General features: G+C 41.4%; 26 protein-coding genes across 42 annotated transcripts in view; 17 read left to right on the forward strand and 9 right to left on the reverse strand.

Annotated features, from left to right (window-relative positions):
• RB195_026366 (uncharacterized protein) overlaps positions 1-5,094 on the forward strand; it is a gene marked incomplete at both ends in the record, with an annotated part of 5,898 nt that extends 804 nt beyond the window's left edge. The window contains 5 exons of one of the 3 annotated variants that reach the window (XM_064214885.1): positions 846-944; positions 1,457-1,483; positions 1,524-1,541; positions 1,601-1,662; positions 4,783-5,094. In XM_064214885.1, the coding sequence (XP_064070765.1) occupies positions 846-944; positions 1,457-1,483; positions 1,524-1,541; positions 1,601-1,662; positions 4,783-5,094 (518 nt within the window). Of the gene's footprint in view, positions 1-629; positions 945-1,456; positions 1,546-1,600; positions 1,663-4,746 lie in introns of those variants that run through there. The other 2 variants (XM_064214884.1, XM_013442373.2) reach the window with 2 other exon arrangements.
• Positions 5,095-12,327: 7,233 nt separating this feature from the next.
• RB195_026367 (uncharacterized protein) lies at positions 12,328-14,227 on the forward strand (the record flags this gene model as incomplete). 2 transcript variants are annotated; one of them, XM_064214887.1, is made up of 4 exons in its annotated part: positions 12,328-12,580; positions 12,745-12,866; positions 13,044-13,474; positions 13,768-14,227. In XM_064214887.1, 4 exons carry the CDS (start codon positions 12,328-12,330, stop codon positions 14,225-14,227), a joined length of 1,266 nt encoding a protein of 421 aa, XP_064070767.1. The 2 variants fall into 2 exon arrangements, with proteins under 2 accessions (XP_064070767.1, XP_064070768.1); XM_064214886.1 differs by lacking the exon at positions 13,044-13,474 and having other exon boundaries at positions 13,676-14,227.
• Positions 14,228-20,150: 5,923 nt separating this feature from the next.
• On the forward strand, positions 20,151-22,989 carry RB195_026368 (uncharacterized protein; the record flags this gene model as incomplete). Its single annotated transcript, XM_064214888.1, has 3 exons — positions 20,151-20,211; positions 21,389-21,490; positions 22,901-22,989. The coding sequence occupies 3 exons, from the start codon at positions 20,151-20,153 to the stop codon at positions 22,987-22,989; spliced, it is 252 nt and encodes an 83-aa protein (XP_064070769.1).
• A 205-nt stretch (positions 22,990-23,194) lies between these two features.
• RB195_026369 (uncharacterized protein) lies at positions 23,195-33,619 on the reverse strand (the record flags this gene model as incomplete). 2 transcript variants are annotated; one of them, XM_064214889.1, is made up of 10 exons in its annotated part: positions 23,195-23,271; positions 23,940-24,072; positions 26,807-26,893; positions 27,236-27,327; positions 29,061-29,128; positions 29,191-29,366; positions 29,441-29,583; positions 30,194-30,302; positions 32,876-32,988; positions 33,049-33,619. In XM_064214889.1, the coding sequence occupies 10 exons, from the start codon at positions 33,617-33,619 to the stop codon at positions 23,195-23,197; spliced, it is 1,569 nt and encodes a 522-aa protein (XP_064070770.1). The 2 variants fall into 2 exon arrangements, with proteins under 2 accessions (XP_064070770.1, XP_064070771.1); XM_064214890.1 differs by lacking the exons at positions 32,876-32,988; positions 33,049-33,619 and having other exon boundaries at positions 30,194-30,239.
• On the reverse strand, positions 32,849-33,619 carry RB195_026370 (uncharacterized protein; the record flags this gene model as incomplete). The annotated part of the gene is made up of 1 exon (XM_064214891.1): positions 32,849-33,619. One exon carries the CDS (start codon positions 33,617-33,619, stop codon positions 32,849-32,851), a length of 771 nt encoding a protein of 256 aa, XP_064070772.1.
• A 259-nt stretch (positions 33,620-33,878) lies between these two features.
• On the reverse strand, positions 33,879-35,306 carry RB195_026371 (uncharacterized protein; the record flags this gene model as incomplete). 3 transcript variants are annotated; one of them, XM_064214892.1, is made up of 5 exons in its annotated part: positions 33,879-33,998; positions 34,065-34,195; positions 34,718-35,009; positions 35,076-35,189; positions 35,238-35,306. In XM_064214892.1, the coding sequence occupies 5 exons, from the start codon at positions 35,304-35,306 to the stop codon at positions 33,879-33,881; spliced, it is 726 nt and encodes a 241-aa protein (XP_064070773.1). The 3 variants fall into 3 exon arrangements, with proteins under 3 accessions (XP_064070773.1, XP_064070774.1, XP_064070775.1); XM_064214893.1 differs by lacking the exons at positions 35,076-35,189; positions 35,238-35,306 and having other exon boundaries at positions 34,805-34,979; XM_064214894.1 differs by lacking the exons at positions 33,879-33,998; positions 34,065-34,195; positions 34,718-35,009 and having other exon boundaries at positions 35,037-35,189.
• Positions 35,307-35,681: 375 nt separating this feature from the next.
• RB195_026372 (uncharacterized protein) lies at positions 35,682-36,263 on the forward strand (the record flags this gene model as incomplete). Of its 2 annotated transcripts, XM_064214896.1 has the most annotated exons (3): positions 35,682-35,735; positions 35,824-35,916; positions 36,030-36,263. In XM_064214896.1, the coding sequence occupies 3 exons, from the start codon at positions 35,682-35,684 to the stop codon at positions 36,261-36,263; spliced, it is 381 nt and encodes a 126-aa protein (XP_064070776.1). The 2 variants fall into 2 exon arrangements, with proteins under 2 accessions (XP_064070776.1, XP_064070777.1); XM_064214895.1 differs by lacking the exon at positions 35,682-35,735 and having other exon boundaries at positions 35,839-35,916.
• A 244-nt stretch (positions 36,264-36,507) lies between these two features.
• On the forward strand, positions 36,508-37,433 carry RB195_026373 (uncharacterized protein; the record flags this gene model as incomplete). The annotated part of the gene is made up of 3 exons (XM_064214897.1): positions 36,508-36,572; positions 36,774-36,923; positions 37,130-37,433. 3 exons carry the CDS (start codon positions 36,508-36,510, stop codon positions 37,431-37,433), a joined length of 519 nt encoding a protein of 172 aa, XP_064070778.1.
• Positions 37,083-37,364, reverse strand: RB195_026374 (uncharacterized protein; the record flags this gene model as incomplete). Its single annotated transcript, XM_064214898.1, has 1 exon — positions 37,083-37,364. One exon carries the CDS (start codon positions 37,362-37,364, stop codon positions 37,083-37,085), a length of 282 nt encoding a protein of 93 aa, XP_064070779.1.
• Positions 37,434-37,630: 197 nt separating the features above from the next.
• Positions 37,631-38,080, forward strand: RB195_026375 (uncharacterized protein; the record flags this gene model as incomplete). Its single annotated transcript, XM_064214899.1, has 1 exon — positions 37,631-38,080. The coding sequence occupies one exon, from the start codon at positions 37,631-37,633 to the stop codon at positions 38,078-38,080; it is 450 nt and encodes a 149-aa protein (XP_064070780.1).
• A 131-nt stretch (positions 38,081-38,211) lies between these two features.
• On the reverse strand, positions 38,212-44,949 carry RB195_026376 (uncharacterized protein; the record flags this gene model as incomplete). Of its 2 annotated transcripts, XM_064214900.1 has the most annotated exons (6): positions 38,212-38,421; positions 39,422-39,504; positions 42,350-42,440; positions 43,791-43,892; positions 44,703-44,749; positions 44,850-44,949. In XM_064214900.1, the coding sequence occupies 6 exons, from the start codon at positions 44,947-44,949 to the stop codon at positions 38,212-38,214; spliced, it is 633 nt and encodes a 210-aa protein (XP_064070781.1). The 2 variants fall into 2 exon arrangements, with proteins under 2 accessions (XP_064070781.1, XP_064070784.1); XM_064214901.1 differs by lacking the exons at positions 38,212-38,421; positions 44,703-44,749 and adding an exon at positions 39,311-39,367 and having other exon boundaries at positions 44,860-44,949.
• Positions 38,371-38,838, forward strand: RB195_026377 (uncharacterized protein; the record flags this gene model as incomplete). The annotated part of the gene is made up of 1 exon (XM_064214902.1): positions 38,371-38,838. One exon carries the CDS (start codon positions 38,371-38,373, stop codon positions 38,836-38,838), a length of 468 nt encoding a protein of 155 aa, XP_064070782.1.
• Positions 38,891-39,250, forward strand: RB195_026378 (uncharacterized protein; the record flags this gene model as incomplete). Its single annotated transcript, XM_064214903.1, has 1 exon — positions 38,891-39,250. The coding sequence occupies one exon, from the start codon at positions 38,891-38,893 to the stop codon at positions 39,248-39,250; it is 360 nt and encodes a 119-aa protein (XP_064070783.1).
• Positions 44,950-52,023: 7,074 nt separating the features above from the next.
• On the reverse strand, positions 52,024-59,624 carry RB195_026379 (uncharacterized protein; the record flags this gene model as incomplete). Its single annotated transcript, XM_064214904.1, has 13 exons — positions 52,024-52,141; positions 52,196-52,314; positions 54,092-54,190; positions 54,467-54,624; positions 55,512-55,643; positions 55,911-55,980; positions 56,034-56,165; positions 56,284-56,403; positions 56,727-56,797; positions 57,262-57,360; positions 59,161-59,311; positions 59,364-59,498; positions 59,553-59,624. The coding sequence occupies 13 exons, from the start codon at positions 59,622-59,624 to the stop codon at positions 52,024-52,026; spliced, it is 1,476 nt and encodes a 491-aa protein (XP_064070785.1).
• A 3,408-nt stretch (positions 59,625-63,032) lies between these two features.
• RB195_026380 (uncharacterized protein) lies at positions 63,033-76,362 on the forward strand (the record flags this gene model as incomplete). 2 transcript variants are annotated; one of them, XM_064214906.1, is made up of 27 exons in its annotated part: positions 63,033-63,066; positions 63,226-63,378; positions 64,034-64,157; positions 64,428-64,541; positions 65,287-65,404; positions 65,461-65,606; positions 66,246-66,354; positions 66,679-66,748; positions 66,809-66,907; positions 67,254-67,361; positions 67,564-67,688; positions 67,753-67,896; positions 67,949-68,162; positions 68,271-68,348; positions 70,399-70,493; positions 73,141-73,215; positions 73,294-73,377; positions 73,507-73,574; positions 73,633-73,716; positions 73,769-73,868; positions 73,933-74,066; positions 74,542-74,622; positions 74,838-74,975; positions 75,200-75,301; positions 75,378-75,465; positions 76,074-76,199; positions 76,303-76,362. In XM_064214906.1, the coding sequence occupies 27 exons, from the start codon at positions 63,033-63,035 to the stop codon at positions 76,360-76,362; spliced, it is 2,871 nt and encodes a 956-aa protein (XP_064070786.1). The 2 variants fall into 2 exon arrangements, with proteins under 2 accessions (XP_064070786.1, XP_064070787.1); XM_064214905.1 differs by lacking the exons at positions 76,074-76,199; positions 76,303-76,362 and having other exon boundaries at positions 75,378-75,516.
• Positions 76,363-78,247: 1,885 nt separating this feature from the next.
• On the reverse strand, positions 78,248-87,683 carry RB195_026381 (uncharacterized protein; the record flags this gene model as incomplete). Of its 2 annotated transcripts, XM_064214908.1 has the most annotated exons (8): positions 78,248-78,343; positions 79,136-79,237; positions 79,401-79,460; positions 80,195-80,272; positions 81,024-81,160; positions 83,501-83,615; positions 85,352-85,423; positions 87,603-87,620. In XM_064214908.1, the coding sequence occupies 8 exons, from the start codon at positions 87,618-87,620 to the stop codon at positions 78,248-78,250; spliced, it is 678 nt and encodes a 225-aa protein (XP_064070788.1). The 2 variants fall into 2 exon arrangements, with proteins under 2 accessions (XP_064070788.1, XP_064070789.1); XM_064214907.1 differs by lacking the exons at positions 78,248-78,343; positions 79,136-79,237 and having other exon boundaries at positions 79,353-79,460; positions 87,603-87,683.
• A 1,289-nt stretch (positions 87,684-88,972) lies between these two features.
• Positions 88,973-95,433, forward strand: RB195_026382 (uncharacterized protein; the record flags this gene model as incomplete). Of its 2 annotated transcripts, none has more annotated exons than XM_064214909.1 (5): positions 88,973-89,015; positions 91,191-91,276; positions 92,459-92,593; positions 93,771-93,828; positions 95,270-95,433. In XM_064214909.1, the coding sequence occupies 5 exons, from the start codon at positions 88,973-88,975 to the stop codon at positions 95,431-95,433; spliced, it is 486 nt and encodes a 161-aa protein (XP_064070790.1). The 2 variants fall into 2 exon arrangements, with proteins under 2 accessions (XP_064070790.1, XP_064070791.1); XM_064214910.1 differs by lacking the exons at positions 88,973-89,015; positions 91,191-91,276; positions 93,771-93,828; positions 95,270-95,433 and adding exons at positions 91,605-91,729; positions 91,899-91,995; positions 92,103-92,210; positions 93,095-93,322.
• Positions 93,997-96,465, reverse strand: RB195_026383 (uncharacterized protein; the record flags this gene model as incomplete). Its single annotated transcript, XM_064214911.1, has 7 exons — positions 93,997-94,047; positions 94,146-94,232; positions 94,326-94,389; positions 95,266-95,439; positions 95,594-95,638; positions 95,835-95,879; positions 96,422-96,465. The coding sequence occupies 7 exons, from the start codon at positions 96,463-96,465 to the stop codon at positions 93,997-93,999; spliced, it is 510 nt and encodes a 169-aa protein (XP_064070792.1).
• A 326-nt stretch (positions 96,466-96,791) lies between these two features.
• RB195_026384 (uncharacterized protein) lies at positions 96,792-97,197 on the forward strand (the record flags this gene model as incomplete). The annotated part of the gene is made up of 2 exons (XM_064214912.1): positions 96,792-96,924; positions 97,037-97,197. 2 exons carry the CDS (start codon positions 96,792-96,794, stop codon positions 97,195-97,197), a joined length of 294 nt encoding a protein of 97 aa, XP_064070793.1.
• On the forward strand, positions 97,039-97,755 carry RB195_026385 (uncharacterized protein; the record flags this gene model as incomplete). Of its 2 annotated transcripts, XM_064214914.1 has the most annotated exons (2): positions 97,039-97,170; positions 97,258-97,755. In XM_064214914.1, the coding sequence occupies 2 exons, from the start codon at positions 97,039-97,041 to the stop codon at positions 97,753-97,755; spliced, it is 630 nt and encodes a 209-aa protein (XP_064070794.1). The 2 variants fall into 2 exon arrangements, with proteins under 2 accessions (XP_064070794.1, XP_064070795.1); XM_064214913.1 differs by lacking the exon at positions 97,039-97,170 and having other exon boundaries at positions 97,519-97,755.
• Positions 97,756-98,275: 520 nt separating this feature from the next.
• RB195_026386 (uncharacterized protein) lies at positions 98,276-99,163 on the forward strand (the record flags this gene model as incomplete). Of its 2 annotated transcripts, none has more annotated exons than XM_064214915.1 (1): positions 98,276-99,163. In XM_064214915.1, one exon carries the CDS (start codon positions 98,276-98,278, stop codon positions 99,161-99,163), a length of 888 nt encoding a protein of 295 aa, XP_064070796.1. The 2 variants fall into 2 exon arrangements, with proteins under 2 accessions (XP_064070796.1, XP_064070797.1); XM_064214916.1 differs by having other exon boundaries at positions 98,393-99,163.
• A 6,155-nt stretch (positions 99,164-105,318) lies between these two features.
• Positions 105,319-108,112, forward strand: RB195_026387 (uncharacterized protein; the record flags this gene model as incomplete). Its single annotated transcript, XM_064214917.1, has 6 exons — positions 105,319-105,426; positions 105,730-105,771; positions 107,139-107,243; positions 107,510-107,572; positions 107,879-107,924; positions 108,030-108,112. The coding sequence occupies 6 exons, from the start codon at positions 105,319-105,321 to the stop codon at positions 108,110-108,112; spliced, it is 447 nt and encodes a 148-aa protein (XP_064070798.1).
• RB195_026388 (uncharacterized protein) lies at positions 107,571-115,072 on the forward strand (the record flags this gene model as incomplete). Its single annotated transcript, XM_064214918.1, has 3 exons — positions 107,571-107,694; positions 107,879-107,924; positions 114,949-115,072. 3 exons carry the CDS (start codon positions 107,571-107,573, stop codon positions 115,070-115,072), a joined length of 294 nt encoding a protein of 97 aa, XP_064070799.1.
• On the reverse strand, positions 113,020-113,502 carry RB195_026389 (uncharacterized protein; the record flags this gene model as incomplete). Its single annotated transcript, XM_064214919.1, has 1 exon — positions 113,020-113,502. The coding sequence occupies one exon, from the start codon at positions 113,500-113,502 to the stop codon at positions 113,020-113,022; it is 483 nt and encodes a 160-aa protein (XP_064070800.1).
• A 5,948-nt stretch (positions 115,073-121,020) lies between the features above and the next one.
• RB195_026390 (uncharacterized protein) lies at positions 121,021-129,428 on the forward strand (the record flags this gene model as incomplete). Of its 3 annotated transcripts, XM_064214922.1 has the most annotated exons (6): positions 121,021-121,139; positions 125,099-125,165; positions 125,323-125,421; positions 126,225-126,326; positions 128,331-128,462; positions 129,273-129,428. In XM_064214922.1, the coding sequence occupies 6 exons, from the start codon at positions 121,021-121,023 to the stop codon at positions 129,426-129,428; spliced, it is 675 nt and encodes a 224-aa protein (XP_064070801.1). The 3 variants fall into 3 exon arrangements, with proteins under 3 accessions (XP_064070801.1, XP_064070802.1, XP_064070803.1); XM_064214920.1 differs by lacking the exons at positions 128,331-128,462; positions 129,273-129,428 and having other exon boundaries at positions 126,225-126,332; XM_064214921.1 differs by lacking the exons at positions 121,021-121,139; positions 125,099-125,165; positions 125,323-125,421; positions 126,225-126,326; positions 129,273-129,428 and having other exon boundaries at positions 128,283-128,486.
• Positions 128,529-139,651, forward strand: part of RB195_026391 (uncharacterized protein) — a gene marked incomplete at both ends in the record, with an annotated part of 11,157 nt that continues 34 nt past the window's right edge. Inside the window, 12 exons of one of the 2 annotated variants that reach the window (XM_064214923.1) lie at positions 128,529-128,712; positions 128,781-128,838; positions 128,947-129,057; positions 129,804-129,874; positions 135,891-135,981; positions 136,496-136,577; positions 137,478-137,568; positions 137,686-137,816; positions 137,894-138,035; positions 138,838-138,916; positions 139,334-139,391; positions 139,605-139,651. The exon at positions 139,605-139,651 is cut by the window's right edge and continues 34 nt beyond it. In XM_064214923.1, coding sequence (XP_064070804.1) covers positions 128,529-128,712; positions 128,781-128,838; positions 128,947-129,057; positions 129,804-129,874; positions 135,891-135,981; positions 136,496-136,577; positions 137,478-137,568; positions 137,686-137,816; positions 137,894-138,035; positions 138,838-138,916; positions 139,334-139,391; positions 139,605-139,651 — 1,145 coding nt within the window. Of the gene's footprint in view, positions 128,713-128,780; positions 128,839-128,946; positions 129,058-129,803; positions 129,875-135,890; positions 135,982-136,495; positions 136,578-137,477; positions 137,569-137,685; positions 137,817-137,893; positions 138,036-138,837; positions 138,917-139,333; positions 139,392-139,604 lie in introns of those variants that run through there. The other variant, XM_064214924.1, reaches the window with a different exon arrangement.

Consider the following 139,651-nt stretch of genomic DNA (forward strand, 5'->3'; position numbering starts at 1 on the left):
TGGTCTAATACTTCTTTATCGAACCACATGAAATTTCTAATATATTGAATTGGTTGCAACCGAGAACTGTCGCAGAACGTTGGAAAGAAAAGACGACGACGACGGAGAAGAAGGAAAAGAAGAAGAGGGGAAGGGATCGTATTCGAGATAGTCGTGTATCTTCACCCTGCAAGACCCTGACCACAGCACAGGATCCATAATAATGCGACTTACCTAGAAGATGTAATAAAAACTTGATATTATGATGTCTACCGAGAGTAGAGCTCACCTTCGGATGTAAATTCTCGATCATAAAACTGTGTCATGTTTGATTAATTTGTCAGCGCTTTTCGGGATAAAAAATGACGATTGAGAAAATAATAATAATAATGATAATAAAAAGTGAAAAGTAAGAAGATGCTTTTCTTTCTGGTCAGTGCCGGCGATCGAAGGTGTTATTGCCAGCAGCACCAATCTTTGCGAACGCCCGCTTCGCCGCCCCGCAGCCGCGAATGCACCAGGCTTTAAGACGTTTCACAAAACAACAGGTAAAACGACTTAACAATTTATACGCAAGAATGTTTACGAATGGGCAGTCCTGCATAGTTCATTGTAAGCATGTTAAAACTACTACAAAATTCTATCTTCAGCGAAACCCACACCTTCAAACAATATTACGATACTTAATTTACGTGAACGACAAAATGAGTACCACAAAAGTAAGAACAGATTATTCGAAACTGTGCGGTTCGGCGAATTTGAGAAAATCACTATGCTCTTCCAGCTAGTGAACCCACACAATGCGGAGGTTATGGCAAAAAGAATGACAAGACATCTGCTGATATCCGATGATGATTCTGTTCCAGGGATTCTCATTGGATGTGAAGTGCTTTCCGCGTGTCAGGGTGACACGAGCTGCGTCGAAACAATCGTTTACCGGCTGAATCTCGAGTACTGCTTACCTAGTAAGTCATTACAATTGTTTTACAAGCTACCCTAGTATACTATGTGCAATACACTGAACTGTTACCTTATGACTATGTCAGTTTGTAGTGAAAAATAGGAAGTGCTTTTATCATGTATCCATATTCAGCTGCCAATAACTCCTTAATGATATGTGGTGTCTTGCATTCGTAACCAGGATTGGTGTGACATTTTATTTGGATGACGTTTCCGCTTGCTTCATCAGAGACAGGAAAGTGAAGCAAAGCAAGATTCCCCAAAACGTCCTGTCATCCTGGTCGGCAACATTTAAGGCTAATTAACCGTCCAATAGTCGTCGATTTTGCTCCCTTTCTCTGTCGCTTGCGACATTTCCCGCTAGACGACGGGAGATTGAGAGGATAATCTCATCTGATCATTTTTTACAAGCTCTGACGGAGGCGAGTAAGTTGGCACGTTAGAGCAGTGAACTGTGATACCAGTCTTGTTAAAAAATAGCCAAAATTTATAGCAGATTTCATCTGTTTTGTTTCAGACTACAAAGTCTCAGCAGAGAAGAGAGGTGCTGGAAGGGCTCGAATGCGCAACATCCTTCTCAACAGCTATCTCAATCGAGTTTGGTGAGCAATAGCTGAGAAACAGAGAATACAGTTCCATACAATGACTCATATAATTGCAGAATATTCAACGAAAGATTCTGGATCCGCTTTACTGGTTTCGCTTTGCCGTTCGAGACAAGTGGTTGTAGATAGATGTAGATCTTATTTAACTAAACACAAAAGTAAATAATGAACTGTGTTCCACACTCTTCACACAGCATTTCAAATATGAGAACCTGGTGTGTTTACATATACAAAGCAATGACACATTTTTACTCCTTGAATTACTCGCTAGGACTTCCACAAAATGCGTTAGCATACAGCATAGTGTACGTCAAGATGCTCCCTGTACATTCTCCATTTCAACGCATACTCAATCGCTGTGCGCGTGCTTACCAAAATTCTGATTTTCACTGTGAAAAAACTTTTTGGTTTTCCTAAACTGACATGTTTGTCACAGAAATGGTCGATAAGCCGAAAGGCTGTTAGGTTGTCTTTTTATACTAATACAAAACATATAGGTCCAATAGGTGTGAAATGATTTATGAGCAGCTAAGAAATACCATGTTTATCCATGCAATCATCAATCTCGTCAATCAGGATGAGTATACGAAAGAACGCCGGAGAATTTTCCGTCTACTGATGGAACGAACACAACGCCACAAGACCACAAATAAAACGAAAACGTGACCTTTTGTGGCGTCTATTAACATCATTAAAGAGGTGTTATTCAGCGTATCTTTGATTATTTTACTTTTACTGACTATTGATCCTTCTTCGATGAATAATTAACACATGCTACGAGTACGACATTTTGCACTAAGACCTCACCGGAAAAACACGCGGAGACCAGTTCAGGAAAGGCAAAAAACCCATTTCCCAACAATCTCCTACGAATCTGCACTACTGTGAAGATCTGTTTCATTGTTGCGTGTCATTACAGCAATTTCATAACGGGCTAAGTCTCTATTTACAAACTTGTGCATGTTTTTACTATTATTGTCAGAATGTGTATGTGTGTGAGCGCATTTGACTGCGACTCATTCACAACCTCTCCAAAATCACAGAATAATGAAAACTGATGCTCTGGTCCAGGAAACATTGTTGATGCACGTCCAACAACTACCAGTCTGGGAGGAAAAGGGTGAAAAGTGGAAAAAATAGAACTTTGGCATTTCATCCCCGCTGGACCTATCCCACTCCATTTTACAGCTATCTGGCTCCGGGGCACGAATTCGACGCCATAGTACTCGTCTCACCCAATTTTACCGCCTTGAGGCTCCAGCGCATCTAACCGACCACATAGTATTCCCTGTCTTTTTATAATTTCTTGACTGAGACAAACACATACACAGACGCACGTAACAGAATAAGCCCGTTATTATATAGCATGGTAGTTTGCAAATTTGGAAGTATACATTCACATAAAAGTTTGTTGACCCTCACTACAATATGAGAGAAACTAACTGCTTGATCAAAGAAAACATACATAGCCATTTAATTTTCGACAATAGTGAAAAGGTAGAGTGCTCGCCTATCAGGTGCATGGACATGGTTCGGCACCTCATCGGTGCAGTTTTGCATAATTATGGAGTATTTTCGTGACACACAGACAAAAACACACACACGTGACAGAATAAGCCTGTTATTATATATCATGATAGTTTTGCTCTGCATAAAATTCCTAAAACTCGAAGAAGAAATTTCATATTTTCGTGATGTGTGAACCCGCTGTCGTCGCAGGGCGATGGTTCGAAACCGCTCTAGTGCTAACCAAGCCTTTCATCCTTTCGGGGTGGATAGGTTGGTGCCTTGTCTGGGAGGATAAAAACATTGACTTGACCATCGGCTGGCCTCCGCAAGTCAATGGATAGGCCAACACGCAATCCAAGACCTCTTGATTACGAATTACAATAAAACGCGTTGGCGCATCCCTAGTGGATTGATACGCCAGTGGCTTCATCCTTTTATGCTATCACTTAAAGGCATCAGCTCACGAATTAGAAGTGGTACGGATTTCAAGTGGAGTACTCGTATGCGGGATCGTAGATTATGGAGAGAAAGGTGATTCCGTCCATTTTTCCCTCGTTGCCACAAAAAACGGCCCAGACGATACGTCTTCGAGCGATCCGGCGCGCTAATTTCTACAATGAGTTTAGTTGGAGCGCGCCAACCTTGTGCACGCTCTGCATCTTCCGGACTGTTTTTTACGGCAACTAGGAATAAGTGGACGGAATCACATCCCTCTCTATAATGTACTATCCCGTATACGAATACTCCACCTGAAATCCGTACCTTCTCAGATTCGTGGGGTGATGCCTTTAAAGTCACTGGAAACAGCTCACAAGAGGAGCCAAGCATATAGGCGGAAAGAAATAGCGAGTTCCACTAAAGATGTAGCACTATTGACGAATTTCAGCACTTTTACAATTTTTATTGGTGGAAGATTTTGTAGTGGGGGACTTTGTCTATTAGCATCAGCCACGAGAGGAGCGCCTGGTGCATCGCCGCAAAGGGCGGAATTGAAGGGATCATCTAGGCCACTGGATTGGAGGAGGATTAGGTCAACGTTGGTGAGGTTGGTGTTCTCGCCAACTCAAAAATGGCTAGGAACATCCATTTTCTCGAACAAGTGCGGGGCGAATAGGACGTCTACAGCAAGAAAGTGCGATTCAACAGAAAGTTTCATCAATTTCACTGCTTATGCTGCAACATCAAGTCATGAGATCTTTATTTATAGACCTAGAGAACTTGAGAACTTCCAAAAGCCCATATCTTTTACAAGATCAAACCTTTCGCCTGAGAGTTTTCATGTCGGGATTCACGGCCTACAATGAGGTGAGCAGGACCAAAAGCTTTCCGAGTTTATCTTGAGGGTTGAAACTGTTGGAACTCTCAGCTCCAAAAACCCCTGTCTAGGCGCCGAACGTGCGAGTCGCCTGATGGATAGACAGGAGATAGCAAACTGATGAAGTTGTCAGTAGAAGGCTTCGGTTGATTGACTTCGCTGTTACACCACAGTTTTGGACAATAACGCCAGGAAGGTCGGGATTGCAGGAGTCATTTAGGCTACCGAATCGGGAAAAGATTAGGACGGCGATGTATGTGATGTGATGTACTTACAATGCACGTATGCTTGCATAGGAAGCTGTCATTAAAGATCTGATGATGCAAGCTAGAATGATTGAGTCATCGGGCTGACTGGAACGAGACGACAACTCATTGAATGCTGACACTGGAGAAAAACTGTTTGAGAACACAGGACACTAGAGGAAATTGGTGGAGTTGGCATCCTCATCAACACGAGTATGACAATGAATATCGACGCTCTCGAACAGTTGATGACCCAAATCGGACATTTGGGGAGGAGAAGATGTGGATCAATACCAACATCGACTATCTTCAACGCTTACGCTCCAACATCAACCATCAATCAAATAAGAAGGGGAAGCTTTCTATGTATATGGATCTGGAGGATTTCCAGAGAGAAAATTACGAACTCTACAAGGCAATAGCCGGCGATTTCAATGGAAAAAGTGACCCCAGAAGAACGCCTGAAGAACTTGATATCTGAACCTACGGGCTACAACGGAATAAGCAGTAGCAGTTGACATGGTTACAAAAATCATCCATGAAAGTTGGACGTGGGAGTCACCCGATGGAGGGAACCATAATAAGGTGGCCATATCACCATCGGTAGAAGGTTTCGCTTGACGGGTGTCGCTGTTGCAACAAAGTTTTACAAGAATCTGACCATCGCATTTTTCGGGAAAGATTTGCTTTCACGAGGAGGGGAGAGAAGGCCACGAAGTTTACAACGCGAAGTCCCTGAACCACCATCAACTGGGACCTCTTCGCTTCGCTTGTAGGCTTTTTAGAGTCTACCGCCATGGACAACATCGACGACGTATAGATCGCCTTGTAGAACATCTCCACGACTGTACGAGATATGCGAGGAGTTCCAAAACCAACAAGAGACGCGTGTCTCCGGAAACTCTAGAGCCAACACGTTAGCGTGGAGCTGCAGAAGACGCAGCTAATACCAGACGGCGAACACGAATACGAACTCGCGAAGCTTTGAGTAGAGACGATAAAAGAACATTTTACGGAGGGAACAGCACAAAGTAGACTGAAGCAGCAGAAGCGAAAAAAGCGCCGTGGCCATGATTACATCGTCAGTTGCAAGCAAACATGACAGTCCCCCGAAACCCAAAATTACAAACCATCACCGACGTGTATTGCAATGGAAAAAAATTGTCACCTACTTCTACTCAGATCTTTTCGACAGCCATGCCCACTTGCCACTTCTTCATTTGAGTTTTTATCGGGTGTTATTCCAGAGTTTCTCCTCTTCGAATTACGACATACTACTAAGCCTTTGGTCGTCAGTATACCAATTAACTGTTACGAGGTTTCTAGGCAAAGAAGCACCACCAAGACAGTCTTTTTGTAGACCGTTCTTAACAGCATTGAAAAAGTATTGAATGGACAGCGAAGTGAGCAAACATAGTTCCGAAGAGGATTCGCCTTGGGACAACAAAGGTGTCTCCACTCGCCAAATACAGCTACTCCGAAAATTATGGCAACTAATATAGCTAGTAACTTCACAGCTAGAATTTCACCACTACAAAAACTCACCATTCGTGAGGAAAGAATGATCCAAAATGTTCAGTGCTACTTTCGAACACGTAATGCTATGATTAAAATGAGATAACATATGAGCACAAGCTCATGGTCACACCACACTACATCATCTCCGCTTCGCTGATGACATCGTTCTGGAAATACGAGCATCCGCCAAGCGGATGCGAATGCTAGACAAATTTGAAGAAACTAACGTATAGATCGGTCTTCAATTGAATCTACAAAATTAAGTGTAATTTATGAAAAAGTAATGTGTCTCCTGTGCCTTACTCACGTTTAAAAAACGAATATGTTCGAATTCAGTAGCTGCATATATTTAGGTCTTAAAATTAAGATGAAGAACTGCATAGATTTTAAGCTGAACAGAATGAAAAGAACGGTTTGAGGAGCGTACAGGATCGCCGAGGATGGGTAAAGAAAAATAGGAACAACCTAATCCGCGCTGAATTCTTTCACACCATTTGCCACCTTAATCTACGCTCCAGAAAGCTGGGCACTATGCAAGCAAGTGGAAAATGCGATCAGCATCATTGAATGCAAGCGGTGTTCCGTTTCAAACAAAAGAAAGAGGAGATTCAGAGTTCTGTTTTACATAACTGATCGCAGATTAGAGATCCAGCTGCATTTTCAAAGGAAAGTGAAATGAGGTGGAACAGACACGTAATAACTTCCAACAAGCACCATTAGATCAATGCCGTTAGCGACTGCTCTCCACGCGATATTGGAGGTACTGCATCTTCATAAAGTCCTTTGGAGAAATTTGATGCTCTCTCCATCTCTCACACAAGCACGGAGTGCAGGACAATCGGGTAATACTAAAAATCAGTGGAGTCCGCCCTAACAATTCGAAGAACGATGGAAGCATGTCATAAAAACAAAAATAGGCCACACTTGAGAGAAGACTCTAACGTCATGGGTTTATTTTTTGTGATAATCAGTGAAAGTGCTTATGCAGCCAAATCTACTAGGGCAAATTCGAATTGCACTGGGGTATAATAATAGATAGATCAAAATAGAATAGATCAAAAGTTAAAATTTTATAACATCCGTTTATTAGTTATCTCGAACGAATTTATCGAACAACAGAATGCTGTTCACTAGCCCACATTTATATCTAGTAGCTTTATTTCTATACAAACACTTGAGAATACTTGCACAAATGAAATTCTAGGAACAGTGCTGAGAAGTTGTTTTTGATTTTCCGTAACTTCTATAGGCAAAATATTCTAAGTTAGAGCAAGCATCGAAAATTCTAAAAGAAATCCTGAAGGTTTCTGTAAAGATAGTATTAGGTTGTACGGATAAACGAGACTTTCGAAACTTTACGAACTTCAAACAGCAGTTTGGGCAGTTTTGGCTCCATTTTGTTCCTGGCGTTTTCCTGTACATTTTACTTCCTTTTTTGTTTGTTTTTGATATCTGCAATATTTTTTTATTTCATAAAAATTTTTTGTTTCATAAAAATAAAAATTTATTTATTTATTTATTTATATTTTATTAAAGATGTGATTTCGCGAAGTCAATGCTACAAATGGTTTCAACGCTTTGAAAATGGAAATGAGAGCTTAGAAGACGAAGAACACCGACGTCGTCCTCAAGTGGTAGACGGCGAATTACTGAAGAAGGCGATCGAGTCTAATTCGACACAAACCACAAGAAAACTTGCCCTAGAGTTCGGATATTCGAATTCGACAATTGACTAGCATTTACATACAATCGGGAAGACAAATTGGTGCGGCAAAAAATCGAAGAGTTAGGCTGGGAAGTTTTGCCGCATCCGCCGTATAGTCCGGACTTGGCTCCTTCGGACTACCATCTAGTTTGATCGATGCATCACGGATTTTCGGAGAAAAAGTTCAACAATATCGACGAAGTCCGATCTTGGGTCGCATCATACTTCGACTCACAGCCAACCAAATTCTTTGAGGACGGCATCCACAATCTGCATGATCGATGGCGAAGCGTTGTTGATAGTTGTGGAAAATATTGTTTGGAATAAAGACTTGTTATAAAAAATTTTGTGATGTTTGAAAGTTTGAGTCGAAAGTCTCGTTTATATCCGAAACCTAATAGCTACCCTAGCTGTTGTAAAATAGCGTAATTATCATGCGACAGTACAGTAATTTGGAAATCGAATTTACCATTCTTATCATAGTTTAGTTGAAGTTTAGTTCGATTTAGTTGAAATTTTATTGCAATTAAGTATAACAAGACATAAAAAACCACAATAATGATTAGGATGAGTTTCTTTAAGTTCTTTCTTCCTCTTCTATTCTTCCTTTTTTCTTTCGTTTTTTCTTTCTTTCTTTTTTATTTTTTTCTTTTAATTTTCAGAGAACCGTTGTAAATATCTCTTAGTATTTGATCAGTAGTTCCTCCTGAATGAAATAGTTTCTGTAGTAGATATGAGTTATAAATAAACCATCCGTAACTTCATAATGTATAAAGATATTGCTTTTTCTTCTATAATATTTGAATAACAAATTAATTTCGTATTAGCTAGGGTGATGTCCGCTAATAAAGGGCTAAAGTTGCTTCCACGAGGTACATCTTGTTTATTTTTTTCTCCGAAAGTGCAATAACTTTGTTTCAAGAGATAATCAATGTTTTTTGTGGTGTTTACTACGCACGCCTTCATTGGTCAATGGGAATTGAAGGTAGTGACATTTTCTGTAGAATTTAATTTGCATTCTTATCGGACTGATAATAATAAGGTTCTATGTCAGGTCACGTAACCCGTTAGTAATACCTGATCGGAGAAGCACGCGGTAAATTTATATGTTGGAGTACATTGGATCAAACACAAAACCACGGCAAAAAAAAACGGTTCACAACGTCTCCTTCACTCTTCGATAAACTCATCTGGAGTTATTGCGCGACACTACTGCACCGCAACAAACCAGTGGGAGGCCGTTCAACCCAATTACCGCTGGATACCGCCTCACTGCCCTACTGAATTTCGTGACGGATCGTGACTTCGTTACTGCATAAGCCCGTTATTATATAACCAGTCTCTATAACCGAAGCGAACACCTTCTCTGGTGTTCGCTTCTCTCCCCTTCACTAATCAACGAGAACTAACAGTAGTGGCATTTTCTGTGAAATTGGACTTATGCATCTCCAACAATCTTTCTTCCTTTTTATATTATAACTAAAAGTGAAAGATTTCATAGTCTTCTTTCTCAACACGTCAGTTCTACATTTGGAGAACATTCGAACTTCAGCTTCAAACACTCCATACCAATATATTCTAGACAAAGTTCAAAAATATCGCGCGAAATATGGGTTTTCCTCCTGTTTTCTATAAACAGTCATCAAAGAATGATGTTTTGGCATAAAATGACGTGAAAGACATAATCCTACTGATAAAGATAACGTTCCACGTCAGCTCACAAAAACATCTTGCTACTATTTAAGCAGCCGTTTGCATGCGTGTTTCCACTTTCTGAAAACGGCATGATACAAACTTGAAGCCAACGAAGAAGGAAATAAGCACGCGGAGGAGTCATAAAGGTGAAGAACAAAGCGCCCAGTGGCCACGGCTATGAAACGGCTGCAACCATCTATCTTTTGCGTCATGCACACGAAGTTATTGCGCACCAATCTGACGCCGGTGGAACCGTCGCACCCCTTTCTATAGGTATCTGGCATCGGTGTACCCGTCACACCCCCTTCTATAATTATCTGGTACCGGTGGACCCGTCACACCCCCTTCTATAGGTATCTGGCGCCGACGCGCCAATCTGACGCCCATGGACCCGTCGCACCCCCTTCTATAGGTATCTGGCATCGGTGTACCCGTCACACTCCCTTCTATAATTATCTGGTACCGGTGGACCCGTCACACCCCCTTCTATAGATACCTGGCGCCGATGGACCCGTCGCACCCCATGTTATAGCAATCTGGCTCTGGTGCACTAATCTGACGCCGGCGGACCCGTCGCACCCCCTTCCATAGGTATCTAACCCCGGCGCCCCAATCCGACGCCAGTGGACCCGTCGCACCCCATATTATAGTTATCTGGAGCCGGCGCACCATTGCGACACCGAGAGACCCCTCGCATCCCCTTTTTCGAATTTCGTGACACACACACATACACACATACATACATATACACACACACACACACACAGACTAAGCTCGTTATTATATCTCATGATAATTCTGCTGCGTGGTTTCATTAGTGTATACAGTGTATCTATTCCTTTCATCACAAATCATTTCATTAATCATGCTAGGATTTTTACAAGATGAATTAGAAATTGAGTTTTTGAGGGAGACTGTATGACGCAAGCTAGTGAACATATCAGCTTGTGCTGACAACAATGTTGTAGTCAGTGAAGAAAAGTTTACGTTTTTTTTAAGATATTCAGAAATTATGTGTAATTCAACAGTCAATGGTTTTAAGCTATTAATATGAGCTTCTGTAATGAATTACACTTTATTGGGTTTTTATGTAAAATATTTATGGCGTAAATAACGACTTAATTCTTTTTCTGAACTCTGTTTGAAAATATAGAAAGGAAGGAAATAGAAGATGAAATAGAGAAATACATCATAAGGTGGTGTTGAAACAACCTCATACAGATGAAGAAGGAAGAGAGCAACAGTAATCCAGGTGCGTAACACTATGGACCCGGGAAGGTGCGGTATTTCGAAATCGCTGCGTGGAATCGAGCACTGTGAACCGATTTTTACACACTCTCTGGCTTTACGCAGTACTCATTCTTTTCAGTGACACATATCAAGAGAGACAACTGCAACGCTTGTGATGTGTGTTGTACTGTTCTTCAAAAAGAGAAAGTGTCTTGGGTCACTGAAAGAAATCTCTGAAGACGGCTAAAAGGACTTAAACATCACACAACACAATATAACTCAGACACTTCGTAGGACCGCTTGTAGGAATGATACATGGAGGCATACCGATCTTTTAAGACTCAAGGACGTTTGGATTACCCTTTAAAACAACAAAGAGCACTGAAATAAGCACTTATTCATTTGCACTAAGTTACTAGCAACGGTTTCATGTTGTCTGCTTGTTCGGACTTCATGAAATTTTCAATTTCTGATTTCTCGATGAAGTTTTATAAGAGTTTCAGTGTGAAATCGATTCATTGCCAGTCGTAAGTTATGGTTTTGGATGACGACAATTGTGGTTCCGGTTTAAAAAATAAAAATGTCATGGAAGTAGGCAAGATCTACGAAGATGCAAAGGCAACTTTTCTGGTTGTACTTGAAGTAATATTAATATTCATGTATGCTCATTTCGTCTCGTCAAACGCAAAAACTCAGATCTGTCACAATAACATTCCTGGATTCCTGTTTGCATTTCGTTAAGTCCGAAGCAACAAGAAGTATTCTAGAAGCGTTAGTGACTCATGAGTGTTCTTAAATGCTCCTTAAAAGTCTACTGAGGATTGCTTTTGCACCTCTCTGCTTTAATGTAGTCTGGTCTGTCGTCAGATCTCCATATTTTCCTCACGAGTCTCGGAGATCTGCTGCAAATCCTACCTCAAAGGCGCAGCGGTGGCCTTGGCCGTCGGGCAGCTATGGTGGCGAGACTTCGTCTTGGCAGGTTCAACCATGCCACAAAGGTGTCCGGCTAGTAGTCCGGTCCTTGGGCCAAGGCTACAGGCTAGCTAAGTGAGGAGGTAGCACGACGATTCCAGCGCCAGGCTGCTAGCTTGCTAGTGCGACAAACCGACCGAGGACAACACCCCCGTCGCGTCATACTGCTAATATCTACTATGTGTTCTTCAGAAGCTAGGGCGTACCTAAGAAGCGACGCGCATTGTCCTCGCCCGAGCAAATGGCAAATATGCGAGGGCTACCGGCTAGAGGATGGAGCCGGCCAAAGAAGTTAGTCCGCCATCGCCAGCAAGATCCGCATGCGCTTGGCAACACTTAACGTTGGGACGCTTACTGGAAGAAGTCGTGAACTGGCAGACAGTCTCAGAAAACGCCGTGTTGACATATATTGTGTAAAACAAAAACAGGAAACTCGCTTTAAAGGCTCCAAGTCAAGGGAATTAGGCAATAGCTACAAGCTCATCTACCACGGTACATCAAATCGCAATGGCGTTGGTATCATATTGAACGAGACGTTTTGACGATGTGACGTTTGAGAGCGTCACAGCGGTGGATCGACTATCGGATCGTTTGATGGCTGTAAAAGTAGATACAGGAGAAGTGGAATTGCGAGTCGTCTCTGCTTATGCGCCACAGATGGGCTGTAGTGAAGAAGAGAAGGCGTGCTTTTGGGAAGATCTGGAGCGGTACGTTCAATCCCTGGAAGACGAAGAAGTACTTCTATTCGGAGGAGACTTCAACGGACATGTCGGTTCTCGGAAAGACGGGTTCGAGAGTTGTCATGGTGGATATGGCTATGGAGCCCGTAACGACGACGAATCCTGGAGTATGCTGTTGCAAGTGACTTGATCATTGCTAACACGCAGTATCGGAAAAGAAAATCGCATTTGATCACGTACACCAGCGGCGGTCGTGAAACACAAATAGATTTCTGGATGTTACGCCGACGAGATCGCCAACTTTTGCAAGATTCAAAAGTCATCCCTACAGACCATGTCGCTGCCCAACACCATCTGCCCGTTATGGACTTGAAAATCTCCCGTCCAAGAACGAGACATCCAAGGACTGAAACACAGCGCATGAAATGGTGGAATCTGAAGGATCGAAAGAAGGTATTTTTCGCGTCCGTGGCTCCATCTACACTTCTCCACCCTACTCGTAGTGTGGAAGAAATTTAGTCGTCTACTTCCAGCGTTATACGCTTCACCGCGGAGAACACTCTGGGAAAGACGACTCTAGGTAAGCCCAAAGTACAAAAGGCTACGTGATTTTGGAACGAGGAAGTTCAGGCGGCAGTTCGTGAGAAGAAGTCCAAGTATAAGCTCTGGTGGAGGACACGTCAGCCTGAAGATCGGAGTGCTTACCTAGCGGCGAAGAGGGAGGCTAAGAAGGCAGTCTCCAAGGCGAAGTCGGAAGGCTACAAGGCTGTGTACGACATGCTTGATACCAGAGAAGGCGAGCGGGCAGTGTATCGTTTAGTCAGAGCGCGTCATTGTTCAACGTTGGATATGGAGCACACCAAGATCGTTAAGGGAGCTGATGGAGCCGTTCTGCGCCGCCCTGGTCACATACTGGAGAGGTGGCGAGAGTACTACAACCACTTGTGTAACGAAGAGTTCTGCCATCCCCCGATCCCAACTGTTCCCAGCGTCGAGGGTCCTGTTCTACCAATTACTGCCGTCGAAGCCAGTGCTGCCCTCGCAAAAATGAAGTCGAACCGGTCCTGATGACATACTTGCTGATGTCTGGAAGTTGCTAGGGTCCGTGTGGCTTGCAACTCTATTTAACAAGATCGTTGCAGAAGGACGGACTCCAGACCTTTGGCAAACTTCCGTGACCGTGCCTGTCTGGAAAGAGAAAGGAGACATTGCTGACTGCACTTCGTACAGGCCTATACGACTGCTGTGAAATACGTTTTTAGGTTTTTGAGGTTTTTGAGCGTGTCCTGGAGGCTCGTCTGAGGAAAATTGTCAGTGTTTTACTCAACCAGTGCGGTTTTGTGAAGGACTGCAGCACTATAGATGCTATCCATGCTGTCCGTATCCTCCTGGAGAAAGATCGAGAGAAGAACCGCAGTGTGCATCTTGCCTTTCTCGATCTCGTGGAAGCTTTCGACCGTGTCCCAGCTGAGCTGTTATGGATGTCCATGAGGTCGCATAGAGTACCAGAAGAATATGTGCGGTGGATAAAGCTGCTTCATGCGAAGCCTACCAGCGTTGTACGATGTGCTGCTGGAACAAGCAGACCATTCCCCATACAAGTAGGTGCTCATCAGGGTTCACCTCTCTCACCCCTGCTATTCATACTGTGCATGGACACGATAACGAAGGAAATCCAGAAGCAGCATCCGTGGGCTCTACTCTTTGCCGACGATGTCATGTTCGCGTCGGAGTCTCGAGATGATCTTCAGAAACAAGTCTTGGAAGGATCGGCTGCAGCAATATGGATTGCGCCTCAACACATCAAAAACTGAGTACATGGAGTGCGGACCAAGGATAGAGGATGGCTCAATTCGTGTCGATGGCACCGAATTAAACAAGGTGAACTGTTTCAAGTACCTTGGATCCAAAGTGACTTCCACAGGCGACATTGATCAGTAAGGTCGAGCACGTGTTAATGTGGCATGGATGAAATGGAAAATGGCAACAGGCGTACTGTGCGACAAGAAAGTCCCTGTTCGACTGAAGTCGAAGATCTACAGGACGGTTGTGCGTCCTGTTGCCCTTCACGGATGCACGTGCTGACGAAAGCCTTGGAAAGAGTGTTGCAAAAATGCGGATGTTGAGGTGGACGGTAGATGTAACGCTAAAGAGAAAGTATCCAACGACATTGTACGCTCCATCTTCGGCGTCGTCCCGATAACTGAGAAGATGAAGAGGGGCGACTGAGATGGTTTGGTCACGTCTTGAGGGGAGAGGAAGATTCTGTTGCCAAAACCGCTCTGAAGCTCGACGTTTCAGGAGTGAGGCCGCGTGGGAGGCCAAAGATTCGCTGTCAAGCTAGATGTGATAGATGCGCGCTTATGTACGGCGGATGCAATGGATAGGATCAAATGGAAGAAAAGAAGCAGAAAGGCGGACCCTGCATCAATGCGGAACAAACACTAGGAAGAAGAAGAAGTCTAGGAGAAGATGTCAAGGTAGAGGGGCCAGAAATTATTGTTTTTATCCCCTTTTTTTAAGAACTCGATTTGATTTTTTTGAAGAATCTCACGGTGTTCGCAACTGCAAAAACACTATAGAAGAGGCCGACTATTCTGTCTTGCAAATTCACTGGAGTAATGGAAGAAGAAACGCTACTCTGGAGACTGTTGCTTCAAAATCGCAGCAACGCTCGCTTCGGTATAAGGACTCATCTACACAGACTACAAAGACTCTTTTACATTTCCAACCTGGTTAAAGTATTTTTGAAAGAAAGGCAGAACCTTTCAAGGCAAAAACAACAATTGTGCAGTTATGTATTCTATAAAAAGTCGAACTTTGTTACGAGATACCGGTAACAGCAACTGATGGAAGTCCTTCATCTTCCTAGAATATAAAAAAAAACCTTGGAAATTGTTGCTTATTTCCACAATATCTTTGCAATATGCTTATTCTTATTCAATATGTATTTTACTGACCTAACCACTACCGCGTTCTTGTTCCTAACCACTACCGCGTTCTTGTTCCTAACCACTACCGCGTTCTTGTTCCCAACCCCTACCGCGTTCTTCTAAGTAGAAAAATAATCGCTCGTCACAACATTGTTAATAATTTCCTTAAAGATGTGCAACGCCTAGCCAGTGCCCACTTTTTTACTTTCTTATAAAAACGAATTTCTCATAAATGCTGCATGCATTGTCATTGAAGGTAGTTTACATAATCCACATAAATATAACATTTATGATAAGTTCGAAGAGTGCTCATCATGTGCGATCTTATGGATTCTGAAACCAGTGGACATTAGCTGTACTCAATTGATTGAATCTCAAAGAAGGGCGATGTTGCCAACCCTCGTATATAGTTCATCATTTTCTGGATTCAAGACACGACACAGACGAACATTCGGTATTTGATTGGAACTGTGAAGACACATCATTTTGTGGATTTGCTCTTCTTTAAAGTAAGCGTAAAATATGAAATTTGGAGCACTCACAGACGCTGTTACTACACCGATATTTTGTCGACAGAGCTACTGGCTGTAAAATTTTACCCAGTTCCATTCTGCAGTTGCATTCATAAACATTAAAGTACAACCTTAAAACCCTTCAGCATCTCACTTGAACTATTAATGTTTTACCACGCCTACGAAGCGGCTGACTCGAGCAGGACGAGACGCGTCTGCATTTGAAATGTGCGTTATTCGCTTCTGTTCTGCTCTTCGTCTCATAATACTTAATGCGTTTGGAACATATCCCTGCACTAACACTATTACATTTAATGGATTTCCTGTACACAAAATCTGAAGTTGCGAAAAATCTTAGCACAAGAAAAGAGTCCTCATATAATTTTCTGTAATTCCAGACGGTTTCTATCAGTAAACGGTGACCGTTTTGCCAAGACCATGTTTGGGAACGCTAGTAACAAACTGATTTCTCAAGAATATCGATATTGATGAATATCGATGCTCTGACGATATAGGGAAAATGCTTGTACCGATCAACCATTGAGCAAAACAATGGTTGCGCTTATAAAATAACCGCACTTGGCAAGAGTCCACATATCTGATTTCTTTTCGTTTTTTCTTCCTTTTTAATTTTTTTTTGTAGATGTTAGGCACTTTGCTTCTTTCTTTGTTGCTGTTTTCAATCTCTAGAGAATGAATTCGGCATATCCTTCAAAAAAATATTCTTAAACAGACACTGTACAAGGTAAAAAAAAACTCAATGCACGTTTCCTGGCATATGATGATCAAAACTGCTCATTCTCCACTCGGATCCTTCATGTGGTGAAATACACCAAATAGTTTGATAAGATTGCACTCAGTTTTAATGGAGTATTTTTCCTATGAGTTTTTGCTGATACGATTTTGCCTTTAATTCTTCAGTGCATTGTGGATGCGCACATTTTCGATGCCCACATAGCCCCGTCGCGCAACCTATAGAACACTTTATCCTTTTTCAACGTTTTCATCCTAGGCCTAGGAAATAAGGCATCCAGAAAAAAGATTGTAAAGAGAGCTTGAGAATTAGAGTATGAAAGCATACGTAGCAATTTTCTAGGATGTTTTATATGACATTGGCGTGCAGCAAATAATGACCAATATTCCTCACGTTTTCAAGAAATAAATATGTATGCACTCTGAGGGCATTCTTAATCAGTTAGTTTAGGACAAATCTGTAAACGCTTTCATTATTGACAAAAGAGTCGTTTTTTTTTGAAGTCCGAGCAGCAGAAAGTCCTTAGCATATCATTTAGCATCAATCATAGCACCTTTCTTGTTTATGTCTTATTTTTTCCTACCTGAATAAATACATATGATCGATATATGGGAATTCGTTTTTCACGATTCCCGTCGACGTTGCGCTCTGTCAAAGGCAAAAGTTGCAAAGTCCATCGCAAATGTAATGATCAAATATTCCCTTCACTATAGCCATGCTATTTCTTACAGCAGAAATAGAGAAATGTAGATAACCACATTTTTGCGCAGTAGAAAATAGTTTTTCCTCTCTATCCGTCTCTCATTTTCCTTGTTGCGTTTGTGTGCTAGGTAGTTGAGAACCCATGTGCTTAAATCAGGTTCAAGTCCTCACAACGGATGATAGGCAACCGACCTTGGTAATATCTTTGTGTTGGCCGCTCTTTTGTTTACCTCATTTTTGTATCAGATTTCCTTACCTGCTTATACAAACAGCAATATCTGTTACAGCTTTTCCTTAGTTTATTTATTTTTCTCCTCATATCTACCTCATTTTTCCACTAGTGAGCGGTATATCAGGTGTGATATGTTTCAAAACCTAACTATGTAGTTTGCAGGGCATCCTTCGAGATTGATCCAGAGATACATCATCAATCTTTGGAAGAAGACGTAAGACGAGGAACTGAAAGCGCAAAGAAGCTATTTCGTCTATGACGGCACTAGAAGTCTGCTGTACAATTATTATCGCCCACTACCATGCTCATCCTGATAGTTCTTTCCGAATTTATATTTTTTTATGGAAAGCAATTATTTCGATTGCAGTGCCCTTACTACATCATAATTGCGAACTCAACTGCGTCAAACTTAGATTACTCATTTATGCTCGCATAGGTGGCCAGTACGCAATGATTCATTGCGGTGACATCCATCATTTCATCATTTCCAGTGATATTGCTTAGCGAAGTAGCTAAAGGTCAGAAAATTACCGATGCTTCGAGCATCCCTCTTCTTTCTGTCTATAGCCAACGAACAATCGCCTCTGCCACACATACAGTGTAGTCGAAATGACATTATTCGTGGTGTGACACGCTATAACTTTTATTTGTGATACAATGTGACGCAAACAGTTACACACGAATTTACGTTACGATTCTATTCATCTATTTCATCACATTCATCTATTCATTTGTTCATTCATTTGAACACACTAAAAGCTCCGCCTAGTAAAAGAGTGGAAATGCAGAATCGACTACTATTTCAGATGCGGTTTACTTTTACCTGACAGCAAGTAATTTCTCTGTGACGCGCGTGTATGTATGTAAAAGTTTTGGCTTTTATATACACTGGGAACTCGAAACTAGAGATTTTTGCATGTCATTGTAACCGAGAAGTTAAAAACGACACAGAAGAAGGTTTTTGATTCTAGGTTCTCTTCAGCAGCTGTGGCTCCGAGTGTAGTTAGCAGACCTCGAACACCTATAATTTCAGTAGCAATATTTTAAACAAAAAAAAATTAAAAGAACTTTTTACACGTATGCAGCTGGCAAAGCGAAAACACGCTGAATGGAAATTACACAATTACAATTAGAACTATATTACGCCTGTAAAAAAATATGTGTATATCCAATGAAAAAAATTGCTCTGCCCCCTTTCTTCAATTTTTTGAGTGTACAAAGTTGCGTTTTCATCTCAGTTGATACATAGCTTTGGTGTTTTAAACGCTTCTGATCCTTCCTGATTCTGATTCTTTGATCCGAATGGTGCTTCTCAAACTTTTAACATATATCCCAAACCCTACTTGAGAGTTCAAAGAGCATACCCTCAAGAATTACTCGGTATCTTCAAAGAATCTTCAATCTTGCTTCGTCGGATTTCTAACGCAGACTCACAAAGGAACTCAGCAGCAAGATTGCAAATTTGCATCAGACACCAACAACCTTGCCCTTCTTCGTCGAATGGACAATTGTACTGAACTGCTAAAGCTAAATAATCCTCTCTTGCGCTAGGTGCCACCATCTCAATTAACTGCTCCTCTTCAGCAATCTGCACTTTTATAAAGATACTATGGCATTTGCATTTTTGAGCCACCAAATCAACTGCGTCTATAGTTTAGAGGTTATTGCCTCCTTTTAAATCTATTTTAATTATTAATGCGCTATTTCAGTCAGAACATGTGGGTAGCCGGAATGAGTTGGCGTATAATTTTTTAAAGCGGTGAAGTCATTCAAGTTCTTGTATCTTGCTGATCTATTTAGCCCTCTTTTGAATAGTCTTGATGCGTTAACTTCGTGGTTTTCTGTTTCCAAACCAGAATAGACGTTTGCTCTAGCGGTAGTGACAATTGTTTGATGATAACCGCCCGAGTACACCTAGCATTCGAATGAATTTTTGTCAACTTAAAGGCAGCATATCAAAAAATTGACAGTATGGGATCTCTCCAGAAAAAGGTAGAGTTCGGGTGTACAGTACGAGTACGAGCATCGTACGGCTTTTGTGCTTGCGAAGTACGTAAGAACGTACCACCATTGTACATATCCCCTTCCCTCAGAAATTTATTCACTGGATTTATTTGAATAGGATGGTGAACAGATCTCATTGATCCTCGACCGCTCGCTCGTGGATACGGTGATGCACAATTGTGGCGCATTTCAACCAACCTCGCACGAACGAACGCCGTTTCCACTACGTTTTCCAGGATGGAAATTGAGCAGGAACACGCTCACTTCATCCGTAATCCACTCTCCTAACTCTCTGTTTTCTATCAGATTGCCCTAGCACGTCTATTCCGTCATACGCTGCCTTTAACAAGTATGTACGCGGTTTTTTTCCGTGGTTGTTTGTTTTTTTTTCTTTTATACCACATTTCTCAGTGAAACGTTAACTCGTCGGAGCACTATAAATAAATAAAGACTTTAAGACCTATACCAATTAAGTTATATTTTCGTAACAGCATTTTTAAGAAGGCCACTCGTAGCACTTTCCTCTAAGCAGAGAAATTTTCGTTTACCCGAAAGTAAACTATTTTGTTTTGTCTATTTTATCCATTTCAGGTAATCAGCATGATTGTTCGCATAATAACGTTGATTGTTCTGACCCTCCTAACGTGTTCAGCTGTGATAGGTATGTTCGTTTGAGAATCATTTCGATAACTCACCTGGATTTTTTTAGAGCGAAATATGCAAAAATCCTTCCTTTCCCAATATTATATAGAAGGAATCAAGCCTCCTTCTTCTAATGTAAGGAGAAACGTTCGATGCGTAGTCGCATGACATTGTGTGGCAAATACTGCATGTGACGTTTTCGTGTGCCAAGTGCAGTCCACGACAACGTTTGGAAACAAAATGTTGCATATCTGGGATAGTTGAACGCTGCTCACGTAGCACAGGTCCGCGAGGTGCAGGAAGAATTCTGGAACTTTTGTCGCAACATATTTTAAAACACCACTCGCAACTTTCTTTTTATTTTTCAGGGATAATATTTGGAAATAGCGCTTTATGCGTACACTCTAAAGACTTGCAACGGAATTATAGAAGTAAAAAATGTGCATAAATAATTTATAAACACTCCTCTTTTGATGGTAATTTCAACTGACCAAATGAACCACGTCATTCATTGAAATGGGTGTCAAAGTATGCAAAAGTTTATCCAGAGTCTTCTCTCAATTCTATAGTGGTTCTGTTTCTTTGATCATTCTTCTGATTCTCTAAAAACGAGAACAGCAAAACATGAAGATGATCACTCTCTGTGGAAGTATCTGTGCTTTTTGTAAGGGACGTGAGAGCTCCTGTTGATCTTAGCCTACAAATTCCTTTCGAAAAATTGAACCATCGAGTTTCTTCTTCAATCTCTCAAATCAATCTTGAAAGGGAAGTAGTCACAGAGATCACACATCAAAGAGTTCATTCAGTAAATTCAATGGTTGGTAGAATCGATAACTCTACTCTTGTATCTCCTACAAAATATTTGATGCAGGTGTTCAACGTATACTTATTTACTTATATATTTTATGTATTTATTTACATATTTATGCATTCACATAGCATTAAAGCAATGCGTAATGAATATAACTGTTATGACGACACTTGAAATGAACTGAATTTATGATTGTGTGGGCGGCGTATAACTTTTGCTCACGGAAAAGTTATGCGCCGTCCACATAACCATAAATAAACTGAGCATGAGTGGACATGTTAAAGTACATTGTAGTATTTATGCAAACCAATTTTAATTTCCTTACAGAGGATGAAGAATTTGAAAAAATACAATAAATCAGCCTCGTGTAATGGATGTGGTTTAGATGGAGTTGAAGTGGATAACACGCTGTGCGGTATGTGCAGAGGTAACGAAGTCTGTCTGAATAACTTGATGACGAAGTTGCATATACCACTTTGTGTAGTAGGTAAGTCGCCATAAGCACTTATCCCATAAGCGTTTGCACAAGTTATTTGCAAGATAGGACTCTCCCCTTAGAATATTCTGATTGCCCCAACTGATTACAAATGTAAAGTCAGTGATCTGTCAAAATGGGTTAAAGGCATCACCCCACGAATATGAGGTGGTGCAGATTTCAGGTGGAGTATTCGTATACGGGATGGGAGACTACGGAGAAGGAGGTGATTCCGTCCATTTCTTGCTAATTGCCGTAAAAAAACGGCCCGGAAGATGCGGTGCGTGAACAAGGCTGGCGCGCTCCAATTGAACCTCTTGTACAAAATGGTGCGCCAAAACGAATGAAGCAGTATCTTCTGGGCCGTTTTTACGGCTATTAGGAAGAAATGGACGGAATCACCCCCCTCTCCGTAGTCTCCCATCCTGTATACGAATACTCCACCTGAAATCTGCACCACCTCAGATTCGTGGGGTGATGCCTTTAATTTAGAAACGAGGAAGTAAAGAAGAAGTAAGTGTCGCATTTGCTATGGGCTACTTTTACCTATTTAAAAAGTGTTACTATCATTGATATCATCTTCAAAAAATTAAGTCCCCAAACGAGACCACCATGATCTTTAAAAAAAAAAAAACAGGCGACACTCTACAATGAATCGCTTGCCGTGGTTTGAGTACGACAAAAAGTGCCTTCTCTTGTGGAATGCCCAGTTTATTTTCCGCAGATACACAGAAGATAAGAAAAGAAAAATCGCGAGCTCGATATTCCCCTAAGCGGGTACCCATCACCTAGGCATTTTTCTTCAGTCTTCTTCTTTCTCTTAAACGTGAATGCACACTTATCACGAACTTTTATGTAGGCACGAGAAGGCTCCAACCAGTCTGCATGGTATAGCGCGTCTTCTTTTTTTGAATTGAATAGAATTGCGTAAATAGAGATAAATTACTTCTTTTACCAGTTTCTATGCATTAAACTGTACAGTGAGTCCAAATGTATTTTCTGCCTTGCATTATTCATAACGTAAGTGTAAACATGTGGGTGGTTCATCAGCGGTTTTTCATCGCATGCTTCGAAAATTGAGACCCCAAGCGTAGCAATTATTAGGCTGACAAATTCGATATACTTCACGTTCACACCTGGAACACCGTGCATTGCGCTATCGAGTAAGCGCCTGCAAAAAAGAATCCTACTGTAGTTTCCTGCGTATTTTCCTTTATCCCTTTTTCCATTCCATTTGCATGTCAATTAAAAAATCTCCTTATAAAAATGGCATGAAAAAATTTCCATACTACGCCAATGGGAGATGGAATTACACGCTGCAAAAATTCCAAGCTTAATTTATTATGCCATTGCTTAATGTGTTGCAAGTATCATTATTTCATGACAAATGTTGAGAGTATTGTCATACTGTTCTATATTCAGACGGAAAAGCACGATTCACAGCGAAGCGAACCGAACGTGGAGTCCTACGAAAAATCCTCCTTAACAGTTACCTGAGAAAACTGCGGTGAAGATACTCGACGTTTCATTTTTGCAGTTATCCTCTTGATTGCTGAATACGTATATCAGATCTATATATCAGTTGTACTAATTCAAAATTCTAAATTATTCGGATACTGTAAAGAGCACAGTTGTTTTCACTCGTAAATAATTCAGACTACGTCAGAAACAAAAATCGCGCTACGCCATACAAGAACACAAGTATTGACACAAAATTCAAACGTTCCACTGTTGTTCGTAGAAAACGTCGTCGTCTCCTTCATCCCGGTTCTGAGAAGGGTATCCATAAGGAACTGGAAACAAGTAACATTTATTGTCTGTTCAATTCTACTGCATGCAACATAAAATTCCCAATTGAATCAACTATATTTAACATACTCAACAAAGTCATTGAAAAAAGTTTAGGTTCTACCTAAGTCAAGGAACTCCTCACCAAATTTGTTCTCCAGATACTTTTTTGTCGAAAAAAATTATTTTCCGGACTTTTTAGATTTAATTTCTTCAGTGAAATAGGAAGAATAGGGAGTAGGAAAAAAAGCGTCCGTCTTTACCGAAAACTGCACATAGGCCTACGACAGGGTAAGAGCTGGCGAATTTAAGTGGTATTTCGTCATATGCTTAATTCTAATTTCGAAAAACCTTTGATATTTATTTAAAAATAAAAGGATCCATGAGAAATAACACCGGTAATAAAACAATGCTCAGTAGTTTCGTACCAAACATTAAAGTCTAGGTAAATGAATTGCATTCTCTGTCTAAAGCTCATATTCCACAAGAAAGACATAAGAACGAAACAGGAGAGTTCTGGAATTCCAAGTTATCTGCAAATCAACCTTTTTATATATTACTACTTTTACTGAAAGTTGAATGTCCCATACAGCACTGCACTATAAAAAAAACCAGCGCAACTGCTTTGAATAATTTCCGCTACAATTTATAATTATAATTAATATTCAACTACCTAATCTGTCGATTAGATCGAAGTCAAGTTCGGGGTCGAAAGCGGTGCTTTTTCGTTGCATCGGCTGATTCTCCTTTTCGTAGTTACTGCGATCCTGATTTCCTCGACTCAGCGCGCCACCATTCGATGTTAACTACAATAGTCGACTGCTGTTAATCAGGGTTCATCTTGTTTGAACTTTCGGGCTAAATCGGTTCCAAGTGGGGAGATTTTACACTGATATCGCGTGAATGTACTGCACTGCTGAACCCGATACAGAACCAGTGCCTTGAAATCAATGACACCGCGGCCATTACATTTATACATTAATGATGAGAAAGAAATTACCATACTACACAATTTACAACGTTGATTTGCTTATTGTTACCGGACTGATATCCTTAAGTTCCTAAATCTTACGGTATGAGGAGTCGAGAGTGTTCGAAATACTTCGAACGCCGCATTCTCTCAATATATAATTTTGACAGTTTAAGACATGTTGTAAAGAAATTACATTACAACTTTTCATTCCTTAGCACATTGACGAGTTTTTAATTTTATTGCTCGTGGGACAGAAACGTTTTTTTTTTCTTTTTGGGTCGTATTGTTCCATGTAACAGTCTCTTTCCTCGCATTACTTTTTTCGCACTACTGGGTTAATCTTTTGGTTTATAACAACTTATTTCTACACTTGCAGCTTCTTTAGCACTTTTGTTTTTTTCAGTTTTTTACGGACCAAAATGCTGAAATAAGAGTAGAAATCTTGACCACTGTTTTGAGCGTTTTTAATTGACAATGACCGAGAAGAAGAAAACAACGAGCAGGACGACGGAATTAACGGTCTAGTCGAAGTTCAGAAGATGACGACGAGAAGAGTGACAACTACACCTACTCGGATTCATGGTCTTCTGACACTAATGCCGAACATGATTCCAGCGACTTCGAACACAATTTAATAATTGGCTCAGTTCAATGCTCTTCACAGATTGCAAGAAACTCATTGACTACTACTGCCTCTTTTCAACAAGGATGTTCTCAATCTGATAGACCATAAAATTAATAGATACGAACAAAAAAGGATGAAACATGAGAGACTTATGGTAATGGAATGAAGAGATTTCTTGCTTGTGTCTTCAAATTGTTAAACTGCCGACATTGAGAGATTACTGGAGTTCTCAAACCATATTTGGAGGTCATCCACTTGAAGCACAACTTATGTCCGCAAATCGAATTGGGAAACTCTTAGCAAACCTTCACTTAACTGGCAACGTCTCTTATACACCCTGCGTTAGAAAGCTTGTGAATGGTACTTTCTAATATTTTTCCACTTGCTCACACAAACAGCCGTCGTCAACGCCTGGAAATTGTACAACGATCATATTCAGAAAATCAGGTTAACCGATTTGAAAATAGAAATAGTCTCTTTTCAAGAGATTCTTTTCAAGATGCGGATTGAGCCACATCATCCATGCAACCTAGATTAGAAGAACTTGCAGATCCTAAAGCTGTCCCTAAGAAAAGGCGCACAGGATGCTACAGAGAAATATCTGAAAAAGAAGGATTACGATTCGCCGATAAGCATGCTTGATAGGTCAAGGTCGATGTTTACAGCATCATAGTGTTATTATTAATGCTTTCTTACAAATATTTCGAAAGGACAGACAGAAAAAAAGAGAGATAGAGAAAGACAGAAAAAAAGAATATGACTTCCCGATGGGTTGTATTGTCGTCAATGTGTTTGTCAGCGATATTAAAAACATCTGCTACCTTTAGCTTATTACTGACTACTAATTACTTATTCGTTTATATTGCGGAAATCGCAATGACTAATCTAGTTATTCACTTCCATAAGTCATCCTTTCGCAATACATATACATACGAATTGCTTCTGGCTACTCCACTCCGTCATTTAGACCTTCGCTTTACCGCAGTGCAGCAGGCTTCAGAACTTCTTTCCTTATTGTTTAAGGCATCATAGAACTGCTTTCTTTCTTTGTAGTGATGATATCATGAGCATCTGTAGATGCGACCCTCGTCCACTAAATCGCCATCAAATGCGCAGTTCACTGCAAGGTGAAAGTGAAAGCAGCTAGTGAAGCCCAACGAGTTTGTTTGTGCATAATTTTAATAGAGGATGATGCTAAATGTAGCACCCATTTCTCTATAAAACCACTTGTCTCCTGAAAAGAGTAGAGATGTCGGGATGCATCACAAAAAATCTTGAGTCTGTGAAAGATCCTTTGAAATGTTCAGAGAATTCAAATTAGTCCAGACTTCAAAAGTTGATTAAAGGCATCACCCCACTAATCTGAGGTGGTGCAGATTTCAGGTGGAGTATTCGTATACGGGATGGGAGACTACGGAGAGGGAGGTGATTCCGTCCATTTCTTGCTAATTGCCGTAAAAAACGGCCCGAAAGATGCGGCGCCGCACAAGACTGGCGCGCTCCAATCGAATCTCTTGTACAAAATGGTGCGCCAAAACGAATGAAGCCGTATCTTCCGGGCCGTTTTTTACGGCCATTAGGAAGAAATGGACGGAATCACCCCCCTCTCCGTGGTCTCCCATCCTGTATACGAATACTCCACCTAAAATCTGCACCATCTCAGACTCGTGGGGTGATGCTTTCAAACGAAAACTACCCTGAAAGAGTGTTGGCATTAAACAGCGGAAAATCAAACGGATCAGAACATAAGTCCACAATTTTTTTAGATATATTGTATACTTACAGGTTGTTTATTCCGACGGTGCTAACCTCAGCGCTTAGGAAGTGAGTACGAAAAGGGAGAGTTTCTTTTTACTCACAGTCTGTTTTCTCTCAGAACACTTATTCGAGGCCCACTCTGATTCTCAAAGTTTATATATGAATTAATAAAAGCTGTGCTTACATTTATCATCATTCCCATCTTAGCAAATGCGCCCAGCTGTGTCATTCCTAGTCCAAGTCCTTTATTTATGCTGATTTTCTGGGCCATCTGAAAGTATTGATCTCATATTGGAATTTCTTGGAAGAAGAATAGCTTTGTTCTTACAAAAATAATTCAATCCAACATCAAGCCACCTTTCTGGATGATATTTTAACGCCCTACTTTATAAAATCACCACGCTGAGTTATCACTAGTACCTGCTAGTGAGTTCATTGCATTTTTGTAACGAAGGACCCCGTTAGCCCGGTACTGAAATGATAGAGATAACGTTCCCCACTACAACTACCTCGAAGACGTTGATTTCCAATTATCAAGATCATGAACACATTTTCCCACACCAGTGTACATGAGAAATGTTCGATCTACACTAGAGGAGGAGTAGCTTCTCACCTGAATCATTTTGTCGGCGATAACCTTAGCCTTTCCCATTTGCCTTCCCATATAATGGATCTGGTGGATGATGTTGGTTGCTACTACATCCACTGAACAAACAAACTTTCATCCAAATAGAAAATGTCAAGATAGAAGTTTGGATCATTTGTTCACCTAACGCACATATACATAGTTGTGGTGTGCTCCTAGTACCACATATATCACCTGTGCTACTCTTGTTCGATTTCCCGGACATCAGTAATACTTCATTTTATCCCGGCTGCGCAGAAAAGGTTGATCAGTGGCTTCTTTTTTTGCAAAGGACTCAACGAGCATCCTATCCTTCTTTCAAGGACTTCGCGAAGATGTCTGACCATCGGGTCTGCGGTCTTTCTGATGCGTTTGATATCGCGCGGTATCCAGTCGCTCAAAGCTCTGATCCAGAGATTGTCGCTGGGACGCATCACCCTGCCTGTGCCCTGTCTGGCTAATCTTAGTTTATTTGTCAAATCCAACAGCGTCTATGATCTTCGGATGATTTTGACGCAGGACTGATCTTCAAATACCCTCTCAGTTGAGTAAAGTGGAATGCTCCAAACATCACCAACATAGTTCCTCTTGCCTAGTTAGTATATCAGGTGGTTCATCATATTAATGTTCTGACCTAGATATACGTAGTTGAAGAAATAGGACATGTTCATTCTGTTGACTGTGATTGGGTCATCCGTCCTTCATGACCATTGTTTTGTCTAAAATCAGCTGGAGACTGTTCTTTTTGCACGTTTGACAAATTGGACAAGCATTCGTTTGATGCTTATGGTATCAGAACGATGTCATCAGCGAAACGAAGATGGTGTAATTGCTGGCCACCAACTTTCACTCGTATGTCATCCGATTCGCATTGCGTTTTTGAAGGTGACACTGAGATTGTTTTACCCTGTGCCTAACCTCTCTCTCCACATCGATTGACATTATTGTGAAATGGAGAAATTTGGTCACGAAACGCCTCTGGGTCATGTCCATTTCCCGGCATGTAGTGAGGAAGCAAGAGGACGTGGTGTCGAAGAGATCTGAGTCGAAGTCGTGAATGACTTCCTCCATCCCCTTTCTCGATGATGTAGTTGTTCCATTTGGGTCCCGGAAAGCGGTCGCTTTGTTCTGCCACTGGCGAAGCTTCGACGGGTGCAGCCAATATTCAAAAGGAACTGAGTCGATTACACAGTGGTTAAAGAGGTGAATTAGAAAGCAACAAATTTATTGATATTGTGAATTCTTGAACTAAACGCCGGAGAGGTGACCTCTTTGGTGATTGAAAACTTCGCGCAAGTGGTAGTGAGGTAGGAGCTGCTTGTCTGGTTCAGCTCAGCGTTAGCATGTGAACTGAAGATCCACTATAGGCTCCCTTCCTCTATTAACTTTCAAGTATTTGAACCTTCCAAGAACTTTCATGAAGACACTGCTAGTCGAAAATCGGACGAGTCAAGGTTTGCAGCATACGTAATTTTGTGCAGAAAAAGAACGGACCATCAAGGTCAGATACCATTCAGTCCTACCGGATATATTTACTGTAACGACAGCTAGAAAACGAATTAAGAAAGATGAGTTTATTCATTTGTTGACTTTCAACAGTGACACTCCTTATCCAGTGTCGAGAAGAAGACTCTTGAAATTACAGGTTCCTATCCCCCTTTTTGTCGTTGTCATTACGTATCAATGATATTAAGCTGTCTTGCTGTCTACGTGCACTCGTTCAAAATTGTTGCTTCTTCTTAACTTTGTCAGTCATGAGAAAATTTGCGTCGCATTGGTTTTAATTCTGCCTCAATAGGGAGCTGCAACTTACCTGACATTGTCACTAAGGTAACTCCAACGACAATAAAAAGGATCAGATAGGGAACTGGTATAGGAGGACTAAATACAAAACAAATACAAAAGTATTTCTTTGCATATAATTAAAAAATGCTCTCTCAAACCCGTTGAAAAATGGCACCAACTCGATATCTCCAAATCCTACAGTGAGTATCGTAATACAGCAGTAATAGACGCTGTCGAATAGCGATAAATGTGAGACGTTGTGGATGCATAGACCACCGACAAGGGGATACAGCAAAAGCAAGATCAAAAGTGCAGCCATGAAGATCGATGTCGACTGCAAGCTTAGAAAATGACTAATAGAAATCTAGTCATGAGATAATTTACATTTAGACCTAATATGGATCTCACCTCTCTGAAAAGTTTAAAGACGGCATCGCAAAAAAACTTCCCGATATCTGAAATGGTAACCAATGCCAGCGGAATACCAACAATAGCATAAATAACTAGAAACATTCGACCGTTCCATGTCAAAGGTGTAATAAGACCAAATCCTTAACAGAATGATGTTGAGCGACATTTTTAAGAATTCAAGAACTTCTAAGATGAACAACTACAAATCCTGAATTTCCACATATTTTCAAGCTTCTTCTAGCAAAGCAGAAAATTTCCCTCTTTGTTGTCTCAAAAAGTATGGAAATACATGACCAGAAAATTCCTTAAATGTCTCAAAAAATAACGAACAAAATGACGTAAAGGAAATATTATGATAAATTTACGATATAACATAAATAATGGGTGAATATATTGAATTAGAATATTTGCTTCTCCAAAAAGAACCTTCGAAAGAATTGACTATGTTGTTTTATTATTGGTATAACAAACAAAACAAAAAAAAACATTAGCATATCAAATATCTCCCTGCTTCCACTTTCTGAAGTGATGAGTTTGAAATTAAATTAGCAGTGCTTTAACAAAATATATAAAGAAATACAAGTCATGATGGATGCGAGAAACAAGCGCAGTTGTGATGAACATTGAAAAAAGATCTTTTTTCTCAATCACACCAATGGAGTGATATAGATGTCCACTGATCTCATGATAATAGTACGTGCAAAGTTATGGCATCGCCGTCGCATTCATGGACAGCAAATTTTTGCACACCTACAGGTACCAGTGTAGTGGCGGTGAAGAGCACAGAAGAATCCATTGTCCACATATCCAAATAAACTCCATCATTATAAAACATACAATCGAAATAATTCCTGGCGATCTGAATATTTTCTATAGAATTAGGGAATAGAGAGCGCAAAAGAGGAAAAGATCACCACCGTCGCCGCTAAAGGTAGGGTTTGGGGAAATTTCTGAGGGTGGGTAAGCCCGTGGGAAGTCTACGAAAACACGTACGGAAACATACTGTGCTTGTAAAAAGTAAAGGCATATATATACTTATCAGAGCACCAATATTTCCTAAAATATTTGGTGATCTTATGATCCTATCGTCTGTTTAAATTTTGCGTTTAGACCATTTCCTTTATTTTATGATTGCTCTCTATCTCTGCTTCTGCAATTTGATGGAGGAGTTGCACGTTTTAATCACGATGCATGTAGAGAACGTTCTGCTTCTGCGATTGAGATTCCAATCTGTAACTTCTCCGCGAACACTTTTTTCAAAACAAAGTCATCTTTTCTGCACAACTCGTTTAAGACTCTAGTGTAGTCAATTTTACGTGGAAGCAACAAGTGCAAGACTAAGCTATTCCGTTGAAAGAATCTGTAATGAATCTTAATGGCTAGTTAAACGTCATTTTGGGCTGTAAAAATTTTGTGATCCACTCACAGCCTCAAACTTAAAAATGAGAAAAATCTCTTCAATATACTATACTGTTCGAAAATAAAAACTTTGAAATGACTGAAAAGGAGAAAATTGTTTTGCAATCCTTTGTAGCCTTGATCAAAATGTTCAGAATCAAAATGTTCAGAATCTAGCAGCAAGACAGTTTATAAGCACCGTATGAGATCAGAACTCGAGTGTGGTTTACCGCCCTTTTTTCCTTGTCTGTATTTCATCACATCTAAACATGGCAGAGGAATTAATTACAAAAGAGATTGGTTCCACCCACGCTCATAAATTAGCATGGTGCAAGATCGGTAAACCTGCTCTGTTTGCAAGCTACATCATCATAAATCGTACATCATCAGTTTTTTTTTCGAATTTGAGGGTGTGACATTTTTGGTAGTAGGCCTGTGGCTAGACGGAAGGTAGTTCGAAGGTACCCTAGGTCACTTTTCAATCAAACTTTCACTACTGCGATTTCGATGAATTGGCATGAACGTGCCTGGAAGGATGAAAAAGCGGACTTGAATACATAGGGAGGCCAAATCATTTAATAGGCTGCATACACATTCATAGTTCTCAAAGATTCTGAATTGGAACGCGCTGTGCATCCCAGGCAGGTTGATTACCGCCAGACACTTCACATTTTTATTATTTCGGAGGTCATCAATGAAACTGAAATACAACTGTAGATCTCTCTTAAAAGTAGCTCATCTCAAAACTGACGTGGCATGGAAGCCCCAGGAAAACGCAGAGTTTGGATTTTAGATTGCGGAAACGAGCGTGCCCTTGCTTAATTCCTCTTGATATTTCTGAAAAGCAACTTGGGAACCGCTCCAGTTCCTACGAGGAACATTAGAACGCGTCTTCTTCTACACGCTCCAGACTCTTCAGCAGTCTATTTGATGGTTTTAGTTGAATAGACTGCTAAGCCACGTATCTCCCTCACTAAAGGATCACAGCCGATTAGTCGCGAGGCTACGTGGCGTGTTTGTCCACTCTGAGAGGACAAACGTTATCCTCCAAACCCGTGGAACTAGGGACTTTCAACATGCACATGTGTTTTGAAATTTTCACAGGTCACAGTGATAGAAAAGAGTCTCCTGATCCCCGAGGAAAGCACGGGATGGTAGCGCCAGTGTTGTGGTTGTCGTTGCCTGCTCGCGGAGTCAAGTAGTGATAGGTCGGACACATCCAAGAAAGTGTTTGTCGCCGTTGTGTCGGTCTTGGATTGCAACTGGTTTACGTGTCGAGTCCATACTTCGTTTCCACAGAGAACAGAGTAACGGTTCTGTGTTCAACACGGCGTGTGATGAAACTGGGAGTCCAGGTAAGTTTCTCTCCTCGATAATGGCAAAAAAATCGCGTCGTTGATCTCAAAGCTGCGGTGTCGTGCTCCATTTCGACGATTAAATTCGACGATTCAATTGAGATTCCATTTTGATGTCAAGTGTACCGTTTGCGAGATCTCTAGAAAATGAAATTAGATCGAGTTCCGTTCGAAGTCGGCATCCCAGGAAGGCTTCGGGAGGTGAACGCTGGTCAGGTGCAGACGGGCAGCGAGTGGAGAGATATGCCATCAGAAAAGTCTGTAGTGCATCCACTGTTGGTTCCTCCCTCTTCAGCTTTGCGGGTCTACTTTTGAAGGTGTCCACAAAGCGTTCTGCTTGTCCGCTGCTCTGTGGATGGAACAGCGGCGTGTGAGTGTGTAAGATTTCTCGGGAACGGCAGAATGAATGAACTGTGATGACGTGAACTGCGTTCCGTTGTCTGACGAGCGTCTCGAACGAACTTAGCAAAGATGAACTTCATTGCTTGGATAGTAGCCGTTAAGGAAATCGATGACATCTGGACGATTTCCGGCCACTTGGAGTAGGCGTCTACGATAAGTAGATAGTATCGTCGTTCCATCGGTCCAGCGAAATAAGCATGAACTCGAGCCTACGGCGAGTGTGGTTTCGGCCATAACTGTAGTTCAGCTTTCATCGGATCCTTTCGCACTGGTGTACATCTTGGGCAGGTCTTGACGAGTTTTCGATGTCGAAATCAATCGTGGGTAAATAGACAAACCTTCTTGCAAGCATTTTCATCCTTGTTTGGCCTGGATGAGCTTTGTGTAGTGCTGAAAAAACTCGATTTCGAAGTGATTTTGGAATCACTATGCGGGATGCAGTTAACAGACATCCTTTGACTGTTGTCATGGTATTTATGCGGTTGTAGTAGTGCCACAGAGGAGAATGGCGGTTGAACTTGGGCCTGTTTCCGGTCACAAGCTGGATAAGACGATCGGTTTGCGTAGCAGTCCGAATGGATTCGGCAGATGCTGGAAGCTGACAATAGTTTTCTGAGAACTCAGAAGTGACATCACCATCTATTGAGGCTAACACGAAATCTTCCGGTATCGATGATTGTGACGAGACGAGACGTGAAAGAGCGTCCAGTTGGTCGAAATCCTTTGTGTTCTTGTATTCGATAGTGAAGTTGTAGTTTAGCAAAATCGTGGTCCATCGCTGAAGACGGTTGGCACTGTATTCTTTTTTGCTTCCGAAGATTGCCAAGAACGGTTTGTGGTCAATCCTCAGCGTGAAATTTCGTCCATGGATAGAACGATGGAACTTCTGCATGGCGAAAATGAGAGCGAATGCTTCCTTTTCAATCTGGTAGTTCTTCTGTGGTTGTGTCAGGCAACGGCTTGCGTGATAAATGACCTTCTCGCATCCATCTGCGGAGCGATGTGAGAGAGTTGCTCCCATCCCGTACTTTGAAGCGTCAGCGGCGACTATGATTGGGAGACTTGGGTGGAAGTGGGTCAACAGGAGATCCGAGCTTAGGAATCTTTGCCTGAATCTTGTCGAAGGAAGACTGGCACTCCGGTGTCCATATGTAGACAACAACCTTTTTCGTATCCAGTCCAAAGGAGCGCGTAGATTGTGGATCCCTGACGAAGTTTCCGTAAAAATTGTTGAGTCCCGAAGAAGAGCGAAGTTGGCTGACTTCGCTCTTCTTTGGGACTCAACAATTTTTACGGAAATCCTTCGTAGCGGGCATCTTCTGGATAGCTTTGATCTTTTCTGGATCGAGGCGTGTCCTTGTGCGTTGATGACGAACCCAAGGTACATAGCTGATCTCCGTCTACAGAAAAGCACATTTGTCAAGTCGAACGCCGAGTCCGCAGCCTTGAATCCGCTTGAACACGACCTTTAGTCGAGTATTGTGTAGGCCAATGGTTCTACTGGTAACAAATATGTCGTCAAGATAGGCTGAGGTTCCATCTATTCCAGCGATAAGAGCATCCATATGTTGTTGGAGTACACCATCAGCTGGTTTCACTACAAATTGTAGTTGGTTAAAGCGATACAGTTCACACTGCGTGGTGATAGTTAGTAGTTGCCTTGAGACATCGTCCACTTCCAGTTGGAGATACGCTTCGGCTAAGCCTAGCTGTGAAAAGTAGCCTCCTCCGTTGAGTTTCTTGAAGGTGTCCTTTGGGTTTGGAAGCGGACGCTGGTTTTGTTCCAGTGCATCGTTCAGTCCGGTTCAGTAGTCTAGAAGCGGATCGGTCCATTTTTGTTCTGAACGACGATGGGTGCTGCCCATTCTGAGTGATCAACGGGTTCCAGCACGTGTATAGACACAAGTCCATCGATTTTGGTTGAAATCCTTGGCAGCATACGATACAGGACGAGCCTTCAGAAAAACACGCTTCGAGTCAGGCTTCGGAACGAGTTTACCCTTTGACTTAGTACAACAATCCAGTCCAGAAGCAGATACTGTTAGAAACTTCTTCAGGTGCGTTGCGAGAGAAGAATTCAAGGTGCTGAGCGTCCTTGAAGAGATGTTTCAGACGGAACCTTCCATCAGGTGACGAAGCAGTGGCTCGTGTTGGGCGATCCAATCTAACCCCAACAGCGACAGCGAGTCAGCTACATGGCAAGTACCATATTCTAGATGATCATCAATGATGAAGTTGCATTCGTAGCATCCCCGGAAGTTGATTGGTTCGTTGTTGGCAGACTTCAGTGTCAGACGGGATGGTTGCAGCTTCGGTCGACCCATGGCGGTCCAGTCTCCTGTGCTCAGCATTGTTACATCCGCTCCAGTATCAAGACGCATGCGTACTGTCTCCCCATGAATCTTTTCTCTCTACGGCAGATGCGGTTTACAGCGATGTCAGCATGAGTCGAAGCGATGGTGACGCTGTTGGCAGACTTCCGCTTCAGCTTCGGCTTCCGCTTCTTCTTCTCCCGGAAATTTTTGCAGAATGCTTGCTTGTGTCCAGAGCGTCTGCAGTCGTGGCATCTCTTGTTCACGAATGTCCAGTCTCTAGACCAGTGATTGGCTCCAACCGAAAACAAGGTGACGACGGCTCACGATTTCGACTCGTTTGCGAATCCACAACGTTGACATGCAGTAGACTTGATCGTTCGAGGAGTGCAGCATCCTGACAAATTTCAAAAAAGTGCTGAACTTCGGCAGCAAGCTCTTTTGGCGTAGCTTGAAGGCTGTCCTCCATCTTGCGAAGGGCACGACCACGAACATCGGTATCCTACGGGGCGACATGTCCACATATCCATACGAGGCATTTCATCTGCTTAGGTGTGACGTCGTTGAACTCAGCCGTCTGTCATGATGCTGATTGACCAATCCGGTGTAGTCGCGGAGACTTTTCTCATTTCGTTGTGTCTTGAGATGGCGTAGCCTCTTGCGAATGCTGACGTATTATGTCCAAAAAATTTCTTCAGAGCAGCCACTATGTCCGTTAAGGGAACATCGTATGCTCCTTTAGAAAAAATGTGGTTTGTGAAATAGGTATATATGACGACGTCGAGTTTGAAGACGATTAGTCGAGTTTCTGCCGCGTCGTCCATGGTAGCACCGTCCTTTGAGATGACTTCCTCGTAACGATTGTACCACACTTCGAATGTTCAACCATTGTCGGGATCGCACACGATTTCAGGTCGATGGAGAATCAATGGGTGTCGATACAGAATTCGTGACGAATTCGGCCGTGGCGACGGGTGCTGTTGGAACGACTGGGTGCAAAGCGGAGGTCATCTTTTCCATACGCTTCATCAGCTAGGCGAACATTTGCTGTTTTGCCTTGGTTTCTGATTCCAAGACAGTACGCTGAGTTTCGGCATCCATTATGGAGTCGCTGTTCAGTGCGCGGTAACAGCAGTCACAGCAGATCGACCGGAGTCACTGTCACCGGAAGCCAGGTGGGTGTCTACTCAGCGGTTCGGCCAGGAAAAAGGCAAGACTGGTTTGGAACTTGACCCTCTGTTCGACCGGCTTGGAGGCCGACAGAGAGTCCTTGTACCAGAAACCGACTTCACCAGCAGTGCGAACGGGCTTGGACCCGTAGTTGGAGTTCTTGGGCAAAAATTATCATCCTGAGCCGTCCGCGTTGTAGTCCGTTGATCGCCAGTTGTTGTGGTTGTCCCTACAGCCGGAGACGAGTAGCTTTATTGAAGTCGAGCACGGAGAAGAAAAGAGAACATTATCCAAGCAAAAACCACAGGGTGGTAATACAAGAATGCAACTTATCCAATGCGGGTTTACCCTACGCGAATAACAGTGGTGAAATTCCCATCCTACAACAGACAGGAAAGACGGAATTGCAGGATTCGTATGGGCTAGGATGACGATCTGCACTTCTAAGGCACGTGCGCTTGCACCGAAAGTGGCCATCGAAGATATGATGATGTGAGCCAAGAAGATTAAGAACGAAGTCATCGGACTGATCAAGACGAGACGACGTCACCCTCTTAACGCCGTATATGAAACTGGAGCAGAACTGTTCCTAGGAACATGCGACAGTAGAGGAGTTGGCGTCTTCGTCAACACGAATAATACAAAGAACATCGACTTTTTCGAAAAATCTACGACCCGAATCGGATGTTTGAGGATGAGACGATGTGGTTCAATGCCAACTTTGTCTGTCTTCGTCGCTTACGCTCCAACATCTAGCTACGAAGAAGAAGTCGAACCGTTCTATGCATGTGGACCTGGAAAAGTCCTACGGGGAAGATCATGCCTTCTACAAGGTCATAACTGGTAATTTAAACGCCAAAATTGGGCCGAGAAAAACTTCACATCGGGGCTACGGCCTACAATGGAATGAGCAGGGAATAGGGTCTCCTAGTTCATCAAGACTAAGACCATCCATGGGAACTCGCAATTCCAGATGTCCCCTCTCTACGCCGGACGTGAGAGTCACCCGGTGGAGGGTGTAGCAATGAAATTGACCACATCATCTTCAGTCATAGCTTCTGCTTGACGGATGTCGCTGTTGTGGCAATGTTCTATACGGAATCGCACTATTGCCTCCTCCGCGGAAAATTTTCGTTTACCCGGAGGGAAGAGAAAGCCGCAAAGCTCAGGAAGCGAAGTCTCAGAACTGTCATTAACTGGCATCTTTTCGCTATGATAGCCGGCTTTTGGGAAGATTCTGCAACGGACAACATCGACGAGGAATACGACCTGCTCGTTGAACATCCTTCACGACTGCACGAGGAAGACAGAGTTTTGAAACCGCCAAAAAATCTTTTGAAACTCTTAAGCTGATACACCAGCAGCACGAGCCGCAGGCAACCATGAACTCACGTTCGAGCTACCAAGCTTTGCAGAAAGGCGATAAAGGAAGACCGTAAAAAGAGAAGAGCAGAAGTGCTGGCGAAAGCTGCCGGTTGTCTTCCCACCACCTCAGGGAAGACGGGCATGTCATTCCAGAGGTTCTCGCGTCCGAAGTACGACATGCTATCATGTCGGTAAGAAATCGTACGTCACCCAGTCCTAACAGGATAAGAGCCGAACATCTGAAGAACCTTCCGCCAGTACTCATCAATACCCTGGCGAGGCTCTTTATACGTTACCTGTCGGAATGCAAGGTTCCTAAACAGTGGAAGACCAGCAAGACCGTGTTGTTGTATAAGAAGGGAGATCCACATGACATTGGCAACTATCGATGCTTGCTATCCGTCATCTACAGGCTCTTTACAGGAGTGATCCTAAACGGGATTGAAAAGTTTTGGATGAAGGACAGCCATGCGAACAAGCAAGGTTTCGAAAAGAATTCTGCACAATTGACCACATTCACACTGTTTCCAAACTCATCACGAAAAGATATCACGAGATTACGGGATTCCGCCCTTCTCACCCTCATCGACTTGAAAAAGGCCTCCGAAACAACTGAGGCGGAAGCGGTCATTTAAGCCCTGGACAACCAAAGCGTCCCTACTCGGTATATAAAGGTACTTCGAGAGATGTACAGTAACTCTACGACCAGAATTTCGCGATTCTACAAGTATATCATCATTGACGTGAGGAGAGGAGTTCGACAGGCTTATACAATCTCACTCAAAATATCCACAGCCACTCTCGAGAAGGCAATGCGAAAGCTGGAATGAGGATATGGGAGTGAAGGTTGACGGTCGGCAGCTACACCATTCGCTTTGCTGGTGACATTGTTCTGATAACATATAGCATCAGCCAAGCGGAGCGGATGCTGACTGAGTTCGACGAAACACGTGGATGTATCGGTCTTCAGCTGTATCTGCAAAAGACGATGTTCATGCGTAACGGATGGGTCTCAGATGCCCCATTCACACTCAACGGAGCGAACATATCTGAATGCACTAGTTACGTTTATCTGGGTCGGGAAATAAACATGATTAGCAACCTGACCCCCCAGCTAGACAGGAGGAGAGGAGCGGCTTGTTCAGCGTATAAGAGCAGCGAGGATGTAGTGAAGAAGACCGATAACACTTGGGTTCGTGCTCACCTCTTCAACACCACCGTACTTCCTGCTTTGACCTGTGCTTCGGAAACCTGTGCATTTCGTAAGCAGGAAAAAAAACACGATGACACAAACATTAAACGCGCAATTGAGAGAGTGATGCTGGGAGTATCCCACTTCACACAAGTGAGAGACGGGTTTCGAAGTCCTCTCCTCCTAACAATCGAAGATTAGAGACGCCGTCGCGTTTGCCAAGGAAAATAAAAAAAGGTGGGCCGGACACGTGATGCGCTCTAACGACAGCCGTTGGGTCAGAACCGTGAGCGACTGGGTTTCTCGCGATATTAAGCGCACTACAGGAAGACCGTTCGGTGGTCATATTTTTTCACGACGTTCTTCAAAGAAAATTATGATGTTTTTCGTGTCCCACGCGAAAGAGGGAACCACTGAGCGACTGTGGCATGCGATCGAGACAAATGAAAGAATTAATGGCGCCTGCTTGACCACTTCGAAGATCAACGGGAGTCAAGGTCATCAGGATGAAGACTGCAGGGCTGGCCTCATTGGTCTTCAAGCGCTCGCTCGTGGACGCGGTGCGTTCGCAAGAAAGAATGCCATCTTCCACGCCGTTTTTTACGACGATTAGTTGAAATTGAGTGAAGTCACGCTCGTTTCCGTAATGTACAACTTGAACTCTACATTTTTGTTAGAGTTTCCATATCACGTCAATTCCGTGATACGCTGCCCTCAAGACAGAAAGACCCTACAACACAAGTTAAGTAAAATAAAGATATGTTCGATGTATTTTTGAACTAACCGGATTATCGAAGAATTTGAAGAGATCTTGAAGGTAGTTGTTTAGAAGGAGATCAATAGTGGAATTGAATCGACTTTCATCAACTGTAATGTGGATGTAAGTATATTCAAGCAGCACAGTGCTCAAAACGGATCTTCTTACCGTACTAATCCTATCAAAGAAGTAGGTACCCTAGGGAAATTTTTAAGGAAAAATTGGGGTTAGATAGAGTGGTTTCCTCCACTCCCATGGTGATGTTTAGGAACAAATTGGAGTGGATAAATTTCTTTTTTTGAGAAGCTCTCCTAATTATGAGGGGAGAGGGGATTTTTTTTTATGAACAACTGGGATGCGAAAAAAAAAACCGTTGCGCACACCAAAACAAGATAAATTTTGACCTTGTGAAAGAAGGGAATTTACGACTTTATGTATTAAACCAGCCTGAACTTTTGAACTTCAGGCTTTTTTTTGGTGTTCGCCTTCACCGATCAATAAGCAATAAAAATGGAAACTTTTTTTTGTAAAATTAGATTTGCTTTTTTCTATCAACGCTTTCTTCAATTTTTTTTTTCACCCCAAAATTGAAGCATAGATAAAAGATTTCATTTTTCGTTTTTCCCTAAAACCATCAGTTCTACATTTGGAGAACAATCAAAGTTGATTTTACATCTATGTTCCTCTCAAACCTCCGCAATTTGGAAACATTATTTGAAGTATGAATTTCCTCCGTTCTCAACTATTAGCAAAGAATGATGTGCTAACATGGAATGACATGAATATCACCATTGTATTGATAAAAACAACGTTCTACGTCAGATCGCGCGAACTGTAGGCTACTATGTACTGTATTTAAACAGCCGTTCGCACGTGTGTTTCCCATTTTTAAAGAAAGGATGTTAGCAGCATCAGGAAGACATGCTGGGAAATAGATATGTAAAGGAACCATAGAAACCCATCCTACTGCGTTCGGGCTCCGGCGCACCAATCCGACAGTGGAAGCCGTCTTTCCCCATTCTATAACTTTTTGGCACCGGCGCACCATTCCTATCCTATGGGACCCGTCCCACCCCATTTTACAGTTATCTGCCTCACCAAACCCGACACCAAACCGACGCCATAGTATTCGTCTCCCTCCTTTTGGAATTTCTTGACTAGGACACGCGCATACACAGATGCATACACGTGACAGAATAAGCCCGTTGTTATACAGCATGATAGTTTCAAATTTGGGAGTATAGATTCACATAAAAGTTTATTTACCCTCACTAACATATGAGAGAAACTAACTTGCCTTATCAAAGCCAACATAGACAAGCAACATAGATGAGGTCCATGGCGATGGCTCGACGCGTCATCAAATCAGAGTTTTGCATAATTGTGGAGTATTTTCGTGACACATACACATACACACACGGAGTAAGCGCGTTATTATATAGCATGATGGCAAACTATGAGGTATAACCTTTTTGAGGATTCAAAATTTAAAAGAATTTCAAGATTGTAGATATGGAAAATCTTTTGGCAGACATTTCTTGCAAAAAAAACAAACGCATACTCGAAAAAAAAACTCTTTTGGATTTCCACCAACTGTCTATTGTTCCTTGGTACACCGCACAGAACGTGAAGTTGCCTTTGTTCTATGAATCTTGAAAAATAGCTATCTGTAGCCATCGTACAGCTCCCCTGGCAATTTTGAGCAAAACCTCTTACCGCCTATTTGATCGTATTTGCACTACGTCGAAGTGCAAAATATGTCAAGGATGATTGCATGGGTTTATGTGTTGTTTATCTGATTTCCAGTATGCAGTGCGGTGACGAATACGTAGGAGAAATAGCTAGACCACTATGCATAGCAGGGTCAAAACGACATGAAGCACTTACGCAGTTGCACACACGGCTTCTCTGGAGGCGCTTCGGTGGAGCGTAGCGGCTAGGAACACGGTGAAACCATTGCTGGCCCCACCCATCGCTGCAGCTTGTCACGGTCCCAACTCGCTTTCAACTGCTGCCTCCACCGCGCCGTTTCAAGCGTGTATGCAAATGCAGCAACGCAACTACACTCGTGATTCATGTCGTTCTGACCCCACTATGTTTAAGTCAAAGAATACCTGGACGGCAAGAGGAAATCACGTGACTATACTGTATTGAAGGATCATAGGGTGCGGCATCATAACGGAGAAGATTTTGAAGTTAAAAGCAGGATATTGGCGCAGAAACCTAGCACTGCGGCGCCTGTGGAACCGGAGACGTTTTGGATCCATTCCAAGGCCCTAAGGATGAATCACTAAGAAGAATGACTCTGCGTTATGCGGGAACCCGCCCAATATTTAAGGTTGATATTTGATTGCGCTAGCCGCCTCACCACGCTTGTCTGGCAGTAAAAGAATTTCTTCGTTGAGCAGATAGGGTGTTTCATCCTTTCAGGCTCTGAAGAAGGCGATATCGCCGACACTCTGTCCACGAATAAAGGATTATAAAAACTTTGTTCCGGATCAATTAATGGAAGCAAATACTGAAGCATCGCAATGTCGAGGTTTGTTGAAAGCCGTACATGGAGAATATGGTTAGTTATCTAAAAAACGATTATAACGGAGGGAAAAATGATATGGACAGTGGTAATGACTGCTTATTTGAAATGCATCGATAACTTTATTATAGAGATTTGCACGAAAGAGGTCCGTATCATTTTTTAAATACGAATTAATTCTATATTAGGAGAGGCAGGTTTGCAGGAACTGCGTGAGTGTGCGTGTTGTGTAGCAGGTACGATAAAATGGAAAATAAAGGCAGATTTTAATCGTGCTGCCTCGTGAGATCCCATAGTAGCAGTAGCACCGAGCGTAATGTGCAAGGCGTTGCATATTGTCACTAAGAATTGTTCGAAATTTTTGAAACAGATTTTCTCATCCACGTATGTAGTTTTTTTAAATGTTATAAAAGGGAACTGACTATCCTCTGATTCTCTTATCTCTTCCACATCCTTCAGAAACCGTTGTTGCAGTTCATGAAATCGTGAAGACGTCTTGTCGCGGATCTCAGCCTTTAAAAAATTCGCTCACGAGTGTTTCTATGAATACTGAGCAACGTTATGAATTTCTCATTAATTTCCTACGAACGAATTTTCTAATTAAGTGATACCATTAAACCCAAACACAAACATTTCTGTGATTTATCCCTAATTTGCTGGCTACAGTAAGGCTTAGTCGCAATTAATTATCGGAACTAGATTGCAAGAAGAATACTTTTGTACCTGGAAGTGAGTCTTAAAAATTCGTTCAGACTATAGTGCGATCAAAAAAAAGTTTCTCTTATCTATCCTCATCTTCAAAAAAGCTTTATTTGGAAGTCTTAAGGTGTGCAAAAATAGCTCCTATTCCACCATTCTCTTTCCTACATATAATGTGTACCTTGACATTTTTTAGAGTTCGAACGAAGGTGGTCAAATTAAATAAAAAGAAAAGACGTTCATTCGCTTTGTGAGACTTCGCGAGTTTGCTTGATTTGTCCCACAGCTTACGAATTCCAATCAACTTATTTTTTGAGAAGGGAAAGAAGAAAAGAAGCGGAAGGATAAAGATGTTGATTATTAACTCCATGAAACCCAAAACACAAGCAAAACTTAAGAAAAACTGGAACAGAATATTTTTACAGCTAGAACATGGACTGTGGACACTTCTTATTTCATCTCAGTCCAGAAAAACCGTGAGGAAAAACTGCTTTGTCCATACTCAGAAAAGGATATTTTACTTCTAAAACCATGTGTCTCCCCCGAGAAAACATATATGTTTCTACGGAGATCCTGTCATGCATTTTTCATGAAGATTCGCTTGCTCCTTTACCATTCCATGCCTCACTTTTTCCGTTAGGAGCTCTTGCTGATAGATGGAATGTTAAGGTACAGTCCCGTTCTATTTGAGAAGTCAGTGCAGAAATCGGTTCATAGAGTAGCACTAAAGAAGAATCACCGTTGAATGTTTCATGTAAACATGTAAACTTCCTTTATTCTAAGAGTAAAAATCGTATAACCACAATAAACAAGCTTACAGTTTGAGAAAAAAGTTCTGACTTTGAGAGATGTACCTCTCAATTTAGTTGATTACTTTTACAAGGCTCAGTCAGCACATCCTTAACGGCAAAATTTAAAAAACGTGCAGAAATAATTTTGAAATGCAGAGTCAAGCTCCTGACGTCAACGCTGGAGAAGTTATTAAATAAAGGTGACGTTTGTCCCCAAATTCTTGCTCGGTGATTAAAATTAGCGTGTGCATGTGTTTTTCTGCAAATTTTCGAATTTTAATTGGAAAAAATATTAAGCGATTCGACTCTCGTCACTGTGTCACAGTACTGAGACAGCACGCTCCACTACCTATTCCTTTATATCAGTACTCACCTCATGGGGATGTTCGAGATACATGAAGATTATTGCACCCATATAGATGTAGACCATGCATGCAATCACAAGACCAATGTGAAGTCCGGAAGAACGTAGCACCTCAAATAACTTGACTGTTAGAAATGTTTTCTTAAATGTCACTCAAAAGCACACATTTTCCCAAAATACAAAAGGAGAAATTGCTTTATTTGGTTAGATAATCTAGAACAAGAGTAATTCAGATTATGTTGCCGTTTCTAATATTTCGCCACCTTCTTTTCTTTTTTGTTGTAATTTTTCAATAGGAGAAGAGAGCTAGAGGCTTGTATTATGTGAACTGAAGAAATACGGACGTTCTTCCGCTTTATTCCGACAATAAAATTTACGTCGTAAGGGCTAACCGACTAACTGATCAAACATGCGCCTTTTTATTTGATAGTTTTTGTCAATTTTGATGGCAATTTCATGATCCCGCTACTAAGAATTCCTCGCAATTATTGGCAAAAAATTTGACCTCACTTTCACCAGCCTCTCTTGAGGGCAGTTTTGTACCATCAAGAAAATTTTGCAAATGCTTGATAGTCGATAGGTGACAGTCGCTTTAATGCCAGGTCTCGAGTATACGAAGAGTGCAGCAGAACCACCCATCCACTCCCATCCTCCAGGAAGCACTCGCTGCTTCTGACGCGTCGTTAAAGATGTGTGCAGTATGGGCTTACTTCGATGGAACACAAAACCTTTCCTATTGAACAATTCAGGTCGCTTCTGGTCGATCGCTTGCTTCAATCTGGTCAATTGTTGACAGTAGAGTTTAGTGTATGGCCCGATTGGGGGAGCTCATAGTGGATGATTCCCTTTCAATCCCACCAAACACACTGCAAAACCTTCTTGGCCTCTAACCCCGTTCGGGGTTCATTTGGCCTTGCTCACCGCGATTGTACCAAGATCTTTTTCGGTCCTTGTTCCCATAATATCACCTTGAAATGGCCATATAGTATGACTCGATGTGATGTATACATAGTCAAGTATGGCTCATTAAAGATATCTAGCGAAAACGCTCAGAACTTTTTACTTCACCTAATAGTACCGTTTTTATTACGCTAGCGACAGATCGTCGTTGTCGCACTATCGGTTGCCCGGCCATAATTGCTGCCAAACCTCCTGCCTTCCTTGCCATATTCTATGTTAGAAGTCCCTTAAATAACCGTAAAAAATGGATGAAAGTTCAAAAATAGCTAAACTCGTTCTGTGAATTACGCCTGAAACGTGTCATAAGAAATGATGAACAATTAAGATTCAATGAATTCTTAAACGGAAATTCTTGAGTTACTTTGATACTTTGACTCATCGTCCTTGTAGATCGCTATGTGATTATGATTACAAGACTTTCAAGTAATCTATTGTTCTTAAGGAGCTTGCTGGTGCGATCGGTTCCCAACCAAAAGGTGTTAGAGATAGACTTCTTACGAAGTTCCTAGTAGATACATCATCATCACATTCAAGTGAAAAATGAAACTGTCATCATTATGAACGATTAAAAAGAGAAAAAAAGAGAGCAAAATGGGTTGCCATAACCTATTTCAGGAGCAGTAATAACGGTTCCAAGAACGAACTTATGCAAGTGAACGACCATTGCGCACATCGGCTGAGATGAGACTCGCAGTTGGACTCCTCTCGCTACGAAATGCATGGAAGGCTACGGCATAAACCATTTTTTTCCGTCTTGTAAATGCGAAAACGCCACCGAGGTGTCAAATCGCCAACGAAGATGAGACGTCTCTTAGACAAATGTGTCGTCAATAAAAATTCTAATATTCGTTCGGGCTCATCAAGAAAATGAGGTTCCCATTTATGAAGGAAAAACGCCAGAATTGATAAGTTCCTTCTCTTAATGCCACTCAGTAGGGGGGTATAAATTGACCGTTTTAAAGCACAGCACATCCATTAAAGATACCTACAGATATGTTAGAAATAGCGCTGACAAAAGTTTAGCAAGTAGTAAGTGCAACTTCTGCGAATGTTATCCTTTTCGTAAAAATCAGCAGTTTCTTATATGTTTCTCTACCAAAGTGTCATAAACGACGATCCTAGAAGACAAACTGAAATCTTGAAAAACTTAGCCCAATCTTTTTCAGCACCGTCTGACTATACGAGGATCGCTATATATTTCTGTAATTCTTGGTATCTTGATCAATTGTTCCCATAGTTTTTTTTTTTGACAGCTATTTAGGAATCTTCATGACAACTTTCTACGTACTTGCAGACGCCAACACCTTCCTGAAAAGCGCCAGCGTTTCTGCAAGTACGTTGGAAGGTTTTTCCTTTCTGAAAAACTTTTATAAGCCTAGTTTCTGATGAATCAGAAATCGAGAGTCTTGTTCGTGCAACTTCCACCTTTTCAAACGCAGTTGCATTTCTCCCCTATCTGTAAGATACACTAGACCTAGATAGCCAAAAGAAAGTGATCAGAGCAAACGCTTGAAGAGAAGAAAAAAAACTAAACTCTTCCATCCTTGCTTCTAACGAAGTTAACATTCACTGAGTGTTTCGTCTGGGCGGTTCACTTTTAAGAAAATTGGAGTTGGAAGCAGAAACAGGAGCGTCTCTCAATTTTAAAACAAATGGTAAACTGCTTTATTTGATTTCTTTATGAACTGACTTTTAAGAACAAATATTCCGAACGAATATATAACAAAATAGCAACGCACTCGAAATGATTCGTTATTCCTTTGCCCTGGATACTGACATTTTTATGACTTTCCTTCAAAAATTTCACTCAGCACTAAGCTCGAGAAAATAGCTCAACGCGCGCAGCGCAGCCTTCACGGTCTCGAGTTCTTCGCAATTCCTTATGAAAGTATCTTTCAAATTTTTGGAGAACAAGGGTCAGAATTGCGTTTACAATATTTTCACCACATTCCCTTTTTCGTGTGGTACATTAGTAAGCTCAGCAGTTATCTTGCTGAATGGAACAAAGGTCTTCAACGATTTATTTTTTTTAAGCTTCCATTAAAGTTAAAATTCGGTGAGGGCAAGCTTGTAATTTAGCGGTATCTCTTTAGTTCTTTTCCGCACTGTTGTTCTTCTAATTGTCACAAAATCCGAACCTCTAGCTAACGACACGCGTTCGGACTTTCTATATTGCTAGCTCAAGTCGCCTTAACTGATGAGCAAAACAGTTAGGTATCGAGCATCTTCCGTAGATTTCTTCTACAAAATAAGTTATGTTGTTGTTATAAGCAAAAACTTTATTTTGCTTCCAGAATTGTTTGCATTAAGAGAGATATTCCGAGGCACTTTTATTTAAATGACAAACCTAGAATTTCAAAAAGTCGTTGAGTTATCATACGAACTTGATTTCAATTCTGCATATATCTATATTCTCCTGACTCCACTCTCCACTACAATTTGGAAATGTTACTCGTAGCATTGGACAAAGCTTCCTTTTACTTCTCTTCCAAACCGTGATAAACGTGGAATGTTATGATTCACAGCCTACTGATAAGGATCAGGTTCTTGCTTTAGAATCTGCTCATTAACTATTATTTAGAGCGACTCTTTAGGTGTTAAAATAATTTTTGAAAACAGTGCATCACCCGTCATCACCTGTGTGATATCCCGTTGTTCATCGTTGTTCCTTCGTCGCTTAAGCTTCAACATCAACGTATGAAGAAGGAGAAGTGGAAACTTTCTATGCACAAGGACTTGGAAAAGTTCTACAGAGAAGATTATACACCTAAAGAACTTCATATCGGCTTTCAATAGAGTGAGCAAGAAGAAAAGCGTTCCGAATTCAAAATGGCGACAAAAACCACCTACTCACTCACAATTCCATAAGCCCCTCTTTACGTTGGACGTGGGAGTCCCCCGATGAAGGGTGCCATATTGAAGTTGATAACATCACCATCGGTGATGTGATCAACTTCAATATGGCACCCTTCATCGGAGGACTCCCACGTCGTTCGTTTGACGGAAGTCGCTGTTGCACCAAAGTTTTATACGGAATTGAACCATCGCTTTTCCCAAGAAAGATCTTCTTTCACGCAGGGGGGACAGAAAGGCGCGATTTAACAGTGCGGACTCCCAGAACTATCATCAATTTCGCTTTGCTTGTCGGCTTTTGGGAAGATACCGTGGACAACAATGACGACGAATATGCTCGGCTTGAAGAACATCTTCACGACTGTATGAGGAAAGCGAAAAGTTTCAAAACCAGGAAGAGACACCAAAGGGATAAAAGAAGATCAGGAAGAGAGAAAAGCAGCAGTATTTGCTGAAGCAGCAAAGGAAGGTAAGAGTATTCGCTACGCCCGTCGAAACTTCGCCAATCGTAAAACAACAGTGACTGCTCTTCGAAGTCCGGATAACAACTACAACATCAAGAAGCGGGATGGAGAAGATCATTCACGGCTTCTACTGAAGTCTCTTCGACAGCCACGTCCACTTGCCTCCCCACCATCTGAGCGAAGATGGACATGTCATTCCAGAGGTCCCTTCTTAAATCCGTCATGTCATCATGTTGGTGAGGAATCGAACTTCACCCGGCCCTGACAAGATCAGGTCTGAACATCTGAAGAACCTACCGCTAGTCGTCATCAACACACTGACCAAGCTCTCCACTTGTTACCCGTCGGGATGCAAGGTTTCTAAGCTATGCAAAAACAAGAAAGACTGTGCTGTATAAGAAGGTAGACCCACAGGACATCGGCAACTATATACTACTACTCTGTAACTGTAACTACAACTGTAGGCTTACTGTTTGTCGTCTACAAGCTCTTCACAAGCCTAAACACGATAGAAAAAACATTAGGTGAAGGACAGCCATGCGAGCAAGCGGAGTTTCGAAAAGATTCAGCACGACTAGCCACATACACACCGTTTCAAAACCCATAGAAGTATCACGAGAGTACAAGATGTTTTGTCTCATCTTTTTCATCGACTTGAAGAAGGCCTTCGATTCAGTTGAAGTTGAAGCAACAATGAACCCTTGGACAAGGTATTTCTTCTTCCTACATAAAGATACTTCATAGGTTGTGCAACAACCTCACAACGAAAATTTGCCTATTTAACAACAATGCCACAATCAATGTGAAGAGAGGAGTTTGTCAGGTTAACACAATCTTGCCCAAAATGTCCAGTGCCACTCGCGAGGAAGCGATGCGAGGATTCGAATGGAATAACAGTGAAAGTGGAAGCCGGTATTAACACCAATCTTCGTTTCGCTGATGACATCGTTGTGATAACATCAACGATCATTCAGGCGGAACGGATGTTGAATGAACTTGATAAAACTTTTAGAAGGATCGATCTCCAGCTGAACTTGGAAAATTACGATGTTCATGATTTATGTTTAGGTTGGAAAATTAACATGATGAACCACCTGAGCACAGAGCTGTGGAGGAGGAAACGAGCGGCTTGGAGAGTAAATAAGAGCATAGAGGATGTAATGAAGAGGACTGAAAACAGCCGGGTCCATGCTCACCTATTTAACACCATCGTTCTTCCTGCTTTGACCTTCGCTTCAGTAAATTGGGCGTTTCGCAAGCAGGAGTAAAGTGTGGTCAGTGTTATAGAACACGCATTTAAAAGATGCCAGAAGTATCTTGCTTTATGCAATTGAAGAAGAGAATTCGAAGTTCAGCCCTACGTCACCGCCTGAAGATCGGAGATGCTGCCGCATTTACCAAGAAATGTAAAACTAGGTGGGCCGGACACGTGATGCGTTTCAAAGATAATCGTTGGACCAGAGCTGTGAGCGAATTAATACCACGCGACATCAAACGCACCGCATAAAGACCGCCAACTCAACGATCAGTCCTTAGAAAATGCTTCAAAGAAAGATACGATGCTCTTCGAGTCTCTCGGGCTTCTTTTCTCTTGAGAGAAAAGAAGCCACTGAGCAACCTTTCCTCCAGATCGGTTCCAATGAAAATATTATTGGTGCTCACTCGAGTAAATCTATGGGCAACGGGACACAGGTGATACAGGTGATACGTAATGAGGGTCTTTGCAGACGCGCTCTTTTCTTTTAAGTTCCTTCGTTGTACTTAAGTTGCAAAAGTATCAACTCCCCTACCTGTATTACTGTTTGTAATCAAGAAAATGAGATTTGTTTTCTATAAGTTGATCAAACGACGTGGTATAGAAACAACAATAGTGAACGAAAGTACTACAGAATAAAACAAACAATTAGTGGAAGAGAAAATGCAAAAGGAGAGGGGGTGGGGTGAATCGAAGAAAGAAGACAACAGCTAGGACTTGAGATTAACCTCGTTGAACTTTTTCTATAGGTTTTTTTTTCTCACGTGAGCAACGCAGAAGCGCCCTTGATTAATGGATTTTACTTTAGAGAGATTTTGGCGGTGAGCAAAGGCAGCTCAGAGTATCTTAATTCTTACCCTGTCTATGCAGCTCCAAAGTTGCAGGAGTGAACTTTCCTAATATTGTACTTACGATAACAAGTTGCAAAATGACTGGTGCGTTGTGATCCAAAGCCGTTCACATGACGCTCTGAACATTGTTATTTTTTTTTCTCGTTACTGAGCTATATGATCAGCAGCATCCAAAAACAGCCTTTTTACAGTGAAGAACTGATATGATATATAATCTAGTTCGTCCTCTTCTCAAGGAAATTAATGCTGGAAATTCTTTACCAGTTGTTTTTCGGACATTAAACAAATGCTGTTGGGCTCTTTTCTTAATAAATTCGAGAACTTGAGGCAGCTATTCAAAAAAAAAGAGAAAATTCAACAAATTTATTTATTCAAAAAGAGAACATCGAGTGGTTTTGTAACATAACAACATTCGTCCTGGAAACTAGGCCACTCTTAGCAATTCAGCATTCCTCCTCATCCGCCATATTCTTCAAAGCTTACTCCACTGGACCTCCACTCGTTTCAATCTCTATCGAGTAACTTGAATTTTTGTAGACAACAACCAAGCTTTCCCATTGAAACTATACAATTCTCTTTAAGCACTGTCTATGTGACGATATGTAGTACAGTAGTATGGTATCCATTTATTGTCTATCGTCCCACAAGACAGCACCAACTCAAATTAGCGCTATCGATGAGGTGCAGAAATGAGAGCAGCGCGAGCTGAGGAACGGTGGTCGAGGAGCAGAGGTTTCGAAGGGGACCAAAGCGTTGGGGCGATATGGTAGAGACGTCTCGAAAGCGCTCCCATTACCCTTCCTTTTCGATAAATACAAAATTGTGTCGTTTCCATTACGTTGATGGCACTTAAAAGTCGACTAAATCAAATTTCTCCTTGAATGTTTTTTCACATCAATTAATTAGGCTGACAACTTACCCATGGGCGTTTTCTTCCATGTTAAAAAGACCTAAGATATTCTCAGTGTTTTATCCTTACAAAAGAGCAGTTCCATAGAAAGAATAAAACAACAGCTCAAAGCAAAGCTCAAATCTCAAAGCTGGAAATTTTTACTTCGAGAACGTATTACGTACGGTTCGACCCACTGACGGGAGATAAGGGAAAATTTAATTCGGTTCTAATTTTTTCAGAAACGGAGAACTATCGCATGTTATTCAGGACTATACTTGTTGTTCTTCTCATCGTTCCAGACAACTTCTTCTCTTCCTTCATTAGCTTTCCTGCTCTTCATGCATCTATTTGGCTTTTTCAACGTCATTTCTCGCATTTTTTTTTCAAGTCTTTTTTGTTCTTTCCGGAAATTTCCATACCTCCTTCGTTGCCCTTCAAAGTACCATTTAGCTGCTTTATCACGCTGCAAAAAAAAAGAAGTTGCTATCGGATGATTTCTGTGATGTTGAAAATACTTTCTATTTCTGTGTTAAGTTTTCATCTTGAAAAAAAAAACGGTAACGACTTATTCCTCAACCCAATAAGATGGTAGAAACAATTTCTGACGGCTGTAAATTACTGCCCCAGATCACGGCACGGGCATGTACCTCCTAGAAAACTTGCAGGAACAAAGACTTTATAATATTCGAATTTCCCTACTCATATCCTGCTGCCTGAAACGAAAATCAGACAGAAATTGATCTCATCAGATTGGACATTCCGAGCACTTCGCGTTCTGCTTAGCGATCTACCCGATGTCGTCCGTGGCAGTACAACCTTTTGAGGAAGAAATGTGCTAAGCTATATTTCAAAATTGAATTCGGACTGTTTTCACTATTCATTTCGGCAACGCTCGATACCAATTTGTAATTCATTCATCTGAATTGTACTTCTAATGTGTCCAGTGACCATAAATAAAAATTCACTATTATACAATACGATAATCGAGGCTAAATGTGAGTTGATTGTAGCGGACCACTCCACGAATAGCTACCAAATTGCTCAGAGAGTTGTAGATCTGACCAACTGCAGACTGGCAACACATTCTGCAAGAAACGGCTCATTTGAAAAGCTTGTTTTGGTGTAGAAGCCTCACTTACATCATTCCATAAAGGTCGAATTGTCCGAGATTAACTTCAATCGCTTGCCATGGGCATCCCTCCATACAATTACTTGGCGGTGCACTCAAACGTAATTGAATTTTGCGTCCAGCAGGAGCCTGTATTAGTGTACATATATTATATATATATATATATATATATATATATATATATATATTGAAGTAGCACTACAGTATTCTATTCTCACTACAGTATTCTAGCGGGAATTTGCAATAGCAACAGCGAAACTTCGAAGAGTATTATTTCCTTATATTATGGGGAAAAAGACTGGAATGATGGAATGGAACAACATATGGAATAAAAATGTAACGGGAACTTTGTGGTGCCTATTTAACAAAGGAACCCAGCCTGTAAGTTCAGTGAAACGAAACGGAGTGTTGTTAAGAAGGATTCTATGCTCTGTCTTGGTATATTGACCTACTATCAAACTTTTCTCTCGTCTCAACGAAGGCAGCTTCATTTCCCTTTTATGAGAAGAGTTCTACCGAAAGACTTGCCTTGTCAAAGAAAAATTTGATGGGAAAAGATATTGGTTACTTGAGTCATATTGCGCGAAGAGATTTCCATTAGGTAGATGATTTGACTCCGCAAGAATCTTACCAAGTCTTTCATCCCGCCAGGGTAAATGAATGCATTGATGCCAGACTTGTTCAGGATTATGACAGTTATGGATTACCACATTCACTGTCCGCTGCAAATTACTCTAACCAGCAGATTGACTTTATCTATATAACAATGACTACGGTGTGTTTCGAGCTACAAGAAATATATAGTTGGAGGAAAGCTTGGGGAAAACGACATACTAAGGGAAAAATAGGTAATATAGAGAAAGAAAAGAAATGATTAACAAGCAGCAGCACAGAAAACCTTTTTCAAGTAAATAAGAAGAAAATTGTTGTGCTTCTTTCAAATTTGATACTATAAATACAAGACTAGAAAAGCCAAGAAAAAGACCAAATAAATAGAGGTAATGAGATAAAGAGAAAGTATGGTGGGAAATATGGTGTGTTGGATTGAACGGATGAACGGATGAAGTGTAGCTCTAGTAAAACCCGTTTCTTTCGAGTTGTGTACATGAGAACTGTCTCAGGCCAGATTCGATCCTCAAACGTGATTAATGGACAGCGCTCACATCTAATTGCAAAGAAATGGATGATAAGCATAGCATAAGCATGATGATCTTCCCCAAATTTCATCCAATCTCATTGTACACAGGTATACAAAATGAATTCAAAAAAAAAAGTACAGCTTTGTTTACAAGATGGATGGATATTACTAATAGGTATATGAATATTGTATAGATATTACAATTAATTGGTTTTCCCGTCTCATCCATTTTGCAAACTATGTTGTAGATTGTTTGCTTGTTACTAAGCCCTTTTTTCACTTCTATTTTGCCTACTTCTCTTTTATTATCTAGTTTCTCCTAAAAGCTTAGCGGTTTTCCCACTGGGCCTCCTCTTCCCACCACACCTACCGGGTAAGCAACCATTCATCTGTAACTCTTAGTTTGATCGCAATTATTATTGGCCTTTATGAAAATGAAGGGCAGTCCTGAAGAGACAAACAGAAAAGTCGTATCAAGAAAAAGAGGGCACCCGTAGACTATGACTGCTTGCTTAGCTCAACGTCCAAGACAAGGAATGCTTAATACATTAGTAATCTTTCTTTTTTAACCTCACTGCTGGCGCTGTGTCCTAGTGCCAACGAGAACTAGCTTTCAGGTCTTCCTAGATACAAGTCTTCTCCAAGTTGCAACAATACACAAATTTTATTACGCCACAAGGTTTGTGAAACCTTGCGAATTTGAATCAACGCATCTCATAAATTTTCGTTCTCTTAAATCATGTTCTTAATCAAGCAGGAAATTCTCACAGTAATATGCCAAAAGCAGTCCGCAGCATCCATCTTCGGCGAATAATCGTTCAGATCTCCTGCGGTGCCTTGCAAGGTCGACCATGAAGAAGACGTTGCCTGATGAAATGTCCCTAGCACTTCAAAATTTATGCATCTGTATCAGCAGTTCTGATTGCATCCCAGCTCGTCCGGATGCACATTTACAGCGAAATGTTGTGAAATTGGTCTTGAACTTGTCGAACCACTTGTGTACGAAGCAAATTATCAGAATAGTGGAAAGGATTTGAACAGAACCTCAGAAAAAAGTGTGGTTATAAATAATACATTATGCATGTCTGAGTTCGGAAGTAACCAGCTGCTGTATGCCAATTGGAAGCTGCTCATGATATGCACCTGTATAACACCACCGTTGCAGTTCAAGGCTGAACCGCTTGGTAGTTGTTCGCAATACTGTCCACCAAACATTCGTGGACATTTACATCCGTTGCAATTTCGAGGATCCTGGTAGCCGGGTGGGCGACAAGGAGGTACGGGTACGCTGGAGCAGAAGCCTGGAAACTCCATTCACAAACATCTTTTTTACTTTAAGAAATAAAGCGTGGAAAACTGAATTAACCTCAAACAAACAGGAAGAAGGTGCTCATAAAGCTAACCTGAATAATGAGTGGTCGCTTACACCAATTTTTAAACTACTGGACAAACACTTCACCACTTACGTGTACGACACTCATAAAAAAAATAATTCTCCCTATTTGATGAAGATAAGATAGCTCTTATGTGTGGGATGCATTTTTAATGGGAATCTTAGTTTCTGTTCGTAAAAAAACATAATAGCTGTCTACTAAGGCTAGATGAAATATCGCACAGATACATGGAAGTATCAAAAAGACATGAGGTGTGGTGCAGTTGCATAATCAGATGTGCTCAAGGCAGCGCGGAGCTCAGTAGCGGTTAGGACCGAAGGACCTTTGTTAGCAGCACTCATCACTGCAGTTCGTGATGGTCGCTTGACCATTCCAACCGCCATCTTCGCCGCGCCGCGTCCAGCGCAGCCGCTTGCGCAACTGCACAGTGCTCACTGTCATTTTGATCCAACTATAACTAGGTGCACGAAGAAATTTATAACTTTAAAAAACAAATATTTTTTCGAAATATTATGAGGGGAAATGTACACGGGATGGAAAACAGCATCGCAAATTTTTGCAAATACTATTTTTAATTTGAAAACTGAATTCAGAGCACTTAGTCCAGATTAGGTGGCAACGCTTGGTACTTACAGGAAACACGATCAAGTCACATTCTCACAACGTCGCACACGAGTGTGTACGACGTTGTGAGAATGTGTCCAGACATTTTACGTCTGGAAACATTCTGCAAATTCGGATGACTACAGTGTATCATATATTGATGTTGAGGATGAAAGTAAGAAAAGACTTACTGGAACAATTGTAGAGCCAATTCATCATACGAACATCTGAAAATGCGGGCGCTTCTCGTTGTCCCATGGAGTTTTGGTAACCCATATTCAACGCTCTTACAGTGTACTGATTCGGATTCATGGCGAACGCATCTGAGAAAGAGAATTTCGATTTTTCTTGTCTTAATCCGGATGTTTATGATCCCAGAAAAAGAAATTTTTGTCCGAGACTCATGACACTCAACCAAACGTCTACCCACAAATGAACTGATTGCTTTTTAAAGGAAAAAAACTGAAGGGACTGGCTTGATTTCTTCTATCTTAAGGTAAATCTAAACTCGTAAATCAAAAGTGCCAAGAATAAAAGAAAGAATTGTAAACAAAAACTGTCTGTTTAGGCGTAACAATCGCAGAACTCACAAGGATTGTACTGCATTACACTTCCGTAGTCGTAGGGTTGCCCAAAATGGTTCTCTGTAGCAGGTGTCATCTGCAACGTATTTTACATGATGGAAGGCTTCAAAGCAAAGAAATCACTGATACCTTTGCAAAATTATATTGGAGATTTGGTTGAACATTGCTGAGGTCGACGGAAACCCAATTATCGCGATCGTAGCGAGACTGGGTATGGAAGAATCCTAGAGCATGACCAATCTCGTGCGTTACCGTTCCAAGCTGCAACTCAACTCGGTCATCCAAAAAAAAAAATACCGAAGAAACACCTTGAAAGAACTGAAACTAAAAATCCTCTCATCATTCATGCAACATTCAAAGGAAAGTCAGAAAGTCGTACATTGCTGCACCCGTCTCCAATTGAGACGTCCTGGCTAGGCCATGTGGGTTGCTTGCCAACATAGGACCAACAACCGCTGCCAGAATAAAATCGGAGACGATTGATTCCATTCGGATTTTCCTAGATATTCATGGGACATGTATTCAATCTTTTCACTGATGTTGTGCAAACATTTTATTTCTACGATTTTCATAAAATCTCCTGCTGAAGTTATCTATGCGCGAGTTTTCAATTCGTTAACATATGAATGTGATGGACACTGGTCAATCCAGCTTCGACTACATAGATCGCATAATACGCCCGTGGGAATGTGGCGGTCGCTTCCGCTAAACGTTTTGGAAAGGCGAGCACCAACAAAAAAAAAAGGTTTCATTCCCGCAAAAAGCTCTTAATTGCGAGCAAGAATGAGCATCATTCGAGACGTGTAAACAGTCCCTTCTCACCCTGAAACTCATGCATGTGTTAGTTGTCCAATACCGGATACCTTGACGGATGAGAGCAACAACATCGCTACCTAAAAGTGAATCCTAGAAAACGTAATAACGTAACACTGAGCCTTTACTCCGTGGGACTTGAGCACATTAGCTCAGTATAGTCGGATCAAAACGATATGAAGCACGGTGCAGTTGCGCTCGAAGCGGCAGGGACAGCGGTTAGAGTCGAGTTGGGACCAGCGAAGAACGGTGTCAGCAAGTGTCCCTACAGATCCGAACCGCTACGCTCCGCCGCACCGCTTCGAGCGCAATCACTTACGCAGCTGGACGGTGCTTCATGTCGTTTTGACCCTACTATACGTCTTGAATTTCTTGAACCGCAAGAACACAAAAATCGTTGACTGACATTAGTCTTTACAATGGCTTAGGTCGAGTCATGTTCTTGTAGGAAAAGTCAATCCACCTTGAGCAGCGCTTAGTAACGAGAAAATTGGAGGCTAAGAAATTCCAAGCTTATGAAGATCCGTATTGCTGAAGAACTTACTCAGGGAGCTGTCAAACGTATAGTTGATCGGAATCAACGGATCCCAAAATCCAGATGGATCTGTTATGCATGCCCTCTTTGAGCGAGATGCGCCTTTCACTGTAAAAGTTCTGTAGTTGTGAAAAAAGAAGCAGTAGAAGAAGAATGAAAAAATTTACACTACTACTAGCAGATGGATTTAAATCCAGCGTATTCCAATTCTTACGAGTACGGAACCCAAAGCAAAAGCGTAGAGTATGGGTAGTTGCGGGACCCAGCATGGTTCCGCACATCCTTCCTTAAAGGCATCACCCCACGAATCTGAGGTGGTACGGATTTCAAGTGGAGTATTCGCATACGGGATAGTAGATTATGGAGAGGGTGGTGATTCCGTCCATTTCTTCCTAGTGCACAAGGCTGGCGCGCTCCAATCGAACTCCTTGTAGAAAATAGTGCGCCAGAACGCCCGAAGCCGTATCTTCCGGGCCGTTTTTACGGCAATTAGGAAGAAAAATGGACGGAATCACCCCCTCTCCATAATCTACTATCCCGTATGCGAATCCTCCACCTGAAATCCGTGCCATCTCAGATTCGTGGGGTGATGCCTTTGGTCATCGTCGATTTTAGTTGCAACCTCCCATTCTTGTACACGCGCCGCTCCTGGAACGAGCGGTCGGAGATCAGTGATGTCTTCTCACCCGCATATTCAAATGAAACCAATGAATAAGCTGCTGAGGGGACCGGAACGCATGCGAAGAGGAGCGTTCTAACGTACCTTGTAGGAACTAAAGAGGTTTCCACGGGTTTTTTTTTTTTTTACGGCGACTAGGAAAAGGTGAGTGAAACCGCGCTGGGTTCCGCAATCTGCTTTGCTAACTTTACGTTTGTGCTGTGGGTTCCGCGACGATGTTGAAATCGTGATATGCACCGAAGCGAGTGTGTGACAACACAACACTGCACGTAATCTCTTTAGAAGGAAATCCTTTTTCAAAGCTTTTCTTTCGAAAACTTTTTTTAGAACAATTCAAAAATAAGCAAATGGGAATCATTATGATAATAATGATTCTACTTTTCAACGTTTAATACAGTTACATAATAAGATGTATTGATTTTTGATAAGTTGTACACGAGATTGTTGAATAATTTTAATATTTACTAACGTTTCGGCAAAATGGCATTCTTCACTGTCTGAAATGGGCAGTTTAATTCACAATCCAAGCGATCAAATCACTCCACAATTAAACAGACAAACTCTAGGCTTACTTTCTCAACCACTGATGGAGCGACTGTTCACCTTGGATCGGAGACGACTAAGAAGGACTGACCGATTGATCACGAGATCAAATGACTCCAATGCCTCGTCCGCATCAGAAGAACCATCCGAGATATGCTGCGAGCGTTATCGGGAGCCATTCGGCCTTGCACTCCATATCTCGGATGGCTTTTCCTATTCGAATGAGACATTCGAATAATTCATTCTCGTGATCGATCAGACAGCGGCCTCTGCTAGGCGTCTCCGATCCAAGGTGAGCAGTCACTAAGTTAGTGGTTGAGAAAGTAAGCCTAGAGTTTGTCTGTTTAATTGTGGAGGGATTTGATTGCTTGGATTGTGAATTGAACCCCCCTTTCAGACTCTGAGGAAGGTCGTTTTGCCGAGACGTTACCTAAAAAAAATAAAAAACCTCGTGTACTGCTTATTAAATTTCAGTACGACATCTTGCGATGCCTAGGCTTATTGAAAGTCGAACTTTTTGAGTTACATAATAATTATATCTGCAATATGATATTTCAGCCATTATTACTGGAGCACTTAAAGAAGCAGGAGTTGTGCGATTTTCAGCTAATTCAAACGAACACTCTTACTTGAACTTTTTCGCAATTTAAGCAATTTGAAACATCAACATTAAGATAGAAATGCACCTGGCTGGCCAGTGACTATGAAAGTGGCCTGATCCGGAGTGAGCGCAATGTCCCCTTCGTACATCCAATCAGCGATCTCTTTATTCGTTTCGGATAAAGATGGCGCCGAAAAATTGTTTTTCGGACCAAGGTCAGGCATCGGCGGCAATTTCTGGAAAATAGGTGAAGAATGACACTCACATGAGGATATGATTATGACGTACCGCTGACGGCCCTCCGCCTTGACCCGCTCGGTGAAGCTTCTGTGTACGAATGTTCAATGCTTGAAGCATTTCTCTCACAAGTTTTCGATTCTCGAATGTGTCCGGGCTTCCAGAGTAAATTAATTTCCCCTCGATCTAGGATGTTACATGTGTTTCCTTATTATCTTCATGAAGGTATTCTTCACCTACCTCTTCACCTTCCATCAAAGGAGCACATGCTCCTCGAGCGACAATAGTGAGCAGTATTAGAGATATCATCATTTTGCGGCCGAATCCATGACTTTCACTTCATTTTATACCAGCACCATTTAATTACAAACTGTTGCTGGCGCGATTTTAATCAACAACAATGGTGGAGTTATCGAAATCGGTTGCAATCGAGGAATTATTGGTAAACAAATTCTGCAATGTCAAATGCATTTGAAACCAGCAAATCTATGTTGTGTTCAAATATGCATGAACATGACAACTTTCAAAAAAACCATTTGAGAATTTTATTCCTGCTCCTTCACGGGATTAGGTCTTTCAGGGTGGCGTTCGCAGAAATCTTTGATCCGGTATGCTCTTCAGCATTAAAGGCATCACTCCATGAATCTGAGGTGGTACGGATTTCAGGTGGAGTATTCGTTTACGGCATAGTAGATTATGGAGAGGGGGTGATTCCGTCCATTTTTTCCTAATTGCCGTAAAAAACGGCCCGGTAGATACGGCTTCGGGCGATCTGGCGCACTATTTCCTACAAGGAGTTCGATTGGAGCGGGCCAGCCTTGTGCGGCGCCGCATCTTCCGGGCCGTTTTTTAAGGCAATTAGGAAGAAATGGACGGAATCACCCACCTCTCCATAATCTACTATGCCGTATACGAACACTCCACCTGAAATCCGCACCACCTCAGATTCGTGGGGTGGTGGGATTCTTTAATAGGTTACAAGTATCACAACGAAAAAGTGAAATAACGGCTACAGTTGTCGTGAGGATCACAACCTTTCCCTTCTTATTTGATCAATTAGTCTTAAACGATACAACTACTGTTATACAGTAATAACACCGCTGATCGGAAATGTCGGAAAGTGTTGAATAAAGGGTATGACAACCTTTCTATATAAAACTATCGAGTGTAAAAACCACAGAAGCAGACCTTGTTTTTTTTATGATTTCTTCCCTAAATTGTACACCTCTGTCAGTTTTTCGCAAGCCGTTGATGACTTACAGAACGTACGGCTGATGATTAAGTCTTTCTTTTGACCCTTTTTAGCGCTGCGCGTGTGTTTTCCGAGTATTCCAAGTGGTTGATTGTACTTAAATAGTCTGGTAAATTGTACTAACTACCATCGTTCACCACCCTGTTTAATTTGCGAATCCCTATCATTCAATGCCTTGCCTTGCTTTCCATTAATCGTGTATTTTGATAGCCAATACTAATATAGTCGGGTCAAAACGACATGAAACTCGGCACAGTTACCTAAGCGGATGCGCTTGCAGCGTAAGCAGTGATTCACATTAGGATTGAAACGGAACCTTTGCTTAGGCTCTCCGCAGAGTTCACGGCCGCGCGGACGGCGCTCGGCTGGCTGTTGGGCGCCGCAATCGCGGGCTCAATAACCAGCAAACAGGCGGCCGCGCGGCTGTGAACTCTGCGGGCAGCGTTACACCACTCATCGCTGCGGATCCCAGCTCGGCCCTAGCCACCGCGCCGCTTCGACCGCGGCAGCTTAACTGCACCGAGCTGCTGTTTGACCCCACTGTACACAAGCCATTCCACATGAATAACATCTATGTAACAAATTCGGGAAATAGATGGATCAGGACCATCAGACTGGTCAGTTCACCCGAACGTGCATATTTCTATACCTCTTCACCTCTCTAAAACTGAAGATGCTTGAAATAGAGAATAAGTGATCATTCTGTTGACTGAACCAGTTGTTACACGAACGATAGATCCACGTCACAATTTTTCATTCCACCTTACATATATGTGTGAAGAGCTGCTTTGTCGGATAAATTGAGCAACCCTAGACTGCTGTTCCGTCTGATTCCTGCATTTCGTATTTTTGCGATGATACACGCAAACCTTCATTTAACACTGCAAGGAAAACTACATCCAACACTTTCGCCAATGTTACCTTTAAGGAAACAGTTTGAGTACTTTGCTGTACCCGAGAGCGCACCACAGTAATTTCATCCAATCTTCTAGAGCTGTTTGTCAGGTGACGTCATAATCCCGGCATCAGGACCACTCCGGTCCTCTTTTCCTATTCCTTTCCTTTCCTTTTGTCGGTGACATCTTAGCAGGAAAAATCCCTTTGTGCTTTCATTTGTCACAGGTCAAAATATTTGGGAAGTAAGATTCCTACAGAGAAAATTCCATAGACAAGAGAAAAAGATATTCATCCCAGAAATTATTCTACTTGCTACACAACGTTGTTTCTCAGAAAATACCGTATTAGTTGTTATAAGATTTTTGCAAAAAATTTGCGTTTTTGCGTGGAACTCGACAGTACATGTGACAACTGCAGTTCTAGCTAGGTAGATAGTATAGTGAGAATGAGTGACGAGTTCTGCAAGTGTTTACGCCATATTGCACCATAAACCAAGACGTTTTGACCAGGTCGTATTGACGACATGAAGCAAAGTACAATCGTGTAAGGCTGCACGCGGAGTTCACAGCCGCGCGGGCGGCGTCGCCTAAGGTGCGGTGGAATAGCGGTTGCATTCCAGGTGGCACCATTGCGAACTACAACGAGGAATGGTATCAGCAAGGGTCCGCTCTAGATTCTAACCGCACCGCTTCGAGCGCAACCGTCTACGCAACTGCGCAGTTCTTCATGTCGTTTTAAATGCATTACCGCACGAATCTGGGGTGGTGCGGGTTTCAGGTGGGTTATGCCTATACGGGATCGTAGATTATGGGGAGGAGGGTGATTCCTCCCATTTCTTCCTAATCGTCATAAAAAAAAACGGTCCGGAAGATGCGGCCTCGAGCGTTCTGGAGCGCTACTTTCGGCTGCCCGCAGATTTCACTGCCGCGCGGGCGGCCCCGCGACGACTCTGAATTAGCTTAGGTGGACAACAATCAGTGGAAACACACTGATGACAAAACAGAGTGAAGTCCTTACCACTGTTCGTTACTTTATTTTCTGACTAATAACAAACGATAGCAGCTCCACCTTGTATATGTTACGGTAGGAAGCACCATAGACCACTTCGCTAGTGAGATGATGCTAGTTATTAATGTCATGTGCATAGATTGACCGAACTTCAAAATGCGGTCCTGGAGGCCTTCTAGCACAGCATAACAAGAAACTCCGAAACAAGAGTGGTAACGCCTCCAGCCTTACCCTAGACCTTACCGTAGATTTGAAGACTTCACCCCTCGAACACCTCATCCTGTGTGGCCCCTGCAAGTATTGGATGATTGCAATTTCGTACACGTGCGCAGCATGTACCGCATTTCCGCCGAAACACTACTGTAGTCCCAGAAGGATGCAACTGCACGATCGTATCGTACCTCATTTATTATCAATGTTTACACAAGCAGTGTTTGTTCTTCGACGTTTAGACTTCTCTTGGGAGTGTTTCTTCTGATGTTTTTTTAGCGCAGTACAAGTTGCACTTCTTCGTGTTATCGGAGTCTGCTGGTTTAGGTAGAAGGCAGAGATGAGTAACAGTTATGGGACAGTCCTCTGAATCTGCTGCGAAGATAGGTTCGTTACAGTTGCTTGTATCCTATTAATCCTTATTTATTTCTGGTTCTCTTATTTTGATTGGTAATTTGATTTGGTTAGTTGCCGTGTTGATTCTTTTTTGTTGGTTTCGCCTCATTCTTCCGTTACTGTTTTCGACTACTAATTGTTCCCTTTCAGATGAAACACTGGAAAATTTCGTTACCAAGCTGGCTAAGGAAATTGTCGACAATGCTGTATTAGACGGTTTTATTGAACTCCGTTCAAAGTCGAATGAAGACAAGGAGCCCGAAAAAGAGCTCACCTTTTGTAACAACGATCACTTGAAACCAGGTTCATATTCACTTTCTTCCTCTACTCCTCGATGTCGATATTTGTTTAGTCCTTGTATTTTATTTAATATTTACCGTCTCTTCTTCTTAATGATTTTTCGACAGAAGTATTTTCTATTATTTAACGAAATCTGCTTCTGTTTACTGGATTGTTCTGGTCCAGGACTTTACAGTATTGTAGCGCCATTTATTCATCTGTTCTACTGCTGAATAAATGGCACTTATAATTTCATATCCATGAGAGGTACCGTTCAATTTATGTCCATTCTTTTTTGGTCGAATTCGCAGCACCGAACAAGCTTTGCCAGTAGTGCAGTCCACGTCATCATAACGCGTTCTGTTGTTATCGCTTTTTCTGCGAGTGGTGGTTCGAAATCGTGTGCTCTTTTCCATTTTACGAATTTCGCTTTACTTTCTTCACTTCACCTGAACAAAGAGAACTAAGATATGGGCAAAGATCTTGGACGGAAACAGAAAAAAAAGCATTTTTGAGTATGCTTCTAATCATTCCAACTTTTTTTCATCAATGCTTAACTTTTGCTAATATTCCATCTCTAATTAACATTTATATTTTTATTATTCTTTACATGTTATTATGTTATTTACAGTTATTTTTTTATTAATTCGCAATGACTACTTCAAAACAATGTTTTCAGGTATACGCCTTGATGTAGGTATTGTCGACACTATCTTTAAACTATTTACACTTAAAAACATGGCCAGATACCTCGTCTTTCTATTGGCTTTAATGCTTGCTGACACATTGTGGGATTTCATCGTGTGAGTTTGTTCCTGTGATCTTTTTCGAATTCTTATGTTCTTTTTCAAAATAACTCGCTCATCGACAAGCAGCTTTATTTTCCCAATCCCAAATATTGCTGTTATTTTTCCTTTCAAATGCAAGACATTTGATGCAATTTTTCTAATTGACGAAGATTCATTCAAATTTCAATTTTATTCTCAATTCAAATTTTTCGATCAGATTTATTACTCATAAAAATAAAATCCAGTTGAAATTCTGTTTATATTACTTCACAGGCGATTATTCAGAGATGTATATTCACGTCCTACCATACTCAAGCCCAAAGGTCCACGACCGTTCTTTCTCAATACTTCCAGTATATATTTAACGGATTTTTACACAGGAGAATTTCGGCCAGAAAGGTTTGTGTGTTCGTTAGTCTCAATAGTCAGATATATTTCATTAGTAAACGGCTAGGTATCTATCAGAGGTTACGTATGTATGTATTTTACGCAAGCGATTTCGCAGACATATTAATGGCTTCATAACTTCGTAATGGTGGTGTTAATAGAGTCAAAACGAAATGAAGGTCGGTGCAGTTACGTAAGTGGCGCGGTGGAGGGCAGGTGTTTTCATCTAGAATGCATCCTTGCTAGCTCAACTCATCGCAGCAGTTCGCGATGGTCCTACCTAGGCTCCAACCGCTAGCTACATCGCACCACTTTGAGCGCAGCCGCTTACACAACTGCACCGAGCTTCATATCGTTTGGACTCGACTATATCCTCGTTCGATGCGGTTTATTCGGAAAGATTTAACTCGCATTAACCAAAACTTAGCCAATAAAACGAAACCATTTGTTTGCTATGGCAGCATTCCTAAAAGAACATTCTGATGACAGAGGACAGATTTATCTTTCCATAGCACGATTTTATATATTTCCTATGTATTCTTGTAATCCTCTCTTATCTGTGTAATTTAACTTTCACTATAAGTGTATCCTATCTACGTGAATACATCATACTCAGCATCCGAAACTTCCTACCTACTTTTGACTAACCGTTGCTCGCGAACTGAAATACTGTAGAACCTGCTCTTAAGTGGAAAAGTTTATGTGGTAAAATTGATCATGTCACACCTATCTTACTTAAATTGGTTGAATTTCTCAGGATGATTACAAGTGCAGACCTTCTTGTCGTCATGTATTATGCGCCATGGAGCTATCACTCACAGTATTTGAGACATCCTTTCGAAGTGGTAGCACTTATGTTACGCAACCATGAAAATGTGAGTGTCGTTCCGCACAATTTCTTCATTTTCTTCAATTATCATTTCTACTTCAGATAAAATTTGTGGGTGTTAATTGTTGGACAACTGTGGGCGAGTGTCGCAAGGCATACAAAATTTACCAGTATCCAATAATTGTTGCATATTCATCGACAGTTCATTCTGTTTATCAAGGTGAACATTCTACGGATCATTTGTACAGGTTTGTCTTCCATTACATTCGTTTCTGTGATCATCACAAATATGACACTTCATACTTATTTTTGATTCTTTCGTCAAATAACATTGCTGTAGAATTACGTAAGAAATCATGTGATGCTTCAATAAATTTAAATTTAAAAAAAGAGCAGCTCTGGAGTACGACAGACGCTAATTACTAACTCCTCCTAAGTCTTGTTTCTAGATTTTAATTTTCGCCCAGTTTAGAGCAGATTTTGGTCCCTACTATTGTGCTACCGCACACTTAAAAACGAGACGTCATGGTAGTGTTTGTTCTGATTTTCGTTTCTTCCCTCCTCCCCGAGAAGCTTTACCAATTATCGAGAGATTTTGATTTCCTAAAACTGTTGCTTTCACGACTGTATAAAGTCATGCGGTTGCCAACTAACCATGTTTTGTGTCTGAGAATGTTGGAATGCTCAGTTCCCTAGCAAAACCCCAATATCGACGGTCACCCAACTAAGTCTTTCTTTGACCCGATCAGTTCCTGTTACATAGTTCACGTTCAGAAAATGCCACGTTCTTATTATCTTTGTAGAATGTCATTGGATAATCACACAATATTAGCGTGTTAGTGACAAAACACGATGTTTCGTTTTTCTATTAATGCATTATTTTCTAGATGGGTAGTGAATGTGAGAAATCCGCTACGACATGCAAACACACTGGAAGAGCTAACATTTTTCAAAGAAAATTATCATGCTGTTATTCTCGGCTATTTTCCTTTTAAGGTAAGCTTTATCCAAACATTCCTGCTCTACATCCAAATACTGGTAGTGGATTTTAAATGTTACTAAGAAATCTATCTTACGCAAATGCAACCTTTAATTTTAATATCATACCATCGTGATTGTGGTCTTCATACGTGATCTCATATGTCCCACACTAATAATTTTGCTGTTGATGGGACTTGAGTGCGCAGGGGGAGGGGGTGAGAGATAATCACTGCCATTTTTTTTCTGAAAATAGAATTTATGTGAATTCTGATAAAAGAAGCTGCACTTTGCCACGAATAGCCAAAAGGCATTTCATTTATTTCAATTGATATGAATTAGGACATGAAAACACCTGAAGGGTATCGAGCGTTCGCCGCTGCTGGTATGATGTTGCAGACAGGTTTATCAGGTAATATTTTCTATGCTGTTTCTGGATAATAACGGAAACGCTGCCGATTTATTGTTTCAGAAGACGAATCAACATGCCTTATTGTAACTACGAGTATGCAGTTAGCTCGCCAGTTGGGAATGCGTTTCGAAGGCGACATTATTATGTACATTCCTAAAGGTCAGGTTTTATGTCCTCTTTTTTTTTTCTTCGAATCACTGGGTATATGTCGGGTCAAAACGACATTAATCACGGTGCATTTGCGTACGCGCTCGAAACGGCGCGGTGAAGCCAGCAGTTGGAACCGACGTGGGATCATCGCAAACTGCGGCGATCGGTGGTGCCAGCAAGGGGTAACCTGTACGCACTCCAAACCGCTACGCTCTACCGCACCGCCTCGAGGGAAGCCGTATACGCACCGTGCTTCATCGTTTTGACCCCACGATACTTATGTTCACTGGTATTCGGATCATTCGGTAGCTACAATTCCGAAATAATTGGTTCTGTAATAATTAAAGGCATTTAGGTCACGTATTTCGATGGTCTCTCACAGCCTCACGCACTGCAGAAAATATAGCAGAGTGGGTTCGAGGAAAGCGTACGGAGGTAGCTCCTGTCACATGGATACATTTCAGTTGGTGATGTATTCTTGTCATTTCTTTAACTTAGTTTTGTTCCACTCGCTTTGTTTTGTTCTAGCAAAATGTAAATCATTGAGTTTGTTCCTCTGTTATATCATTAGATCTGTTTTCTTCTTTATTTCTTTCAAGTCTTCTTCATTAGAGACAGATTAGTATTTTTTCCAATATTGTGCCCTTGTATTTCGGTTCTTTCAGATCGGAACACAGAACTGATGACATCCCAACTTTCCCAACTCTTGAATGATTCTTCGGCATTACTGCTGGTCACTCCGCTGATTAGGATTTATCGTGTTCAGTTTGACTTGGTTCTTTTTACTGAAGTAGGTGTGGTGAGAAGCTGTTACATGAATTATTGGATTTTTCGACAACTTAGTTGGGTTGCAGCTAGCAAGAGAATACTGGAATTGTGAGCAAGATAACATCCAACTTCTAAATTCTGAGCCACAGCTCATCAGAAAACCTCTGCTGTCTGATGTATTGTCAAGTGATAAGGAAGCCTGTGGCGAGGCCATCGAGGGCGTTATTAAGGTGCGTTCCATTATTTCGAAAGGAAAAATCTGTGTTATTGATCCGTTTGAAGATGGATTCGTGTTGCCGCTCACTGCTACCATCGGTGGACTGGAATCTAGCGTGTGCATCTTCGTCAAAATATCATTGGGAAGACGAAGTGGAGGGCCATCACCAGCATGTTATTGAAGAAGAAGGAAAATCCAGACGGCGAAGTCACTGGACTGAGCAGGTGTTAGCTGCGACGAATCAGTGTGTAGCAGTACGAAATGGAAGCCTAGACGCAAGCAAGTTTTCATTCTTTGAATCATTTTCTACGATGGCTACTTGCCATAGCAAACACATTGAAACGAGCTCTGCCACATGTTTCTATTCAAAATAACACCCACTTACAGATGTTGTTCTGTCAAGGTGTTGCACAAACTACGAGGAATTCTCGCAACTTCAGTTGACACCGGTCCAGAAAGCTAATGGTGGGCTAAAGGTGTTTCGATTCGAAAGTTTTCATATTTGCGCTATTATTAGTAGCTCCCCTTTATTGTTCTTATGATTGACTTTTGTTGCTCAACTGCTTCTCTTAATGTCGTGAGAGTTGAGATAATAGTCCTCCTATTATATTTTACCTCTTCATTGTACTTTCTCTTTACAAGATGCGTACCATGCCTGCAAGATTTTCTGTCCTCTAACGAAATGAAGCGTGAAAAGCTGAAAACTTCAGCATTTTGTATGTAGGCTTGGTCGAGACGTAACCAAGATTGCAACTTGTCGATAGTCAAATTTAAGCAACAGCCAAGATTGTTAACAAACTTTATTACGGCTAACGTTTCGGCGTTGTCGCCTTCGTCAGAGCCTGGAAAGTAAGAACAATTGCAATATATCCTCTCAAATGCCTCTTCTCGAACAGGTCATAATCCCCTAGGATATTACACCCGGAAACAAAAACCAAAAGAGCCTAAATCGCTGTGCTTGCCTCAGTAGCCGCGTTGCCGTGATGTTAGCGGATATCCGCGTGGTGCAATCACTCCGTGAATACTAATTAGGATGCGACCCGCAGTTGACCCCGTAGATCAAAACCCGCAAATGTCTTGATACAGAGCCAGCTCTTTGGACATAGCCAAGCGCTCTTCCTTTCCATTCATTTTTGAACCTTTTCCATTTATCCAAAACGCTTCTAAAGTTCTGCAAGCTATAATTTCGGGTTCGTACGATAGGATCGTGACAGCTATGCAGAAAGGAACATTTTCATGACATTGTCTGCGGTGAGCTCTGAGGGGAGTTACTGCATTCGATTGTTTCAGCCTCTTTAGATACTCTTTAATGCGAACACAAAGGGGTCGCCCTGTTTCGCCGAGTATTGGGCCCCACATGTTTTGCACGCAATCAGATAGACTACACCAGAGACAATGCAGTCCCCTTCCTTCTCGAATGGGCATACTACACAGTCTCGAGTAAGACATAAGCGATCGTACATTCTATTTCGAACCAGTTGCTTTTCGAGATTTGTTGGAGGTATTTCCACAATTCTCACTTGGTCCTCGAAGCCACATTTCACCAGACTAACCCGTATAGCTTTACTCAAGTCGTCGGTTATGAAGGGCAGGCAGAAACAACTTAAGAAGCGTTTTGGATAAATGCAAAGATTCCAAAAATGAATAAAAAGGTGGCATCCTAATTAGTATTAGCGGAGCGATTACCACGCGGATATCCGCTAACATCACAGCAACGCGGCTACTGAGGTAAGCACTTTAGCGATTTAGACTCTTTTGGTTTTTGTTTCCGGGTGTAATATCTTAGGGGATGATGACTTGTTTTGGATGAGGCATTTGAGATTATATACTGGAAAAGTTCTTACTTTCCAGGCTCTGACGAAGCCGACAATGCCGAAACGTTAGCCGTAATAAAGTTTGTTAACAGTCTTGGCTGTTGCTTAAATTTGACTATCGTGTAGTATCTCTACCCTGTCGACAGGTTGCAATCTCTATGCCAAGATTCAAGGAAGGTCGAACTTTCGCACTTCTGTAACCAAGATTGTTAATTCACTTTATTCGACTGACATCTGCCTTCCATGCTTTCTATCCAATCCCGGAAGACTATGCATCAAGTGTTCTACAAAAAGAAACCTTGGAAGAGATAGACAAAGGAGCCAAAAGTGATAGACATTGACACCTATTCCAACATTTTAATTTGGAAAGCGCCCACTCCGTAATCCTCACTGAGAGAGAGAGTTTTTCACGACTCCTCACTGAGGATTACAGAGACTCACTCACTAATCCTCACTCTTTGATCACTTTGTTGTATGATCGCCCGCAAGTAACACACTTAAAAGAACAGTCGTCGCGTCAGCTTTTCCAAAGAATGTGTAAATACGACTTTATGACGTCAACTTTTTGAACTGCTCCAGAACTTCGTTACATTCTCCATCTGTCTCACTTTTACCATTTTCATATTTGATCCTAGGCCATTTATTGTTTCGAAATTCTCCGTTATGTAACCATGTACGTTTCTTTTACAACATATCTTCAGCCATTTCGAAAGTCCACGCACGAGAACTAAAGTTTGTTGATTTATGCATGCGTGGTCGCCTCTACGATTACATGAAGTATCCTGCAATGTTTGAGGTTACTACATTTTTGCTTTTACATTCTTCTCTTTGCTACTTTTTTTTGTTTTTGAAAAAGTTTGCTCTCATATTCAAAGCATAATTCAGAAATTTTATGTTTACCCCTCATAGTGTTGGAATCCCTGTCTTTTTTTTTGTTAAATATACTAATACAGTGCTATCCAACTGCGCAATATCGTTTTAGAAAATCAGTTCTAGTATGACACTATAGCTATAAAGAATTAGTAATGTCGCTATTGCTTTATACTCCCAAGCAATTCGAAGTAGCAGAACTACTTTCCACACTCGGATATGTTCCTCGATTATTCCCAACTCTGTCCAAATGACAAACAATAAAGTGTTTATGAATAAGTTTTAGATTACGCGTGATATGCTTTTTGTTGTAGTTACTACTGGAAGTGTTTATAGGTCTTAGGAAATTTGAAATCACTAGTGTTAAGCACTAATATGTTTGTAGTTTTTTTTTCTGTAACCTTTCTAGATACATATACAAGGAATGTTGCTGACATCTAAAATGTTAGATTTTCTAATGTTAGGCGTTGTAATAACTGTAATTTACCATAGAAATGGGTTTTGGCATCTACAAACTGGCTCATCTGACACGAAATTTATAGAATTTTTAGAGAAAATAGTGCCAGACATAATTTTTTTTCTCCAACATAAAGTGTGTGTATCTGTCATCAATCAATCCGTAATGTGTAATCAATCCGCCTGGGATGCGCCACCACGTTCACTTCAATTCGGAATCGTTTGAGGTTTACGAACGTGAAAATGGCCTATACAATGACTTGCGGGGGTTAGTCGATGTATCAAGTCAGACAGGTCTGGTACCAATTTATCGACTCCGGGGAGATGAAAGACTTGGTGAGCACTAGAGCGGATTCGAACCTCCGATCGATCGTGCAAGCATCGATCAATTGGAGGTTCGAATCGATCGTTATCCAGCATATTACTAGTATTTCTACTATTGAAACCAGTATCGTATTAAGGTAATGTTACGAATCTCTTATATAAAAAGACTTAATACCAATTGAAAGGGTTCGTTTCTCCATAAATTCTTCAAGATGTTTAAAATGGCAAAATACATGGAGTAGAGAAGCTCCCCCATCCACCTTCCCCCACCGCTCAGTGGAATGTTAAAGCGAATTGAATTTGAAGTGACACTCTATGTCCAAAATGTTCTCAAGTTTCGTGACTGACATTGACAAGCTCTTTGAGCCATATCTAGCTAAGCTAACAACTGGTCCATCCGTGAGCGAAGACACCACTCCATCTCGTTGGCGACCACGCTCCTAGATGTTAACATCTCTTGTGATCCACTCTAGCCATTCTTTTAGTCCATCTATCGTCGATTCTTCTCATAATGTGACCGGCCCATCTATGTTTTGCTTTCGATATATATTCCGCTGGGTCGCGAAGACGGGACATTCCTCTTAAGTCGGAGCTGGGAAAACCGACTAGGTGTTGTGTGTGTCGGTAAAACTTCACGAGAAATCTCTCAAGGGCTATGTTAGTAGCAATGTTATGTTAGCAAGTAGCTTTCTGGACGTGGCAGCGGTGTCTCTGCCACTTCTTCGCTGCGTAACAGAGCGTGTCTTCTTTCTGTTTGTTCGCAACCCTATTCTCCTCCCTGCTTCGTTTAACACTGCGACATTTTGGCATGACGGTGGTCAATCTTAGCATTAGTTTGCTACTAGCTAGGGTTCCGATTCCGACAGGTCGGAATGTTGGAGGTGTCCAAATTACGCATCGCAGTCCAATGTCACCTCCACCCCTCTATGAGACGTAAACCGTTTTGTGCTTTATTATTACCATAATTGTTATATATAGTATGTTATGTCTTTATATTTATGCTGTATGCTTTAGTGCTTTCATTATGTTTGCCTTATCGATTTTGTGATTATGAATTTGACTTGCACTTGGGAGCCATTTGCGTTCGAAAGAGCTCGCTCGCAGTGAGGAGAAAGTCTGTCAGCTGGCATAACTCGGTGCTACATCTCGTCAAGGCAAGTTCCGTCAATAGCCGAGGTTCCACCCTGAACGATTTGACACCCTGTCTGATCCGTGGTCAATACTGAAACAACGTACGGAAAAATCTCGATTTGGTTTCCCTGGATGTTCGGTGATTGTAGTTGAACCTTTGGTGGGTGAAGGATAGTTGAAGAGAGTCAGAGCATTTTGGAATCTCAGCACGAGTACCCAAGCTTTGTTGATGAGGGCGCGATGGGGGTGTGATTGGTGGAACTGCCGGCAACGCAGGGCGGCAGAACCGCCACGTACCGCACCTGTCGCAGTGAATCGGGCCAAGAGCAGCGGAAGGAAGGGCCAGGGGAGGGGAGGTCGAGTGTGATCGCCCTTTTGTAATTTTAATTATAATTTTAAACCTCTTATTTTGTTTGGTATTCAACGATAAACGTTATCAGATTATTTTGTGTTTAGTGAAGAGAAATAAAGCGGCAAAGCATCCCCTTCTAGCGTCTAGCGTTACCTTTCATTGGTTTGAAACTCCCTTGCCCTTACTTAATAAGATAAACAAAATAATTGTTTGATTTCTTCTATAGTTATGACATAGTCGTTGTTTCTGTTCTTTTTCTTGCGATGTTTCCTTTTCTTTTTTATACGTTTTAAGATGTTTTCAATTTTAGGATGTAAATGCGTTCGATGAGCCACGACCCAGTGTGAATTCGTCTATACGAGGCATCGGTTGCAGAGATGGTCCTGTTAGTATCAACACCACACCGATAGCGTTTTTGTTTTCATTGAAGCCGTTTCCATCAATTATAAAGAGAAACTTCTAGGAAAATGGCACACTGAAATTTGTTGTTCTTGATTCTCTTCACTATCAATATTTTCTGCGAAAATGGGGTCTAGGCAATGTAACGGTCAGTATTTTTTCCTTTGTATATTTCACTCTATTCCTATCATCTCATTATTTCCCATGTTTTTTTTTCACTGTTGGTTTCCTTTCAAATCGAAATAATATAACAAATGTAGATGTTTGTCCATTATAGCTACCTTTGGTAGTCGCAGTCGACTTCAAAAAGGAATTCTTCTCCGTGATGGAAGGAAAATTGTCGCAGTAATGCTACCTATTCATTTAGAAGAATACGATGATGTTGATCAGACTATAATTTTAGGAAGAAAATACGTGAATTCGTTCACGATTTCCACTCGAATATTCAAGAAGAGCATTTAAAAGACGAAGAAGACATTGTAAAGAGGTAGACTACACTTTGGCTGTGTTCTAAAGAAGTTATCAGAGGCCTTATTCAGGTTTGATGTTAGATCCGAATCCGTCCATACTCGTATCCGCAACGAACAAGTTATACAACGACTCACTCTACAGTCATTTCTCGAACTTATCGAAAACCGAGTAGGTTTCGGAAATCGAAGATGTCTTTTTTCCTTGTCTATTTGTTTAAATGAGTTGTTTTCAGCCCAATGCCACTCACGATATTGTCGTGTTTTTTTCTGGAGGTGTATGGCACGCACCATCCACTGCTGCGATGCACGTTTTTCATGGTGTAGCTAGTTATTTCTCGTCCTCCAGTGACCTTATCAAATTCTATGGGTTAGTTGTGTACATCCTTTTTTGAATTTTATCAGATTCAGGCATTAAAAAACACTTCATTTTCGATGTTCATATAATATTTCATCTATTTAGCAGTAATCTAACATTACATATTTCATCTAAAAGTTTTGTCTGTCTGTGTGCTCGGTTTCACATCTACCTAGAAGCACTCGATTCGGTCCTTATTTTGTTGTTATTCGCTGAGTGCTTCTCGCTACCCATTTGTACGCATTTTTGAAACTGAAGGCGGAACTGAAATGCTTCGTTGCTAGCTTTGGATTGCTTGGGAGGAGGTGGCTTTTAATGTCAGAAAGAACAGCAAAGCCTTTCCGGTAGTAGTTGTTCATGATCTCTGGTAACTTTACATGAATACTTTTTTAGTTCTTTCTTCACAGAGTTAGTGGGAATTTTGATAATCTAAAAGTAAGCTTTGAGAATCTGCTTTCACTTATGTACTCTTCATTGTCGTTTTCAGGCTAGATACTTCACGCAACGAACTTCCCTACGACTATAACTTCGATCGCTTACCTGCTTTAGTAGTTTTCCTATCCAATCAGTAAGTTCACTTTAATGTTCGTTTATTTATTTGTGGAGTTCAGCTCGATATTCGCACGGAAGGGTTTTCTACTTGATAAACTTAAATTTGGTGCTGCGTCACTTTCCGAAAACGAGATGATTTGCAACCCTTCAAAATTAAATAGTCAATGTTATGTAGAAAACTTTTTTTTACACAGTTTCCTCTCATCCATCACATCATTTCCACTCTTTCAGAACGGAGATGAATTGGAAGTATCCTGAAATTCTCCCTATTTCTTATGCTAACGTACTTTCCTTCGTTCTATCGCACTGTTCTGCTCGACTCCGTTGGAAGATGGCGCTTACAAATTGTGGGCGAGTCTGCGTTACACAGTATGTTTCCGTGCAGGTATTTTCGTCTAGGTCACAGTTAAACGGTGGCAACGTCGTGTGTTCGTTGTTGAAAGCCAAAAATTTACGCGTTAAATAAATACGCGCGTTAAATAACACCTACTGACTTCTTCTTTACTTTGATAATACTCAGAAGAGAGAAATATGTTTTATACTTTTGATGCGGAATTAATAGAAGAGCTCCAGATTAGTGTAGCATTGTTCAGCAATCGACTGCGGCTTAGAAAAAGGCAAGAGAAATTGCGGAATGCCATTCATCGTATCAGGGAAAATCCTAATCGCAAAGAGCATCAAACGAAATTACAGTAGTAAGTTTCATATTGTCAAGAGAATGTTCGTCCGCGATTTACTTCGCCCCAGTGCTTTTTCATTCGAGTTTTTCAGTTTCGTCAAGCAACTTCGCGTGGTCCGTCGAGTATTGCGAGCGTTACATACCGCTTTGCACCAGTCAGAGGTGTTAACTGAGGAGACAGTTAGTAGTCTTTTACACACCACAGCTTTCGAGGAGTATATCAGAGAATAGCATTTGATCACAAAGCCAAAAAATAGTTTCTATACTTTGTCTAATACTTTCAATAAGAGGTGCATATATTCCTGCGAAGTAAGTTCTTGCCTGAGCAAATTATATTCTGTGATTATACTTTCTGATTTCCTTTCAAATCTTCTTATTTAGTTGTTTCTACTTTTACTCATTTCTCTTTTGTTCACTTTTCTAGATGAGACGTGTATATGTATTCTTTTATTCCATTTTTTTTTATCAAAAGATTTGAATCTATTCGGCAGCTGTTGGGCTCATTGCAGGGGAAACATGTAGGTCTTGTTATGCTAAATTTCCTGCTCTCCTTTTTCTCAAATTAGCTTAATGAGTCTACTGGAATCATGGATTTCTCGGAGTTTTTTTTTTCAATAGTCATCAAGATTAGCCCTACCGCAATTGTTTACGCTCAGCCTATTTTAGTTGTGCGTTTGCGAAATGTTACACATTTACTTTGTTTTCTACGAATCTTAGTTTAGTTCATTTCTGGAGATTCTTGTTCGAATAGTTTTTTGCCATAATTTTGCTTCCTTTGCTTTGTACAGGTTAGTTTCTTCTTTGGCTGCTACCTTTCGACGGTGGTGTTTCTGACGGGATGTCGAGATACTAAAACCAACTGTGATTCCTCTGTTGTATTTCGGAAGTTGTTTCTTGTTGTTGCTCAGGATCGAGTTTGTCTTTTTAAAATGTTTATGATAACGAGGTGGAATATCCATGTCTCTTCACAGTAGTACTTGTACGTGTACAGTTCGCTCAGAATTCATGTGCGTGCAGGTGTGGAATGTTCACCCAGCAGACAAATGCTCGAAGACAAAGAAATTGCCGTTGGCTTAGAAGGGGTGCAGTGAAACCTACCCGATATAGATTTTCGCTGACTACGATTCTGTTAGTCAGTTCTTCTCAGGGTACGGTAACTTTAAAGGAAAAAGATTGTGAGATTTATCGTGAAAAACACCTGAAGCGATGATTTCAATGTTATCGATTTTTCTCCCATTTGAACTGCGATACTCCCTATCAAGCTTCTTTTATGGGATAGCATTTGCAATAAGAAGAGCAATCCAGCCAGCTGTTTTCTTTGGAGAAATGCAAATGAGCGAACAGAATTAGCTAGAAATTCTTCCGGGAAGATTCCCCTGATTCAGGTGTACCTCACGGTAAATGTCACAATCTTTTTTCTTTTAAAATTCTACGCACAGTTGAATGTTAGGGTTTGGGGAAGCTTCTGCAAGAGAAAACACCAGCTATAAGAGTGCATATACCAACTAGAATTAGCAGTAATGGAACATTCACAGAGTAGACTGGCCAAAGTGCTTGGTCTGAACCCAATCCAACTAATATGTAGTAGCACGGAAACCTTTCATAGGTAAGAAGTTGAATGACTTTTCATTACAATTTCTTCTGACTATAATGGAAGGCGGGAAGAGAGGAGTATGGATCAGTTGAGATATATGCTGTCCCAATTTTCTGGAAGTTATCGGTATATTAAACATTAGAGATATTCTAACGACGTAAGAAGGGGTGTGGTGCTGTGTCACCGAAGTAAGAAATAGAACAACGTAACTACAACTGAGTAATGACGTTATTTGTCAATTGTTGTTTTCTCTGTTGTAGTTTTTGTTTTGCTTATTGTTGTTAGTTTCTTGTGGAATCTTGTATTGTTTGAGATTGTTTGTTTTTTTGCTGAAAAATTTGTTTGTATTTAGTAGAATTATGTTTAAGGTTCTTTTACATGCAGTGGATTTTCTTCCGTTCTCATTTCTCACTTTGTATAATACATAAAAGTGTCGCTTGACTGAGACACATGGCTGGCTGCGTACAGGTCTGAATATAATGGTACTACTTTTTCGTTCCCTCTGAAAAAGTCGTCTTCTTAACAATTGAGTAGTGTAACGGTGCCACAGCAGACTATTACAAATGCAAGAGAGTGCTTTCAGGTTATTGTACTTAATGACACTTTCCTCAGTATTTGTTTGGAAACCTTCGAAAACAACAGTAAGTAGAGAAGAACAGCGTAGTTGTAATTTTAGCGTATAGTTTCTTTGCAGATTTTAAAAAATAGTTTTGCAGAAGTCTTGAAGCAGATGAGTAAATGGGGACAGAAAAATGTGACAAAAAGCTGGACAAATGGACGAAAAATAGGTGCTTGAGAGAGACCACCTTTTTCCTCTAAGCTCTTAGAAGAAAAAGGTTTATTTGAGTAGATTCGTAAACTCCTTGAGGATTATATCTAAACAAAATTCTATCTCTCTCTTATTCGACATCCACCAGGTACATAACGTTTCGGGGAAATTCGGTTCTTGGAGGCTCTTTGCCTTTCTCTTGTCCTTATTTACTTCGAGGCACAACTATTCCGTGGCAAAAGGACGGAGAAGTGTGCAATCGCAGAATGGTCAGACCCAATCTACAATTTCTCAAAGCTCATAAAAGAGCAAATAATTTGATTATGGTTGAGCTATGAATTTCTAGACTGCGGACCTTCAACCTGATGTTGGCCGTGGACCCTTATTCTTGCGACAATTAAACTGGAAAAAAGGGCTAGCTGTGAAGCTATACATAAACCTACATTCCCAACAGCGGAAATAACATTCTTATACTACTAACTGTTCGTTTTTGTACTTGAAATACAAAATCGTAGAAAGATGGGAATGAAGTTGAAAGAAGAAACAACCATAGACACGTTTCATGTACGTTTGTCATAATATTGCAGAACGTTTAGAAATTACTTCTGATATACTCTGTGGAGCAATAGCGCGCGCGCTGCAGCAATGTGCTCGCGCTCGACCGGTTCGTCGTCGTCGCAGGTGGCGTGGGCGGCCTGAAAAGGGATTCATAAGACTCGTGCTTCGCATACGGGCACTAGCGATTATGTTTGATAGATGAGAACAACCACAGCAACGCGGCAACTCAGCCGCTTTCTGTGCTTGATGTGCAGGTTTCCGTCAAAAGCTGTGCTCAGCAATGAGTAGCTAGGAGTTCGTTAGAACCTGATACACTGATTCACCGTCCATTTTGGGGCATTTTTTCATGAAACGAACGTAACAAAAGGATAAAAGGATAAAGTCACTGGCGTATCAATCCACTTGGGATGCGCCAACGTGTTTTACTGGAATTCGTAATCGATGAGATTTTGGAACGCGTGTTGGCCTATACAGGACTTGCGGGGGCCAGCCGATGGTCAAGTCAGTGTTTTTTTTTTAACGAACGTAACAAACAATTGGATTTGGTTATTTCACTTTTTTTTCTTATTTATTTTTCCGAAAACGACTAGTTTCTTTTTGAAAGACGATCAATCGCTTGTGGTTGGCGGACCGTTTGGGAATGAGTGTCGATTTTGCTGCTCAATCCAGGTCGTCGTCTGATTCATCGCATATCTTGTTTGCTCATTACTCACTGCCTCCATTTAATATCCATAACTACATGCGCAGGATGTGAATTTGATAAAACCGGAAATTTAAACAATTAAAATAGATACTTGAAGAATGGTGACGACAATAGAGGATGGGAAATTAGCCAAATCAAAATTTCATTACATACTTTACAAAAAAAAAAAACGCAAAAACTACTTCCGGCTCATTCTCATGAATGTTAGGGTCAATTTCAAACATACCTCAATTAGCCATTTCTTCGCTGCCGTGTATTCTCCTTTTGCATGTAATACACGACCGATGTAGAGTCTGTTCTCGGTGATTCCGGGACAGAGCTGTTCCGCCTAAAATTGCACTCCTAGGTCAACCCCGTACTTCTACTAAACAAACATTTAAAGTGGCTTTTGAACATTGACGCTCATAATGCGTAATATGTAAACATTTGATTCTATTCAACAATCAATGTCTTAACTCCATCAAATCCCTCAAAGCTTCATCCATTGACACTTCAGGCAAAGCTCCAATTGTTTTCGCCGCAAGTTTTTCGAAGAAACTCAAATTTGCTACCTTAATAGAGCTTTGAAATAAATGCAATCCATGGAAGTGAATGAACTACTGAGTGAGAACAAAATACCGCCGGCACCTCAAGCAAAAAGTGGCAAAACAGGATTAAAGTGCTAGGGTCTTGATTTTACGGCCACTAATAGGAAAGATGAAAGACGTGGTCTTCCACCCTCGAGGCCAGCAGTTGTCCTCAACTATGGCTGAGATCAAAATCAGAGGAGGAACAGGTTCGAATGACTTTAAAGGCATCACCCCACGAATCTGAGGTGGTGCAGATTTCAGGTGGAGTATTCGTATACGGGATGGGAGACTACGGAGAGGGAGGTGATTCCGTCCATTTCTTCCTAATTGCCGTAAAAAACGGCCCGGAAGATACGGCTTCATTCGTTTTGGCGCACCATTTTGTACGAAGGGTTCGATTGGAGCGCGCCAGTCTTGTGCGGCGCCGCATCTTCCGGGCCGTTTTTTACGGCAATTAGCAAGAAATAGACGGAATCACCTCCATCTCCGTAGTCTCCCATTCCGTATACGAATACTCCACCTGGAATCTGCACCACCTCAGATTCGTGGGGTGATACCTTTAAGCGCGCTAACTCGTCACCTCAAGGAAAGCTTGTTGCATCACATGCTGATTAAAATTGCTGTCTAAATTACCGAAGAATGCGTCATTGCCATCTTTTGTGTCTTCTACCTGAAGATACCGGCGATATTGCACTTCATGAACAGCTAACACATACTTGATATGCGAATCTTCCCCGCATGTGTAGAATTTCGAATGAGGTCGGGTCGAGTTCAACTGCACGATCCAGGTGAGCCTAGAAGAGTGTTCGAAAAGGCATAGGAGGATTAAGCCATGAAAAAGTCATGAAAGATTGGAAGTACAGCTGTCTGGCTCATGGAACGCCATTTTCTGAACAGTAAAGATAGCGTCCCGAAATGATGATATCAACAAAAGTGTCCTTAAAGGCATCACCCCACGAATCTGGCGCGGTACGGGTTTCAGGTGGGTTATGCTTATACAGAGTCGTAGATTGTGGGGAAGAGAGTGATTCCGTGATCCCTTCCAGTATCAATGTAAAAGGACGACCCGAAACGCTGTTTTTTACGACGTCTTCCAGTGCAATTCGTCCGAATGGGTTTTCGACGAATCCCAGGTGGGGCGGGCCCAAACGTTGCGCGTTGCAGCAGAAGCTGTCATAAGAAACAACATTCCAGGGTCGTCCGTTTCCACTGATACGGAGAGAAATGGACGAATTTCCCCGCAATCTACGGCCCTGTACAGGCATAACCCACCTGAAACCCGTATCACCTTCAAGTGAAAAAGGTTTAGGACGGAACACTGCATCAGAACAGGAGTTCAAGATTTTGTAATTGGCGCCAAAGCGAGACGGGTCTGTCACAACCCAAAACTGCAATCATGAAGAAAAGATTATCTTTTTCCTATCAAAGAATACATGCCACTGGTGTACCAAGGGAAAAAATTGGACTAATCACTCTATTCCGTATTCCCATCGATGTATAAGTTAGGTATCTCACAGCATGTTTTGGCGCAACAATGCAACTTACTTTAAACTCAAATCCCAGGTTGATCTTGTCCCGTACGCCACTCTCTTCTGCAAGCCGACCAGTGGTTGAGCAAAGAATTTTCAAGATTTCTATGCTAGACGGATTCAATTCGTGAGCATCGAGTGCGTGTTTCCGCCCTAAATCTACTTTATAAGCGTCAACGTAGTCGCCAATGCACTGTTAAGCTTTTTTTTTTCGAATAAAGCGGACGTTTCTTGTATTTTCCCAGTTTGTACTATATAGGTGTTCAGAATGCCGATAAGTGTTGGTGCTGGCGACACTTTATAACTATTCTTTTTTTTTCATAAGACTGCGATAAGTAAACAATAAGCTATCGTTCTTCACTAAAATTTGTCCCCTCAGTATGTTTTAGTACAATTTCCTCTACAAGCGAATGCAAAGAAGTAAAGTGATTTTATGAGCTACAGTTTGTAAGTTGCAACTTAGTCGAGACGCACAGCAAACAAGTCGCTTGGAGAGCACAGCAAACCACAAGACAGCCGTTACAATCCGCTACCTCATTGCTCATGTAGATCTTGGATATAACTGCCTGTTGCATATAATCGATTTTCTGAGTTCAGTTGACACTTTCTTACTGTAACCTACTTTTCTGAAAAGGATGCGTTATCGTTCAACTTTGTCGGCCGAAGGTAAAATGTATGATAGACCAACTCGACTGTTTTCTCACCGCAAGAAGCTCTTCAAATGCCGACATCGACAAAAAAACGTTGCCTTCTTGTAATTAAGAGTATCATTTTTGAGGAAAAATTTATTGCATTTCGACGTCTCGACTTGGGGAAAACGTTCGACCGCATCCAGCGCAAGGTAATTTAATACCTCATAAGACAGTAATCAGACAATTATTTAAGTTGATCCAAACCCCTTAGACTGACCCAAAAAGCCGAGTGCAGGCGACTGGGGACACTTCCCTGGAATTCGCGAGGGTGTAGTTCTGCAAACTCACTAAGACAGTTTCTGAACCGAGTTTTGGATGCAAAGAAGGTAATGAAACAATACAATAGTTATCTGGACAGGTAACTCAGTCCAGTAGTCGAATTTCAGGTCAAGGCGCAGTTTTTTCACCGACTGCAACACCATCGATGGCATTACACAACTTCTGATAGAGAAGCATAGTGAGGAGCAAAAACAGCTGCATCTAGTAGTGAGCTAGAAGCCCTAGACATGGAGGAAGCATCCGATCACAGCGTCTCACGTAAATTTATTTGGTTCGCTTTTCCAGAGAAGCTAACCAAAGGGCTCTACGATGACATGCGAAGCCGAGTGAAAGCTGGCGCAAGTATGTTAGCAAAATTCCCCATTTCCATCGCCTGCGTCCAATCTCAGTCCTTTCTCTGGTGTTCTTCATAGTCGTCTTTGATGCTATAAAAGGAGATGTGCTGAGGCCGGCAAAAACTAACGCAAACGAGGTTGAGGTCGTCAAGACTGTTGGAACAAATCTTTCGATTTTCACGTATTTGGGTTCGGTGGGTCTGAGGATAGCCCGCAAGAGGCAGAAGTTACCTTCCTCATAAGCACCGCGTGATTGAAGCGGCGACCATCAACCAGTACGCTCTCTGCACACAAGACACTAATCGTTTCAAAGTTTGAAGTTCTATGTAGCCATCACTCAACTAGTAGTGTTCTAATGAGCCGAATACGGATTCGGGACCAAGGTAATGTATCACTATTTCCAAATCATGAAGGTGAAGATATTATTGGACGGCTAACATTTCCTCACTTGACCACATTTGCGAATGCGACACTGAGCACGCAAATACTTCGGATCGGCCTTCATCTAAAAGTGCGAGGAAAGCGTCCACGAGGACAGCTGAGGTGGCTGAATACGACTCATCAACACGAAATGAGGTAGTTTTTGTCTTGAGTAAGCAAAGGCTGCCTTCAAAGGACTAGAGCGCTGAATAAGGGGGAGAAGTTCGTCTTCATAATTGATAAATAAAGGATAAAGTTTCTGGCGTTAACCAATCCGCTTTGGATGCGCCCCCACGTTCACTTCAATTCAGAATCGTTTGGGGTTTACGAACGTGTATCTGGCCGTGTACAATGACTTGCGGTGGTTAGCCGATGTGTCAAGTCAGTGTTTTTATCCTTCCAGACAAGTCTGGTACCAATTTATCGACCCTGGAGGGATGAAAGGCTTGGTGAGCACTTGGGCGGATTCGAACCTCCGATCGATCGTGCAGGAAGCGGAACCTCTAACCGCTACACCACACCCGCCCCTCACAATTGATACTTGTTACTATTATTAAGTGATTTCACTACTATTCTGCATTCATTATCTACAGGCATTTAGAACTACTCATATGATCATTATAAAACAAGTAGTGGTTTTTTTATTTCCAGCGAAAGCTCCGGACACCAAAAAATTTGAGCACCGGGTCGTTTTCTTGAATTATTGCTGTTGGAATTTTTCTCGTCAGAGATGTCATTTTTCCTCCAAAACTCATCACACAGCAAACCTTTTTTGAGCCATTCCACCCGCTCTTGATCCTTCTCTTCCATATTGCTAATCATATAACATACTTCAGCGCATCGTCGGTGCCATTCGGCTTTGTCATCAATGAAGTCGACTAGCTAGAAACAGGTGGATCCACTATGAAGTTTTGCCAGCTATTATTATTTCAGCATAAATCAGCATTTCGCGAAGAAAAATCGGCAGTTTTCTTCGCACAGCATACCTCTTCATGTTTCTATTACGTTAAATCCTTTTATAATATTACATGCGCCTATCTGCAGTAAGATCAAAAGAATCTGACTTGCGGCGCATTTGCATGAGCGGTCGCACTCGAGTTCCTGCGGTGACCCCGTTACTCAGCTATGCACTTAAAAGGAGCTAGCGAAGGTTCCACCACGCAAACTGCGAGCTAGGCAGTTACGCCATGGTCACGTAAGGATCTGACTGTGGTGTAACTGCAGAGTACTAGGATTTTCTTCTGAGCTGAATAAGAAAAGCCGGACTTTTACAATGCAGACAAGGGACACTTATGACTAATTTCCTCTACGGTGCAATTCGTTCATAATTATTTCTTAAGCACTTTAAACAATTTTCTCAAGCATTCGCATATATTGAAAAGGAGCACTTTTTTCTACACTTCGGCCTAATTTTTTAGCTCCTGTTCAACTGTTTGTGAGAAAATGTGGTGGAAACGTCTTATTTACTTGAAAAGTTATAGACGGCTCATGACGACCTAAGACAGTGTTCAGTTGCGTATGCGGGTGCGCTCGAAGCAGGCCGTAGAGCTAACGGGAATGATACCACTGCTAGCTTCACTCCGCCTGCTAGCTTCACTCCGAATGGTGGTGCCTCCTCCTCGACCACAACCCCTCAACTCATTCCACCGCGCCGCTTCGAACTCAGCCGCTTAAAGGCATCACTCCACGAATCTGAGGTGGTACGGATTTCAGGTGGAGTATTCGTATACGGGATGGGAGACTATTGAGAGGGGGGTGAATCCGTCCATTTCTTCCTAATTGCCGTAAAAAAACGGCCCGGAAGATATGGCTTTAGTCGTTCTGGCGCAGTATTTTCCACATGGAGTTCGACTGGAGCGCGCTAGCCTGGTGCGGCGCTGCATCTTCCGGGCCGTTTTTTACGGCAATTAGGAAGAAATGGATGGAATCACCCCCTCTCCATAGTCTCCTATCCCGTATATGAATACTTCATCTGAAATCTGCACCACCTCAGATTCGTGTGTCAGATTCCAAAAATCTGGGGTGGTGCGAGTTTCAGTCGGGTAATGCCTATACGCGGTCGTAGATTGTGGGGAAGAGAGTGATTCCGTTCATCTCTTCCTGTATCAGTGTATATGGACGACCTCCTGTTGCAATGCGCGACGATTGCGCCCGCCCTGCCTGAAATTCTTCCGGGTAGGTTTTCGACGAATCGCAGGTGGAGCGGGGCGCAAACGTTGCGCGCTGCAACAGATGCCGTCGGAAGAAACAGCGTTCCGGGGTCGTCCGTTCATACGGACACAAGAAGAGATGAACGGAAACACCCTTTTCCCCACAATCTACGACCCCGAATACGCATTACCCGGCTGAAACCCGTACAACCCCAGATTCGTGAAGTGACGTATTTAAGCAATTGTACCGGATTTGAGGTCAAATATATTACAAAGTTCATTTATCGGACGTACACGTGGATCCACTCATCGCTTTTTTATTACAGGGAATCTCGAGTGTAGATAATACTACTCGGAAGAACATGATGTAAGAAAAAGACTTCACATAAAATGGCATGAGTTGTACCACGTTTTTCCAAGAGAAAAACATCAAAATACGTCTATGTAAACCGGTTAGGAGGCACTCACACTTTCGAGTTTCGTGTACGCCTCGCGACACTTGTATTCATCTACGAGTTCGTCGATCTCCCGGTAGAAGGACTGAAAGGATAGTTGTTGGTTGGTTAAAAATGGCATCGAACAGAAAGAAGTTATGGATATTTGCCATCGATTGGGGAAAATGCAAAAGGAAATAGGAGAACTGGCTACCATTTAAGAAATTAGTCCTCCAAAGCTCGCTTGGCTTCCACCTTTCAGCGCGTAGGTAGCCGGGACTTCATTCGGTGATTGTGCGTCAGTGGGTAGTTTTACAACTTATCCGACCGGTTCGTTTCCATGTGAGCTGATCAAAGATAACTGGTTGGCAGCACTGCTCAGCTTCCAGCCTGACTGCTTCGTAGCTGCGTCATTTCTGATGACGCGATGAAAACGATGAAGTGCGCGGTCTGATCGATCCCTGCAAGCACGAGCCTACGCGTTCGACTACATTTCATAATCATCTGAGACTTGTGGACTTGCCCATACAATGACTTGTGGCAGCCGATGTATAAAATCAGTCTTTTCATCATCCCAGGCAAATCTGGACCAACTTATCGACCCCGGAGGGATGAAAAACATTGGTTGGCATTGGACTATTTTTGAACCATCTATCGTGCAGTAGCAGTCGGACCTATTACTGACTGCGTTACATCTGCGCCATAATTTCCGTCATACTTTTCTGATTTCACGTCTCTGACGTTCGGTCTTCGTTAGTCCCATGTTAGTAAGTGTCAATGTTAGTGTTAGTGTTGTTAGTGTTAGTGAATTGATTCCACACCCAGCTGCTACTTATGAATCAGTGTTATTGCGCTGTTGGTACGTTATGCAGCATCTTCGATGAACTCCTTAACTTCTGTGCATTGGATACTTCCAATGCATATTTATGCGAAGGCAAGAGCTTGGGTCAGGTGCTTCCCTGCTACAGCTACCCAGTTTCGTATTTCTTCATTATCTTCTCCAGATCCGTTAGACAACCATTAGCTGCAGCATTGGCACAGTTCTGTCAATATTATCCACATTTCACTGCCGTCACTGAAATCGTTGTGATTGCATAAGTCCTGCCCTCTGTTTCGGGTGATTCCAGCTTTGTATGGCTGAGTTTGCGAGTCATATACACTACTATACGAGCGGTTTTTTCAGCGTCTGGTTTTGATTTGAAAATATCAACGGCCGCGACTTCATCCCTTCGTCCTCCTTATTGCTAGAAAAATTAAAGACGAAATATTTGCAGGGATTTTTTTGGGAAAAAAGTTATTGTTTCCCGATTACGGCCGCTATATTCGGCCTTTGTGATTTTCCTAGCGGTTAATTCTACAAAGGTTGTTGTTTGAAAAGTAGATAACTGCAGAAAAAACAGTACAGTACAGATAAAAACCGGCTGGTATTATCTAGTTCTTTTTTGAACATGCCAGTGTTCTGTTCCTTTTTGTGAATCGTCATTCTGTAGTGTGACTGCCAAGTGTGACTGTGCCAGCAGAAAAGAACAACATCCTTCGTAGTGAAACCATCAACAACTCCTAGCGAACTATTCTCACAACTGGTCCTTGAGTTATCTCGATCTCATCCCGAGTGAATGGGTAAGAGCATGGCTGGAAGGCGCAACGGTTCTAGTTTAGAGAATTGGAATTAATGAGATCAAAGTCAGTTCACCGCACAACGCCCTGTTCTGAAAGTGAAGCTTTTCCTCAGCTCATCAATAGATATCCTATGGCAAATGCAAAGAATCTTAATCTGGGCAACTGTGCCTCATTTCCGGGGAGAAAAAGGCCCCAAATCACTTTGAGTAAATGAAATGACTACCTAAGGCAATTTTTACGTTATTCGAGTATAGTTATGATGTACAGTCAAGTAGATGATGACGGATGGGTCATTGTTCAACTCGTTAGTCCGAATCATTCACTATGGTATTCACAATTTTCCTAATTGTACAACCCGCATTCGTCACCGATCGTCATTCGTTTCATGCTTGGTCACCCGCTGGGAACATTCGTCCATCTCTCACATAAATGTTGATGTTCGTTTAGATTAATCTATAAATGTGTTCGTGACTGAATGTGCACTTCTGAAGAAACATTTCTTTTTTGTTCTGTTTATGGTTTGGATTTCTCGTAACTTCAATTTTTTTTCTCTGCAGAAATGGGCGACTGGGGATGCAGTGGACTCCAGAACCGATAGATCAGTGTTCAATCAGTTCACTCGACTTTAATGGCATTTTTAGCAAAATATTTCGCAGCACACCCACCTCGACTGTAGGTGTCATGTCGGACAGCCGAAGGTGATGATTCCCGCACAATGAACATATATAACGGCTCATTACTATCATAAACCGTCCATATCTGCAACGATAGGTGCTATCATTAAACACGTGATCGAAAAACGATTCATGTACGCTTTTTCCGGTTGAGGGGTCTTTTGAGTCACAATGAAACAAGGTCGTTTTGCGTTCTTTGCTCCTTTCTAAGTATGGCAGAATGAATTATGATAACACCCATCAAAGAAATTCTTTTCCAGAGGAATTTGCATCGATGTCACTTTGAAGAGTAAGCAGTAAGCGTTTTTCCTTTCTCAAAGTGGAAGCAAGAATTCCTAAAATGTAATATGTTATCGGAGCTGAAAATTATCCATTCTACGAGCAAGTCTTGTTCTGATTTTTTACATTTTACTGGGCCTTGTTATTTCATATCATAAAAAAGCATCAAACTGAAGAAACAGAACTTCTTTTCAATTTATTTACAACGCCCTTAGTTTTCTTGAGAATTAGTCGGGGAACCACTGAAACTTTATGTGTCATGTTGTTTTATACGTATAAATACATATAAATATATATAAATGCAACCCATCCTCAGTAAACGTTCAGTATTTAAAGGCATCACCCCACGAATCTGAGGTGGTACGGATTTCAGGTGAAGTATTCGTATACGGGATCGTAGATTGTGGAGAGAAGGGTGATCTCCTCCATTTCTTCCTAACTGCCGTAGAAAACGGAAGATACCGCTTCGTTAGCTTCCGGCGCACTATTTTCCACAAGGAGTTCGATTGGAGCGCGCCAGCCTTGTGCACGCGCGCATCTTGTGGGCAGTTTTTTGCGGCAGTTAGGAAGAAATGGACGGAATCACACCCCTTTCCATAATCTACTATCCCGTGTACAAATACTCCACCTGAATTCCCCACCACATCAGATTCGTGGTGTGCTGCCTTTAACCGAAGCATAGGCTCGAACGCACAAATCATTATGTTGGCCGAGCATGCGTTCATAGGCTTCAAACGATTCTCAATCGAAGGTGAACGTTGGCGCATGCGAGAAGGATCAGCAGCAACCGCTCATCTCTCCACTCTTTCCCCGTTGATGAAGCATTTAAAAACATAAATTACTGATAAGTTTGATTGTTCTATGCTCTAGCGAAGGTTATAACGCTGGAAAGTGACGAGAAAAACCGAACTACTTACAAATCCACGAATTAGAGGCCTCGCAAGCATCCATAGGTCCAGTTTACTTAGAGCGACAACTTTCTTCACAAGTATAGAGCCATTCTTGAAAGCTTAGTCTTAACTCCTACCTGCCAACGAAATTTTCCGCAAACACTGCCCTACTGGTTTCTCGTGTTTCGCAAAATGGAGGACTTCGAACAACTCTTTGCATTTTCCAAAACCTTAGGTACTACTCGACATATTAGAGGAAATCACAAAAATCCAGCAATTGAAGGACCACTAAGATTCCTCGCAACCATTTCAAATGAGAACCGATCTCAATTTCTGAGAGCTGTGTGACGGTGAGCACGATACCAAAAACAATGCTATGCAAATATATATGGCGAAAAGAGAACAATGTAGTTTTTTCAACACCGAAGTGAATGTTCAGAAGCGTTCCAATGAAATCTGGTACGGATGAAAGGAAATCGATGCATTAATACTGTTAACGTAGCGAATTAAATAAAATATCGAAGATGACATTCATGGTACTGGCAAGAGCCTACATCTATCTTAACTGCTGTGTAATCGTTGTCGCAACTCACGTTCTTCAAAACTTTAAATTTCCGGCACGTGAATTGATTTGGGCGATGATCTTCGGAAGCATATATGTAGGATGGAGGCTATAACACCGAGAGCAGAAAATCGAAGAGCGAAAAGCATTCGACTGCGTTGGAATCAGCATATTAAAAGCGTGTGAAGCAACAGAGAAAATCAAGTGAAAAATATGGTTTATTAATACTTTTCTTCGTTTTGAGCATGGAAAAGTCCTTTCGAGTTCATACATATGTATCTCATTTCATCTTCTTAAATATTTCCAATTAATATGCTCATGAAAGTTGATCAACATAGTTGCTGCACTATGCGAATGGTCTCCTGTGTTTTCGAAGCCAAAATGTAAGACGTTAGGCGTTTAGTCGTTGGTAACAAAAGTGGGAGAAAAACCTTTGGTTCGCCAGAGGTTTCTGCCGCAGTCTTTAAGGCATTATCAATGTTTGCGATCATCTACATATTGTTTGAATTCCTGCTGATATCGGGTTGCTTTTTTATTTGATATAGGACCCGATAAAATAGATGCGTTGCATTATCGCATACATATGTACTTCCGCACTGTTTTTCTATTCATATTGTGAGATCTATATTGCTTCTGGAGGAAAGTGATTATTTTTCTACTGGATTTCGTTGAATAGTCAAGAAATACTGGATTTTTGAAAAGAATACAGGACTCTTTCATCCAGCCAATGTTATGACTTGCTGGAAATTACGAACTTTCATTCAATTGAATTCTTTGAAGGAATGGACCAAGTGTAAGTGAGTAAGGAGGGGGAAATTTTCAGCTGAACCTAAATTGCTTACTCGGTACAATGAAAAATTGCTTACTCCGTACTCCGGAAGGTTAAAAAGTAAACAGGTTTTTTTTTTCTAAGGACTCAAGTAAAGACCTATAATAATGACCCAGATGAAATTTTTGGTTATATTTTCTTAAATGTAGCGTACCACGAATCTGACATAGTGAGGAATCTGCGGTAAAAGTTAGAGATGTGGTTATAGGTTGCGCGATCTGGGACAGTTCCGCTCATTTCTCCCTCGCCTTCGTGGGAGACGCCGTTTTTTACGACTACTTCAGCTGCAAACCGCCGCACTTGTGCAGTCGCCGCATCAAGTGGAAGCGGTCGAAGAACAGTGATGTCTTCTCAGCAGCCAAATTCATTCAAATGAATTCAAATTAAACCAGCGAATAGGTTGCTGAGAGGAAAGGAACGTGTGAACGGAAGAGTGTAATAACGTACCTCATAAGAACTGAGGCGGTAACTACGCCGCTTTTTGCGACGATTAGTGAGAGATGAGCGGAACCACCCGGGATCCCGCAATCTACGACCCCATCTCTGGTTTTTTCCACGGATTCCCTCACCACGTCAGATTCGGTGTATGCGTTATTGCAAACAACAAAAAATTCGCAATCAATATCAACACAGTAATAACTAGTCCTTATTTAAATACAATTAATAATTACTTAAGTTAGATCTAAATGCACTTGAATGTGTGGATTACATATGTACATACACCTACACACCTTTCGTACTCTAAGTGAAAAGTTCTCTGGGTAAAAAGAAAGAAATTAGAAATTATGAAACAAATTCACTACAATGTGAGGATAGTGAGACCGCGAGAGCATAAGAAAAGGCACAGTGAAGAATAAATGAAACTGGGATGAAAAACGCTCTGGATATAGCAGAAGTGGAAGTGTGAAAAATATACATGAGAACTGTGTCTTGACAACTTCTACGTCAACAAACTGTCGTAACAAGTAAGCGGCTAAGAAACGCACCAAAAGCCACAGAATATGATTTCGTCATTTCAGCCATCAACGGCGACATCGATGTGTGGGTGGCCCTAAATGTTGAAGCCAAACAACGTTTCATATCAACGTGTCAGCTGCCGATACAAGTACAAGTTCATCATAGATTCATGATGATGCGGATTTCTCGTGTTTTGATTGATTTTATGATGTATTAGTAGAACTTCATAGGCCGCGTTTACAAGTCTGACTGTTATATGCACGTTGCAGCCCTGCTTTTGCTAAGCATCTGAGTGTACGTCGTGGGAGCGTGCGAGCTATATAACTCGCACTTTACATGGCGAAAGATTCCCAAATATCGCAAAAAGGTATTTTTCACCCAGCACATTGCCAAAGCGCATACATACGTCAGACGTCTAAAGAGAACATGGAATCTTTGGCAAAAACATCAGTTTTGGAGCGCTGAACTGCTGGTCGATGTCAAGTAAACTTCAGCAAGCCTCCCTGACCAAACTGTTAGAATATCTGGATGCACCGTTCGCTGTATCACAGAAGCACGCACGCAACAAGCTTTCGCATCAGGAATCGCCCCATCAACATAGGTAATTACGCCAAATACTGCTTTGATGTTGATGAGAAGGAAGTAGAAGCCTGCGCGGTAGCTGTGAGGAACGACAAGAATAAACTCGTGGAGGAACTCGGCTCGTCGTCGTGAAGAAACGCCTTTGTACGACTGCGGGATCGCAGAATACCCAAATCCTGGATCTTTAGTGCCCGCACACCTACGAAAAGCGCTGAAGAGAACAACAAAGACTCTTTCTACGATAACTCACTAATGTATGGGATATCCAGCCAACAGGCGCTTATCGTTAAAATTGATGCGAAAGCAAAGATTAGATTCGAACAGTAATCCAATGTGCCTCGGAAATGGTATTATTCCACGAAGCAAACGTCGGACAACGGGTGATCGTCTAGGATCTTGGTAAAGAGACGAATCTCATCTTTGCTTCCACAAGAGAGGAATCAACGACACCTTCATGTCGTGGCGAAGGACCTTTTAACGCCAGAAGAGCAGAACCAGCGGTAGATGGCAACTCTTAAACGACAATTTGACTAGGTTTCGATAAGGGGCACCTCCTTGTCGAAGATCCATGGCTGTCTGAAGTGACGCTTTCGATACCGACTACCGCCCTGTTCTCAGCTTCAGGTTAGGGTTCCGGAAAAGAAGTCGTGGAATTCAACCTTAACCGGAGATAGACATGGCATTTGTGAAGGATGAAGAATGCAGAAGGAAATTCTGACTACGGATGTCGATAAATGCTGGATTACAGACCAAGAAGAAGGCTAAGAACGCCGACTCTCTCACCAGTGGTATGCAGGATGCCGCAGACAAAATGCTCTCGGTTTCGATGCCGAGGATGAAGCTCATCTTTACATCTGTGGAGAGAAGGTTCACGCATAATTCGGTATGTGTCGCCCGCGCTACCTGAGACCTGAGCCAGGAGAAGCGTCTGAGGAGAAAATTGAGTTGTCGGCTGAAACGCGATGCTAAGAGCGAAGGAGAACGAAAAGAGGTAGCAGGACAAGGATTCGAGAAAAAACTATACTCCCCTAAGACAGTACAGCGGCAAGATGAGGAGGTGTTCATCTCTTTTCGACATTGCAACGGAGTCGCTCTCGGGGAGGCAACAATACCCATCTGGGTGGAACATTTCAATCCTTTGTTGAACCGACAGGTACCCTCGGTGCCTAAACGCAAGCATATCCAAAGACCGCTACACATCACGTCCAACGAGAACCACGGATGGAGTCGGAGGTTCTCGCATGTATCCAGAAAATGAAGAATGGGGAATCTGGCAAAGATGACGGAATCAGAGGAGAAATCTCTTCCTCCTCCTTGGGATTCGTGAGGTGGCGAAAGTCAGCCGTTCAATATGGACTGACGAAAAGATACCTGACTCGTGGAGACACCAGTGGGCTATCATAATTCCTCTCCACAAGAAGCTATCCGCCTCGGAATCACGGAATTGCCGGAGAAAACCGGTGCACCGGCGCTCGCCACGTGGACATTCGCATATCTTGAACGACTTGCCCGGCCTTCTGAAGCAATCATGCGAAACAGTCTTCACTTCTTTGGTCACATTACAAGGAAATCGTCTGCTCATCTTGTCCAAGCTGTCTGGGGATGCTTCTAAACCCAAACTGGAAAAGTGTCCGTGGCCGTAAAGTCGTAAGTTGTGGACGAATGTGGTAAAGGAATATCTGACGACATTTGGCGTTGACAGACAGTTCAGTCGAGATCTAAAGTTTCGCTGTTTATAAAATAGCGGCGGATGGATAGATTCTACACGAACTCTAACTAAATATCGACAGAAGCTTTGATATGTTTGAGGGCGGCGCACCCTGCCACGATGTTGAAAGCAGTGTCAGTCCTTAACACCCGCCCGCCTATTGAGTAAAAAAAACTGTACTGTTTTATTTAACGTCTTGTTTTATTCAAAGTGAACGTGGGGGCGTATCCCAAGCGGATTGATTAACGCCAGAAACTTCATCCTTTATCCTTTATTTAACGTCATGAAGCTATGTTCCATCCGTTAAAAAATGATAAAGTGTGTAAAACATCTTTGAATTTGTTCTATGTAGGTATCTCGAATGAAGACGAGAAAGGCTACCAAACGACCTGGTATCTTTGTTCGCGCAGGTGAGGTGACCTTCAACGTTTGAGGATGATTTTTCTATAAAATGTCACTGTTCAATTCGAAACCAGTTGATTTTCATCAAGAAAACGGTTTATCATGAGTTTTCCAGCGATATTTACATGGGAAAATGAGGGAATGATGTCTGCTTACGAGGTGTCAGGTCCACTCTTCTACAGTCGCAGTCTCTTGGCATTAGGAGCACTGCTGAGATAGGTCTTTGGCTGAAAATAACGACATTGAAAGACAGGATGCAGTGGTACATGAAGAATGGGAATAAATAATGCTTAATTAGCTATTAGATTAAAGGTTATAAAGCAACCTGGTAGGCTTGCATTTGGTAATCAGACGGAGCGGGTCCTGGGGGAGCAGGGTGGATCTCTGCCGTAGGTGGAGGCAACGCGTTGATCTAAATAGATCCGTACGAGCATCAGTTTTTAATTATCCTATTGACAATGGAAATCCTCATCGCGATTGTACGGTGGAATCGAAAAGTAGCTACCATTTGAGGCACATTGTACGATGGTATTGGTGGTGATTGAGGAGGAAGAGCTGGTGGGGCCTGGCTGGAAAAGGAATACCTCATCCACTGATGTTTAGTTTTTTCTAAGCTAAGGACATAAGTTATGGTAAAGCACGAGGTCGTTTCATGAAGGAGGTAGATGCCGCTATTTAAAAATAAGTGAAAAGAGAGTGACTAACCCCTTCCTAAATGATCTGATAAGAAAAAAACCGGCACTAGGATACACGAACATTACTCTGACTAGGGTGAGTTTACCTATTTTTAGCATAAAGGCTAGGGTACTGTTACAGTCGCGAACGCTCAACAACGTTCTACCGAGCTCACGTGACGAGTTCGGGGCAAAACCAACCAGTGGTGCTCCGACTCCTCGACGCTCCTTTCTGTCGACAGACCCCCAGTGGCAGTAGTCATGTCTTCATCGTGAACGCTGCGCACTTCCTGCTGAACTCATTCGGCGCCGACTGTGGCTAGTTATTAGCCTCCACTGAGGTTATGGAGTTAAAGAAATCTTACGCCTTTGAATTCTGCATACTAAAAAGTTGACAATGCCATCCCTCCCACACTAAATCACTTTCAGTGTAATATTTCTGTCTCGGCTGCTACCTATGACGCTCATATATGTTATACTACACAACTATTTCCTTTAGTACATGAAACATCTCCTCTTTGTTTTTGCCAGAAACTTTCTTTTTCTCTGGTTAAAAAGTGCAGTTTCGAACCTAATTAGCCTTCATAATCAAATATAGCTGGATTTTTGCAAATCCAAGAGTTTATGATAAGAAAAAGAAGTCCTCACTAGCTCATAGGCGGTGGAGGGTAACCGGCCGGAAACGGCGCTATTCTGCAAAAAGAAAGAAATGTAGCAAGATGTTAGTAGGGCTAATTGAAGGTGATAATGTTATGAAAACACGCAACACACATAGGAGCAGAAGGCATGATCGGTGCCATGGGAACTGGATGCGTTGCAACTGGGAAGGGACCAACAGGGAGTTGTGCTGGTCCTGTTACGACTGCTGGAGTCGCCATCATCGGAGCAGTAGATGAGACAGCAACAGCTGGCAGAGCAGCGACGGGTGGTTGTGGCTGAAGAAATCTGAAAGACCGGTTAGTGGCATAGGTTAGTTCAGCGAACAATTCAGCAGTCGGAAAATGTAGCAAAGAATTTGACAGGAGTCGCCAATGCGAGAAACAACCAATAAAACCAGAGAAGCGGAGGTTTTGGTGACTGCAAATTTATAAACTCTCACAATGCAGGTGCTGCCAACGGTTGTGCGCTTGTCTCTTGTATAAGGCTGTAAAGAAATGGATTTCCAGAGTGGAAGTGAAAGTTGGGAATTTTTTATTTTTTGGCTACTACAGTATTGTTAGTCTTTAATCTTCAATAAAAATATTATATTTCTCCGACAACGTAACTATTTACACTGCTAAGACAAAGTTTAATGTTAGTTCATTATTCTCTGTTGTTCTACTTAGAAATTAAGAACTTACATCCTGGGCTGAGTGGATTGATAGGAGGGTGCTTGTTGGATAATTCTAAAAACTCACAACATTTCCTTGAGTTACTCTTTCGCTACGACATGCATGGTTTCCGCCGCTACTACTACTTTATTCCTGGGAATTAGTCTGAGTGCAAATGCTGGTAATCAGGAAAACTGCTACATAACATCACAGCAACCTCTTCAAAATCGTTCCTCTAGTTAAGGATTCTGAGAAAAATGGAAATCCAAAGAAATTTCCTCCATGGATATTTGAATCATTCATGCTAATAGTAGCAAAAGGTTAATTTCTGAACGCTATCAGTGCGCGGCTGACGACAAATGTATCTGTCGAGCAGAGGAAATTCCCAGAGATATATCGTGCTCGGCCAAGTGAACATGTTGGCGCTTATTCACCTATTCTACTGTAGTCTGACTTCATCTACGGAAGTCAGGTGTGCAGATTGCCCAAAAAAAATGTTATTTTACGTAATTAACACCACATTATGTCAGTAAGAAAAAATCAGTAAGAAGTAAGAGGTCAGCAAGAAGAAACATAAAGTCTGCTTTGCATTTGCGGGATCAGTCGTCTTTGCTAACACGTCTCGTGCTGCTGGACGAAACGGTCGCTTATCATCCATCATTCGCTTCAAGAGTTTTCCGCTAGGCGTCAGAAAATCTCAAAATCAAGGGAATTTTGACGTTCACTGTCTTTCAGCTGAGTAATGTTTGAAGTGCGGTTTCTTCGATCGATATCAGTGCATTCCAGCATTACACGTCGCCCGAGCGAATATACAACACATTTTAGATTTTTGACTCGACTGCTTAAAACAGAACAACCCGTTTTTCGTAAGCACCGACAGTAGAAGAAAGAAACGTAACTGGAAATAGGCGAAAACAGAGTATCCACTACTGATCCTATCGCCGACCCGATAGTCATATTTCTTCAGGAAGAACTTCGAAGAAAATTATGTTACTTCGGGTATTACTTATTACAAAATTACTTCGGGTCCCACGCGAAAGGAGGAACCACTGGGCGACTCTGGCACGCGATCGGGACAAATGGAAGAATTGCTGGCGCCCGCTCGACCGCGGTGATCCAGGTAAGGCTTCGCCAATCTTCGTAAATTACTTTTCGCATTGTTTGGAAGCTTTATATCACATTATTTTTCAGGTATTTTTAGTTATTTCTCCTTTCTTTTCTGTTTATTAAAGGAATGACAGCCACACGATGGAAAAGAACATCTGCTATCGGCAACGAAGGAGAAAAGAAGTACGACGACGATGACGATTACGTACTCGAGGACTCCTTGTCCCAAGGTGACTGGCATATCGAGGAGGACCCAAACGTGGACTACGAGATGCTGCTCAGATGATTACGAGCCTGTGCTGAACGTGCCTCGAAGCCGCGCACGACAAACTTGGATCAAATTTAGAAGACCACCAAGGAATTGTTGGAAAGAAGAAGGGCTTTGAGGCTTGATCCAAATGCATCGCACATTGAGCGGTTAGTAGCAAACGCTAGCAGCAGAAAAGCGTTGCAAGAGGATTTTTTGAAGTACAGGCAGAAGAAGATTCTGGTAGCAGCACAAAGAAGAACGAGTCTAAAGAAGTGCCGCAGGGATCTCTGCGAATATAATATTCCGCTAGCAACCTTGCTGAGCGAAGACGGGACTCGCACGTCTTCTCGTCGTGAGATGGAAATCATTACGGAGAGGTTCCACTCGAACCTTTTTCGTTCATCAACTCCTGTGTCAAGCCCGATCATCCCCACTGGTGAAGCTCCACCACAGATTCTCCCTTCGGAAATACGAGTCGCTATCAAGAGTATGAAACCTGGCACAGCCCCCGGACCTGATTTTATATCAGCAGACTTTCTTCGGGCTGGTGGCCATCCGCTTCATGTAATCTTAGCAGCGCAGATGATATCCTAACTTCAAAAAGAAGGGATCCCAGACCAGTGGAATACCTCGCGAACCGTTCTTATCCATAAGAAAGGAGACCGAGAGGACCTTTGAAACTACCGTCCGATATGCTTGCTGAGCGTGTTATACAAAGTATTCACCAAGATCATCCTCTCGCGCATATCTAGGACGCTGGATGAAGCCCAGCCTCAAGAATAAGCTGGATTCCGCCAGAAGTTTAGCTGCTTGGACCACATCCAGACCGTGTCGAGGGTCATAGAGGTTTGCTGGGAATACCGCCTGCCCCTTGTTCTAACCTTCGTTCTAACTATGATAAAGCCTTTGACAGCGTGGAAACGAATGTAAACTGTCAGCGCTGGTCGATCAAGGTGTGGACGCGTCGTATGGGAGGACATTAGCCAATTGCTACGATCGATGCACGACTAGGATACAGCTTTTCCACCGCCCTCTCACTATACCCATTGGAAAGGGGGTACGACAAGGCGATACTATACCGCCAAAGCTGTTTACGGCTGCATTGCAATGGATAATGAAATCACTTTCCTGGGAAGAAAGGGGCATACGTGTTGATGGAAGATTTCTCTCGAACCTTCGTTTCGCGGACGACATCATTCTCTTTCCGAGCAGTACCAATGAAGCAGAAACGATGCTCAACGAATTGAACGAAGCAGGGAAGAGAATAGGACTACGAATAAACAGAAAGAAGACACAGTTCATGAAGAACGCCTACTGCGAGGACGGAGGAGTACAACTTGAAGGCTCCCAAATCGTGGAAACTCCGTCATACGTATACCTCGGACGTTCTATGAACATGGAAAACGACTTGAAGGAAGAACTGAATAGAAGAATGAGAGCAGCATGGGCAGCATTCGCAGCCGTCAGGGAAGCTACGGACCAACTGGCGGACCATGATCTTCGTGCCCATCTACTCGACTCGACAGTCCTTCCAGCGCTCTGTTACGCAGCGGAGACGTGGGTAGACATCGCAGCCACGTCTAGGAAGCTACTTACTACCCACAGAGCCCTTGAAAGATGTCTCATGTGGTTTAACCGGCGCACACAACACCTTGCTGGTCTTCGTAACTCCGACTTAAGAGGAATGTCCCGTCTTCGCGACCCAGCGGAATATGTATCGAAAGCAAAACATGGATGGGCCGGTCACATCATGAGAAGAATCGACGACAGATGGACTAAAAGAACGTTAGAGTGGATCCCAAGGGACGCTGAACGTCAACGAGAGAGACCGCCAACGAGATGGGGAGACGTGTTCACTACACGGATGGGTCAGCTGAGAACTCAGCTGGATACGGCTCAAGGACCTCGTCAACGTCACTCTCCAAGCTTGAGAACATCTTGGATGAAAATGGCGAGGGAACGAAACGAGTGGAAGAGATGCTGGGGTCCGCACGTCCAGTGAAGACGGGCCATCTTAGTATCTAAGTAAGTAAGTTATTAAAAGAATGACAAGAGCACTTTCCAAAACTTTGAATACCACCAATAGTAAATTCTGCTGTCGTCTCTACAGATATATGCAGGTTAGATCCCTATCATTCTTCTAAGAATCTCTATCCGCTTTTCACGCGATTCTTTATTAGTTCTCTAAACCTTATGTTAGTTCTACATGAAGCTATGACATTCTAATGCCCTCACTTACATGGGTTCAGTTTCAGTCCGAGTGATATGTGGTATCGATTCTTCAACAATTCTGAAACATTCTACTTGTACTTCGATATTCTTCCTTTCTAATAGCATACTATAGAATACACTTAGGCATTATTTCTACGTTCCCACGCAAAACCCCCAAAACAAAACCTTCTTCCCAAAAACTGATGCAAATATGTGAAAAACTACTTTGCCATCGTAAAATAGATTGTGGATTGTGCAAAAATACAAAACAAAACCGTTTCCCAGCAATCTTGGAACTCTAGCTATCTCCAGAACCAAAACGACTATTAAATGAGACAGGATTTCTTACTACGTGACTACCTACTACAGTTGCCTACCCACATTGGTTGTTGACGAGATGACATGGGCACCGGAATTTCTTCGACATCACTGCAAAGCTTTGAGAAAAACACCAAACAGACCGGTTATAAGGTTAGAAAAAACAACAGAGGGACAAACGTTAGGATCTTTGTATAGCGTCTATTTGTCTCTGTGTATCTGTCTCTTTCAAACACATCATTCATCTTTTCAAGCATTGACAAGTTCTGACTTTAGATGGCCGAACATCAATTTCGAAAAAAAAACAGTTCCGGAAAGAAGCGTTCGCATTGTACTTCTTTGGTTTACTTTTTCAAAGTTCATGAACTGCCTCTTCCGCACCAATAAAGCAAAGATACGCAAATTTCTTCAGAAATAGTGCGAGCGTTTCCGTTATGGGTCATGCAACAGCTAAAATACCTCCACGAAAAGCAAAAACACAAACACTACTATATATCTTAGCTCACCACGTGAAGAATGCAACAGAAAGGTCAGATACAAAAAACTCACTATGATTCTTCGACGGGAGGAGGCCTATTCTTAGGGACTTTGGCGAAGATCGGAATCTGAAGTTCATGCAACATTCAACTTTTCAACAAGCAATCTTTCAAGCATAGATACAAATATATAAAAAAATCTCAAAGAACCGATAATCTTTTGGTCATGAATATTATCTTAGACTGTGCCAAATGCATATTAAGCCCAGCTATGTTGACTCGAGTTTTATTCCGATTTGAAAAAACGGCGTGGTGCCGTCTTTTACGTCGATTTCAGCAGCAACGCGTCAGGTTTGTGCACGTGCTGTATCCACGTGCGAGCGGCCGAAGATTGATGAGGTCTTCTCACCAACCTATTCGAGTATAACCAATGGGTAGGCTGCTGACGGGAGAGGAACGTGTACATAGAAGAGCGTTCTAGTACATAAGCTTTGGTTGTGCTCGAGGTGGAGACTTCTCGTTACCTCCTATCGGACTGCAAATATGAGTGAGTCCCACTTGAGCTAGCGAGGTCCCATCTAGACTACAACCGCTTGCGCAATTTTAGATTTCAAGTCGTTTTGACTGTAACGGAAAGAAGTCGGAAGCTGCACTTAGATTTAGTCTTCCGAGGCTGTTTGACATATCTGAGTAGATAAATGAGCTGGGTATGCATCCCGTAGTTTGTATGTACGTACTATTACCAAGCAGAACCTGTAGAATTTTTATCCACAAACAGATTTGTCTCTGGATAAAAGTTCTACACGGTGTATAAGTATATCCATTCGCCTATCAACAACAACTTTATAGACCTCAACTACACAGAACGCTGAACTACAAGAGACCATGATTCTAATCTCTACGTTGGTTGGTTCGAATAGATACACAGCCCTGCAGCGAATTGCACTCTCCTGTTGTGTATAAGTTTCCTAGATTTGGTACAATTAGGATAGGCGATAATATTAAGTAAAGAGCAGAATGTTTTCCTCGGGAATGTTCAAAATGACAAACGTTCAGATGCCTGTCAATTTTAAGGCTTTGTGCACAAAAAACATTGAAGTAAAGGCCGGGATTTGGGCTGAGATACTAAATACTTACCCTTTGGTATCCTACAATGGTTGGAGGAGCGTAAGCCATGCAACACGAAGTGAATGCAACTGGAGCACAGCAGAATGCATTACTCAATGATACGAATGACAGCAACAGAAGAGATTTCATAGCGAAGTTCCTGAAACCACCCGATTAGATGTGGTGAATCTGCAGCACATTTCAACTCACAAAAAAACCAAATCACAGTTCTAGAATAGTTATAGATAAAATAGTGGATACATTTTCAAGAATCTCGTGAAGCTCTCTCTAAAAAGTCTTCAAATACTAAAATCATATCCAGAACATTCATCTCCGAAAAATAATAAACTCGAAAGCACAAAACTACAAAAGGTTTTGTTGAACTAGCTGGTTTCTTCCTCGGCGTTCGGAGACCCACTGAATGCATTACCAGCCCATGCTGATCCACGACATTGGGGTCTGTTTTAGGTAATTTAGCTTATTGCAGCTGAAGTCGGCTTAGTATTGTAAAATCTAGGACAAAAATGCAATAAGAATGTGATTTCGACGAGATATGCTAAACTGTAACGAAACTTTAGAATTAATTTTAGGTTGAAATTTAAATTTAAGGTCACTTTTAAGGTCATAATGCCTATTGCGTAAAATGTGAGATCTGAGCAGTTCAACTACAGGAGGAGCTTGTTTTTGTTTTTCGGACTAACCTTATTCTTGGGAAATGAATTAAATATTATCAGAACGAGTTACTACTTGGAGGTTTGGCACAAGCTCGTGCAATACGCAGGAAATAAAAAATTACAGTGACTCGTAAATCTGTCACAGTCACAATCAGCAGATCTTTGCTACCCAGCAGCTTATAAGGTCGTTGTAAAACAGCAGGAAGCTTGGCGAGACCCCCCTGCCGAGAGCAGAAACGGTGTAGCGCGACAAGGTGTGACTTGCGTAATTACAACCCACGAGAATCTGACAAGATGAAAAGTACAGGCACCAAAGGGTGGGCAACCCTAGCACTCTGCCCAGGAGATTGAGCCGCGTAAGCATAATCACTATCAGTGGGATCGAAAACACCGAGGTTTCTTGTTAGACTATGCAAATCAGACTACAGACTATGTTCTCGGCGTTCTAATAGAGATTTAGTGAACTGAATAAGAATTTCTAAATCGATGTTTTATTGGAGTCCTTCAATTCTGGAAAAATCACAGACCGGAAAGCTTCGACTTTAGTTTGGTGATATGAATGTGAAATAGCTAAAGTCTTTTTTTTTCGTTCTAGCAATCGCATGGAAATGAGCTGAGGGAGCGATGGCGATTAACGCAAGGAAGCAACGGCAATGACAAGACAGGCGTGCGCATTTTTGCAACCTGTTTCACCGGTATCTCGGGACTTACGCAAGACATACGTAGCATACGCGAAACCGCTACTCATGCGTTATCACACCTGTGTCACTGCCGTAGAACTTGTTTTGGTGAGACCAGCCATGGTTTAATGATAAAAAGGTAGACAGAAAAGCTATGGGGTGGCCCGTCCAATCCAGGACTGCCCACCTAACACCATTTTCGAAATCGAAAATCTATCGGAAATAGCTGATGACCCATTTTGTATATGACGCTTCTTTTCTGTTCTAGAAATCCAATGCTTATGATCACTGGCTTGGATTTTTGGAAGGTAATAAAAACTTTGCTGCTGCCGCCACTGGAATAGGAGAGCATAATCGTTCAAAATTCTTTCATTGCCACAAAATTCCATAACGTCTCGGGGAATCAATGCCTTAAAAGGTAAACGAAGCTATTATGCAACACATATTTTTTTAGTTAAATAATAGTTAAATATAGTGAGATGGGTGACATGGTTGACTGCTCTTGAATCTTAACATTTTGAAAAATATAGTTTTTTTTGATTTGCTTGAGCTGAACCCAAGATTGGTGTTGATCTTTGTTAACAACTAACGTTTCGGCGTTATCGCTTTCACCAGATCCAGGGAAATCGAAGCCAACGGTGATTCATCCTTTCAAGCAGCTCACACCCTATAGAAAACATTCAAGCAATAGGCAAACTTAAAGAAAAATACAAGTAAAACTTCGCTATACTCGAGCCAAATTTTTAACTGGTTACCAATGTATATGTCCTTTCATTCAATATTCTCTTTTTTTACTTTATGATCATCTCCACTTGGAGTTTTGCTTTTAGCCAAAGTGTGAAATAAACGGATAAGCCTCATTATGTTCGTATTAACAGATGGATCTGCGACGTTTTACTGGGCGTGAAGAAATGACGCACGCCTCCATTGAATACTCCGCATGTTATCACAGATTAATATGATAACAACAGTGGTTACTCTCATTTTCGGCGAAATTTGTTCGTGTCCTTCAGTGAACCATAAGTATTAGCTCTAAACATTAGCTTTAACCTTCGAACGCTTTGCTTCTTTCTCCTTTTATTTCCCTTGTTGACGTTCAAAATGGATTTTTTTTTCATCTAACGAGCTTTCAAAACTAACGAGTTTTTTCGAGCTCAGATAGGAAGAATTAGTAGAATGATAGGAAAATGTGAATAGTTGGAGGAAGTAGATATGTTCAAAATTTTAGCGGTGTTTCTGAGCTGAAGAAGTTCTCTGTACGTTACTCCTAGCTGCTAGCGTTTATCCAACCCTGCTGGTCCACAAATGAACAAACCAACACTTGTTGGTCCACTGACTTACAATAGAATAGAAAATTTGGTATGTAAGATAGCATTTGATTTCTATGATTAGCATAATCGGATTTAACATGAACAGCTGTAAATATTCGAATACTTCGACATCGATTGAAAATGACCACGATCACAGGACAACTTACTGGTAGATCACTAGCATTATTCAGCCAATGATGACTTCATCAAGCATCAGAACTTTCAATTCGCCGTAAGCGACCAGCTACAACGACGCCACCAACTTCTGTCCCAAAATCCGCCTCCGACGAATTAGTCCGTTGCAAACTGTTGGAATTTTGAACCTACATATGATGTGGATTACTAAAATGTTTTAATTAACCTCCTCTTTACGAACATATTAAATTTTTTTTTGCAAATTTAAAAAATCAGCCCGAGTACAATGAGCACCTCTTCCTTCTACGGAGATCATCAGCGAGATGTGCCAATGCCAGCATTGCTGACAAGGGAAAGTAATTAACGAAGGTTGGGAGACGTTTGTCTGTTTTCAGGCCACAAATTTGGCAAAACTAAATTCAGGAAGCAAATTTGAAATCAGCGAATCATTTGCTTTCGTATGGTATTTTCAAAATTTAATTTGTCTTGTCCCAAGGATTCCGACGGACTCCGTCGGATTAATCAGTCGAAGACGGATTTTGGGACAAAAGTTAATAGCGGTGTTGTATGTAGGCTAGAGTCTCTGGCTAGAGTCAAAAATAATAACTAGCTATTCAGCAAGGAGATCACTGGCAAAATTCATCTGAATATTCTTCAGTGCTATATGCAATCCTTCATTGAGAACAATATTCGCTGCTCCCACCTCCTCCCTCTATTTCTGTTCTCTGAAATTAGCCATCTAAAAAGAATATAGTTATGAAAAAACGGAAAGCCTGGAATTTTCTCCGGAAAATGGGGTTAAAGCCGAGGAATTACGAACAACGGACCTGCTGCTTTATCGCGCTCTTTTTGAAGATTTAGGTTCCAGACTGTTCGCGCTTCATTCTATCCCGTACAAAATAGTGACCCCTCTTCAGGAAGCTGGAGTATATCTGAAGTCGTTTAGAGTCGAAAAGAATGAAGATTCTGGGATCGGGAATTGTCGAAATAAGTAGGTGATGTGCATTACACCATCACCAGGCTACTAAACCTCTTCATTATTTGATAACACTTTCTTTCAGGCTAAGTGAGCTCATTTCCCTAAGGATTTACGGCGGGGCCTTGACCTCACCGAAAAAATATTGGGAACATCCTTCAGACACTTAGAAACACTCTAGTCAACGCTTCGGTTCTGAGTCATTGACGTGTATCCAAAAATTCTACCAACTTTTGCAGAATTTTCAGTCTCGTACGTTAGAGTTATGACATGGAATCATGTCACGTGCCTGCTCCCGATGCACGTGTTGAAGCGAACAAGCATTACTCTCAAGACACCACTCATACTTTCTTATATTTCATCGATGTAGTTGTCATGGTATTCCGTGGAAGAATGAAATCACTATTCTTCTGCGAGTTTGTGAATTTTCACAATGCGAGCAAAGCTTTATTAAACATCCATCGAGCCGATTTGAGCGTCCAATCGATTTTTGTCCTATTGACGAGTGGGAGTGATTCAGTGCCCGTCTTCCCAGAGAAAGTCACGCATTTGACCGACGCAACCCGCTCGACGGAGACTACAGATTTCAAGAGCACAGCAAGGCAGCGACAAAGCGAAGGACCTCTAACAAACGCAGTAGTCAGAGGCCTCAAGAGCACCCAGAGGCTTCACTTTATTTAGGATAAGACAACTGTTCGTTTTTATACGAATAACAAAAAAAGTGTACGTAAGAAATAGTTTGCTTGAAAGAGTTTTATTCATTTATTTATTTAAACGGTTACTTTGTCATGTCCTTTCACTAATAATCCATTTATTGTGATCTCGTTTCATCACTTCCATGATCCGGAACAGCTGTCTCGTCGGCTAAGACTGCGGAGCTTCTATTACTGCGTTTAGGATAGATTTTTGAGTTTTTGCTGTGATGGTCGCTGCTGTACAGAGGTTTCAAATTCTACAAGTTAGTAGAAGAAAACCTCTAATCAAAAATTTTCCTAAACCCCGACTTTCATAAATAAAAGCACTGAACTCCGAATGCCTTGACTTCTACCGGCAGCCAGATGGTTTGTGGGTATGGGTATCCACAAAGGCACCTGAGGAGGCTATGGCTCCACGCTATCGCATCTGCTCCATGGTTACTAGAGGCTCTTCGCTATTATATTTTATTTAATTATATTTCTTTCGAGAATTGTTTTTTTTTCTCAAGAAGTAGCTTCTACACTTTCACGCACTTTCTGTATATTAATGAAAGGCGTACCCCTAACTTTTTTGGCTTGCCCATCGGCGACAGCCACGTTCGCGGCAGCCTCCACGTTTGTTTGTAGACGACTTGTCAATACTATGCGATGATAAACATAAACCATCTGTCATATTTATACTGCTCACAAACGCATCTGCTGAGCCGAGATACTTAGTGGATATATTTCCGCTCAGTGGATACTTTTTGCCTAATTTTCACGTGTCAGCAGAACTAAGCTAACTAACTATTAATAACACCAACTAAACACTACTAACTGACAAGTCATTGAAGCTAAAGATCTTCCTAGCGGGAGAGAACACATACTCCTTATCTACGAACAACGAGCTCAAGATTCGCAACTGCGGCCATAAAATCCGGAATCGGCCATTAAATTCCCAGCGGCATCTCCGCTAAATACACTGCAGACGGATCCTTGTAACATTGTAAAAGTAATCACATCCCTAGAAATCACGAGTTCTCCGCTCTGATCATCTGCTTTTCACGTGCTTAGCAAATTTTTGATGGCTATAGCCTCACAATATGAGCTAAAGAAGATCACAGATCCAAGCCGATTGTCTGGATCAGAACTTCCCTCCTACTACACAACACAACCAGAATCAAACAGTATTTGTTCAATAAAAACTTAAAAGAAGCACTACCTCATGACTGCTGATGGATTGAATGACATTTACAATCACTTTTTTAGCTCATACTTATCTATAACGGAATCGTGAGAAGTCTTATCTATCTGCATATCCTCTGGAATGTAACAAAGTAACGGGTCCATAGAACAGAGAAAAGAAGGAGAGACAAAAAGGACACTTGAAAGAATGATTATAGTCCATTTTTGCAGAAGCTTGCTCTTGGAATTACCTCATTCACCAAAATTTTCTATTCATTCCGGACGAACATATGGAAGGTCAACGAGCGCAAACCAAGTGCAGCGCGATACTTGCAGGTGAATTCAGAAAGTACAATTTTCCAAATTTATGAGCAACGCAGCTTTGCAACAGAAACAGAAAAATCTCACCCAGCCTTAATCTTATGTGCACTTGTGATCTGCGCCGAGTAAGGTGGAGTAAGAATCGAACCTCTTCTTTCGAAAAAGCCGTGTAGAAACAAAAGTATTCCCAAATTTCTTCCATCCATTGAAAAAAGAATTTCTCACTGTATAAGAATATGTTGTTCTGAATTTTTAAGGTTTATTAATTTTATTTCTTTCAGATAATTAAAGTGGATAATAGAGATAGAGTGGATAATAGAGTTTTCGACACCACTTTTTTGCATGTGTGTAGTGAGAAGAAGAGAAGCGACGTTTGGAAATAGCGCTTATAATGCCTGCACCTCAAATTTGGAAATTTTTATATTGGAAGCGGATCACACACCACTAGATCACCAATTGTTGCCAGGTGAGAGAAAATTAATTTTCCTTTTTTTTTTTTGAAAGCAAATTAACCAAGAGTGTGCTAGAGTACTGTTGCTTCTCACATTTCCAACAACTTTCTGTATTTCATTTTAATTTTAGTTTTGTCAATGTCCTTATTGCTCTATTCATGTTTTTTTTTTCATGTTTTGCAAGCCTTCCTTTCTTAGAGTCTTCCAGGCTCATTTCCATGGAAGATTACATGCGAACAACACTGTAAGTGATTAGTGTTTCACAAAACCACCTATTCCACTTGCCAATATCATTTCTTAAAGCTAGTTGCTTCTTCAAATCTAGGTGAAGTCAACGTTTTCATTGCAGCACAGAAGATTTTTCGGCCTCATTGCAAAATATGGATCCATAAAGGCAAAATGTTCCCAGATAAGATTCTCGCTTCTGAGTGAATGCTGCGAAGCCAGAAGAATAATGCATGAAGAATATTTCTGATCCATGGACCAATTTTCAAAAGCGTGTGTGTCTAATAATGTGTTTGGCGTTGATCAATCCGCTTGGGATGCACCACCACGTCCACTTCATTTCAGAAACGTTTGAGGTTTACGAACGCGGATCTAGCCTACAGTGACTTGTTGGGGCTGGTCGAAGTGTCAAGTCAGTGTTTTTATCCCCATAGACAAGTCTTTAACAAATTTATCGACCCCAGAGGGATGAGAAGATCATTTCGGACTAGGGCGGATTCGAACCACCGACCGATCGTGCAGATACAGCGGAACCCCTGCGCCACAACCGCAGCAGTTTTAAGATGAAAATTGGAACCTTCAGAAATCTTCAACATTGTCTTAACTGCATCCCCCTCTTTCACCGAATGCAAATTTGCTGCTCCAAGTCGCTTTTAAATGTTATGGAGTACTCTTTCACACAAAAACACTTTCTCACAAAAATCTTCTGCAAATAGATCACAACATTATACCACATATTGGTTTTACACTATATGCTTATAAACCATTAGGTGAATCCAAAATTCTGTAGATTTATTAGTTTGGGTAAAAAAGAAAACTCAAAGATTTGATCGAATCTGCGGCGTGACCACCAAGCAGACATCGCGGTTAACTCCGAGATCCATGTAAAGATTGTAGAGAGATAGAATTAAACACGGACGTGTTTAATTCCATGGTGTTTAGATTTCAATTAAAAGAACTTGAAGGACTTGAAGGAAGATCACTGGGATACTCAGTGGGACAATGTATGGGTAGTGACCATAGATAGTGTTTCAGTGACTGCAGAAAATATGTTAAATTAATCCCTAGTGCTGTTCTTGTGATGGTTACCTATTTTGGAAATTTTAGGACCCACATTTTAAACTCAAAACAAAATCAGAACAGTGGATATTTCTACGAGCTTTTTGTGCAAATACTAGACCCTTATTATTATTACTATTTTTATTATTTCTGTTCTTATTATTAATTCTATTTCAAGAATCCACTTCCCTTCCTCATTGTACTCCGTTTTTGCGGAGTTTTTAACCTTCCAAATATACAACACAGAAAACCTGAGCTCTCAAAATAAGTGATTCTCACGAAGGTCACTGATATCACGATGAGCAGACTGAGACAGCCTCAACTTTATAACTCCAGCTAAACTCTTCGGCAGCAACCATGAATAAATAGAAGTGTTCTACACAATTTTTCCTGGAGGCATTGTGCGGGGACTGGACTACATAACACATGTTGTGATACCACATATCGTATGTTGTGATACTTCCATGAGCCATCGCCGGTCACATGAAACGTTCTTTGTACAGAGCGGTGCCAGGAACCGATTGACAACATGACCAGAAAAGCTGTGCAACTGTTAAAATAAACAGATGGAGGCGTGGTCGCCCGCTCGTCTCGGTCATTTCGCCCCAAACTTTGCACCCCGGACCCTACGGCCGAGCATTCCTTTCTTTTCTTAGAATAGGTTGTGTTGTGCTATGCTGTGCGATCATGTTCGAACTTAGCCAGACTAGCTTCTTCACAGCAGAGAAGCAAAATAACTTCCAAAACAGTGCAGTCAGTTCCCCTTGAAATATATTTTCTCTGTAAGGACACATTGATCTTGGATTCTGGATTCCAAAACGGTTCTTCGCAGCTTTTTTAACCATGAGTAAAGCACTTTGCATGCATGTCTTTCAAATCCATATCTCCGGCTCAAACGCCGCGTTCACGTCGGATAGAAATTTGTTCTATGTCCAATCACTGGAAATATTCCTTGAACTTAGCAACTTCAGTGGGGTTTCACACTCTTATTGAGATCTCCCAACTCTCGGAAGTTCTTGGAACATTTCTTTCTTATGTGGAACGTTCTTGGTGAACTCAGATTGTTAGGGTGCATGTAAAGAGGGTGCTGTCGGATTTTCGAGCATGTCTGATCATTTGGAGCATGTTATGGAGAGGTTTCGTTGGTTTAACTTCTCAACAATACCCTCGGTTCAAGAGTCCACCTATCAGACGAAGAAACTCAGTTTCATGACTTTCAATGATTGCTTATAGTACCCTAAATGAAAAAGGCTGGTTTTTTTCATCTTTATCCCCAATTACAAGCTTTTGTCTGCCCTCAGAAGTGCTGTGCGAGGTTTGAGTGATCTTCGCAGAAACGTTATGAAAAGTAGATCTTGAAAGGATATGTATGAACTGGATCCCCGGTTGTCGAAACCAGCTATCCGGCTAGGCAGAAGGAGCGGCACATCGTTTCTCTCAAAATCAACTCGGATTTTTTTCTTTCGGAGACGGTCTCGCAGCACAAAAAGACATTATTGCGTTAGATCTGGTCTGGATCAGTGGACTACTTGAAGAAGTTCTGAAAAATGATAGCCGGAATAGAAAATGACCGTGTGTCTTCTATACAGCTCCAGTACACACAATGTGAAAGGTGACGTCCACGACGTTAACATCAATTAAGGAGTATCAATCTTTCCGAATCATACTAAGTCAAACTACATTAAAGTTAGTATTGATGGAAAATTTCAACGTCAGTTACTTTCTACCCCTACTTTGACTAGTTTCAAGACGTATTTCTCAAAAATGGAAGCGAAAACTCGGAAAATCCCTAAAGATCCAAAACCCCCAACTTGATCAACTCTTTGCACTCGTACGAGCGGATAAATAAAAGAAAAGCATAGTGGTTTTCATCCATCGTGGATCCAGGGTTGCTGAGTGGTAACACTGGTCATTTATGAATTTTTGGCGTTTTAATCCCGCCATTCCTACGGCCGCAGAGTTGTATCGTAGTTGTGAAACATCATCCTCAGTCATCCGTACTGCAAAGTGGATCCTCTTATTGTTCGATCCCTAGGGTATTCTCTGCGTTTCCGTTCTGATATTTGCAAACTTCGTCACGAATCCTGTTTACTTCTGGAAAACTCAATATCGTAAATTTTCACTTTAATGACATGGCTTCATCTTGAGGAAAAAGCGGGACTGAAATGACAAACATCGCCATCGCTCAAGAATCAACGCAAATTTCATGCAGAACTTACTGCAACTACTCAATTTCATGAACGTTGCTGCACACGAGGTAGTCCGTCAGAACTTTGTCCTTATGAGCACCTGACAGTTCAAGAATTCGCCACGACTGAAGGTCCGAGCGACCTCGTGTCCCTCTGAGAGACAGAAGCATGTTTAGAGCTGATCCATCATTTGTTGCGTAATGTGACCACGTGTTGACCTTTCGAGAACCTGTTTGTGTCCGGCTGTCGGCGCCAGTCAAGAACTTGTCCGTGTTGAAATGCGTTAGCTCTCGCAAAGAGAACCTTTACTCGGTGCGACGAGCTGGACAGACTCGCGTATGTTTAGCTCTTCTTTCTTCCCGGATTTGTTTTGTACTCTATGCTTTCCATCCATTTTAACCAAATTGTCTCGTCATTTTGAACGATGAATGGATGGATGAAGTTTTAAGAATTAAACGTCTTCCTGTAATGTAAATATCACCATGATTCACGTTGTTGTTCGAGTTGATAGGGCGAGTGCCAGTAAGTCCTCTACTTGTTCCGATCACTTGGAAAGGTTGAGCCCGATGTTGGACTATCGCGAGCTGCAGCGATGAGTGGTGCTGGCCAGGGTCCCCCTTCGATCCTAACTGCTACGTCCCACCGCGTCAAACGTCGAGCGCTGCTGCACATGCAACTGCACCAAGCTTCAACTCGTTTCGATCCGGCTATATTTCGTGGGACCGAATTGCTCGCTCCTTTGATCCAGCGGTTGTCGTTCTTTTTCTTTTGACCCACTTTTTTCAGTGGCTAGTGCAAAGTGTTTAGCGCTGGTCAATCGTCTTGGGATCCCCAATGCATTGGACTTGAGTTCAGAATCGTTTGACTTTTATGAATGCGTGAGCGGCCTGTACAATGGATTACAGAGACCTGTCGTTGTATCAGATCAGTGTCGTTATCCTCTCAAGCAAGTCTGGAAACATCTTCTCGTCACCGGAGAGGCAAAGTTCCTATTTGGTCCACAGCGATTTCATCTGCATATAATAATGTAAATGTGTAATGTGCCAGTGAGTCCATCTCTCCGACCATCCGCAGAATCCCACGTATATCCAGAGATCATGCGTGCCCCCGACTTGAGTACATAAAGTTAACCGAGAAAAAGCGATTAAGCAATTCCCTTTTTTTTTACTCATTTAGAGTAAAGTAAGAACGTACAAGAAGTTACTCAATAAAATTGATTTATAACCTCGTGTGCAGCTCATTAAAAATCAATACGACATGCGCAATAACGATTTGTTCACGTTTCATACATGAGCACTGCTTCACATGCGAATCACGACTGTTGTCACAACGTTGTGTGCCAGACCACTTCTCGACCAGAGGCAAGGTTGGCGCAAGAGGAACACTAGTGCTGTCGAATGTTTGCCGAAAACACACACAAAATGAGGTGCAGGAAAGGATGCCCTTGTCACACTCAAATGACTACTACTCGCAGGTTGGGGCGAAAACTACTACTACGGAAACTCTCAGATACGCCAATACACAGAACAACGGCAAGCAGGACGAAACGAAACTGTCACCTTGCAGAAGATTCATTAAGACTTTACCTAAAGCTTCAGTTTCAGCTTTAGTTACGCTCTATACCATCTTTCTTGTTCCTTTGAATTCACGCCATTTTAATGGCCCACTTTTGATAAACACGTAAACAATTAAGGAAGAAAGCACAACAGAGAGCTATGGTCGCAGCAGTCAGAACCAGTCAGCGTAGATTCGCGAGAAACAACAACAAAGAATCATGTTGCATGCTACGGAAAACGAATAAAAAGCTACCGTACTACTAGTGTGTCAGGATGACATCATTGCGAATTGAAACACGAACTTCTTTCCTCATGGATCACCGAAGAAGACATAAAACAATGCGTCGGCTCTTCTACTCTTCTTGTTGTTTGCTTTTGAGGAGAAGCACGTCACCCGCAGTGCTACGAAACGGTTCCAGACTGCTCGAAATAAACGGGAAGAAGTCAGGAACGAAACGTTCGACTCCGACAGCAATCCGGCTGCTCCCAAGCAGTTCGTTCTTTCCCACGCATCCGGAAAACGACCTCCACCTCGACGTTCTGCTTCTCTGGTGTCTGGCGCCGCTTGTTCGTCGTTCATCTCTCTGCCCGCCCCGATCGATTCGTATGCATAAGCATCACGCATTGGCTCGTCTTCGAAGGAATTCTCTCTTTCTTGTGTCCATTCTTCGTTTCTTCTTCTTTCCTGCTTTCTCTTCACCCATTGGTCTCCTGCTTGTGTGCTCTCCCCATCTGATTCCACCTCTAGAAACCGGTTATTTTTTCGTTTGTTGTTGTGGTCTTTGTCGCACATTTCTTCCTCTTCCTTATGCCTGCAATGATCGGATCGGATTTACACTGTCTCATGGGTTATCGAACAGAAATCCATGTCAATGTCATATGTTACCCGGCGGAAATTCGTCTATTCTCTGTATTTTGACTCCACTTTGACTGCTGAAGGTTTCATTTTGGTTAGGTGGCCAGCTGACATTAATTTCAAAATCTTCCATTGCTCCTTTCTTTCCTCTTTCCTTTTTGAACTGTTTCCTTTTTGTCTTTTGTTAGGACCAGTCCTCGCGACGGAAACGTTATATTTTTGGCTGCAAAGCAGACCAAAGTCCGCGCAGCACAAACGAGTCGGTGACTGAGGGAATCCCCTCGAACTGGATTTTTTGTGTAGTATTAATGGGCGGTAGCTTTGAAGCTTAAGAGAGCACAGCTAAACTTTCGAGCAACTGACCCTTCCGCTTTCTTGCGAAGTCTCCAGAGGAAGCGCTGCGCGCACAGCTGTGCAGCTGAGGCCCTGTTGGATTATATGCTTACGTTCATACGCACACAAACACGCAAGGATTGGTTTGCGCGCAGGATGGTTGGACTTTTAGCTCACATAAAACTATAAGACTAACGAAGAGATTGAGTAAACTACTGCCAATCAAAAGAAGTTCAAGAAATAGCTCCGAGAGCGGAGATCTTCGCCAAAGACTGGGAAACAACCGGAAGCTCTGTGCAGTTGCGTAAGCGGCTGCGCTCGAAGCCGCGCGGTTGAGCGAGCGGTTGAGATCGAGGTGGGACCATCGGGAACTACAAAAATAAGTGGTGCTAGTACCCCCTCGATCCCTGCCACTACAGCACAAAGGACCGCTTCGAGTGCTGCCACTTACGCAACTGCACTAAGCTTCAGGTCGTTTCGATCCAATTACTGCTCGGTTTATTCTAATTCGGTGCTTTTCGGTGGGATTTTTGGCTGCACCAACAGAACTCGAACTATTCTTTAATTTTTTGTGTGGGGATGGTGATAGGTGCTTCCGGAATGGGAAGCGAATGAATAACACAGCGGTAAGAATAGTGAGTAATCGTTCTAGAACTTGATGGAAAACATTTTCAAGAATGCTTGCTCTATGTGCTCAAAACCAAAAAAGTGTCTGTTTTCATTCTCTCTAAGTATCAAGCGAGAACGCTTGTTTTACAGCTCTAAAGTGTATTTCAAGGTCTGTTTGTTCTTTTACGTATAATAAAATAGACGTCTATTATCTATAGCATGTAATAATGATTCAATAGTGATAATGAAGGAATATCAACCTTGTACATTCAGTACAGAAAGAAAAATCTACCTGATCTTTCTTCTCTCGTATTTGTCGAATCGGAAATACTTACTGGAATTCAAAGATCAACAACCTCTCAGTCCTACGATGGCAAATTGCCTTTGACATGTTATTCTCTTTCGTTCCGAAGCAAAACAACCAACTTGTCGTCTTTTCAGATTTCTTCCCTCAGCAGTTTTTTTTAGTGATCACCATCTAGTTCATCTCATCTCTACTTGTCCTATTCTCACGTTCTTCGCTTTTTGTTGTTTTGATTTCTTGGAGTTGGAGCTGTTCTTTTAGCATGTTGAATTCTGAAACGAAGGTAACTTTCGCTTTCGATCATGCTGTAATGTGATCTGTATCATACTCTCTGGTTTCGTGCATTCTCGGTGCAGTGCAGTATTTTCACCATCTCGACTTTTGATTGACATATTTTTCATAGAATCTATGTGTTCAGCCATTCCTTCAGTCGCTTTTTTCCTTTAATTTTAAGGTAAATGTTTGAGCGCATTCAAACACAATTTAAATCTCCTCTCATAGTTTCAAGATTATCCTCCATTTTTTTTGTGGCCGTTTCTCTTGACGAAGTTTCCCCTGATGTGACCATTTGTTCTTCCATTGTTCTTGTGTATCCTACTGTAATTTTTTTGGCACTAGATCTAGGCGGTCATAGATTGTAGATCTAAGGCTTAATGACCGCTTTTAATAGGATTTCAGATAATATGTAGCTTCTTCTGTCCTGCTCTTGGTTTGCTTTTCGTGAAAATTGTTCATTTTGTGACTGAATACTAATATTTTAACCCATGAGAACTCTTGGAATAAAGTAGATGACTGTTTTTGTTTCTTCGCCTGTAGTTCGTCCGTTATCATGGACTACACATTACATAAAGTAGGTTTCATTTTGCATTGTTAAAAAAAAAACGAGCCATTAGGTTCCTCAGCTCTTCGAATTACTCGAATAGTCGAGCAACTGAATATCGTGGCGCTTCAAATATAAGACCGACTGGATAAATAAATGACTCAAAGAGTCGAATTTTACGGTTTAAGGTTTTATTCAGAATATATTAGTGCTAGAATAGCCTAATTTCTTAATTTCTTTTTTCATTTTGTCAATTCGATTCCCGGACTTTCTGATTACCTATTTCCATTCGTTCGTGTGCGAAGACGCGTACATACTTGGGAGCGCTTAAAGGTCTAGAAAATTTGTATGACACTTTGTTTACTTACGGTCTTTGCAATGAAGTTTTTAGAAGGATCTGGCAGTGACTGGAAGAACGAAAATCTTATTTTCATGTTTCCATACCTTTTTCAATTGAAGCTTTTAGTTCGTAATCCGGTTGTCGAATGCTGTTCTCGTTTTTGCCATTTCCCTTCTCTTAGCACTTGGTAATTTAGTTTGCTCTAGACATTTCTTGTTCGGTTGCCACTTCTCTTCTTGATGTATTTTCCATTCCTCTTATCTATTCAATATATTTCGGAGTCCATGGACAGCTTTCTTTGCAAACTCTGCTTGGTTTCCCAGACCAATTTTCTTCCATTCGTTTTTCTTTTGATATCGACGTTGTTTGTCTCAGCATTGACGGATGGATAAGAATTTCGAAAACACATAGCATAAAAGAGAAGGAACATGAAGGGGAATGCAAATCACAGAATGGAAATTTCTGAGAAAACCTCACCATTTTCTATCAAATTTGCTAATTATATTCGCAATTAATTTGCATGAAACATGAACCGTCAGGATCATAATTATCGCAGCTAAAAGGTTGTTAGTACAACTTGGTTGATTTCATTGGGGGGTTTCAGGCATAATTGATGTGTTTACACTGCCTTTCGCTTTTGCTATTTGACCTTTGCCAAAGCTAAGAACATATGCTTTGTTCTGCGCCACGGACTTGATTGATAACTACGATTAAGGGCTCCACCTTCTCTGACTCTCATCCCATTCCCACCAAATGATGCGATCATTATGAGAACTGAAACATTGAGCAGCTCCTTAGGGGGAAATGGTAATAGTTACCGCATTGTCCAGAAATATGTTTCACATGCGAATAAGCACCGAACGCAACCACTTTCGACTGAACAACGGCTCCAGTCGACGTGAAATGTGATCAGCTGGGTTACCGCGCCCTCATCTGATACTGAGCATAGGGTGGAGGAAGTGGATGTCAAGGAAAGGAAACGTGTGTGTTGCGACAGATGCGTTGTCGCTACCCAATTGAAGGCATTCCACGCCGACTACAACGAGAATGAGAGTCAAAGATGTACTCCACTTTCTGAAGAAAAAATCTCCACCTTGAAGAACGTGACACTAGAATCTTTTCCAGCCTCGGAACTGTCCATTCTTGTTTGTCTAATGATTCCAAGGTTGAAGGTTGAAAGTGAGTAAGAAATGTTTCCGGAGGGTCAAAGAAAAACAGAAGGGATGGTACTACTATTTAAAGTAAGAAAACTGGTTTAATCTGTTGTAGTTGTATTTCGGTTATTTCGTTTAAATTCAACTAACCACTACATTTATATTTTTTGCCGTAGCACTAAGCCCACTTTTCTTTCTGAATTCTTTTGCCAAGAGACATTAAAATAAGATTTGGGAACTTTGAATTTCATCCAAGCAAAGAAAGTGAACTGACTCTTCTAATCCATTTCAGCTAATCCATAACCAAAAGAATATGATCTCGCTCGAGATATTTACCTGCAGCGAGGCTCACAGCCATGTAAACATCATTTCACCAAAACAGCACTCATACTCCAACTATTGTGAAGAACGACTTCCATTTCTCTATGATATCAAACCATTTTTCATCAGTTTCCTCTCGAATGTTTCTGACATCATCCTGAGCTCATTTGTAGTGGCTTTGAAAGAAAGTCTTCACCTTCTCGAAAGTAACTTGATTGTGGGTGAAGTGAAACGGCATAGCCACCTTCCTTCTGGACAAATGAATACGTAAATGAAAACATTTCTGAAAGACATCACAGAAGAGCTCGAAATGATTTTGCGAGTGTATTTGAGGAAAACGTCATTGCTGGTGCAGCTTATCTTCTTCCTCGTCTATCGCTAGAATTTTGTTACTAATGGTCATAAGAAAAAAACAGAAACCATTTGCGTTTGAAATAGAAAATAAAGAAATGGTAAACGTCCAAACAAAGCAAGGTCAACAGTGATAGAATGAACGGTTTTTAATGAGAAAAAGACTATCCCATTAAAGCACTGTTTATTCAATCATGAGTGCATAGTTCGTATAGTAGAAAGCTATCTTTGTTGTAAAACGGCTAATTGAATGGATTCTCTTTCGGTAGCATGTAGTTGAAACCTTAGTAATAATGCACTAGGAGTTTACGCTTAGTTTTGTTACTTTTTTCGTCTGGGTTTGTTCGCTGCATTTTGCCGACTATCTGTCGACCAGAGATAACTTCTGTACGAAACACTTCAGCCGGTTCGTTTGAATTTGAGCTAATTTGATAAGAACGCGTCGTTGTCTCATCGCAAGTCAATGCCCACGCTGTTTTCGGTTTGTCACTGCCGTTCGATCAAAGTTTATCACCGCTGAGTGCTAGTGAGTACATTCGTGAACTGTTTATTACAGAATTAACGTTTATCTTATGAATAAGAACAGTAGAACACTAAAAATTCCTTAGAAACCGAAGAGTAAGCTACATTTTTAAAGAAATTTTTCTTCCGTTTCTGTATGATGTTAATGGATTTCCGTTTTCTTCTCCTTCTCAGGAATAAACTAATTCAATTGAAGAGATTTAACTTTTAAAAGAGTTAGCCACAAATTCAACAATCTAGAACAATTTAGACTCTCCATTTAATATTTTTGTGTGTAATCTGTCGTTATTTTATTATTATTTCTTTGTTTCTATTATAGCATCAATGTTTATTTATTATTATTCTTCACTTTCTCAATTTTATTAGAATATGTTTGTTCCAACTCTTAAATTGCTGGCAAAATCCGAATCACTTTCTGAAAATCAGGAAATATCTTCGGAGGTGAAATTAGGTCGTGAAAATGTCATGTTGGTTACAGAACTTCTAGTTTTTGTTGAACGGGAGAGAGGAGCTTTCTATTGAAAACAAAGACTTTCAAACGAAAAAGGTCCGCTTCGAAACATGGCTTCACCTCCTGTTCACTTTGACGTCAAGCGGCGCCTACTTTTCTTCTCGTGGTACTAAAGTTTGAAAGAACAAAATCAAATCTGTCGTATTTTAGTTGTACAAATTTTCGCTTCTGTCTCTCATTGTACGTCTTTTTATTAATGTAGACAAAAGCGTAAGATCACAAATTATATAGAGTAGGCTTTCTTCGGCTATCAGTGCATTTTGCAGACTGCTCCGTTTCGTTGCAATGGGATTAAATGCTGGGATTAAATGCTAGTAATATGTGGTTTTATGCTTAAAAAGAGTGCTATCTATGTCCTCTGGTCTTTGCACAAAAAACTGTTTACCACACGCCTTTCATTGTTGTTTTTATCACTATATGTTACGAAGTTCCACGCAAGTCATTAATATGTAATGTAGACCAAAGGGAAAATCGAAGAATGCTATGAGCGCCTAAGTGACGTTTCGGCTTCTTCGCCGTCTTGAAGAAGTGAAAACAGAATCCATCTAGCACGCAATCAAGTGCGCACAAGTACGTGCTGCCAGCCGCACCACATCCGGTGGAACAACACCTAGGACTATTTTCAATGTAGATGGATTCTGTTTAAACTTCCTTGAACGATTATCGAAACACAGACTCAGGGTAGTGTGGCACTTGACGGGATAAACGTAGCGTTGCTCCAGTCATCCCCTATTTAGGCGTCTGAAGACAGCGAAAAAGCCGAGACGTCGTGTAAGTAAGGAGTGCCATCTAAAAAACCTCGCAGGCACACTATTATAAAATATAGACGGAATAAGACAAGAGAACGTTTGGATTACAAAATGTTTTGGCTTTTCCGAATTAGTTATGTAAGAAAGATTTTTTTACTGTTAGCATTCTATATGGTGCTTTTTCTTGAGCGGGAAAGAACGGAACGATAGGAATCATGTCCTATTTTTTCTCTTAATATTCTGCGGAACTTCTCTCATGATATAACACCGACTGGCACATAATTTCAATGTCAAGGTTAGAAGATTTTCCAAAATTTAATTTCACGAATATAGGTGTTCGCGGAATAATCATTTTCTTTGATACTAGCATTAGACGGTTCTGTACGGGTAACTAACGTCTGCAATTTCTTGAATACACGAAATTTATTTATTCTTCGTGCCTTATCGCATACCTTAGGTAGATTTAGCAGTACCTGCATTGTTGCTGTATACATCTGGTATGCACAATTATAGCGTGACTTTTTTGACTGTTTGAATCAACTGCGTCACTTTGGGCTCGATATATTAGTGGATGAAAAATGCGATAATGTAAAACTTCATTTGGTCATCACCATAGGTCCGATTGGGAGGAGCCGGACCCACCTTAGGTGAAGGGAGTCTAGCTGATGGGGGGTGCAACTCAAGTGATAAGCAGCCCTTAGCCAACGGTCCAGAAGTGAAGATGGTCGTAGCATCGGCTCCGACGCATTAGTGGTCATCAGCCGATGTGGTCATATCTTCTGCTCTTGACGACTAGTCACCTATGACATTTTTTTTTCTGAAAAAACGACATTGCAGCTTAATAAAAGAGCTTTCTTTTGCGGGGGGAGCGGGGGAAATGGTTATGAAAGTAGCCAACATAAATATTTTATTCTATTTTCTAAATAGTAAAAAGGAGTTCTGAACATGCGTCATACTTTTTCCCCACTGTACTACAAGAATGTCATGACCACCTCCTCTGAAATATTTGTTCTAAGATACTTCGCAAAATTCTACACGAAAATTCGCTCCTGCGTTTTACTGCTTTTTTTGATCCTTGCCTGCAACCGCTCCGTGCTTATATGCGAAGGTTTTAAGGTTTATGTTTTTGTTTACTCCTTGTTACGACGTATGCAGTTTCTGTTATATGGGTTGTAAAACCCATCTCTGTCCTATAAGTGCTCGTTTCAGCTGCCATTCAGGGCTTTATTTCTTTTATCTATACAGTGTTCCGTTTGAATTTTTTTCTAACCAAGTTTCTCTTCATTTCTTCTCCATACTACGGGATGCATATTTCTGTTTTATTTAGTTTATTACATCTTCGTAGAACTTCCTGTGCCTGTGTCGCGGCATGTCTGTTTTGTAACTACAAATTCCGCTCTTCCTATTATTGCAACAGCTCATATCTTCCCTTTTATAAGATATGGATGAGCTGCTGGCGATCATTGTGATCGTGATACTCTGCTGTGTGATGTTTTTCGCGTGGCTGGTTTCAATGGCCACTTGTCCGGATGCGATGGTATCGTTTCTTTCTGGATCGAGGTTAGTAATTTACAAATTTAAAATTCCATTCATAATCTTCTGTGTGTTCTTCTGTCCAGCTGCGAAACTAAATATGCCATAAGAATGACGAGAATTGTCGAAGGGAAATCGCCGATTTTCTTGATTTTTAACTGGTAAGAATGTTAGAATACGCCATACAAAACTTCATATAAGTACATTTTCAACTGGAAGATACCCTAAACTCTTCTCGTTTTCCACTCCGTTTAGGCATTGTTTTTTTTTGCAGAGGACCGAGATCGTGCAGGAGGATACTAACTAACTGTAGCTTTTAGTTCCACTCGCCTTGTAAGTTTTTGCAGTCAGAATTGCGTAAAGTAAGAATTCTCTGCTTTGCGTGAAGAACTGAAATTATGAAAGGACAGAACATAAGGACTCTGGGGTTTTTTTTTGTTCATTTTCATCTCAATCTTCAAGTTCCACAAAAAAAGCACAGGCAGTTCTTTATGTTCGCTTCTATCTAGCATTGGAAAGCGTTCGGAACGCAGTGTGCAACAGGTATGGCAGCACAAACGCTCCCATCCCTCTTTCCGATCCAAGCGTGTCCTAGAAATGCAGGGATCAGATATACCACGAATATCCGAGTAGATGAGTTCACCCGACGAAGCACATTTTTACGTCCTTACTGAGGATGAATTTCACTCGATGCACTTTCATTTCACTGTTTGTGTAAAAAGTTGCTTCGTCGGATAAACTACACCGATCTTGTTGATCCACCTCTTCTGTGTTTTTGTAAAAGGTGCACCGAGTTTTTGATGTTATAAAACTACATAAGAGATCTCAACGTAGAAAATTCTATTGAGCGTCACATTTAACATGGGAAAGAGCAGCCGCTACGCTATTAGTCTTGAAATGACGTTTAAAACAAAAAGAATCGCTTCTAAGAAGATTTCAGGGAAAAACTCCTATTGCCTCAGCAGGAACTGGCATTCGTTTGCATAACGCTTATAAGACTTGTTGATTTAATTACACTGCATGCGTTGTTTTTCTCCACGATTCTCTAGTCAAGTTGAGTAGGTGCAAGAGAGTCCGCGTTTTACGCGTCTTTATCGCCAACGCAGACTGTTATCAGGAGTCTGTACGATGCCTATTTCGTGGATTTCTTCAGTACAAGTCGGGTTTAAGCAAAGAGAACGTCATGACCTTCAAGCTAACACATTCTCTCTCTTTCCCTCTCTCAAGTGGGCAATGAAAAGTGCCTGAGGATTTCTGGGTCAGGGAATGTCTCAATTGAAATCTAAACTGAGATCTCTCCAACAGTAGATGGGAGCTTGAGCGTAGCTCACAAGTACTACAATTAAAACCCGCAACTCCCGCCAGAGCTCCAGGAATTCGGGATATCGGAAGTGTACAGAGCCGCCAGACCACCCGAAGTCTTGGAAAATACGTCAGAGAAAGACTTATGCGCTCTGACAAAATGAAGAAAATTTCCTTTAAGTTGCTACAAAAGACAACATATAACGAAATTAACGACCTTGGAATCTCTTCGCAACTTTGTGGGATGGATTATGAGCTTGATTGCACTCAGTTCCACCCAATAATCCAGAAAAGGCGTGAAACAGCCTTGTTGCAGCGGTCCCTCCTACAGTGCAACTTGTTACGCGATAGATCACTAACAATTCCGCCGTCGTTCGACGCCCACAATCCAGCTGATGTAACTCAAACAAGTAGCGGAAGCTGATCATGATCATGCTTATATTCGTGAACTACACACTACCATTTAATCATGGAAACATCCCAACACTATAGTAGGGTCAAAACGACATGAAGCACGTACGCAATTGCGTACGCGGCTTCTTTCGAGGCGCTTCGGTGGAGCGTGGTGGTTAGGACCGTGGCGAAATCCTTGCTGGCACCACTCATCGCTGCAGTTTGCGACGGTCCCAACTTGATTCCAACTGCTGCCTCCACCGCGCCATTTCGAGAGCGTACGCGAATGTACCGCAACTACACTCGTGTTTCATGTCGTATTGACCCGACTATAGTTTCGTGAATTTTGACCTAAACACTTCTAGGCAAGTTTGTAGGATAAGTAGATTTGTAGGATTTTCAGGACTTTTTATTGTTGTTCACCATTTGTGCCCTCATTTTGAGACTTCGTGCAAGCAATTTTTTTACATGTTTTTGAGTCTTCCCCATCTCTTAAAATTCTCGGAATTGTGAGTGAAAGAGATGCGCGTTTTCGCCGTTCCATTCGGTCCATTAATGTTGAAAATTTGAAGCAATTCTGAAGACGTCTTTTACTGTACAACGACTGTTCGCATTTTGTTCGTTCACCGTTATATCACGGCTTGCATTTCGATGTGATAAGCAAATCGGTCAATAAGCTGATAATCTGTGAGAATTTGACGTTCAGCTTGTTTACCATTTGCTTTTATACAGGATAAAATGCAATAAGGGAAAGCTGTACGTATAGTAGTTCCAGCTGTTATGTCACCCTTTAGAAATATAGGTAGGATTTTTCATTAAGTGGACACATTTCCAATTGTATACGGCTTAAGAGTTCACACCATTGTGCAATACTTGTTTTATAAAAAATCCAGAAAAACACATTGTTGACATTTGACATTCAACATTCTTGTATGATCATCTCAGTAGTTTCGCTCACAGTGAAAGCGTGGAGAAGTTTTCTGGATCAAGGGAGTGTCACATGCAATATTCAGCAATTATGAATTTCAAAAAAAAAACTTGAAGAATTCTAAAATTTGAATGAAAAACTAAAGCAATTGCATACATATCCTCTCTAGTTTTCCTCATTTTTCTTTACGACAAGCTGCAAATTCTCCATTTAGATGAAAGGTCAACGTGTTTTGAAAGCGAAGGGTTGTATAGAATGCGCCGAACAATTATCTCGTACTTTTAGTGCTGTTGCGCTCTAGTTGTCGCGAATACTCCGTGTCTGGCGCTGAGCTTATTCGTCAGATGACAGTCTAGCACTTCTGAAATAATGTGAGCGCATGACAGGGTCCTGATACCCGAAGTCTCAGCTCTCTCTTCGAGTGCCTCGGGCTACCTATCCCTCATGTTTCCTCGCTGTGCCCTTTCAGGGTCTCTGCATTATACGTGGTACACAAGTGGTTTATCGGTATAGCAACAATGCAGTAATAAGTGATAAAGATTACCAAGCCCTAAAACCAAATAATGATTACCAATCCTTAAAAATCTACCATACCCCGTCCTGCATTCCACTGTACTTCCGACGAATCTACAGTGGATATTTGTCCGGTGAGACCCTCGCGTAGTTCTCGCTCTCGGGCTAGAATCGAGCTGCGCTACAATGTTGCGCTCAAAGTCAGCAGCGAACGGTTGAGTACCCTGAATACGAAGAGTCACGTTTTCTTGACCGGGCTGTACCGAATTCTTCCATTTGCAACAGTAAGCACTTGCAAGATCAGCTACACTCTAAATCTGCCAATTCAACTCCCGAGAATACGTAGCAGTGTCTCCGCTAGCAACATCTTTTAGAGTGAGTAGCTCCTCGCTAATGTTTGAAATCGAGACAGGAATTTGCAAAAGTACAAAAGTCCATAATTATGACTTTTGTGTACCGTACGCTTTATCTGTCATGCGAGATCTGCAGATTTAGCTTTTATTATGAATAGTCTCCACAGCAATCTCATCATTTTCGAAATTCTTCTTAGGGGATTAGTCCAAACAATTCCAGTCAGAAAAATCCAAATCTTATTTAAGTCGCTTTAAATCGTTCAACACGCCTTGCATAGATCCATGGGGCGAGCGCATGCCGTGCTACTCGCCAATACCGGGCTAATAATGTTGTTTGAAATTGAATTGCGCTGTCCATCTTTTTCGTATATCTCCATTCTTCTTCTGATGACAAATACGTATATCAAAATTTAACTCACAAAGAAGAAGTAGAGGTAATGATGATGGTTGTCGAAAACACTTGTAAATATCAATCAGTGCTTAGAACTCTCTTTCAGAAGCGATTCGAGTTACTCGTCTTCTCACGAATCAAAGGAGTTGATAAACCGTTGTGATGATGACCAGGTATGTTGGCATATTGGTTACTAGGGGCTCAAGCAATGTCGTGGTCAATAACTTTGTCTCCCCTCTCTTGAATTCAGCGATGCAAGCGATTTCCATGAAGAGGGCGAGAGCTCAACGCAGTCTAATCTGCCCCTCCAATTTAAACGAATTTTTTAAGGAACTGGTGAAGTCCGTTTCTTCCGTCTACTTACAATTGAATGCACAGCGCAAAATGAGTGATAAGAAGCTCAGCGTTGTACCAGAGGCTGACGAGCAGGTTCATTGTGTTTTGTTTTTGCACCTTTTTCGAATTATAGCAAACAATAAGGGCTGCATTTATTATAGCTCCAGAAAATTAGGGTGGGCTGCTTTTAAGAATTCCTTTTCTGATTTTCTGCTCACCTTATTCATAGTTTTTTAACATTTTGAACATTATTGTTTTTCTTTTATTTTTGTGTTATTATTATTGTTTTGTTATTATTTTTTGTGTACAAATACCCGCGCTCCCGCTTTATTCTAACGGTATCTCTTTTCTGGCAGTCCGCGATCCATTCGTGTGTAGAAGTTTCCGGGTGTAAAAAAAGTGTGAAAAAAAGTAGTGAGACTTTTTCGTTTTTGAAAGTTTTTGATCTTTTTCGTGCAATTGATTGAGACGAAGGCTAATATGTCATAAATTTTGCTCTATTGATGTGAAGAAAGATTTTGATATTGCTTAGTCTTCGTCTAAACTTAGCAGGAAATATACAAGAGGAGCGCTTGCGAAATTTTTTTCTTTTTTTGCCTTTTGCTTCCCTAAAATTTTTTGGTCAAGGGAATTAGTAGGCTCAGTTTGTCATATATCTTATTTTTACCTGAAGTGTAAAAAACACCAAATTTTTTTCTCAAAATTTGCAAAGAATTGAATTTCAGAGAAAAAAGATCTGTAGTGAGGTTCAAGTATAAAATGATGCATAATTTCTTATGTGGGGTTATTTCGTGCCTTTTTCTTTGGAATTTGATTCAAATGCTTATTTTCGGGCTTTTATTAATTTGTTTGTTTCTAGTTTTTTCGGACGGTTTTTCGAGGAAATAGCATTTCAGTTGACCGTACAATCTACAATTCACTCGATGCGACCTTCGATTCTTCGCGCTCCTTCGCAGTCTAGTGGCGAACAGAAGAAATCATCGGACATCGCCCGCATGGTTTAACTGAAAACTGTGTTCATTTTCTTCAACGCTGAGCATCTCCGCCATTCTCCTCTTACTGCTATTCGTTTTGTAAGACACAGCTTTCACCACCCTGACGTCTTCGCAGTTGTTAGAGCTGAAGATGTGGGAAAAGTTTGCGATTCCATTAAAAACCACCTTTACCCGACCCACATATGTGTGTTCTATTCGGATGCTATCTTTACGCATAGTCGATTCGGCGATCTGCTTTCGTTTTTCAAGTTTTCGCTTTCTCTCCGGAACAAGCGATGCTTGCAGCGAAAAAATCAGCTTCGAATCTGCTGAATAGAGTCTTGTAAATAGCTGTTGTCTATGTTAATAGAATTGTTGTTGTTCTTCTCCCGTCATGTTATCGAACATCGCTTATTTGTCTTCAAAGATTCGTCTGCTTATAGCCGGTTAAGTGCCATCCTGAATTTTTTGTCAAATTCTTGCAAATCCTGTTATGTTGCGAGTAGCCGATGCCAGTGGAAGTGTTCGAAATTGCTGCAAGGGTGTTGTATTTGGTTTTTTTTTTCAAAAGATACTGTCATTGCTCTGTTTGTTTGTTTATGTTCGGGATTATTCACAAAGAAAAACGAATGTTCCTCTTACGGGTTTTCCACTCTTGCCATAAGCGACCTCTGCACTGGCACCGACCAACTTCATCTACGTTGCTAATGTATTTTTTCGGTGCTACTTATCTATTTGTACGAACGAAAAGTCCTTTTTTTTCTGTTGAGGTCATACTATTATTTCTATGTCATCTTTTTGTTTCCTCTTTTTTTTGACAATTTTCATTGCAGGGTATTCTCATATTCCTCATTTTTTGTTATTTTTAAACGATGTCCTCAATATTTTCATTTCAAACAGAATTCTCAGCCTAATAAACGGGTTCATTTGCGAAAGGATGACTTATCGTTTTGCGGCACTTCCAGAACTTTTCTAGGAAATTTTACTTCCTTTTACCACAGTGAAATGGAGTGAAATGGAATCAGGGTTAAGAGAATAGCCTCACCATCCAAGGTAGAACTTAATTCTTTGATCTCTCTGTGTATAACAATCACTGATTTGACGGGAACGATTTGAAGGGATGGAGGATTTGACATACATAGATGTTCATGTTAACGCATCGTAGGAGAAAGACTGGTGTAGTCAGCATATGAATGACGCCCATGAAACCCTAACTAGAAGGAATCGGGTAGAAAGAAAAACAAAGTCTTATAGGCCATGAAATGTTTGCAATGATGTTTTCTGATTCTTGTTCTCTGTAGCGCTATGAAGGCTTGGTTAAGTGAAATTATCAGATGAGACCTTCCGTCGATGTTTTGAAAGATCTATTACTAGACAATGTTAACGCAAACTTGGAAGGATTTTCAAGAGGTAACCGACATAACTTTGAGCATTGTCGTGGTTCTATATTTGCAAATTCTATTGCTTAAAGACGGGGTGTTCACAAAACTTGAGGTGTTGGGGTCTCTTTGCGAATAGGATGGGGTAGGAATTTAATTCGCCAGGATGAGCGTGATCATGTTCAGTGCTCTATGTACTAAACAAAAGAAAGCGTGTGAAGCGACCGTAATTCATCACGCGATTGAACTCAGGCAGCACTGTCCTTCCTGGTTCAAATAAGCAGCAGAAGCTGCCCAAGAGCACATTTACAGGCAAGTTGTGGATTGCTTGCTTTCCATTACATTTGGTGGAGATACAATCTAGTAATTCCCCTCCACAAGAAGTTCTCAGCTCCTAGAAGTTGAAAACGGCTCCTAGAAACTACTGAAGGATCTCACATTTACGAGTTATGTACAATATTTTACAGCGGATTATCCTGAAACGATATATCAAACATCGTGAAGAATTAACGCGCTGCGAGTAAACTAACTTTCATTCTGCCCTCTCTGCAAATGACGCGATGTTCCAAGAGATGTGATGTGACAGCGGTGCTCAAAACCAATGCATTTTACTTTTCTGGTCTCCGAAATCGCTTTCGGTTGTCTTCAGCGGAACAATCTTTTCTACACGTTACGCGCCTATGGAGCACCAGGAAAGTTTGTTGCGTTGCCTGATGGCGTGAATCAACGAATGCCTGCAGCAGTTCCAACACCAGCAGGATGGACGCCACCGCTTGAATTGGTAACTGAAGTAACACAAAGATGAGTAGCAGGACACTTTCTATCCAAATTTTTCATCGATGACATCATGCGAAGGACTGTCGATCACTGTTTTGCTGACATCGTCTCATCACCATCAGGGTGTCTCCTGACTGATATCGAGTATGCCGACGATGTTATTTTCGCGAAAAGCAGTACTAAATTTCAACATGTTGTCATACTTTTATCGAAGCTAACAACAGTCTATGGATTACGTCTCCTCTTTGATATGTGTAAGTAGATGTGGGTCTTCCTGAGACCTCCAAGGGAAGTCAGGATGAGCAACATCTCGTACTTACAGATGAGTTCTGTTACTTGAATTATATGCTGAACGACAGCTATAAAAGTGATGGGCTAAGGTCTGTTTCGCATTCAACTCCCTGACCAAGCGTTTGTGCTGAACTCCCATTGGCCACAAAGTCAAGCTGTGATTCCATTTACCTGCAAGTCGTCCTATCGTGATGTAGTAGTTGCTCACTTGGATGCACCGTCTGCGGTGACGATGCAGCTTCACTATGGTACAATGATGATCTTTATGCGGAATTCGATGTAATATGCCGACCTATGGCATGTGGAAGGTATCAGCATCTTGCACCGCAATCGAAAGTGGCCACAGTAAATCGTCTTCCTTCTTTGGTCACATGCTGAGGAAGCCAGCAGCCCACCTCCTGCAACGTTTTCTGAGGAGTCTATCGGGTTTTAGCTGGGAAAGGTCACCTGGCTGAAAACGAAAGTTCGGGATTAAGGTCGCACAAGTGGACCTGAGAACACTCATCATCTATAGTTAGTTCAGGCGAGAAGTCATGTTTCGCAAAATATTGAACAGCAACGAACGAAAGTGGTCTGTGTGGTACTCTGTGGTAACCTCATGCTGAAGATCAGAAGATTGAACAGTGCTTTGCCCAACCTCTACGCTGTTAAGATAGGACGAGGAATCCCATCAGGCTGATGTTATCAGCCCGCCGATTAAGTCAAGTCAGTCAGTACCTGTAAAGTTCGGCTAAATCTCAGAAAAGTGACACTGATAGATGGAGCTTCTAGTTTTGTTTTTTTTCTACTTTTATAAGTACAGAATCAACGTTTACTGAAATACACGTATCAAAACACTGCTCTCTTTGATATCACATCACATCATTAAATTGACGCACTATACCGATTATACGTGAGTGAGCAAAAGTTTTTTGAATATAATTTCGACAATGAGCGTCACCAACTAATGGAGATCTCCCAATATTGAAAAAAAAACCTCGTCTTATTATGTATTATATGCCTTATTATGTATTATTGTATATGTAATCGCGCTTTTCAATTTTATTTGTTACAGCAGAGTTCAGCTTGCCCAAATGATCCCACCTGCTGACGCATTGATCATACTACTAGTCACTACCTTAACTGGTACCTTAACTTTCAAAGTTTGTTTGTTGAACTAAGCTTAAGCTACTGGCTGTCAATTTTTAAAAATGGTCCAGAAAAAAGTGAAGAGAAGCCAGAGTGTGGTCGATAAATTGGCCAGTAGTAGCAGAAATACATGGAAGAATTATCGCTTATTAATGACGGTTATTATAGCATTAAACTAATAATATCCAAATTGGCATGAGGAGCTGAAGAAACTGATCCGCAACGAGACGTTCTTCTACAAATTTGTTGTCGGGAATTTTAACGCAAAACTAGGAAAAGCGACAATGGAGAAATACAGGATCGGAAAACTTGAGCTAGGCGAACGGAATGAAAACAGCTATCATCTTGGCGGGTTGCTGTCCACCACTTCCCTCCTTCACGGGTGCTTTCTTATCATCAGAAAAGATCACTTTTGGTCGATCTACTGTTCACCCATTGTCACGACTCCCGCAGAGGTCGACCACATACTCACCAGTCTGAATTCGTGTCTACTTGACATTTCCATAGGGCTATCTTTTTGTGGTGGACAGGCACACTGAGGACGTCTCAAATGTGGACTACGACTTGCTCCTCAGAGGACTATTTGCTGAATGTGCCCGAAGCCGCGCACAACAACTTGAACCGGAATTGTTGGAAAGGATTTTTTTTTTGTTTGTTCGAAGGCCTGATCCGAATGTATCGCACATTGAGTGTTTGATTGCAAACTCCAACTGCAGAGAAGCTTTGGAGTAGGATCTTCCGAAATACAGGCAGTCTAGAAGCGAAACAAAGATGTACGAGTCTAAAGAAGTTTCGCAGAAACTTCGGCATTTATAATACTCAGCTTTATAATACTATCCGATATGCCCGCTGTGCATCTTGTACAAAGTATTCACCAACATCATCTTCATGGACATTTCTAGGACCTAGTATAAAGCTAACCTCAAGAACAAGTGGGATTCCGAAGGTATTTCAGCTGCATGGACCACATCCAAACCCATCGAGGGTCAGAGAGATTTGCCAAGAATATCGCCTGGCCTTTGTCCTAACCTTGGTTAACTAAAAGAAAGCCTACGTCAGCGTAGAAACGAATCCGCTGTCAGCACTGCTCGATCAAAGTGTGGACGTATATGATGACATTAGCTAATTGCAACAATCAATGCGCCACTACGACACAGCTTTTCCATGGCGCTCACCATACCCTTTGGAAAGGGGTATGGTGAGCGCCATGGAAAAGCGATACCATACCGGCAACGCTATCCGGGGTTGCTTTACAAGTAGTTGATGAAATCACTTGTTGGGGAAGGAAGAAAGACGCTTCCTCTCGAACCTTCATTCAGCGGACAACATCTTTCTTTGTTCGAGAAGTACCAATGCAAGTACGATGCTCAAGGAATTAAACGAAACAGAGAGAAAAATAGGACTGCGATTAGATAGAACGCGGTTCGCCGTACCTTGGGCGCTCTATGAAGATGGAGAATGACTTGAAAGAGGAGCTGATTAGAAGGACGGGAGCGCGGGAAGCGCTGGCACCCGTCAGGGAAGCTAGTGTCGGACCTAGAGCTTCGTGCCCATCTGTTCGACTTGACAGTTCTTACAGCGTTCTGCTACGCAGCGAGAAGTAGGCAAATACCTTTCCCATTCCCATGTCCAGAAAGCTAATTACTATCCACAAAAGTTTAACCGGCGCACACAACACTAGCCGGTCTTCGCAGTTCCGAATTAGGAGAAATCTCCCGTTATAATCGTAGGCAAAGAAATTTATGGGATGATCGCATTATTAGAGCAATTAACGATAGATGGACTAAAAGACGCTGGAATGGATCCCAAAAGATGTTAAGCGTCCTAGGGAGGCCGGGTGTTCCCTGCAAGGACCAGCTGAGAGCTCAGCTTTATACAACTCATGGATCTCTTCAACGTCACTCTCAAAACTAGATATCCTCTTGTATGTCAGTGGCGAGGGAACAAAATGACTGGAAAAGATGCTAGAGTTGGGGCGTTCAGTGAATACCGGCCATCTAAACAAGTAAATATCTATTTGGATGATAAGATATTACCAATATTATAAATGCTAGTATTGATACTTTTGGTTTTTCTTCTAAACATTTGTTTATGTTATCGAAAAAGCACAAAAGCAACAAAAAAACATGAACCTCCTTATAGACTTACTTTACAGTTGGTAGAGCTTAGAGTTCCTTTCTACTCAATTAACCTAAACCGCCTTATTTACCAAAGTAGTGTCCGCTATTTCTGTCGAAGGTGACTATGTGTTTCTGCAGTTGATCTTCGTGCCCAATTACTTTATCACGAGTTGACATTCCAGCTAGCTATATCGGTTAATTACCCGCCAATAATATCACTAATTTGCGCTCCGGCTCTCCTTCGCTCTTTCTACGCTTTTGTCTGCCCAACTGTGCTCAACTGTGCTCATCGCTCGTTGTCGTTTACGTTTAAAGAGAAAGATGGATGCAAATGCAGCATAATATTTCAGATGGTTATTCGTCAACTTGTCTTCGCTCTTGCCGTTCTACGATTTGCAGGTTTAACTTCTTTCCTTCCCGTATTGCTGTTTTTCCTGTGGAAAATTCGCAAACAACTGCTTGATGAAGATATAGCGTCCTGATAGAGTTTCCTGTTGCAGTATAACTATCATACAACGGAAACGGAAACTGTCGGAAACTTTTACCAAAAAAGCGTAACGCCTGCGTATTAGAGGCGCCACCAGATGTTGTCTTCACCGGTGACAATGCCTAGTTATAAAGAGCTCCAGTTCGAGCAAAGGCTGCACTCATTTCGTCCATTCGTCGATACCCTGCATCTTACCACTTCGTTCCCCTCCTCTATGCTATCTATAAGGTTGCAGACAGTTCCAAGCAAGATGTTGCGATAAGAGCTGGGCAAACACGCTTGCAACAAAGGTCAAGTAAAATTACTGGGATCTGCGATATGTTGTCCCAGCGAATCTGATTTCATGGATAATTCTTCTAGTTCTGTTCCTCCCCCTTTACACCTTCCTGAAATTAATAATCTCCATACCCATGCACTGTGCGGATGTTGTGACCATAATTGAGTTGATCTTTGAGTTTTCTCCAACCTACTTCTACATTACACAAATCCTGAATCTTTAGGAACAGGGCCCTAGAGATTCTTCGCAACTATCAGATTAGACCCATACAGTGTAGTGATGAAAAGCATGAGTTCCTCTGTATGGGAACGTCCTCATAGCCTGAAGTTATCATGGACAAAAGAGCTCAGTCTCTTCCCCGTATTTATCTTTAGTCGAATCCATAGACTTTTTCCTGTCCAGTTGGTCAGTCTACGTTGACAGATGAAGTATTCAGTTTTGCTTCAAGAGTGTGAACTTAACCACGTTAAAAATTTCGATACAGGAGGTGTCGTCGGTTCCCATATACCTTAAGATCTGAAAGCATGATTCATATACGTCTTGAAATCGATTTGATTACCAGGTACCCTTGAGAACACCTGCTCTTGTCCAATACTTTTAGTTCCACTTAATCAAATTGCTCAGCGAAGTCGCCTAAACTCTCCGTGGCACGACACATCCAACCAGATGTTTCCATTACGTTGAATTTCTTTGCATAGAAGCATTAAAGCAGAAATATTAAGCTGCAAAAGGCGTACACAGTCTTTTTTTCTGAGAAAATGACAATGTGATCTGCTGATATGCAAAAATATGGTACGTTAGCATTCATCCAAAAGCAAACACATGCTAATTGGCACTGTCATTTCACATAGATTTTTTATTGTTCTTATTCCTTTGTTCATGTGTAAAAAATTTTCAAGAAATTAAAATTTCCAAATAAAGACTACCTCTTAAATAATTTTTCCTTCCTGTCAGTTAAAGTGCAGCCTTCAGCTGTGTGATTTCAGTGTCGTATTGAGCTATACATGAGGTTGCTAATTGGCTTACCTCAAAAGAACCCTTTTTTTAACATGAGTATTCACTAGGGTGAGTAAGACCAGGATGGTTGAGAAACCCTAATACCATTTTTACAGCAACAAGTCTGGCAGTGCTTACGGGGCCATTCTTTTTCAGAGACAGTGATTCGGTTACTAAGCTGATATTTTACATGAAGATCCACTGTTGCATGGTTAAGAAATTCTTTCTTCTTCGTCCCTGAAGTGTGAAGATTTTCTACGCCATGTTGAAAATATTTTCGCTAGGGTTTTCTTTTACCTCATCATCTTTGATGAAGTTGGGCCAATGGAGGTAGAGTAGCAAATGAAGGACACATGCTAGCTCAAACAGCAAACAAAACAACACAACTTTAGACTATAGAAACAGATTTAAAAGTAGAAATATCCCATTCATAAAGAGCTCCACAAAGTGTTCTGAAGATTTCTATTCGTTGAAACTTATGGGACGCTCATTTGTTCTACAACTATAAAAACATGCTTTTGCAATCGGGTTTCGTGTGTCAAAAGTTGAATGAATTCGAATTGCATCCGCATCAGAGAAACTGTAAACACATTGTCGGATGACGAGCACTATGCACTAGTGCACGCGCCCTGCAATCCATCAAAACATCGGTGGACACAATTTTTGCGCTGACAGTTTCTTCGTGTCACCAAGACAAATTCACAATTCGATTGACAAACCAGCTCATGCGACTGGAACTAGTTGCCTAATTTTTGTTTAGCTCTGACTTAATTGTCAACTACAAACGATTCGTTGTTTCCCATTCAGCATCAATGAAGGGTAGCTGTTCAGAGATAGTCTTAAACCCAATCGAACGGCGTTCACAACGCCTTTACTTCACATAGTTGTTTTAGGAGGAATGACGTGAGTGTCGCTGTTAAGAAAATGTGCGACTAGTAGACGAGTCAAAAGAAAAGGACACATCAATGTCTTCGTTCTGCCAGAAACCAGAGCCAATAATGCACTCTGATTATTTATTTGTCATAGAAAGTTCTACTCTATCTGAAATGTTAGAGAATTACGACATTTCGGAGTGTAACACCTAAGCCTATGGTGGAAATATTATCTCCCTGAGTGAAGGTTATTTATAATCTTTTTTCCACTAAGAAGGTGATTTGTGCGCCTGTTCCTGAGGTAACTTTTGCGCATTTACCCTTCTTATCGGTTCAGGGCTTGGTTCATGACTACTTTGCTCTCTGCTGATGAGGAGAAGCATGATTTTGCATGTTTTACCACTACTTCCGCTGCGGTCGTTTTTAATTTAAATGGTGTCATCCCTTAATTGATCGCAAACCTTGTTTGAAGGGATTACTGTTGCTTATTGCTGCAAACTTTTATTCAGAGCAGAGAAAATGGGTAGGTGTGTGAGAATGTAAATATAGCCGGTCGCAGCGACTACAAATTTTTCTTCTGGGAACTGCTGCTGCGGCGAACATAGGAAGCATTTGACGATAATGAAACCTAGGAGCCAAATAAACCGCATGCAATAAATGATAAGTTTCTAGCTGATATTCAAAAATTCTTGGAAGAATCTTCTACCAATAGAGCTGATACAACTCCCAGTGAGCGCCCAATAGTAGATAGATTGGAACAGAGAACCTGATTTTTACAAAACTAACAATTTTGCAACAATTAACTAAATTACTGGAAAATAGATAGTTACTCTTTACACTTCGGCGGTTCGAGCAGTACCCTAGAGCCAATCTCTGACGACACTGAGACGCTGACCTTTTCCACCAGTAGCGCCTTTTGGGCAATCTTACTAATAAGGTCACAAACAATAAATCAGCAGATTTGTGATGATTCCCAGATTTGGAGAAGAATCAAAGATTCATTCTTGCTCTGAGTTCGGAGGGAATTCAGCAATTTGTCAATTAGGACTCCTTCGCGCTCCCTAACTTGGCATTTACTGTTCAAGCCGTGTTTTTTTAAAAGCTATGATTATCGGTTTGGCCTCAAAATCGGGTGCGAAAATGACTTCTGGTCTCGCCAAGCTCCCCTATTTATCGTGGTGCGGATCTTTAGACATTGTGGTCTGTTGTAACATAGTCGCATAACTTCTTCTTAGCTTTTCAACCAACTTATCGTTTTCAGAAATGAAGGCGGATCCAAATAGCGAAGAAGAATACTGGGAAACCATAAAAGCTACCAAAGTTCAACTGCCAGTTCAAGTGAACTCAAAGGGGTGAGTTGACGTGCTTTTTCACTGGTTTGCCTCGTTCCTTGCTAGCTATCTTACTCGATCAGTGCGAGTACCGAGATGGGACTACAGAAGAAAAATAATAAAGCGTCGACGCGCCGAAAGAACCTTAGTAGACAGAAATTAATTTCTTCCACATCCAACTTGATTTTTACCCAACTATTTTACAACTAATTTATCGTCCTCCTCGTCCAGTAGAATAATTTACTATTGGAGAGAACCTAGCTGAGTAAAAAACAGGTGTAGTTAGAATTCTTTTCAAGTGTTCATTCACTCTGGAGAAGTTCATATTTGAAAATATAATATACATATATCTAACAGTACTTGCGGATGTTCCAAGTGACAAAGAGACCTGTACTGCGTTTCATCAGCACCTAAGAGATGATAGATGTAGATTTGGGAATGTTATAAGATAACGTCACCGTGGTGCAGAAGCGTCGTATTTTCCTCACTTTTAAATTTACTCTCTTTCCTTCTTATGCACTTATTCTAATTACAGTGAAATCAACCCACCTCCAGCGGTACCTCATCTAAAAGTGGTCTGCATTTCCGATACCCACAATCAACTGGACCAAGTAAAGGTTTGTGAGAAGCGTTGCAAATATTGCTGTTTTATTCCAATTTACTGTGTTTTAAAGTAATTTAACTTGTAATTTAGAAAGAACGGCCTCCGTTCTCTTTCTTTTGCCTGAATATGGTTTTATGTTTTGTTCGTGGTGTTCAGATCAGGACCGAGAAATTTTCTGAAATTCTGGAAATTACAAGAAAAAACCGCGAATTTATCCCAATCATTTTGGTCACTATTTCCTTCAAATTAAGCATTCAGGCTTTCTTTGTAACGAGTGTAGTCGGTTCAACATGGTTCAACAACACGTTCTGCCTGACTCTATCTCTGTATGTGTGTGGTGTGTGTTCTACCTCTTATTTGAAGAATAAAGGCGCATCGCCATCGGAATCAGATTGAACGGTTGAGCACATCCGACAGCGAACACACGCGAACTTGCAGACCGGATCAGGCGTGGAGGAATCCCATAAATAAAGTGGCCTTCAATCGCAATTCAAAGAAAGATTATTTTCATAATGAACAAATGAATTTCGGAAGAGGGAATTGATATTCCCTCAGAAAAATGGAAGAGATTTGTGGAAAATTAGGAAGAGTAGGTTTTGAATAAAGAAAAGTTCCATTTATTTTGGTTTTGAAATATATACTATTACTTTATTGCTTAAATATACTTATTTTATATATTTTGCCCATGATATATACAACAATAAAGTAAGCTTATTTATGGGATGACCCCAAAATTCCCTATTCAGTACGAAAGCACCTTTTTGTATAAAAATTTTGTGACCACCTCAAATTAGCCTGTGAATGGAAAAAAATCATGTTTTTTTTTTACAAATGGCTGCCATGCGAATATTGGATTTCTACAAGTTATGCCTGCAAATAAAGTGACCAATGTTCGAAGAAGCATCAATTTCAGGAAATTCCAGACGGTGATGTTCTAATCCACGCTGGTGACCTCACAAATTATGGATCAGAAGAGGAGCTTAAAAAATTTAATGATGAAATAGGTATTTACAATCGTTATGCGCCTAAGACAAATCTTCCAATATTTTTGATAGACAGCCTCCCAATGTTTTTTTGATTTTCCGGACTACTGCCCCACAAGCACAAGCTTGTCGTGGCAGGAAACCACGATTTGGGATTTGATGACACGGAAAATCTCAAAGAGCGTTTGGAACAGTATCGCGGACAAGGAACCTCCAGAGGCTACCTACTGCTGACGAATGCCACCTGGCTGCACGACAAAGGTGTTGAGGTGGTGCCTGGCTAAAATTCGCTGAGGAATTGCCTTTTAGGAGGAGCTGCTTCCTCAAATGAATGGCACTGTTATAGATCGATGGTGTGAATTTCTTCGGATCATCATGGCATCCTCTCTACGGATATCCTTTTTATCGTCCACGGCCAGAGTTGGAAGAAAAGTGGAAGGTGCTGCCGTCAAACCTGGATGTCCTCATCACACACTCTCCAGCATTAGGTAAGTGGATGTGTAGTAGTGACTTAACTTTTTTATGTATTATATTTTTCGTTTGCTACTAGCGGCTGTATTATATAATAGAAATTTCAAATTCATTTCAACTAAAAGTGCTAAATTTTAAGAATAATCTGCTCTCTCCGGGGGATTTTAAGTACGTTCCGGGATTTATCGTAATTTTTAGCAGGACAGATTTTCTTTCTCTTGAACACCACGTCTTAGTAAATTATTTCACGCATGAAAAAAATTGCTTGTAATTTCTTGTTATTGAAGGAGTTCTACACCTTCCTTATTCTAAAATATGAATTTCTCGTCCATGAAAACGAGACTTCTCGACACTTGTTTCAGAGGCACATAGATTTGCGCATGATCCACTTACATGTGTTTTCCCTTAAGATTGGTAAATAAATACGTGATGGATCAACAATAAACATTTTCTTATATTTGAGGCCAATAGTATACAACGAGCATTTTGGTAAAATTGAGAGTTTTTGTGTGTCAGGAACCTACATCTATTTATTTCCTAAAATCTTTTAAGCGAAAATGAAAATTGTAAAGTTTGTCCTTATGATTTTCTGTCGTAATTTTGCCTACATTAGATATTTGAAAACGCTTGGAGCACATTTTTTCGGATCCTTATTTTCTTGTTTTACTTTCAAATTACTGCTAATAACTACTTGCGATTGAATTGCGAAGCTTCAAAATTTGACTGTGAGTTTCGCAATCATCCATTCAAGGGCTGGTGGATGAAGATGCATGGCGGTCATTTTAAGGTTGCAATCAGATACCAGCTTTCGAATTTCAGGATATCTTGACGCTTTTGGCGACGAAAGATGGGGCTGTCGTTATCTGCTCAAGGAAATTGAAGAGCGTGTGAAACCGAAGTAGGTTTCAGCTTTTACACACCTATTCACCATTCATATTCATCGCCTTCCTCTTCTGTCTTTTTTTTGCCTATTTTATTACGAGGTTTGCAGAGAAAGAAAGTGAGTGAAGCTTTTATAACTCAGGCCAATCATTATTAGTTGCTCATCACCTATTCATATTTCACGTCAACTAATTTTTCACCTCGTTAAGAAGTAAGTGGTTGTCGTAGTTGATGAACCTAATTAAAAAAAAGAATTTGAGCATGGTCAGCTCCCATCCGAGCTCCAGAAAAAACTGTTTTTCTCTGAAGTACACGAACATAATTAGTCTAAAATGCTCTTGGATTGTTCCTAACTTTTTGCATTCACGTCTCAGATCATTCAAAGCTGCCTCCAGACCATTAACAGAACATGTTCACAGTAGCTCGCTTCCAGGTACCACGTCTTTGGTCATATCCACGAACGACATGGTGTTTTATCCAATGGACCTACGGTGAGTTTCCCTCCTCGGCAGTACACCTGTCGAGATTTTTCGTATTCTAAATTTTAAAAAATCCACGGAAACGTCTCGCCATTTGTTCGTTACTATCGATTTTTTAAATGTTGCTCAACTCTCATAACTCTAGAAAATAAAAAAAAAATCCTGAGCTCTACAGAAGCATATCAATACTTTGCTTCTTGCGTTTACGTTATTCTACCCGTTCAGACTTTCGTCAACGCAGCCCAAGCGAACAGATCGAATAAGATTGCTAA

This window comes from Necator americanus, chromosome X (genome assembly GCF_031761385.1).
Source record: "Necator americanus strain Aroian chromosome X, whole genome shotgun sequence".
In the NCBI taxonomy this organism is placed as follows: domain Eukaryota; kingdom Metazoa; phylum Nematoda; class Chromadorea; order Rhabditida; family Ancylostomatidae; genus Necator; species Necator americanus.